This window comes from Hordeum vulgare, chromosome 2H (genome assembly GCF_904849725.1).
Source record: "Hordeum vulgare subsp. vulgare chromosome 2H, MorexV3_pseudomolecules_assembly, whole genome shotgun sequence".
Lineage (NCBI taxonomy): Eukaryota > Viridiplantae > Streptophyta > Magnoliopsida > Poales > Poaceae > Hordeum > Hordeum vulgare.
This window is the reverse complement of record NC_058519.1, coordinates 353,831,829-353,976,007: the sequence shown is the minus strand read 5'-3', so window position 1 is coordinate 353,976,007 and position 144,179 is coordinate 353,831,829. Positions and strand designations below refer to the sequence as shown.

Below are 144,179 nucleotides of genomic sequence, written 5' to 3'. Positions count from 1 at the left end.
TCCCCCACGCGAGCTCTCCCTCTCTTTCCTTTTTTCTTCAAGACCGCAGCTTCCTCCCAGCTTCCTCTCTTCTCCCTTGATTTCTTTCCTTCCCGTGCACTCTCCTCCTTCCTTCTTTCTCCTCCCTCTCTTTCCTTCTCTACACGAAACCGAGCCCTCTTTCTTCTCCCGTGATCTCCTTCCCAAAGTTCTCCCTCCCCTTCCATAGCTGCCACCTCCCCTAGGCCTATATAAACCCCACCCCCGAGCCACCCCTTCCCCAACCCTAGCCGCCGCCGCCTCCACGAGCCGCCGCCGCCACGAGCCTCGTCGGAGCAGCAGCAGCCCGAGGCTGCGCCACCCTCGGCCTCGCCTGGGAGAGCCTCCCCCGAGCTCTCTCTCTCCACCGCCGCCTCCCCCGCGGAGGAGGAACCCCGCCGCCGCCTCCCCGAAGCCTCCAACCCCGCCCCGGAGCTCCTCCCTCGCCGGCAGCGACGTTCCTCGCCGGTGCAAGCTTCTGCAGCAGGTAGCTATCCCTCTCTCTATATATATATTGCATGAACTCGTTCTAGCCCTTAGATCCCATGCAATGGCTTGGATTAGATCATCTATACCCCTTCGGTTTAGTCCAGAAAACCAACGGTTCTTTTGTTCACTTAAGATTTAGCCAGTGGTTTTGCTAGCCATAGGACGTTTGCTCCAAACCAAGAAACACATAGCCACTACAGCCAGTAGAAACTTGCCACGTGTGCCTCTCATTAGCACTAGCAGTTTAGTAATTTTCTGTCCAGATTTCGAAAACAGAAACTTTCAATCTTGTTTTGATCACAACTTTTTATCCCTACGTCCGATGACATTGATTCTTTTTCCAATAGCTCACAAATTTCCTGTAGTTTTTAAAAATATGTAATTTGTCTGTGTTTGAAATTTTTAAATATAAGTTAGAGCAGATTTAGTTTAAACACTGTTTTGCCTATTCCAGGAGTTTGAAAAATGATATTGAGTTGCTTCTTTTTGCTACTGTTTTCTAGTGATAAAATCTTACTGTGGTAGAAGTTTCAGAATTTTTCAAGTATTTTTACTGGTGTTTTCAACAGAAACAAGTTTCTGTCCTACCGGCGCGCGATAAATTCTTTTGCGTAGTCTTTTGCAAATCATTGCATGTGATGTTATTTTTACTTGTGGCGTGATGGAATTGCTTATGGTGTGCTTTGTGTTTGTATCGGTAGATCATCCGGAGTGCGAAGCGTGTTACTTAGAGACGCTCGAGCAGGACAACTATCATCAAGGCAAGTCATCTTTGATCATGTTATTTTACCTATGTTTTCAATGCATAGTAGATCACCTTCTTTGCCCAATTTGCATGCTGCCTAGGTACTTGGAAACTTTAGTGTAAGTTGTAGTATTCATGTGGTAGGAACACAACACCCCGATACTTGGCCCCGGGACGACAATGTTATATTCGCTATGCTTGAGTAGACGGGTTATCGGTTGAGTGTATACCACGAGTGATGCGAGGTTGATATAATAATCAAGACCGGACTAAGACAAGATTTTAAAGACCTCGGACCCAATGCAACATTGGGTGGAGGACGGTTGATCGGCTCCCTGGAAAACCCAGTGGATGCCCGGGATGCTGGAGAGGCCATGTCATCCTGCGGAAAGCTTCACCCAGGCTCAAAGAGACGGACGGATATTTTCAAGACCCAAGGCTTACATGCACAGCCACAAGTCATTATGGGCTCTGGCTTGGTTGGACAATGCGGCGACTCTGGACAGGCGGTGCTAGCAGATGTAGACGAACGGTAGGAATGGATGGGCACCGACGGGGATTCAGAGGGACCCGTTGAAAGACCATGTTTTGATCATCCGGTCTTCAAACACCCTGAAGTGCGAGGACAAACCCGGAGGCGATCAAATCTTGTGGGGAACGTGTGCAAAACTCTGCAGAGTACTCAAACCTAATCGATTAGCCGTGTCCACGGTCATGGACAACTTGAGCCAAAGGAACTGAAGTTATCTGGATTTCTCAACACCATTAAATATATTTGATGTGGGAATTATTGACAACTCGGGTACGAGAACTGGTTGGCGGAACCATCTCGTTAACTACAAACCTTGTAGTAACATTTTTCTTTCAACCCCTCTTGTTGTAGGATAAAACTGGCTTTATGCAAAACTTATCTCCACCGACCATATATGCATGTAGAGATAGTTGATTATTATTTTACCCCCTCCCTTGATGATTTACCAGCATATTCAATATGCTGACCTACACGGCTGCAACGTATCATGTTGCAGAGTACTTTTCCGACCAGGAGTGAGGCTACGGTTCTACGCTCAGCGACATGCCCTTGGAGTCGGATGGACTCGCCTACCTGATGCTTCCGCTTAGTCTTCGTTAGATAATCTCATGAGTTGGCCTTCAGCCACTTTATTGTACTCCTTTATTGTAATAAAGTACTCTTTATGAGATTTCGATTAATAAAGCTGTGTGATTGCACTCTTGAATATATACATTATGTACTGTGTGTGTACCAGCATGATCTTGGGATGGTACAGAAACACCAGAGGCTTGACTCATTGAGTCGGGTCGCTACAAATTGTCTCCTAACATAATCATTGAAACTCTGTTGTTTGGCAACAAAGTTATCAAATTCATCCAGGCATAAGCTAGCAGGTTTATCAAAAGGAATATCACTCTCATTGAATCTACAAAGAGAATTTACCTCTACTACTTGTATCAGGTTATCAAGGCCATGGATCTCTTCGATAGGTGGTAGATATTTGACATCTTCAGATTTAATGCCTTTCTCTTTCATAGATTTCTTAGCTTCTTGCATATCTTCAGGACTGAGGAATAGAATACCTCTTTTCTTGGGAGTTGGCTTCGGAGGTGGTTCGGGGATAGTCCAAGCATTCGCATTGCACAAGATATTATTCTATAGGATCTCAGCTTGTTCTACACTTTGTTCCCTAAAAACACAACTAGCACAACTATCTAGGTGGTCCCTAGAAGCATCGGTTAGTCCATTCTAGAAGATATCAAGTATTTCATTCTTCGCAAGAGGGTGATCAGGCAAAGCATTCAATAGCTGGACGAGCCTCCCCAAGCTTGTGGGAAACTCTCTTCTTCAACTTGCGCAAAGTTGTATATTTCCTGCAAGGCAGCTTGCTTCTTATGGGCAGGGAAATATTTCTCAGAGAATTAGTAGATCATATCCTGGGGGCTACGCACACAACTAGGAGCAAGAGAAGTGAACCAAGTCTTAGCATCATCCTTTAGCGAGAAAGGAAACAACTTAAGGATATAGTAGTGGCGGATCTTTTCCTCACTCGTGAATAGGGTGGCTATATCGTGCAGTTTGGTAAGATGGGCTACAACTGCATCAGACTCATAACCGTGAAAAGGATCAGATTCGACCAAAGTGATTAACTCAGGGACGACAGAGAATTCATAATCCTTATCGGTCACAAAGATAGGCGAAGTAGCAAACTTCGGGTCATATTTCATCCTAGCGTTCACAGATTTTTCTTTCCACTTGAGCAGTAATTTCTCAACATCATAGCTATCCTTACAAGCAAGAAAGTCCTCAGCTATCTCTCCCTCCATAACATAACCCTCAGGCATATCACGCAATTCATATCTAGTAGAGCTAGTTCTAACAGGCAAAATAGCAGGTTCTACTTCAATACTATCAGCAGTTTCAGAAGTTTCATCACATCTAGCAACAACTCTAGCAATTTGTGCATCAAGGAATGCACCTAGTGGCAAAGCAGTATCAAGCATAGAATCATCACAAGCATCATGGATAGTAGAAGTAGCATCATCAAGCACAGTCGACACATCAAAATTTCTAGCAGGAGGTGGTGTCGCAAACTTACTCATAACTGAAGGTGAATCAAGTGCAGAGCTAGATGGCAGTTCCTTACATGTCCTCGTAGTTGAGGGCAAGACTTTCGTTTTTGGATCTTTCGGATTCCTCATAGTGATCAGCAGACATAAATCCCAAGTGACTCAGAGAATATAGCTATGCTTCCCCGGCAACGGCGCCAGAAAATAGTCTTGATAACCCACAAGTATAGGGGATCGCAATAGTTTTCGAGGGTAGAGTATTCAACCCAAATTTATTGATTCGACACAAGGGGAAGCCAAAGAATATTCTCAAGTATTAGCAGTTGAGTTGTCAATTCAACCACACCTGAAATATTTAGTATCTGCAGCAAAGTATTAGTAGCAAAGTAGTGTGAGAGCAACAGTAGCAACAAAGTCACAATAGCAGCAGTGACAACAGTAGCGAGAGAGTAACAATAGCAGCAGTGACAACAGTAGCGACAAAGTAACGTAGCAAGGACCAGCAGGAAAAACTCGTAGGCATTGGATCGGTGATGGATGATTATTCCAGATGGTATTCATCATGCAATAGTTATAACACGGAGAGATATGTAACTAGCTCCAGTAAGTCAATGTAATGTAGGCATGTATTCCGTATGTACTCATACGTGCTTAGGGAAAAGAACTTGCATGACATCTATTGTCCATCCCTTCCGAGGCAGCGGGGTCCTAATGGAAACTACGGGATATTAAGGTTCTCCTTTTAATAAATAACCGGACCAACGCATTAACACTTAGTGAATACATGAACTCCTCATACTATGGTCATCTCCGGTAGTGGTTCCGGCTATTGTCACTCTGGGGTTGCCGGGTCATAACACATAGTAGGTGACTACAACTTGCAAGATAGGATGAATAACACACATATATTGGCGACAACATAATAGGTTCGGATCTAAAATCATGGCACTCGGGCCCTAGTGACAAGCATTAAGCATGGCAAAATAGTAGCAACATCAATCTCAGAACATAGTGGATACTAGGGATCAATCCCCGTCAAAACTAACTCGATTACATGATAGATCTCATCCAACCCATCACCGTCCAGCAAGCCTACGATGAGATTACTCACGAACGGTGAAGAGCATCATGGAATCGGCGATGAAGGAAGGTTGGTGATGACGATGGCGACGATCTCCCCTCTCCGGAGCCCAGAACGAACTCCAGATCTGCCCTCCAGAGGAAGAACAGGAGGTGGTGGCGCCTCCGTATCGTAAAACGCGATGAACTCTGCTCCTTGATTTTTATTCCGGACGAAAGGGACTAAATAGAGCTGGAATTGGAGGCGGTGGAGCAACGTGGGCCCCACAAGCCTGCAAAGTGCGGCCAGGGGGGGCCGCGCCTCGTGGGCTTGTGTGCTCTCAGGTCCACCCCTCTGGTTGATTCTTGCGCCAGTATTTTTTATATATTCCACAAAAAATCCCCGTAAATTTCCACGTCATTCCGAGAACTTTTATTTCTGCGCAAAAACAACACCATGGCAATTTTGCTGAAAACAACGTTAGTCCGGGTTAGTTCCATTCAAATCATGCAAATTAGAGTCCAAAACAAGGGCAAAAGAGTTTGGAAAAGTAGATACGATGGAGACGTATTAGTAACCACACATATAACTCAACTTTACTAAAACATCATCGAACCTTAAGTGTGCACACACTGCGGGTTCGAGAACTATGTAGACATGACCCGAGACACTCCTCGGTCAATATCTAATAGCGGGACCTGGATGCCCATATTGGATCCTAGATATTCTCCAAAGATCTTATCGGTTAAACCTTTGTGCCAAGGATTCATATAATCTCGTATGTCATTCCCTTTGTCCTTCCGTTTGTTACTTGCCCAATATTTGATCATCGGTATCCGGATACCTATTTCAATCTCGTTACCGACAAGTCTCTTTAATCATTCCGTAATACAAGATCTCGTGACTTACACTTAGTCACATTGCTTGCAAGGCTTGTTTGTGATGTTGTATTACCGAGTGGGCCCCGAGATATCTCTCTATCACACGGAGTGACAAATCCAAGTCTTGATCCATACTAACTCAACGGACACCTTCGGAGATACCTGTAGAACACCTTTATAGTCACCCAGTTACGTTGCGATGTTTGATACACACAAGGTATTCTTCCGGTGTCAGTGAGTTATATTATCTCATGGTCATAGGAATAAATACTTGACACGCATAAAACAATAGCAATAAAATGACACGATCACATGCTACGTTCATAGTTTGGGTCTAGTCCATTACATGATTCTCCTAATGATGTGATCCAATTATCAAGTGACAACACTTGCATATGATCAAAAAACCTTAACCATCCTTGATCAACTGGCTAGCCAACTAGAGGCTTGCTAGGGACATTGTTTTGTCTATGTATCCACACATGTATCTATGTTTTCGTTCAATACAATTATAGCATGGATAATCTTGAAACAGGAAATATAATAATAACTATTTTATAATTGCCTCTAGGGCATATTTCCAACATTTGGATCTTTCCCCGCCACATGGTGCTTGCCAACTAATAGATTGGGGTTGGAATAAGAAGTTGACTCAACACTAAATGTAAGTAACATGAAAGTAAATAGATTGTCCCTTTGCGCTGGGATGTAGGGATTTGTAGAGGTGCTAGAACTCATTGTTTTAAAACAGAGATGAATATGTAATTTTGGGTGGCATGCCTTTCATGTCAACGTCGCAACAGAGTTTTCAATATCTCCCATGCTAATCACAATATTGGCGGTTCCCAAACAGAATTGAAATTTTACTCCCCCTCCACCATTCAAACACATTCCATGGCTAGCCGTATCCACCGGAGCCTTCCAAACAATCAACTTTCTAGGCAGAGTTCTTGTTTTTATTTTGTATTATGCAGGACTGAGTATCCTTTTTACCAGCCTCTCTCGTGCAATGACAAGTGAATAAAAAATCATCATGAGAATAACTCGCTTAGCATGGAAGATAATGACAGCCCTATCACGCCGTGAGCGGTACGAGCATGCAAAACAAATGTTCATTTGAAGGTTTTAGAGGTGGCACATGAAAATTTACTTGGAATAGCGGTGAAATACCATATATAGGTAGGTATGGTGGAATCTCTTTGAAGAAACTTGGCTCAAGGATTTGGATGCACAAGTAGTATCTCTACTTAGTACGAAGTGTTGGCTAGCAAAAGGTTCTAAACAAGCACCACATGTTGGAGGATCCATAACAATATAACTTCAATGCAAATATACCCAAACCTAACCATTATTTTGTATTCCTTGTCCATCTTCAGTTAATTGATCAAGTTTGAAAATAACTAATGGGTATTCACAATCACAAAAGATGTCCAATATAGTATATTTGTATGTAAAAGTTCTCTTTCTTATACTAGTCATTCATGAATTGCTTGGATTACCAATATTGTAGTTGTCAAACTTCAATGGTTTTTTACTTTCTAAACTGAATGTGAAAGTACTACTAATAATAAAATCACATTGATGATTTCAGATTTATGATATCTCATTCATTCACAATTTACTCTTAGGGTATAAGTGAAGCAGAAGAGTAAACATCAAACTACTCTCAAAACAAATAAGTGAAGATCAATGAGTAGTTAAACAATCAAGTAGCTATGTGAGGACTCTCTCTCAATAAAGATATTAAGATCTTAGATTTATTTCAAAACAGAAAATGAAACAAAAGACATTCCAAGAATAGTTGTAACATCCCGAGAGCGACGCTCCAGAAGACTCCCCTTTTATTATGTTGTTGCCGTGAGACTTATTTGTTTGTTACATTGCATCATGTCATTAAATTTTTTGCACCTCAAATAAATAAATTGCATAGATCTCTTGATCTATTTAAATTGAGGGAATTCATATGGTGGTTTCTCTTTATAACATATCCTCTCGATATTTTAGGGAGCTACTATTAACATTCCATTAATTGGAATTAACTAAAAACTCACTTGCATTTTAACTCCATGCCTTTTCTATCTCAATTCATGGCCTCCAACTTTGCCCATATACTATTTCATCACTCTTCCAAGCACCAGCATTATTCTCAACATTTTTTGGAACTTCCTACCACCCACCTCCAATCCAAGCCCATCTGAATTTAATTCAAACGATTTTGAATCCAAACTTCGCACACGTGCTTATTTCTATTTCCCTGCATGAAAACTCATTTTGTGAGTCCGGGAAAATCAACCCCCATGCCCAAAATAATATGTCTCCAATACTCTTATTTCCTCTCCTTTATTTCTTGCTTATAATTTGTCTATTTTGCAATGGAATATTTGAGAGAGAAAGGCCCACTTCAGCCAGGCCAACCCATTGGACCAAGGCCCAGCCCAGCCGCCCCTTTCTTACCCTAGTGATAGAGAGAGCCTCGGCTCGATCCCCGTTTCTCCCTTCATGCTCCGTCACAACCCCCGCATGCCCACACAGAGAGGAGCAACAACATCTCCTCGATCCCCATCGCCCAACCTCGCCTCTGGCCATGGTGCTAGTCGTCCAGTGAGCCAGGTCCTCCGCTGCTCCTTCTGCTTGCACCGCCGTCGGTCTGCCTTGCCAGCCGCGTGTCGTGCCTTGCACCCCATCCCCTCGGCCTCTTCCTCGCCCTGCCATGGCCACCGCTCTCCCTCGAGCTTGCCTCCTATGGAGCCCACTTCATCCATGCCTCCACATCCGACCATCACAAGCGCCCGCTCCAGACGCCTCGATCAGGTGTCATCGCGTTCCCCTCGCCATGGTCGCCTCCCTCCTCCGGCCATCTCCTTCTCGTAGTTGGTGACCCAGGCACCGCATCACCCCATCGGACAGAGCTTGAGAGCCTGCACGCCTCTGTGCCTCCTAGGAGTTGCGCCCTCCCAACTTTGTCCTCGTTGCGTCGTGTTGCCGCCCATGTCATTGGCTGATGTGTTGCTGCCTGTTGTTGCATGTCCGTGGCTCCCCTCTGCCTCCTAGCTCCTGCCCCACACACCTAATGTACATGCTTGTGTCTGACCCGCCTTCGGCTGCCTCCCCTAGGGTCCTTGTAGCCTCTCCGTCCCCTTCTTGTTGCTTGCGTCTGCCAACCCCGCCTCCATGGCTGCGCCAGACCCCCTCAAGTCCAGGTCCAGGACTCATGAACAGTTCAGCCGGCGATCACTAAACGAAGGCTTGTCGTCTTGCTTCATTTTTGGATCGCCAAGGCCGATATGCCAAGTACCTCTACATCGATTGCGACCGGTAATGATCCCTGGATAACTTGGATTCCACAAGACTTCTTCGGCAGTGTACAACTACCGTCGCCGAAGACACGTGTACCTCTACTTCAACGATGTCCACGACGGCCCGTGAACGACTACTTCCCTCGACGAACCTCGGTCCACCCTGAATGCACGCTTCAATGGTATAACTAGCGAGATGATCTCCCGTGGATGAATGCATGTGATGTATGAGATGAACCATATGTTTGCACCATATATGATTGCTCGTTGCATGTTGTCCCTCTTTTGTCGTGCCCCTGACACATGGGAACCCGGTAATTGGGATCACCCCATCATTCTTTGGCATGACATGCACACACCCAAAATTCTTTTGCACTGGTATCTCATCGAGTTATCGGGACTCGAACGTTGTCGTCGCATCGTTTCCGTTTTGCCTCCATGGTTCCCTTTCTTTTGCCATGGCGATACATGCTTCATATACTTCTTGCCAATGTTTCCATAAAATTGCATGCATGTTGCACTCATGGCATATTATCTTGTGTTGCACGTATCTTTTAACCGTAGCTCCATTCATACGTTCTTTGTGTAAACCGACTAGAATGCCGTGTAGAATCACATGCTTCACCTCTTGCCATGTTTAAACAACATTTAATATTGTCATGTACCTAAACGGGAGTGAACTAAATAATTCGTATGTGTAGTTTCGTTAATATACAACTCGTTGCATATTGAGCTTCACTTAATGTGTAGTGTTTGATTGTCGTGAATTGCCTTGCCATGCCTTGCATAATTGAAATGAACATGCATCATATTAGGTTGTGCATCATATCGTGCATGTGTCGTAGTGAATATTGTGTGTTGATTCTTGTTTCCAGTTTTCTTCTTCTCGATACAGTTCCTATCCGCTTCGGATTGTGAGGATCCGTTCGACTATGTTAGTTAATCTACTTCACGGTTTCGTTCTTCTTCCAAGAAGGATCACACGCAAGATGACCATTTCCCTAGATACCATTACTATCAATTTCATGCTAGTTGTCTCGTTTCTTTTGTTATATCTTGTTGCCTACCACGTGTTAAATGTCAGCCTATGAACATTGCCATGAAAACCTTCAACCTTTATACAACCTAGCAAACCACTAATTGGCTATGTTACCGCTCGCTTAACCATTGGATAGCGTTGCTAGTTGCAGGTGTAGTTGCTTACATGTGATAACATGGGTTCCTTGTTATATCACCATATTAATGCTATTTAAACTAATGCACCTATATACTTGGTAAAAGGTGGAAGGCTCGACCTTTCTAGCCTGGTGTTTTGTTCCACCTTTGCCACCTTAGTTTCGGCTACCGGTGTTATATTCCATAATTGTACGCTCCTAACATGCTCGGGGTTGTTATGGGGACCTCCTTGATAATTTGTCTTTGATTAAAACTGGTCTGGCAAGGCCCAACTTTGGTACTACATTTGCCTAATAACCTAATAAAATTGCATAGGGAATTTCCAGACCCGTGGATAGTTAATCAACAACCCGGGTCAGTGCTCCTCGTGAGTGTTTGTCCAAACTAGAGTCGTGTGCGGGCCCAACCCAGGGCAACTCGGAAGATCTCTATCAGGCCACTGTACGCTTCGCTCATCCGGTTGTGCCCTGAGAACGAGATACGCGACTCCTATCGGGATTGTCGGCATGTCGGGCGGCCTTGGTGGACTTGTTTTACCTTTTATGAAATATCATGTGCATCGGGATTCCGGTGATGCTTTGGGTTCACTCAGAGTTGAGATTTTCCACTAAGGAATCTGAGGTGATCACAAGTTTCGTGATCGTGGCTTTCTATGCGGCTTGTGGTAATTTGTGATGGACTAGTTGGAGCACCCATGCTGTATTAAATCTTTCTGAAAGCCCTCCCGCGGTTATGTGGCGAACTTGGAAACTTTATTTAACATCCAGTTCTAGATAACTTGAAGTAAACTTAACTAAATTAATCAACTGAGTGTGTAACCGTTACTCTCTCTTTCTTGAGCTCCTTCTCCGATTGAGGACACGGTGGGGTTATGTCTGATGTAAGTAGTTGTTTAGGATCATTTGTTTGGTCATTATTAGTTCACGTCTGATTATGCGTAGATCATCCCCTCTTATTGTTGTACTCGTAAATTAGCCACTCAAATAAATGCTTAGTCGCTTGCAGCAGCCTCACCACTTAACCATACCTCACCCATTAAGCTTGCTAGTCTTGATACCTTTGGAAATTAGATTGTTGAGTCCTTGTGGCTCACAAATAGTACAATAACAGTTGCACGTACAGGTAAAACAATACTTTGACACGAGCGCGATGATTGTTCTATTTGGAATTTATTATTCTTCTTCTTCATTGATCTAGGATGGGTTCGAGGCCGGTAGCCTGGAATAGCAAGGATGGACGTCGTTCTTTTATCGTTTGTTTTCTTCCGTAGTCGGACCCTGCTCTTCTACATGGTGACTGCATATCTTGTTGTATTTATGTGATATTCTTATAGCTTGTGTCGAGTGTAAGACAATTCCATATACTCATCTCCTCAGTACATGTACTTGTAACGATAACTATTCTTGCGAAGATGCGCTTCTGTCCCTATCGACGCCCTTATGCCAAAATTAGGATACGATCGCATATTGGGCGTTACAATAGCACATATCATGTGGACAAATAAATATTTGGGAACAACATAGGCTAACTAGTATTCGTTTGATGAAGAGAGGTGGGGTGCTTAGCATCCCCAACCTTAGATGCTTGAGACTTCTTGAAATATTTAGTTTTGTTGCCTTGGGTATCCCCAATATTGAGCTTTTGTATCTTGTTCAATCCTCTCATATTCCGGTTTCACCTAAGTCACAAAAACTTCATCCACACAAAACTTGAAAAGAACTCGTGAGAAGGGTTACTTTAGGTACTGCCAAGACAAGTTGCATAATAATTTTCAAACATTATCTATGGTTTACAATCACTCCCACAATTTGTATATACCAATATAGATTATGGAAACTATATGATAAGTAGATAATAAAACTATGAAAACAATGTGTCTAAACAAGACAATATGTACAAATTGGTTCTAAAAGTGTACCTATGTAACTCAAAAAGATCTGAAAAATTGGGACATGGTAATGAAATTGTATGAAATACTTTGTAAAAAATTCATAAACTATCCACATTCGAGTAAAATCTAATAATTCAAATAGTACAACAAAAGTTTATTATTTTATACATAACACATTATACATGAAATTCAAGCATTCCAAAGGAAATTCTTGGCACTTTTTATTGAAAAACGAGATTATAAATAACATCTAACACACAACAGCGAAATAAAATGATGCTCCAAGCAAAACACATATCATGTGACGAATAAAAATATAGCTGCAAGTAAGATATATCAATAATGTTGGAGATGAAAGAGGGGATTCCTTCCGGAGCATCCCCAAGCTTACACGCTTGAGTCTTCCTTGGATATAACCTTGGGGTGCCTTGGGCATCCACAAGCTTAGGTTCTTGCTGCTCCTTATTCACCTCATATCGGTATCTCACCCAAAACTTGAAAACTCTAATCACACAAAACATAATTGAACTTCATGAGATGGATTAGTGTAATAAAGATAGATCATTCTCTTAGGTAGTGTCAAGACAAGATTCACAATCGTTATCACATTATACCTCTGGTATTCTATCATACCCATAATTTATATCACTCGGTATAAGCTATCACTCGGTATAAGCTATGGAAACACTAAAACATGCAAACTATGCATGAAAACAGAATCTATTAAAAATAGAACAGTCTGTGAAGATATGAATTATAACCATACTTCTCTAACTCTACAAATTATGAAAATTTAGGAAAACACTATCCCAAAGGCTTGACTTGGCACCTTACTCAAATAAAAGACACAAAACACGATTAATACAGTATCTTAATCATGTTTGTTGGAAATATGCCCTAGAGGCAATAATAAATTGGTTATTATTATATATTTCCTTGTTCATGATAATTGTCTATTATTCATGCTATAATTGTATTAACCGGAAACCGTAATACATGTGTGAATACATAGACCACAACATGTCCCTAGTGAGCCTCTAGTTGGCTAGCTCGTTGATCAATAGATGGTCATGGTTTCCTGATCATGGACATTGGATGTCATTGATAATAGGGTCACATCATTAGGAGAATGATGTGATGGACAAGACCCAATCCTAAGCATAGCACAAGATCGTGTAGTTCGTGTGCTAAAGCTTTTCTAATGTCAAGTATCATTTCCTTAAACCATGAGATTGTACAACTCCCAGATACCATAGGAGTGCTTTGGGTGTATCAAACGTCACAACGTGACTGGGTGATTATAAAGGTGCACTACATGTATCTCCAAAAGTATTTGTTGGGTTGTACGAATCGAGACTGGATTTTTCACTCCGTTTGATGGAGAGGTATCTCTGGGCCCACTTGGTAATGCATCATCATAATGAGCTCAATGTGACTAAGGAGTTAGTGCTATGGAACGAGTAAAGAGACTTTCCGGTAACGAGATTGAACAAGGTATAGGGATACCGATGATCGAATCTCGGGCAAGTATCATACCGGTAGACAAAGGGAATTGCATACGGGATTGATCAAATCCCCGACATCGTGGTTTATCCGATGAGATCATCATGGAACAAGTGGGATCCAACATGGATATTCATACCCTGTTGTTGGTTATTGACCGGAGAGGTGTCTCGGTCATGTCTGCATGCTTCCCGAACCCGTAGGGACTACACACTTAAGGTTCGATGACGCTCGGGTTATATGGGAATAGTATATGTGGTTACTGAAGGTTATTTGGAGTCCCGGATGAGATCTCGGACATCAAGAGGAGCTACAGAATGGTCCGGAGGTAATGATTCATATATAGGAAGTGAGGATTTGATTGCCGGAAGTGTTTCTGGCGTCATAGATAATGTACGGGGACCACCGGAAGGGTTCCGGGGGTCCACCGGGAAGGGCCACCAGCCCCAAACTGCTACATGGGCAAAAAGTGGATGGGAACTAGCCCCTAGGTGGGCTGGTGCGCCACCACTAAAGTCCCAAGGCACAACAAGGGGTGGAGGGGGGCAAACCCTAGGCGTGGAGGGGTTGCCTTGGGCCTCAAGGCCCACCCTAGGGCACCCTCCTCCCTCTCCTCCTATATATAGTGGAGGGTTTGGGGCTATTTTGAGACACAATTGCCTCTCTCCATGGCACAGCCCTACTCCTCCTCCTCCTCGCCATCCGCAGTGTTTGCCGAAGCCGTGTCGGAATACCACGCAGCTCCAGCGTCACCACGCCGTCGTGCTCCCGGAGCTCTCCCTCAACCTCTTGTCCCTCCTTGCTGGATCAAGGCGTTGGAGACGTCACGGGGCTACACGTGTGTTGAACGCGGAGGCGCTATTGTTCGGTGCATAGATCGGAATCCACCGCGATCTGAATCGCTGCGAGTATGACTCCATCAACCGCGTTCTAGTAACGCTTCTGCTAAGTGATCTTCAAAGGTATGAAGATGCTCTACCCCTTTGCTCGTTACTGGTTTCTCCATAGATAGATAATTGTGTGACGTGGGATTTTTTTTTGAAATTACTACGTTCTCCAACAGTGGCATCCGAGCCAAGGTTCTATGCATAGATTCTATGCACGAGTAGAACAGACACGAAGCCCTTGGTGCCCCTCTCTCTCCCTAGATTGTTTTCTCCTCCGTTTGCGGTTTCGGTAGCGCTAGGCGTAGCCCTGTCGGGATAGCATCACCACAACCGCCACCACGCTGTTGTGCTGCCGGAGTTTTCCCTCAACTTCTCCTCCCTCCTTGTTGGATCAAGAAGGAGGAGACGTCCCTGGGTTGTAGGTGTGTTGAACACAGAGACACCGTACGTTCGGTATTCGGATCAGATCTTCCGCTATTTGAATCGCCGCGAGTACGACTCCATCTACCGCGTTCATTGTAATGCTTCGCTATGCGATCTTCAACGGTGTGAAGATGCTCTACCTCTCTCGTTGCTGATCTCTCCTACATGATCTTGGTGTTACTGGTCTTAGAATTATTACTACGTCCCCCAACAGTGGCATCCGAGCCGGGTTCTATGCGTAGATTCTATGCACGAGTAGAACACAAAAGTTGCGGGTGCTGATTTTGTCAATTGCTTGCCGTTACTCGTATTATCTTGATTCGGCGGCATATGGGGATGAAGCGGCCTGGACTGACTTTACACGTACTCTTACGTGAGACTGGTTCCTTCGACCGACATGCACTTGTTGCATAAGGTGGCTAGCGGGTGTCTATCTCTCCCACTTTAGTCGGATCGGATTCGATGAAGAGGGTCCTTATGAATGTTAAATAGCATTGGCATATCAACGTTCTGGTTGTCACGTAGGTACGAAGCATTCTTTTTAGAAACCCAAATCAGGCACAAAAAAATGCAACAACAATTAGAGGACGTCTAACTTGTTTTTGCAGGATATGCTATGTGATGCAATTTGGCCAAAAGGATGTGATGTTACATATGTAATGTACGAGATTCATCATGTTCTTTTAATGGGATTCACGACTTGCATGTCGATGAGTATGACAACTGGCAGGAGCCATAGGAGTTGTCCGAATTTATTGTATGAGATGCAATGCCATGTGATTACTTTACTTTATTGCTAACCGTTAGCTATAGTAGTAGAAGTTATAGTTGGCAAGACCGCTTCATAGAGACACAATGATGGATATCATGGTGTCATGCCGGTGACAATGATGATCAGGTCGTGCCCCAAAGATGGAGGTCAAAGGAGCAAGACGATATTGGCCATATCATGTCACTATATGATTGCACGTGATTTTTATCATGTTTCTATATCTTATTTTCTTAGAACAACGATAGTAAATAAGATGATCCCTCGCTAAAATTTCAAGAAAAGGTGTCCCCCTAAGTGTGCACCGTTGTGAAGGATCGCTGTTTTGAGGCACCACGTGATGATCGGGTGTGATAGATTCTAACGTTCGCATACAACGGGTGTAAGCCAGATTTACACACGCGAAACACTTCGGTTAACTTGATGAGCCTAGCATGTACAGACATGGTTTTGGAACACGGGAGACAGAAAGGTCGAGCATGAGTCGTATGGTGGATATGATCAACATGCAGATGTTCACCATTGATAACTAGTCTGTTTCACGTGATGATCGGACACGGGCTAGTCGATGTGGATCATGTATCACTTGGATAACGAGAGGGATGTACATCTAAGTGGGAGTTCATTAGATGAATTGATGTGTACTTTACTAGTACTCCTAGTAGCAGTAGGGTATTAGATACCGGTTCGATTGATAAGTGTTAGTAACTCGAAATAAAAGCTACGGAATAAACGGAGACTAGCTAAAGGCGAGGTGACGATGTGTGTTGGAAGTGTTTCCAAGGTTGATATAATCAAACATCGCACGCTCCCTCTACCATCGAGATTGGTGTTAAACCTAAATATTGGTTATTTGGTGTTTGCGTTGAGCATAGACATGATTGGATTATGTTTATGGCAATACGGATATTCATCTAAAGAGAATAATGGTTATTCTATTTACTTGAATAATACCTTCAATGGTCTTGCACCTAGAATGAATGGTTTATTGAATCTCGATCGTAGTGATACACATGTTCATAATATTGATGCCAAAAGATATAAATTATTAATGATAGTACCACTTATTTGTGGCACTGCCGCTGGAGTCATATTGGTATAAAATGCATGAAGAAGCCCCATGCTGATGGATCTTTGTACTCATTCATTTTTGAAATGTTTGAGACATGCAAACCATACCTATTGGTATAAACGCATGAAGAAACTCCATGCGGATGGATCATTAGGAGTCACTTGATTTTAAATCACTCGAGACATGCAAATCATACTACCTAGGGAAGATGACTGAAGGCCTCACTTTTCAGTGAGATGGAACAAGAAGGTAACTTGTTGGAAGTAATACATTTTGATGTGTGCAGTCCAACAAGTGTTGAGGCATGCAGTGTATATCATTATGTTCTTACTTCAGAGATGATTTGAGCAGATACTAGTATATTTACTTGATGAAACACAAGTCTCGATTATTGAAGGGTTCAAGTAATTTCAGAGTGAAGTTGAAAATCATCGTGACAAGAGGATAATATGTCTACAATGTGATCGTTGAGGTAAACATATATATCTAAGTTACAAGTTTGGTAAACATTTAAGACAATGTGAAAATTGTTTCACGTGAAAATTGTTTCACGACTCATGCCACCTGGAACACCATGGTCTGATGGTGTGTCCGTATGTCATAGTCGTGCCCTATTAAATATGGTGCATACTATGATGTCTCTTATCAAATTATAACTATTGTTGATGGGTTAGGCATTAGAGACAACCATATTCACTTTAAAATAGGGCACGACGTAACTCCGTCAAGATGACATCGAATTAACTATGGTTTAGAGAAACCTAAACGGTTGTTTCTTAAAAGTTTTGGGATGCAATGCTTATATGAAAGAGTTTCAAACTGATAAGCTCGAAACTAAAGAGGATAAATACATCTTCATAGGACACCCAAAACAGTTGGGTATACCTCCTATCTCAGATCCGGCAGCAAAAGTGTTTGTTTCTAGAAACAGGTCCTTTCTCGAGGAAAAGTTTCTCTCGAAAGAATTGAGTGGGAGTATGGTGGAAACTTGATGAGGTTATTGAACCATCACTTCAACCAATGTGTGTAACGGGTCCTTTAAGCACTCACCTCTATGGAAACGATGAGGAAAAAGAGCTTCATGTCTACCATGCACCTTTATTCTTGTAGACATTGTTGGGCCTCCAAGTGTAGAGTTTTGTAGGAGAGCAGCAAATTTCCCTCAAGTGGATGACCTATGGTTTATCAATCTGTATGAGGTGTAGGATGAAGATTGTCTCTCTCAAACAACCCTACAATCAAATACAAGAAATCTCTTGTGTCCCCAACACACCCAATACAATCGAAAATTGTTAGGTGCACATGCGAGTAGATGGTGAAACAAGTGTAGTATGGATAGTAGATATAGGTTTTTGTAATCTGAAAATATAAAAACAGAAAGGTAGAAAATGGAAAAGAGTGAGCAAAACATTGTATAAATGCTTGGAAATAAGGCCTAGGGTTCATACTTTCACTAGTGCAATCTATCAACAATCCTAACATAGTAGAATCATATAATCATACTCCAACATGCAACAAAGAATCACTCCAAAGTTCTTATTAGCGGAGAACATAAGAAGAAATTGTTATAGGTAGTGATCCACCTCAAACTTATTATTTCTCATCAATCTTTTGAGCTATTCCTACAAGTGTGACAAACACCCCTATAGTTCGTACTAGAGTAACATCCATGACACCTATATACTCCAATGACACCTCAAGTATCCGTGAGCTAATTATACAACATGCATCAAACAATTTCATATTCATCATATCCAATCCAACACAAAAAACTTCAAAGCATGCCCCAAGATTTCTATCGGAGCACATAGTATGAAAACATGCAATGAAACACTATGCATAGATCCCCAAGGTCACCAGAATCCGCAAGTTGATGCCACAACATATATCAAGTGAATCAATAGAGTACCCGAATGTCACTACGGGTATCCGCATGAAAAACATACATCAAGTTTTCTCACCAATATTCAATCCAACAGAACGAGATCTCAAAGAGAAAGATTCAATTCATCACAACAAGATAGCAAGGGAAGAACACCATATGATCCAACTATATTAACAAAGCACGTGACACATCAAGATTGGGACATCTCAATAACACGAGAGAGCGAGAGAGATCAAACACAAGGCTACTGGTACAAACCCTCGTCCCCGAGGGTGAACTACTCCCTCCCCATCATGGCCTCCGCTGAGATGAGGAAGGTGTCCACCGGAGATGATTTCCCCCCTCCATCAGGGTACTGGAATGTCTCTAGATGGGATTTTCATCGATATAGAGAGTTGCAGCGGCGGAGGCGAAGTTCTTTTTTTATTTCTGAGGGTTTATATTTATATCAGAATTTTTTGCGTTGGAATCATGCTGAACGAAGCAATGTGGTTCCCACAAGGCATCAGGCGTGGCTAGAGGGGTGGTCGCGCCCTGTTTCCTTCTGGCCCACACGTGAATCCTCTCTACTGGTTCTTTTCTACAATATTGCTCATATGTTCCAGAAATCGTTAAGTTTCACGCGATTCCGAGAGCTTTCATTTTCTCCACAAAAAACAACACCACAGTAATTCTGCCGAAAACAACGTTAGTCCATGTTAGTTTTGAATAAATCAAAAAAGTGCATCAAAGACATATAAAAATATGGTAAATATAGGTGAATATGGCATGAATACTTCATAAATTATTGATAAGTTGGAGAAGTATCAGTGATCTACACCAACAACTTCACCGCCATCACCACCAACTCTCTCCCCCTCTATGCAGTGGTGTAAATCCTATTTTCCCCATTGTCATATCTACTTAAACATGGTGCTTAATGTTATATATTACTATCCAATGATGTGTAGATACCCTATGATGTTTGTGTAGATTTCTTTTCTCCTATAGGTTAATTGTATTATGGTGTGATTGATGTTAGTTGTATGTTAATATGGTGTTGTCCTAAGGTGCCTTCTGTGCCACGCACACATGAGGGATTCCTGATGCAAGGTACTGCAAGACGTTCATGATTCGCTTATAGTGGGTGGATAGAGTGACAGAACCTTACACCCGTGTAAGGTGGGTGTTGCGTACGGGAGTAAAGAGGACTTGTTGCTTAATGCTATGGTTGATTTTTACCTTATTTATCTTCAGTAGTTGCGGATGCTTGCTAGAGTTCCAATTATAAGTGTATGTGATCCAAGCATGGAAAGTATGTTAGTGTATGCCTCTCCCTCATTGCAGATGATAAGTATCTATCATGTAATATTCAATTGCGTATGGATAATAATTCTCTTATGCTACAAAAAAATTTCTACTAGAACTTCTATTATCATGCAAATATTCGTAGTTTTGTACTAGCTAAGTACTCCTATTTTATTCTTGCAACTTATCCTTTTAGACCTACAAAATAGTTTTATACCTTGTTCTAGGTAAAACGAACGTTAAGTGTGCGTAGAGATGTATTTGCGGTCAATAGAACTTGAAGGCAATGTTAATTCTACCTTAAGCTCCTCATTGGGTTCAACACACTTACTTACCGAAAAAGTCTACAACCAACCCCTACACTTGTAGGTTATCAAGACCTTTTTGTGGTGTCGTTGCCGAGGAGCAATAGCGTGGGGTTGATACTCTCGTGTGTGCTTTATTGCTTTATCACTAAGTAATTTAATTTTTTGTTATAAGTTGTTTTATATCTTTATTTAGGGATATGGAACATGAAGCACCAAAAAAATAGTAGTACTTGTTATTCATGGAGATGGGGAATCTCCCAAAACTCTCGATGTTGGTTATGTGGAAAACATTAAATACTACTTTGGTAATCCCGAGGAATCCCCATTCAACTTGATAATGTGAAACACGTTGGATCAACATGACTACTTTAGGGATTATCACTTGACTCCAAAAGGGAAACACTTGTGGCATCAAATTAAAATGTTATATTGGTATGCTTAGAATTTATGCTTGAGATGTGATTATACTTGTTGCTCTAAGATTGATGTTCACACATTCCCTTTCAATGTGAATTTAATGATAACGAAACATTGGCTTCTTATGCTAATGGCATTTATGATTACTATGATGTGGAATAAATAGAAGAATTCGTTGCTTTTAAGGGTGCATACGAAATAGCTTCTTTGAAAATTATGATGTTATTCTTTACAAATATGAAATTTTTGTCATACTAAATATTGCTATCAGAACTAGGAATACAATGCCTATATTGATGAACTTATTGAGAAAATTTTGTTGCCTTGGAAGAGACTAATATTTTGCAGTAATCTATGGTAAAAAGAATTTGGTGAAACTATGAGCTCATTATATGAAAACGATTAGGAGGAGAGCGAAGAACAAAAGGAGGACAAGTGGATTAGCTACCCGTGCCCACCTTCTAATGAGAGTAACTCTTTGACACATACATTGTTTAATTTACCTTCATGCTTACCGAAGGATGATTGCTATGATCCCTTGGATTCACTTGAAATATCCGTTTTTGATAAACTTGATGCTTACTATGCTTGTCACCATGATGCCAATATGAATTACGCTTATGGACATGAACTACTTATAGTTCCTTATGTTAATCATGAAATTGTTGGTATCGCACCGACACATGATGATTTTCACGAATATAATATGCATGTGCTTGATGCTCGTACTTGCAATTATTATGAGAGAGGAACCAAATCTTCACCTCTTTATGTTTCCAATACGATAAAATTGCAAGAAACTATTTAACTTTGTGTGAATGAATTGTTCTTTTATGACATGCCAATGCATACGAAGAGATTTAGACTTCATTGTTACATGATATATATTACTTTGTGCTCACTACTAAATTGAGCAGATGATGCTGCAAACCAAGGAGGCGTATGAGGCCAGCAAGTTGGCGTATGATGCCAGCTCGGCGCTACGTGCTAATGTCTGAGTAAGTGCGATTGTAAGTTCATTTCCGATTGAATTCTATCCATCGTGACTCTACACCCACTTGGTGTTTTCTTTTGGCGCATACTTGCTTGTTTCTAGTCCAGTAGGGGATGATGACCCACAAGTGTAGGGGATCTATCATAGCCTTTTCGATAAGTAGGAGTGTCGAACCCAACGAGGAGCAAAAGGTACTGACAAACGATCTTGAGCAAGGAATAACTGCAAGTACTGAAAGGTAACTTTTATGGGTTTTCTGGTATAAGCAACAAGGAAATAAATCCAGGGAAAAAATGGTGTTGAGGTGCAGCAAGTGGCCCAATACTTTTGAACACAAAGGATAAGCCGAGGGTCTAAAGTTATAAAGACTAAGGCGTTCCTGAGGACACACGGGAGAGATAGTCAAGTGCTTTCTCCATATTCTGTCTAGTACTGTGTTTTTTATTGATAAGTGTTATGTGGGTGGATCTTAACTACTGCACCGTCTAGGCTAAGACAATTACACTCTTATGATTAATCCCTCTTGCAAGCATCCGCAAATACAAGAGAGAAATTAAGGCAAAGCCTAACCATAGCAATAAGCTTTAGGATCCAATACTCCCTCGTGCAAAAGTATGCGAACTAGGGTTCAGGTTTCTGTCACTCCGGCAACCCACCATAAGCATTCTTTATACACGATGCATTCCCCTAGGTCCTTAAAAAGACGAAGTGTTATGTAGTCGATGTTCACATAACACCACTAGAAGAATAACACCATAACTTAAATATCAATCAACACATATTACTTCAACATCATATGACTACTGGCTACTAGAATTCTCACATGTCCTCAAGAACTAAAGCAACTACTCACAAGACATAAAAGATATCATGATCGGACGTGATGAAAATATGATGAACAATCTCGTCATAACAATAATTCTCCAACAAAGCTCAATAGCATTCACCATAAAAGAGTAATCAGCACCGGTAGAGTAGAGGGGATGAATAGTGCAAGGTACAATTCCGATTTCAATGGTAAACTAAGATGGGGTGAAGATGGAGATGGTGCTAGTGTTGAGGGTGATGGTGATGATGATCTCGATGATGCCCGTGACTATGGTGATTATGATGAGGAGGATATCCCCCTCCGGGAGGAGTTCTCCCTGATGGAATCCGCTCGCCGAAAAGGTCTTTTCTTATTTGTAGGTTTCCGCCTAGAGCTATGACGAAACTCCGGAGAAACTTATGTCCCCGTAACTTTTAGGTCAAGTGGATCATATAGGCCAAAGGAGAGCACCGGAGGCGGGACACACGACCCAGGTGGCCTTTGGGCGCGGCCTAGGGGTGGCCCGCGCCAGCACGTCGCGTGGGTGCCTTGTGGCCCCCCTCCATCCCTTCTTCGGTATGTCATCGTGATCTGTTCGGAAACTCCTTCCCCGAAATTTTTAGCGCAGTTGGAGATGTTCTGATATGGTAAGTCTTCGTGCTATTTTCTCCGCTCAATCCTGATACGTCTCCAACGTATCTATAATTTTTGATGGTTTCGTGCTATTATCTTGTCAAACTTTGGATGTTTTGTATGCCTTTTATATATTTTTTGGGACTAACTTATTAACTCAGTGCCAAGTGCCAATTCCTATTTTTTTTCATGTTTTTGACCCCTTTCAGAGGAGGATTTTAAACGGAGTCCAAACGGAACGAAACTTCCAAAAAGTTTTTTTCCGAAACAGAAGAAGATCGGGAAGCATGAGAACCAAGGCAGGGGGCCACCAAGGACCCGACAAGCCCCCTAGCCGCGGCCAGGCGGGCCGCGCCTCCCAGGCTTGTGGGCTCCCTGGGCCAACTCTACCCTAGGTCTTCCGCTTATATATTCCCTAAAATCCCAGAAAAAATCAGGAGATCATCGAAAGTACTTTTCCGCCGCCGCAAACTTCTGTCTCCACAAGATCCCATATGGGGCACGTTCTGGTGCCCTGTCGGAGGGGGCATTCGGATACGGAGGGCTTCTTCATCAACACCATGACCTCTCCGATGATGCGTGAGTAGTTCACCACAGACCTACGGGTCCATAACTAGTAGCTAGATGGCTTCTTCTCTCTCTTGGATCTTCAATACAAAGTTATCCATGATCTTCATGGAGATCTATGCGATGTAATCTTCTTTTGCGGTGTGTTTGTTGAGATCCGATGAATTGTGGATTTATGATCAGATTATCTATGAATCTTATTTCAGTTTCTTCTGATCTCTCTTATGCATGATTTCATATCCTTGTAATTCTCTTCGAGTTGTGGGTTTTGTTTGGCCAACTAGATCTATGATTTTTGCAATGGGAGAAGTGCTTGGTTTTGGTTTCATACCGTGCAGTGACCTCGCCCAGTGACAGAAGGGGTAGCGAGGCACGCCTCTTGTTGTTGCCATCAAGGGTAAAAAGATGGGGTTTTCATCATTGGTTTGAGTTTATCCCTCTACATCACGTCATCTTGCTTAAGGCGTTACTCTGTTTGTCACGAACTCAATACACTAGATGCATGCTGGATAGCGGTCGATGTGTGGAGTAATAGTTGTAGATGCAGAAAGTATTGGTCTACTTGTCTCAGACGTGATGCCTATATGTATGATCATTGCCTTAGATATCGTCATGACTTTGCGCGGTTCTGCCAATTGCTCGAAAGTAATTTGTTCACCCACCGTAATATTTGCTATTTTGAGAGAAGCCTCTAGTGAACACTATGCCCCCCGGGTCTACTTCACATCATATTTTCAGCCTTACACTTCTTCTTCGTTGCACTTTCCGCCTTCAGATCTCACTTTGCAATCAAACTTGAAGGTATTGACAACGCCTTTATAGCGTTGGGTGCAAGCTCTTTTGTGTTTGCGCAGGTACTCTGGACTTGACGAGATTCTCCTACTGGATTGATACCTTGGTTCTCAAACTGAGGGAAATACTTACAGCTCATGTGCTCCATCGCCCTTTCCTCTTCAAGGGAAAAACCAACGCAAGCCCAAGAGACGACAGAAGATTTCTGTCGCCGTAGCAGAAGAATTTCTGGCGCCATTGCCGGGGAGGAGGCGCCGTTGTCGGGGAGTATCAAGTCAAGAACTCATCCAAGTAAGTGTTGCAAACTCATCTCTTGCATTTACCTTTTTTGCCTCTCGTTTTCCTCTCCCCACTTCTAAAAAATAAAAATATACAAAAAAATATTTGCCTTTTTCGTTTGCCTTTTCGTTCGCCCTTTTCTCTCGCTTGCTCTTTGTTCACTTGTGTGCTTGCTTGCTTGCCGAAGTCACTATGACTGAAAACACCAAACTTTGTGACTTCTCGAATACTAATAATAATGATTTTATTAGTACTACGATTGCTCCCGCCACTAGTGCGGAGTCATATGAAATCAATGCCGCTCTGGTGAATCTTGTTATGAAAGAGCAATTTTCCGGCCTTCGTAGTGAAGATGCCGCATCCCATCTTAATACCTTCATTGAGCTTTGCGATATGCAAAAGAAGAAATATGTGGATAATGATGTGATTAAATTGAAGCTTTTTCCTTTCTCGTTGCGAGATCGAGCAAAAACTTGGTTTTCGTCTTTGCCCAAAAATAGTATTGATTCTTGGGATAAGTGCAAATATGCTTATATATCCAAGTATTTTCCGTCGGCTAAGATTATCTTTCTCCTAATGATATCATGAATTTTAAGCAACTTGATCATGAACATGTTGCACAATCTTGGGAGAGAATGAAATTGATGATTAGAAATTGTCCCGCTCATGGCTTGAGTCTTTGGATTATTATACAACTCTTCTACGCTAGCTTGAATTTTGCTTCTAGAAATATCTTGGACTCCGCCTCAGGTGGAACGTTCATGGAAATCACGTTAGGAGAAGCCAAAAAACTCCTAGACAATATCATGATGAACTACTCTCAGTGGCACACTGAAAGGTCACCTACTAGTAAATAGGTACATGCTATAGAAGAAATTAACTCGTTGAGTGCTAAGATGGATGAGTTAATGAATTTGGTTGCTAGTATAAGTTCTCCTTTAGATCCTAACGATATGCCCTTGTCTTCCTTGATGGAGAGTAGCAACGCTAGCTTGGACGTTAATTTTGTTGGTAGGAATAATTTTCGCAACAACAATGCTTTTAGAGGAAACTATGTTCCAAGGCCTTTTCCTAGTAACTCCTCTAATAACTTTGGCAACTCCGACAAAAATACTCATGGAAATTACAATAGATTACCCGCTGATCTAGAGAGTAATATCAAAGAGTTTATCAACTCACAAAAGATTTTCAATGCGTCCATAGAGGAAAAACTACTCAAAATTGACGATTTGGCTAAGAGCGTTGATATAATGTCTAGTGATATTGATGCTTTGAAAGTTAGATGTGCTCCTCCCAAGATAAATATGGATGAAACTTTGAAAGCTATGCGTGTTTCCATGAGTGAGAGCAAAGAAAGAACCACCCAAATTCGTGCTAGACATGAATGGCTTAAAAAGGCGTATTCTCGTGATAAGAATCACGAAGACTTTAAGTGCTTGGTGTGACTCCCATTGAATATTTGTTTTCTTGTGTCAAACCTAATGATGATGGGGCTGGATATGAATCCACTTTGGTTGAAAAATTCCCCAATGATTCGGAGTCCATCTATCTTGATGCTAAAAGCATTGAAAGTGGAGTAGAAGATATTAAAACTTTGAGTAGTAATGAAATTACTACTTTGGATTACAAGGAATTCAATTATGATAGTTGCTCCTTCATTGAATGCATTTCCTTGATGCAATCCATGCTAAACTCTCCACACGCTTATAGCCAAAACAAGGCCTTTACCGATCATATCGTCGAAGCTATGATAAAATCTCTTGAAGAGAAACTTGAATTGTAAGTCTCTATCCCTAGAAATCTTCATGATGAGTGGGAACCTACTATCAAAATCAAAATCAAAAACTATGAATTCAATGCTTTGTGTGATTTGGGTGCTAGTGTTTCCGCGATTCCAAAGTCTTTATGAGATGTTCTGGGTTTTAATGAGATTGAGGAATGCTCTCTTAATTTGCATCTTGCGGATTCTACTATCAAGAAACCCATGGGAATGATAAATAATGTTCTTATTATTGCAAATAGGAACTATGTACCCGTGGATTTCATTGTGCTTGACATTTATTGGAATCCTACATGCCCTATTATTCTTGGTAGACCTTTCCTAAGGACTATCGGTGTTATCATTAATATGAAGGAAGAGAATATTAGATTTCAATTTCCTTTAAATAAGGGCATGAAGCACTTTCCTATAAACAAAATAAGATTGCCTTATGAATCCATGATGAGGGCTACTTATGGTTTGAGCACCAAAGACGACGATACGTGATTCTATCGCCTTATGCCTAGCTAAGGGCGTTAAACAATAGCGCTTGTTGGGAGGCAACCCAATGAATTTATTTCTTTTTCTTTCTGTTTTGTTGCGTCCGCACTATCATAATTCTGTTATGATTGTGTCTTTTGTGTTTCTTTTTGTGTTTGAGCCAAGCAAAACCTTTATGACTAGTCTTGGTGATGGTTGTTTGATCCTGCTGGAAAAAGACACAAACTTTTCGCTCACGAGATGATTTTTCATTTTTATTCAGAAAGAGATTTTGAGTTGATTCTTTCTGCTGCTGGTTGATATGCCTTTTCCCAGGCATTCGTAATTGTTCAGAATTTTTTAGATACCATAAGTATATGAAGTATACAGATTGCTACAGACTGGTCTGTTTTTGATAGATTTTGTTTTTGTTGAGTTGGTTGCTTGTTTTAATGAAACTATGGATAGTATCGGGGGGTACTAGCCATGGAAAAGTGAGAATAAAGTAATCTAAAACCAATATAAATAGAAATCAAGATTGCTACAGTACCTAAGGAGGTGGTAGTTTGTTTTCTTGTGCTAATGTTATCACGAGTTTCTGTTTGAGTTTTGTGTTGTGAAGTTTTCAGGTTTTGGGTGATGCTCTCCTGGACAAAGAGATAAGGAGTGTAAAGAGCTCAAGCTTGGGGATGCCCAAGGCATCCCAAGCCAAATTCAAGGACACCAAAAAGCCTAATCTTGGGGATGTCCAGGGAAGGCATCCCCTCTTTCGTCTTCAATCCATCGGTAACATTACTTGGAGCTATATTTTTATTCACCACATGATATGTGTTTTTCTTGGAGCGTCTTGTATCGTAGGAGTCCTTTCTTTTTGTTGTGTCACAATCATCTTTGCTGCACACCTTTTGAGAAAGACATGCACTCATCGTGATTTTGCTAGAATGCTCATAGTGCTTCACTTATATCTTTTGAGCTAGATAATTTTGCTCTATGTGCTTCACTTAGATCTTTTAGAGCACGATGGTGCGTGACTTGGTAGTTGGCTTATGCTATGAAAGTAGTCCCAAAGTTGATAGGTACCCATAGAGGATACAAATACCTCCATCTTCATGTGCATTGAGTAGAAAGAGAAATCTTGATTCCTCTCAATTAGTTTTGAGACGTGGATTTCGTAATATTAAGAGTTATGCTAGTAGGGTGTTGTGAATCTAGAAATACTTGTGTTAAATTAGTGATTCCCGTAACATGCACGTATGGTGAACCGCTATGTTAGGAAGTCGTAGCATAATTGATCTATTGATTGTCATCCTTTGTGTTGAGGTCGGGATCGCGCGATGGTTAACACCTACCAACCCTTCCCCTAGGAGTATGCGTTTAGCACTTTGTTTCGATTACTAATAAAAACTTTCGGAACAAGTATGTGAGTTCTTCATGACTAATGAGAGTCCATGGTATAGATGCACTTTCACCTTCCACCATTGTTAGCCTCTCTACTGCCGCGCAATTCTCGCCGGTGCACAAACCCACCATATGCCTTCCTCAAAACAGCCACCATACCTACCTACTATGGCATTTTCATAGCCATTCCGAGATGTATTGCCATGCAACTCCCACCATTCCGTCTCATGACTTGTGTTGTCACTCTCATATTGCCATTGCATGATCGTAAGATAGCTAGCGAGATGTTTCAACGTCATACGCCAAGCTAGATCGTTGCACATCCCGGTACACTGCCGGAGGCATTTCCTATAGAGTCATCATCGTTCTAAGCTTTGAGATGTGAGTAAATAAAAGTGCGATGATCATCATTATTAGAGCATTGTCCCATGTGAGGAAATAAAAAAAAGAGCCCAAAGAGCCCAAAAAAAAGGCCAAAGAGCCCAAAAAGAGAGAAAAAGAGAGAAGGGACAATGCTACTATCTTTTTCCACACTTGTGCTTCATAATAGAACCATGTTCTTCATGATTGAGAGCCTCTCGTTTCATCACCACCATATGCTAGTGGGAATCTTCATTATATTACTTGGCTTGTATATTCCAATGATGGGTGTCCTCAAAACTGCCCTAGGTCTTCGTGAGCAAGCAAGTTGGATGCACACCCACTAGTTCTCCTTTTGAGCTTTCACATACTTATAGCTCTAGTGCATCATTTGTATGGCAATCCCTACTCATTCACATTGATATCTATTAATGGGCATCTCCATAGCCCTTTGATACGCCAAGTCAATGTGACCATCTCCTCCCTTTTTGTCTCACAACCACCACCACACTCTATTCCACTTATAGTGCTACATCCATGGCTCGCGCTCATGTATTGCGTGATAGTTATAAAAAGTTTGAGAAAGTAAGAGTGCAAAAACAATTACTTGGCCAATACCGGGGTTGTGCATGATTTAAATTAGTTGTGTGAGCATGATGGAGCGTAGCCAGACCATATGATTTTCTAGGGATAACTTTCTTTGGCCTGGTTATTTTGAAAGTTCATGATTACTTTGCTAGTTTGCTTGAAGTATTATTGTTTTCATGTCAATAGAAAACTATTGTTTTGAATCTTACGGATCTGAACATTCATGTCACATGAAAGAATTTACAAAGGACAACTATGCTAGGTAGCATTCCACATCAAAAATTCAGTCTTTATCACTTCCCTACTCGAGGACGAGCAGGAGTTAAGCTTGGGGATGCTTGATACGTCTCCAACGTATCTATAATTTTTTATGGTTCCATGCTATTATCTTGTCAAACTTTGGATGTTTTGTATGCCTTTTATATATTTTTGGGACTAACTTATTAACTCAGTGCCAAGTGCCAATTCCTATTTTTTCATGTTTTTGACCCCTTTCAGAGGAGGATTTTAAACGGAGTCCAAACGGAACGAAACTTCCAAAAAGATTTTGCCGAAACAGAAGAAGATCGGGAAGCTTGAGAACCAAGGCAGGGGCCACCAGGGACCCCACAAGCCCCCTAGCCGCGGCCAGGGGGCCCGCGCCTCCCAGGCTTGTGGGCTCCCTCGGCCACCTCTGCCCTAGGTCTTCCGCCAATATATTCCCTAAAATCCCAGAAAAAATCAGGAGATCATCGAAAGTACTTTTCCACCTCCGCAAGCTTCTGTCTCCGCAAGATCCCATCTGGGGCACGTTCTGGTGCCCTGCCGGAGGGGGGATTCGGATGAAGAGGGCTTCTTCATCAACACCATGACCTCTCCGATGATGCGTGAGTAGTTCACCACAGACCTACGGGTCCATAGCTAGTACCTAGATGGCTTATTCTCTCTCTTTGATCTTCAATACAAAGTTCTCCATGATCTTCATGGAGATCTATCCGATGTAATCTTCTTTTGCGGTGTGTTTGTCGAGATCCGATGAATTGTGGATTTATGATCAGATTATCTATGAATCTTATTTGAGTTTCTTCTGATCTCTCTTATGCATGATTTCATATCCTTGTAATTCTCTTCGAGTTGTGTGTTTTGTTTGGCCAACTACATCTATGATTCTTGCAATGGGAGAAGTGCTTGGTTTTGGGTTCATACCGTGCGGTGACCTCACCTAGTGATAGAAGGGGTAGCGAGGCACGCATCGTGTTGTTGCCATCAAGGGTAAAAAGATGGGGTTTTCATCATTGGTTTGAGTTTATCCCTCTACATCATCTCATCTTACTTAAGGCGTTACTCTGTTTGTCATGAACTCAATACACTAGATGCATGCTGGATAGCGGTCGGTGTGTGGAGTAATAGTAGTAGATGCAGAAAGTATCGGTCTACTTGTCTCGGACGTGATGCCTATGTGTATGATCATTCCCTTAGATATCGTCATGACTTTGCGCGGCTCTATCAATTGCTTGACAGTAATTTGTTCACCCACCGTAATATTTGCTATTTTGAGAGAAGCCTGTAGTGAACACTATGGCCCCCGGGTCTACTTCACATCATATTTTCAGCCTTACACTTTTTCTTCGTTGCACTTTCCGCCTTCAGATCTCACTTTGCAATCAAAGTTGAAGGGATTGACAACCCCTTTATAGCGTTGGGTGCAAGCTCTTTTGTGTTTGCGCAGGTACCCTGGACTTGACGAGATTCTCCTACTGGATAGATACCTTGGTTCTCAAACTGAGGGAAATACTTACTGCTCCTGTGTTGCATCGCCCTTTCCTCTTCAAGGGAAAAACCAACGCAAGCTCAAGAGACGACAGAAGATTTCTGTCGCCGTAGCAAATCCTGCGTGTGTTGTTCCGGCACCGGAAAGCTGTAAACTGTGTAAAATAAGGCAAAACACTATAAATACATCATCATAATGTGAAATATATCAATGAATAAAGACAAATTATCATACAAAATAGTGATGCATTTTGGACGTATCAACTCCCCCAAGCTTAGACCCCGCTTGTCCCCAAGAGAATACTAGGCTCGGTAAACCTGTCCACAAGTTTAGAGAGTGAAGTGTCGATAAATAAGAATACAGACAAAAAGCATCATAATTTCCCTACTAAACTCAACCATCCTCAACAGTAATCTCAACTCATAAGGCTCAATTGAAATAGTAATATCAATCATAATCAAAAGTAGGGCTAAGAAAATTTTCAAATCATGGCAAACATGTCCTTGGTCAAAGAACAACTAATAACTTTTAACTTTTGCTCTTCCTCTTATATTTTGATGAGATCAATTGAAGCTTTTTGAAATAACATGTTATTAGTCAAGAAGTGAAATTGCTAACACAATGGAAGATGTTTTCTTAAGCTAGGCTTAAAAAGAACTTACTCATCTTAATGATATTGTCAACAAAGTTGTGATATGGCTATTCTCAATGAAACAATATAATTGCATGAATCATTGGCGACATAAAGTGTATGCTCTTATATAGGATAGAAAGAAGTAGGTTTACTTACTCAACATAAAAATAAAAGATTAGCCCTTCGCAGAGGGAAGTAGGGTAAACTCATGGGCTAGAGCTTTTACATATTTTGAAATCAACAAGGTTGTAAAACAAGCTTTTGAGAGGTGCATGATTTGTCAAACAATGCTAGCAGATAGCCCAATACTTCTCATGCTCGACAAGCTTTGAGGAACGGCTCCCAAAGTGGGGACGATCACATCCCCTTAGTCTCCTTTGTTTATCACTACCAAAGTCTTCTGATTTCTCATCAACAAAGTGTGAAGGAGGTTTTGTTTGTTGTTATTATCTTTTACGAGCTGGGCGAGCTCATGCCAGTCCCTTCTTGTATTAGGGGTTCGTAGATTAGACATGCAAACCAAGGATAAAACTTGTCCAGTATGAGAAGATCATGAATTATCTACTACTTCCTCATGAGCTAATGCAGAGTCACAAAACAGGGAGTAATATTTGAAGGTTTAAAGATAGCACATGAGTAATAGACTTTAGGAGTGGCGGTGAAATAACACATAAAGGGAAGGTATGGTGGACTCTTGGGAAGGTTGAGGTTTCAAGGTATGGATGCACAAGCAGTATTCCCGCTTAATACAAGGGTTGGCTAGCAAAGGCTTTTGAGAGCAGACAAATGATGTTGACTTAGATGCAAAACAATATAAGGTTTAACATACAGAATTGGCATGAAACATTAGGTTATCTTCCTTGTCAGCATAACACTTCAAGCATAAGAACATAAAGGTTTTGGCTATGTCGCTACCAGAAAGACTCATGCTTGTTGTTATGACCAATGCTATGTTTGCCAAGATTAAATAAAGTTTTCAAAGCCATACCTGATATGTAAGATCAATACTCCCATAAGAATCAGCATATAAGGTCGATTGCATGAAGAGAATACCAGGTGGAGCAACAAAACCAATAGACTTCTCATTAATATTCCATCATAGACAACTGCACACTCACGGATAGAAGACTCTCCACAAACGAGTGATAGACCTCAATGCAAACACCTACTCCCTCCGTCCCAAAATAAGTGTCTTAAGCTTAGTACAATTTTATACTAGAGCTAGTACAAAGTTAAGACAGTTATTTTGGGACGAAGGGAGTATTTCATAAGATAACTTCCCTAGACATGATAAGACACTAAACTTGACCATAAAAGATAAAGGATAAAAAATAAAGATATCGGGCACTCCTCCAAGCTTGAAACAAGCTAAGGGAATGCCATTACCCATGAAGATTTCACTCTTCATCCTTGTTCTTGTTCCTCAGGTAATCCTTAGCGAAACGCTTCCTTGGCAGGTGTCCTCCCTCCGCACAGAATTCTTCAGTGTCGAGGATCCTGCTTTCGGCAGATAAGCCCATGCTCAAAAACTTTAGTTCATACTCATAGTTCTGGTTTTGAAGGTCAAAGATGTGCCCTTGAAGCTCGAACACTTTAGTTTCCAGTGCGGATATTATTGATCGCACTTGCTTCACATCCTTCTCATGTTTCTTCTTCAGCTCGGCGATGATATCGAAGTTAGCTTCGACACCACGCTCGATCACCAACTTGTACTTGAAGACTTCTTGATCCACCTCTTCCATCATGGCCTCGGTGCTCCCCTCCTTGATAGGTCCCTTCAGATCTTCTTTGTGGAGGACACCATCCTCCACCCAAAGTGCTTGAGGGTGTCTCTTTACCTCTGCAAGGTAAGGGTTGATGACGTTGACGAAACTTGTCCTTGGGGGACTTTGGGGAAGCCATGGTGCCTAGGTTTGCTGAAAGTTCTCCTGGCACAAACAGATCGAAAAGAAAACGCACGAAATCGCAAGATACAAAGCCGGGATGATCCAGGAGAATATATAGCAAAGATTTCTGCATCAAAAGGAAGGTAACAAGCCAAAGCAGGGTCGGAGACGGACTCCGGGTGGTCCACGTGGCCTCCTGGCGCGGCCAGGAGGTACCCCGCACCACCAGGTCGCCTGGAGAACCTGGAGCTCCTCTCCGCTCCACTTCGGCTTGGAATTTTCCTAATTTTGCAAAAACACATAATACATAACTTTTATTGATGTTCGCGAAGTTTCCGTACTGTATTTCATACCTATTCTTATTCTGCTTTTGTCGGTGTCTGACACAGTGTTGCAATATGTTCTTCATGAGTGGCTACCTGCATCACATCCACCTCTACATTGGTGGGGTCTCCAGACATGTAACGCTTGAGTCTTTGTCCATTCACAACATGTGGTTTTGTGCCTTCAAAATTATTAATCTTGATTGCATCAGAGCGGTAGACTTCTTCGATATGGTATGGTCGTTCCCACTTGAAAAGTAATTTACCTCGAGAAAACCTGAAACGAGATCTATACAACAAAACTTTATCACCAACATTAAATTCACGTTTCAAAATTCTCTTGTCATGCCACTTCTTTACTTTTTCTTTGAACATTTTTGCGCTCTCATAAGCTTCGCTTTTCCACTCATCTAGAGAAGTCAAGTTCATGAAACACTTTTCACCAGCAAGCTTTGGGTCACCATTAATCTCTCTAACAGCCCAAAAAGCCTTGTGCTCTAACTCTAAAGGTAGATGGCATGCCTTGCCATATACCATTTTATACGGAGACATCCCCATGGGGATTTTTTAAGCAGTTCTATACGCCCACAAGGCATCTCCTATCTTTTTGGACCAGTCATTTCTAGAACTGTTCAGTGTCTTTTGCAAGATCAACTTGATCTCTCTATTTGTGAGCTCAACTTGCCCACTCGTTTGAGGGTGGTAAGGTGAAGCAATTCTATGATTAACATCGTATTTGGCTAGAGCTTTTCTAAAAGCACCATGTGTAAAATGTGATCCTCCGTCGGTCATGAGGTACCTAGGTACACCAAACCTAGGGAAGATTACATCCTTGAGCATTTTCATAGATGTCTTGTGATCAGCACTTTCAGTGGGGATCGCTTCAACCCACTTGGTCACATAATAAACAGCCACTAAGATGTGAGTGTATTTGTGTGAAGGAGGAAAAGGACCCATAAAATCAAAACCCCAGCAATCAAAAGGCTCAATAACTAGAGAATAATTCATAAGCATCTCATTCCTCCTACTAATATTACCAACTCTGTGGCACTTATCACAAGATAAAACATAGTTTCTAGCGTCTTTAAAGAGAGTAGGCCAATAAAAACCTGACTGGAGAACCTTGTGTGCGGTCCTCTCAACGGATGATGTCCTCCGTAAGGACTATTATGACATTCTCTCAAGATATCGTTCTGCTCATACTCTGGTATGCATCTCCTCACGATCCCATCTGCACCTTCTCTAAAAATATGTGGGTCACACCAAAAGTAATACCTCAAGTCGTGGAAGAACTTCTTCCTCTGCTGGAATGTTAAACCTGGAGGCAAAAACTTTGCAACAATAAAGTTAGCATAATCTACATACCAAGGATCGGAATTAGATTGTACTTTCAAAACAGCTAACTGTTCATCAGGAAAGCTATCGTTGACCGGAATAGGATCATGTGGTACGTCCTCCATCTTGGAAAGGTTGTCTACTACACGGTTGTGTGCTTCCTTCCTATCAACAATCAGCAAATCAAATTCTTGAAGAAGAAGGACCCATCTGATAAGCCTTGGTTTGGCATCCTTCTGTTCAATAAGATACTTAATAGCATCATGATCAGTATGAATGATGACTTTTGAATCAACAATGTAAGGTCTAAACTTATCACAAGCAAACACTACCGCTAAAAATTCTTTCTCGGTAGTAGCGTAATTCTTTTAAGCACCGATGTCTACTACGCAACCTTCTCCTTGTAGACGTTGTTGGGCCTCCAAGTGCAGAGGGTTGTAGGACAGTAGCAATTTTCCCTCAAGTGGGTGACCTAAGGTTTATCAATCCGCAGGAGGCGTCGGATGAAGATGGTCTCTCTCAAGCAACCCTGCAACCAAATAACAAAGAGTCTCTTGTGTCCCCAACACACCTAATACAATGGTAACTTGTATAGGTGCACTAGTTCGGCGAAGAGATGGTGATACAAGTGCAATATGGATGGTAGATATAGGTTTTTGTAATCTGAAATTACAAAAACAGCAAGGTAACAAATGGTAAAAGTGAGCACGAACGGTATTGCAAAGCGTGGAAACAAGGCCTAGGGTTCATACTTTCACTAGTGAAGTTCTCTCAACAATGATAACATGATTGGATCATATAACTAGCCCTCAACATGCAACAAAGAGTCACTCTAAAGTCACTACTAGCGGGGAACAAACGAAGAGATTATTGTCGGGTACGAAACCACCACAAAGTTATTCTTTCTGATCGATCTATCATAGAGTTCGAACTAGAATAACACCTTAAGATACATATCAACCAAGACCCTAATGTCACCTAGATACTCCATTGTCACCTCAAGTATCTGTGGGCATGATTATATGATATGCATCACATAATTTCAGAATCATCTATTCAACCAACACATAGAACTTCAAAGAGTGCCCCAAAGTTTCTACCAGAGAGTCAAAACGTGTGCCAACCCCTGTGCATAGGTTCCCAATGTCACAAACCCGCAAGTTGATCACCAAAACATACATCAAGTACTCACATGAATCCACGTGTGCCAACCCATATGCATAGGTTCCCAATTGTCACAAACCCGCAAGTTGATCACAGCAGATAGACACGTGCAAGACATACATCAAGTGTTCTCAAAGACTCAATCCAATAAGATAACTCCAAAGGGGAAACTCAATTCATTACAAGAAGGGAGAGGGGAAGAACATCATAAGATCCAACTATAGTAAGAAAGCCCATGGTACATCGAGATCAAGACATCTCAAGAACACGAGAGAGAGAGATCAAACACATAGCTACTGGTACATACCCTCAGCCCCGAGGGAGAACTACTCCCTCCTCGTCATGGAGATCGCCGGGATGATGAAGATGGCCACCGGAGATGGATTCCCCCTCCGGCAGGGTGCCGGAACGGGCTCCAGATTGGTTTTGGAGGCTACAGAGGCTTGCGGTGGCGGAACTCCCGATCTAGGTTTCTTTTGGGGGGTTTCTGAATTTATAGGAATTTATGGCGGTGGAATTACGTCAGTTGGGCCCATGAGGAGGTCACAAGCCTACGCGCCACCACCGGGGGGTGGTGGTGGCGTGAGGGCTTGTGACTCCCTCGTGGCCCATCTGACCTTCTCCCAAATCTTCGGGGGTCTCTTTTGGTCCAAAAATATCATCGTAAAGTTTCATTCCATTTGGACTCCGTCTTAAAACGGGCCAAAAACACGGAAAAAACAGAAACTGGCACTTGGCACTGAGTTAATAGGTTAGTCCCAAAAAAGATATAAAATAGCATATTCATGCATATAAAACATACAAAGTTGACAAGATAATAGCATGGAACCATCAAAAATTATAGATACGTTGGAGACGTATCAAGCATCCCCAAGCTTAACTCCTGCTCGTCCTCGAGTAGGGAAGTGATAAAGAATGAATTTTTTATGTTGCATGCTACATAGCATAGTTATCCTTTGTAACTCCTCTTATGTGACATGAATGTTCAGATCCATTAGATTCAAAACAATAGTTTGCTATTGATGTGGAAACAATAATAATTCAAGCAAACTAGCAAGGTAATCATGAACTTTCAAAATAACAAGGCCAAAAGAAAGTTATCCCTACAAAAGCATATAATCTGGCTATGCTCTATCATCATTGCGCAATGTATTTAAATCATGCACAACCCCGGTATTGGCCAAGTAATTGTTTCGCACCTTTACTTTCTCAAACCTTTTCAACTCTCACGCAATACATGAGCGTGAGCCATGGTCTTAGCACTATAAGTGGTGTGGAGTGTGGTGGAGGTTGCAAGACAAAAAAGGAGAAGATGATCACATTAACTAGGCATATCAATAAGCTATGGAGATGCTCATCAATAGATATCAATGTGAATGAGTAGGGATTGCCATACAAATGATGCACTAGAGCTAAGAGTATGTGAAAGCTCCTAAAGAAAACTAGTGGGTGTGCATCCAACTTGCTTGCTCACGAAGACCTAAGGCAATTTTGAGGAAGCCTATCATTGGAATATACAAGCCAAGTTATATAATGAAAACTTCCCACTAGCTATATGGTGGTGACAAAACGAGAGACTCTCAAACATGAAGATCATGGTGCTTAATATGCACAAGTGTGGAAAAGTGGTAGCATTGTCCCTTCTCTCTTTTTCTCTCATTTTTTTGGTAGGCTCTTTGGCCTCTCTTTTTTTGGTGCGCTTCTTTGGCCTCTTTTATTTCCTCACGTCGTACAATGCTCCATCAATGATGATCATCACACTTTCAACTCAAAACTTAGAGCAACGAAGACTCTATATGGAATGCCTTCGGTAGTGTACCGTGACAATGATCTAGCATGGCATAGACATTAATGGAAACATCATGCTAGCTATCTTACGATCATGCAATGGAAATGTAGACGTGATGGCACATGTCATGGTGGTAGTTGCATGGCAATATATCTCGGAATGACTTTAAAAAAGCCATAGTAGGTAGGTATGGTGGCTGTTTTGAGGGAGGCTAATGGTTGGTCTTGTGCACCGGCGAAAGTTGAACGGCACTAAGAAGATAGTGATGGTGGAAGGTCAAAGTGCATCTAAACCATGGACTCAACATTAGTCATGAAGAACTCATATACTTGTTGCAAAATTTTTATTAGTAATTGAAACAAAGCATTCAACGCATACTCCTAGGGGAAGGGTTGGTAGGTATGAACCATCGCGCGATCCCGACCGCCACACAAAGGATGACAATCAATAGACTAATCATGCTCAGACTTCATCACATAGCGGTTCACCATACGTGCGTGCTACAGGAATTACTAACTTCAACACAAGTATTTCTAGATCCAGAACACCTTACTAGCATGACTTCAATATTACCAAAACCACAACTCAAAACTAATTGAGATGAATCAAACTTATCTAACTATTCAATGTACATGAAGGTGGAAGTTCTCGTATCCCTTTGGATAACTACCACTTTTGGGACTACTTTCATAGCATAAGCCAACTACCAAGCCACGCACCGTTGTGCTCTAAAAGATATAAGTGAAGCACATAGAGCAAAAGCATCTAGCTCAAAAGATATAAGTGAAGCACATGTGAGCTCAATTGTCTACCAAAGGATATAAGTGAAGCTCGACAAAATCACGGTGAGTGCATGTCTCTCTCTCTAGGTGTGCAGAAAGGATGATTGTGACACAACAAAAAATAAAAGACTCCTACGATACAAGACGCTCCAAGCAAAACACATAACATGTGGTGAATAAAAATATAGCCCCAAGTAACGTTACGGATGGATTGAAGACAAAAGAGGGGATGCCTTCCCGGGGCATCCCCAAGCTTAGGCTTTTATGGCATCCTTGAATCTATTGGGGTGCCTTGGGAATCCCCAAGCTTGAGCTCTTGCCACTCTTTATCTCTTTGTCCATAAGAACTTCACCCAAAACTTGAAAACTTCACAACATGAAACTTAAACAGAAACTCGTGATAACATTAGTATAAGAAAGCAAATCACCACTTCCTTAGGTACTATAGCAAACTTAAATTCTACTTATGTTGGTGTTGGGTTGCTGTATTTTCACTTTTCCATGGCTAGTACCCTCCGATACTATCCATAGATTCATCAAAATAAGCAACCAACTCAACAAAAACAGAATCTGTTAACAGCAGACCAGTCTGTAGGAATCTGTATATTTCGTATACCTGTGTTACTTGAAAAAATCTGAAACATTACGACAGTATGAAGAAATTGCATAGAAATCAGCAGCAAAAAGAATCAACTCAAAAGCTCTTACAGAATAAAAACAAAATTATTTTTGTGAGCAGAAAGTTTTTGTCTTTTTCCAGCATGATCAAACAATCATCACGAAGACTAATCATAACGGTTTTGCTTGGCACAAACACAAAAAGAAACACAAAAGACACAATCATAACAGAATTATGATGGTGTGTATAAAAAACAGGAAGCAAAAAGCAAAGAAAAATTTATTCATTGGGTTGCCTCCCAACAAGCGCTATCGTTTAACACCCTTAGCTAGGCATTGATTTCAATGATGCTCACATAAAAGGTAAGGATTGAAACACAACGAGAGCATCATGGAGCAAATGCCTAGCACATTTTAGTCTAATCCACTTCCTATGCATAGGGATTTTGTGATCAAAAAAATTATTGGAGCAAGAATCAACTAGCATAGGAAGGCAAAACAAGCATAGCTTCAAAAATTTCAGCATGTGGAGAGGAAGCTTGATACTATTGCAATAAGTAGAAGCATATGATCCTCTCTAATAGTAATTTTCAGTAGCATCATGAATGAATTCAACACTATAACCAGCACCTAAAGCATTCTTTTCATGATCTACAAGCATAGAAATTTTACTACTCTCCACATAAGGAAATCTATTCTCAAGAATAGTAGTGGGAGTATCGTAAATGACTTGAGCACTACAAATTGTGTCCACAACGAAAAAGCAAGGTTTGGCAAAGGGGTTTTCGAAAGTATGACAAGTTTTATCATCCCTCTTCTTCAAATTATAAGTATCCTCACAATAATCATCATAGATAGGGGGCATGCTTTCATCAAAATGATTTTGATCATTCAAAGTGGAAGAACTAAAAAGATCATCTTCATCAAATATAGCATCCCCAAGCTTGTGGCTTTGCATATCATTAGCATCATGGGTATTCAAAGAATTCATGTTAAGAACATTGCAATCATGCTCATCATTCACATATTCTATAACAAGCATTCTATGTAATTCTTCTTTCAGCACTTGAGCACAATTTTCCTTCCCATCATGCTCACGAAAGACATTGAAAAGATGGAGCATATGAGGCATCCTCAATTCCATTTTTTTTGTAGTTTTCTAGCGAAAGAACAAGAAACAAAAAGATTCGATTGCAAGATCTAAAGATATACCTTCAAGCGCTAACCTCCCCGGCAACGGTGCTAGAAAAGAGCTTCGTTGACGGGATGTTAGTGCCGCTTACCTAGCCTCCCCGGCAACGGCGCCAGAAAAGAGCTTCGTTGATGGGATGTTAGTGCCGCTTACCTAGCCTCCCCAGCAACGGCGCCGGAAAAGAGCTTGATGTCTACTACGCAACCTTCTCCTTGTAGACGTTTTTGGGTCTTCAAGTGCAGAGGGTTGTAGGACAAAAGCAATTTTCCCTCAACTGGGTGACCTAAGGTTTATCAATCCGCGGGAGGCGTAGGATGAAGATGGTCTCTCTCAAGCAACCCTGCAACCAAATAATAAAGAGTCTCTTGTGTCCCCAACACACCTAATACAATGGTAAGTTGTATAGGTGCACTAGTTCGGCGAAGAGATGGTGATACAAGTGCAATATGGATGGTAGATATAGGTTTTTGTAATCTTAAATTACACAAACAGCAAGGTAACAAATGGTAAAAGTGAGCACGAACGGTATTGCAAAGCGTGGAAACAAGGCCTAGGGTTCATACTTTCAGTAGTGAAGTTCTCTCAACAATGATAACATAATTGGATCATATAACTAGCCCTCAACATGCAACAAAGAGTCACTCCAAAGTCACTAATAGTGGGGAACAAACGAAGAGATTATTGTCGGGTACGAAACCACCACAAAGTTATTCTTTCTGATCGATCTATCATAGAGTTCGTACTAGAATAACACCTTAAGATACATAACAACCAAGACCCTAATGTCACCTATATACTCCATTGTCACCTCAAGTATCCGTGGGCATGATTATATGATATGCATCACATAATCTCAGAATCATCTATTCAACCAACACATAGAACTTCAAAGAGTGCCCCAAAGTTTCTACCAGAGAGTCAAAACGTGTGCCAACCCCTGTGCATATGTTCCCAATGTCATGAACCCGCAAGTTGATCACCAAAACATACATCAAGTACTCACATGAATCCACGTGTGCCAACCCATATGCATAGGTTCCCAATTGTCACAAACCCGCAAGTTGATCATAGCAGATAGACATGTGCAAGACATACATCAAGTGTTCTCAAAGACTCAATCCGATAAGATAACTCCAAAGGGGAAACTCAACTCATTACAAGAAGGGAGAGGGGGAAGAACATCATAAGATCCAACTATAGTAGCAAAGCCCATGGTACATCAAGATCAAGACATCTCAAGAACACGAGAGAGAGAGAGAGAGATCAAACACATAGCTACTGGTACATACCCTCATCCCCGAGGGAGAACTACTCCCTCCTCGTCATGGAGATCGCCGGGATGATGAAGATGGGCACCGAAGATGGATTCCCTCTCCGGCAGGGCGCCGGAATGGGCTCTAGATTGGTTTTTGGTGGCTACAAAGGCTTGCGGCGGTGGACCTCCCGATCTAGGTTTCTTTTTGTGGGGTTTCTTAATTTATAGGAATTTATGGCGGTGGAATTACGTCAGTTGGGCCCACGAGGAGGTCACAAGCCTACGCGCCACCACCGGGGGGGTGGTGGCGTCATGAGGGCTTGTGACTCCCTCGTGGCCCATCTGGCCTTCTCCCAAAGCTTCCGGGGTCTCTTTTGGTCCCAAAAAAATCATCGTAAAGTTTCATTCCATTTGGACTCCGTCTGAAAATGGGCCAAAAACACAGAAGGAACAAAAACTGGCACTTGGCACTAAGTTAATAGGTTAGTCCCAAAAAAGATATAAAATAGCATACTCATGCATATAAAACATCCAAAGTTGACAAGATAATAGCATGGAACCATCAAAAATTATAGATACGTTGGAGACGTATTAGCACTATCAAGGGTTTTTCTAGGATAATGTATAACATTCCATTTCTTATCAACCCTTTGTCCTAACACAGCTCCAGCAGCAAAATCACTAGCATCACACATGATTTCAAAAGGATAATTACAATCAGGTGGTTGGACTATAGGGGCGGTTATCAAGGCTTTCTTAAGAACTTAGAAGCCTTCCTTACAATCTTCATCAAACACAAAAGGAATATCCTTCTGGAGAAGATTAGTGTGGGGTTTCGAAGTCTTAGAAAAGTCTTTAATAAATCTTCTATAGAAACCAGCATGACCGAGGAAACTATGAATACCTCTGATGTCCTTTGGATAAGGCATTCTCTCGATTGCTTCGACCTTTGCACTGTCCACCTCGATTCCCTTTTCAGAAATCTTGTGGCCAAGAACAATTCCCTCATTGACCATGAAGTGGCACTTCTCCCAGTTGAGTACCAAGTTCATCTCCTCACATCTCTGCAAAACTTTATTAAGGTTTTGGAGACAATGGTCAAAAGAGGTTCCATAGACGGAGAAATCATCCATGAAGACCTCCACAATTTCCTCACAAAAACCATGAAAGATAGCGGACATACACCTTTGAAAAGTAGCAAGAGCATTGCATAAACCGAAGGGCATACGTCTATAAGCATAAGTACCAAAGGGACAACTAAAAGTGGTCTTATCTTGATCGGCAGTATTAACATGAATCTGAGAGAAGCCAGAATACCCATCAAGATAGCAAAAGTGAGTGTTTTTGGATAACCATTCAAGCATTTGATCGATGAACGGCAGCGGGTAGTGGTCCTTCCTGATTGCCTTGTTCAGCTTCCTGTAATCAATACACATTCTATATCCAATAATAATCCTTTGAGGTATTAGTTTGTTCTTATCATTAGAAACCACAGTCGTACATCTTTTCTTGCGAACACAATGTACCGGACTACCCACTTACTATCAGCTATAGGGTAGATAATACCTGCGGCTAGAACCTTGAGGATTTTTGTCCGCACAACATCCTTGATCTTCGGGTTTAACCGTCGTTGATGATCAACGACCGGTTTAGCATCAGGCTCAAGATTGTTAGTATGCTAACAAATAGATGGACCAATCCCTTTAAGATCATCAAGGGTATAGCCAATAGCACCTCGGTATTTACGAAGGACTTCCAATAATCGCTCTTCTTCATATCCTGAAAGGTTGGAATTGATAATAACAGGATATACTTTCTTTTCATCTAAATAAGCATACTTGAGCGTACTTGGAAGAGGTTTAAGATCAAACACCGGGTCTTCTTTTGGTTTCGATAAAATTCCCAAAGGCTCAGCCAGAAGGTTGTGCTTCAGGATAGCAGGTTGTCTCAAGAATATGTCATCTAGCTCATTCCTTTCCTGCATATGCATATCATTCCCGTGGTCCTCCATAAATTGCTACAAAGGATCATTAGGAGGAATAGCAATAGAAGCAATCTCTTCAATAATTTTATCATTACTAGGCAAATCAGTACCACGAGTTTGCTTCAAGAATTTAGAAGTTCAATTCATAAGGCTCACCATTAAATACAACAAATACTTTTCCTTTCTTGCAATCTATAATAGGTCCACAAGTTTTGCGAAAAGGCCTACCAAAGATAATTGGGAAAAAACTATCTTACACTGAACCAAGTACTAGAAAGTCGGTAGGATATTTTACCTTTCCACATAGAACTTCAACATCTCGCACAATTCCAATAGGAGAGATAGTTTCTGTGTTTGCAAGATAAATAGTAACATCAACATCTTCAATTTCACATGGTACAATCTCATTCATTATCTCTTGATAAAGCGAAAAAGCAATAGCACTGGATCCCAAATCACATAGCCCGTAATAATTATGATCTCCTATTTTAACAGATACAACTGGAGTACCTGAAATTGGGCCTTTATTCTGGGCTGTAACAAGGTTAGTAGAAACAACACAAAAATTTATATTGGAATCCTCAATACTACTAGTAACAAGATCCTTGACTAATGCAACTTGAGGATCGACCTTAATCACGTCCTCATGCTCATCAGTCGTTCTTTCACTTGTATTTAGTATGCCTGTGACAAAAGAATGTTCCCTCATCCTAGTGGGAAAAGGGGACTTTTCATATAAAATTGCAGGAAAGATAGGGTCAACAACATTGATATCAACAGGTAAATCCTTAAAAGGTTTATGGTGTTGATCCTCCCTCTTCTTAGAAGAGTCAATAGAAGCTGGGAATCAAGACCAATCTTAGCACAAAAGGTATTGAAGTAATCAGTTTCCACATAGCTCTTAATGTAATCATGCTCATATTTATAACGGGTTCAATACCTTTGTCAATCTCCCAGTCTTCAGTGTTCTTCTGAATCCTTTCAATAAGATCCCACTTAGCTTCAGTGCTTTTGCTGGAGAATGCCCCACTAGAGGAGGCATCAAGCATCTTTTATATTGACTAGAAAGCCTTGCTTAAAAATTTGTAAGAATAATTACCTTGGAGAGCTCACGATGGGGACATTTGAGCATTAGGGACTTCAATCTCCCCCAAGCTTGAGCAATGATTTCTCCGTCACGAGACCAAAATTTATAAATATAGTTCCTGTGTCGATGTATTTCATGAAGAGGATAAAACTTTGCATAAAAGAGAGGCATAAGATCTCGCCAATTTAGTAAATGAGAGTTATAGAGAAGCCTATACCAATCCAAAGCCTTATCTTTTAATGATACATAAAATAGCTTTCTCGTAACAAAATCCATTGATATACCTGCAAGCTTGAATAAGGAGCATAGCTATGAAAGATATAGCAAGTGTTCACGTGGATGTCTATCTCCTGCATATCGATTAGCCAAGACACAATCAATAATACCAGTTGGTATTTTAAAGGGCACAACTTTTTTTTTGAATGGAAAATATAAAGGGAGCAATTTCAGTAGGTGGGGGAGGCTTCTCCACCACAATTGCATTGGTGTGGTTCCCCACAAGCAACAAACCAAGAGCAGAGTTGTCCATAGGGACAAAAAGCGGAAACAGTAAAATAAAAACAACACGTAGAGCGTAAAGGTTTCCTTACCAATTTAGCTTACCAATAGCGCTACACTCCCCGACAATAGCGCCAAAAAATGGTCTTGATGACCCACAAGTGTAGGGGATCTATCGTAGCCTTTTCGGTAAGTAGGAGTGTCGAACCCAACGAGGAGCAGAAGGTACTAACAAACGATCTTAAGCAAGGAATAACTGCAAGTAATGAAATGTAACATTTTATGGGTTTTCTGGTATAAGCAACACGGAAATAAATGCAGGGAAAATAAATGGTGTTGAGCTACAGCAAGTGGCCCAATCCTTTTGAACACAAAGGATAAGTCGAGTGTCTAAACTTATAAAGACTAAGGCGTTCCTGAGGACACACGGGAGAGATAGTCAAGTGCTTTCGCCATATTTTGTCTAGTACTATGTTTTGTATTGATAAGTGTTATGTGGGTGGATCTTAACTAGTTCACCGTCTAGGCTAAGAAAAGTACATTCTTATGATTAATCCCTCTTGCAAGCGTCCGCAAATACAAGAGAGAAATTAAGGCAAAGCCTAACCATAGCAATAAGCTTTAGGATCCAATACTCCCTCGTGCAAAAGTATGCGAACTGGGGTTCAGGTTTCTCTAACTCCGGCAACCCACCATAAGCATTCTTTATACACCATGCATTCCCCTAGGTCCTTAAAAAGGCGAAGTGTTATGTAGTCGATGTTCACATAACACCACAAGAAGAATAACAACATAACTTAAATATCAATCAACACATATTACTTCAACATCGTATTACTAGCAACTAGACTTCTCCCATGTCCTCAAGAACTAAAGCAACTACTCACAAGACATAAAAGAGATCATATCAGAGGTGATGAAAATATGATGAACAATCTGGTCATATAAATAATTCTCCAACAAAACTCATTAGCATTCACCACAAAAGAGTAATCAACACCGGTAGAGTAGAGGGGATGAATATTGCAAGGTACAACTCTCATTGCAATGGTAAAGTAAGATGGGGTGAAGATGGAGATGGTGCTGGTGTTGAGGGTGATGGTCATGATTATCTCGATGACGCCCGTGCGGTGGTGATAACGATGATGACGATCTCCCCCTCCAGAAGGAGTTCTCCCCGGCGGAATCTGCCTGCCGGAAAGGTCTTTTCTTCTCTGTAGGTTTCCGCCCCGGAGCGGCGGCGAAACTCTGGAAAAACTTATGTCCCCGTAGCTTTTAGGTCAAGAGGATCATATAGGCCAAAGGAGAGCAACGGAGGCGGGACCCACCACCAAGGCGGCCTCTGGGCGCGGCCTAGGGGTGGCCCGCGCCAGTAGGTCGCCTCGGTGTCCTGTGACCCCCCTCCATCCCTTCTTCAGCCTGTCTTCGTGATCTGTTCGAAAACTCCTTCCCCGAAATTTTCATCGCAGTTGGAGATGTTCTCATATGGAACTCTTCGTGCTATTTTCTCCGCTGAATCGTGCGTGTGCTGTTCCGGCATCGAAAAGTTGTAAACTGTGTAAAATAAGACAAAACACTATAAGTACATCATCATAATGTGAAATATATCAATGAATAAAGACAAATTGTGATACAAAATAGTGATGCATTTTGGACGTATCAGGGGCACGCTGAGGGCACCCACTAGGTGTAGTCCCCGAGACCGTTGTCGAATGACGGTGACATCGGCACGGGTCTTTGATTGGTTTTTTATACTCGTTGACACTCGACACGACAGACCTGCGTGAGTGATAATAAGTCTAGTGGGGGCACACTGAGTGCACCCACTAGGTGTAGTCTCCGTGACCGTCGTCGAGTGCTTACATCGGTGGGGTCTCATAGAGACAGTTGTAGATATGTGCTCTCTCTTTTTTTGACTCAGACAGGTCGGACCTGATCAAGTGGTGTTGTATCCAGTGGGGGCACGCTTAGTGCACCAACTAGGTGTAGTCCCTGAGACTATTATCGATCATTTGCGATGGGCAGTAGTCTTAAGAACTTGGACTCAGGGTCCTTTTTCGTACTTGAAGTACTTTTATCACTCGGTCTATCAAGTGAATGTTTGTAGGGATGAAAAAAAGGTCCAAAACCAGCAAGATTTATCCTACAGGTTTCATGGACATCATTTCCATCAAGCATGATATGACGCTTTTCAGGGGTGTGGGGTGGAGCGGCGAGCCGCCATCTAGTCAACTGAACTCCTTTTGTCCACTCGGGAGTGGAGAAATATTAGCATCGACTAAACTACTTCTTTGATGACTTCAGAGAACCTGCGAGCTTGGGACCAAGTACGTCGACATGGAAAAGGAGAAGAAGCAGCTTCAGGTGGATTTGGAGGTGACCAAAAATAATATGAACCTCTTCAAGAAGACGCTCGAAGACAAAGACAAAGCACTTGCTGAGGCTAAGGAGAAATCTGAGGCCGTGGAGAAGAAACTCGTTGTAGCTAGCAAATTGGAGGAGGAGAATGCCAAACTGAAGCAGGAACAGGCCGACTGGCACAAGAAACTTGAACAGATGACCAAGAGGAGGAACAGCCTGGAGAGCTACTTGGGCGACTTTGCAAAGAAGATGTTCGGCATGCTTACTGGTAACTTTCTTTCACCGACTGAATTTCCTCCATTTCCAGCGAATGATAGTGTGGCCAACTATTCATTTTCCCTTCGTGTAGACTTATGCCAAGGCTTTGACAAGGAGAGTGAAGAGATTGAGCTAATTTTGCATCCCACCAAGTCACCCATTGGCAACGATGTGGCCATGAATATGTTTCGCCTCGACGCTTGTCTCAAAAATATTAAAGGATATGTCACCACACTCAGAGATGCACTGGAGAGGACCGACAGGGAACTTTGGCCAGAAGACACCCTCCAGACTGACCTTGAGTCAACGATGAGCCGCCTCAACCACATTCCCAATCGAGTACAAGAATGGAAGAAATATGTTGCATGATGTGGAGCTGACATGGCTCTTTCACTCGTCCGGGTCCATTTCAAGTAGGCTAAGAAGGATAAACTGAAGGCGCTCTAGGTGGACAACACAACAAAGCTTCAGCTCGAGAACTTCATGGAGACCTTTGATACGTCTCCGTCGTATCTACTTTTCCGAACTCTTTTGCCCTTGTTTTGGACTCTAATTTGCATGATTTAAATGTAACTAACCCGAACTAATGTTGTTTTCACCAGAATTGCCATGGTGTTGTTTTTGTGCAGAAATAAAAGTTCTTGGAATGTCCTAAAAATTTACAGAGATTTTTTCTCGAATAAATGAAAAATACATGCGCAAATATCCATCGGAGGAGGTGTGCCAGTGGGACACCAGCCCCTGGGCCGCGGCCACCCCCTGGCCACGCCGTGAGTGCTTGTGGGGCCCACGTGGCTCCACCGCCTCCAAACTCAGCTCTATATATTCCGTTTCACCCAGAAAAATCAGAGAGAAGGATTCATCGCGTTTTACGATACGGAGGTGCCGCCACCCCCTGTTCTTCATCTGGAGAGCAGATCTGGAGTCCGTCTTGGGCTCCGGAGAGGGGAAATCGTCGCCATCGTCGTCATCAACCTTCCTCCATCGCCAATTCCATGATGCTCTTCATCGTTCGTGAGTAATCTCATCATAGGCTTGTTGGACGGTGATGAGTTGGATGAGATCTATCATGTAATCGAGTTAGTTTTGACGGGGATTGATCCCTAGTATCCCCTATGTTCTGAGATTGATGCTGCTACTACTTTTCCATGCTTACTGCTTGTCACTAGGGCCCGAGTGCCATGATTTCATATCTGAACCTATTATGTTGTCGCCAATATATGTGTGTTTTAGATCCTATCTTGCAAGTTGTAGTCACCTACTATGTGTTATGACCCGGCAACCCCGGAGTGACAATAGTCGAACCACTCCCGGAGATGACCATAGTATGAGGAGTTCATGTATTCACCAAGTGTTAATGCATTGGTCCGGTTCTTTATTAAAAGGAGAACCTTAATATCCCGTAGTTTCCATTAGGACCCCGCTGCCACGGGAGGGATGGACAATAGATGTCATGCAAGTTCTTTTTCCTAAGCACGTATGACTACATTTGGAATACATGCCTACATTAGATTGACGAACGGGAGCTAGTTACTTATCTCTATGTGTTATAGCTATTACATGATGAATCACATCCGTCATACTCATCCATCACCGATCCACTGCCTACGAGTCTTTTACTACTGGTCCTTGCTACGTTACTTTGTCGCTACTACCGTTGCTATTTTTGTTGCCTTGGTGACCATGTTCTTGAGCTTTGCATGCTGATTTTAGCTACTCCCAAGTAGTTTTGATGCGTAATATGGCCTCTAGTCACTTGTTGGAGTAGTTGCTATGAGTTTTGTTGAGCCTTGTTCACCTTTCTTTAGAATCACAAAAAAATTAGAAATTTTCAAAGATAGAAAAGGGAAAAGATGAGGAGGTTCTTAAGAGGCTCGTCAAGCCGTGACCCCAAGGATGATGGGAGTTACAAGAAACCCAAGTATCTGGTCCCTCGAGTCGTAGAAGTTTGAGCATGCGAGTGGCCAAGCGACGTGTTCTTACGCGCCGCTGGAATTTATGAGGTCTTTTATAACTTGGTGGAGATCGCAAGCCTTACCGCCTTCGTTGAAGATAAGTGTCCGCAATACCTCCTCCTCACTAATATATTCATACAAAGCTTTAACTTCTATCCAAGGAAGAATCCTCCTATGGTTGAGTTTAAAATTTATGATATCCCCGAGCGCATGTCACTTCGGGATTTTTGCAATGTTTGCAAATTACCTTAAGTTGGGGATATTCCTGAATATCGTCCACTGGACTTGGAAGCTTTCATTGATACAATTGTTGTAGGAGAGGAGAGAGGAGTGTCTTGCGCTAGAGCTGCTAGCATTCATTTTCCCGTGCTTCGGTACTTCTCATTATTTGTGGGAAAATGTTTGATTGGCCGTGGGAAAGCTGGGTCACTTAGTTCCCCAGATCTTGCGGTCTTGCACGAAGCCCTTTATAACGATAAAACTTATAGCTTGGGCGCTATAGTAGATCAGCGGTTGAACCTGAACCGTTCTAAAGGTGTTGCCTATGGAGGTATCTATGCTACTCGTCTTGCTAGACACTTTGAGATACCTATTAGACTATACGAGGAAGAAGAGATTCTTCTTCCCGAGAGATATCTAGATTACGATAGCATGGTCCGCCATGACTTTCTTGATAGAGATATAAATAGAAGGATGATTTATAACCTGGTGTTTAGTCAGGGTACTCGTGAGACTATTACTTTGCCTGCTCCTTCTTTGTTCAATCTTCATGCAGGCAGGTACATTATTATGCCCTCTGACATCTACGCATATTGGGGCCTAGCCCAACCACAGGTGCCCGTGCCCGAGCCGCCAGTCGAGTACCAGACGTCAGTTTATCAGTGGGAGCCACAGGATCTCACACAGCACTGGCATCCTGAGTCCACTCCGGAGTACCCCGGAGCTGGTTATTTCCCTCCTTGGGAGTAGACCAACTTAGGCCAAAATCCTAAGCTTGGGTGAGTACGTGTTTCTCACCGACTTCACATTCTTGCTTATGCTTTCACTTTGTCAGCAGGTGTTCACACTTTGCCACTATATCATCCATGCTAGTTTATTTTCTTTTTCTAGTTTTCTTTTCGTGTGTTTGTCTAGTTTGAGAAAACCCAAAAATATTTTCTTTTTCTTGTTGGGACCTTTCCCGTGTAAATAGTTTTCTTTTTCTTTGGGTCAAGGTAGAAGATCATGTTACAATGTTTAGTGGCTCTTGCATGCATACATGTTTAGCTTTCAAAGAGCCATATTACTTTGTCTTCTCCTTTGTGTTTGCCTGCAGATTCCAGCTTTAGTCCAATGCACGAGCACGGTTATTATTGTTCACATCGTTTGGTCGTGCAAGTGAAAGGCAATAATGACGATATATGATGAAGTGACTGAGCCTGGAAAAGCTGGTATGAACTCGATCTATTTTGTTTTTGTAAATATGACTAGCTCATCATGCCTGATTCATCTTTGTTGTGAGAGAAACATGTTTGCAATGATAACTTAGAGATCATAGTTTCTTATGCCATGCTTACTTAGCTAGGAGCTTATAATGGTTTGTCTTGGTTGCCAACATGAATGTTGAGATGATTATGATGTAGTATGATAGGATGGTATACTCCTTTGAATGATTCAAGTGGCTTGACTTGGCGCATGTTCACGCATGTAGTTGAAACAAAATCAACATAGCCTCTATGATGTTCATGTTCATGGTGATTTATGTCCTACTCATGCTTGCACTCAATGTTAGTTAATCTCAATGCATTTTGATGGCTGTTGTCGCTCTCTAGTTGGTCGCTTCCCAGTCTTTTGCTAGCCTTCACTTGTACTAAGAAGGAATACTGCTTGTGCATCCACCTCCGTAAACCTAAAGTTGTGCCATATGAGTCCACCATACCTACCTATGTGCGGTATCTACCTGCCGTTCCAAGTAAATTTGCATGTGCCACTCTCTAAATCTTCAAGAAATAATGTGTTTTGCATGCCCGAACTGCTCATGTGGTGACAGGGGCTATTGATAACTTCCATGCTAGGCGTGTTATCCTCGATATGTGTTTATTCACTATCATGCACGAGAAAGGGGCCGGTAATTGGAATTCCCAGTTCCATGCTCAAATCGAAAAGATAATTGCAAACAAAACTCCCCCAGGATTAATGTTGGTATGGACGGTACCCGAGGATTCGGCTAGCCGTGGAGTGTGATTGATTGGTGGTGGGGGAGTCAAAACTTTACTTTTCTGTTTGGGAACCGCCTATAGCATGCGTAGCATGGAAGATGTGTAGAACTCTTAGTCATTGCGTTGACTATGAAAGCATGCCACCCAAAATTATTATCTCAGTTTTAAAGGCTTGAGCTCTGGCACCTCTGCAAATCAATGCTTCCCTCTGTGAAGGGCCTGTCTATTTATCTTCCTGTTGAGTCATCCTCCTCTTATAAAAGCACCAATTAGAGAGCACCTCTGTCATTTTTATGCTTTGCTTTTAACTGTGTTGAGTATGACTGTGACTGGACCTTCTTTGCCTTGAATTACAATGCTTAGTCAGCCCTTTGTCTTTGAAGGTGCTCTGCATTTATGTTTTGCGGTCTCAGAAAGAGCTAGCGAGATACCATCTATTCGTACTGCTTCATGTTATTTTGATTGAAGTGTTGACGTTTGAGACTTCTTATTATTTGCTCGCTAGTTGATTATGCCATTGATATGAGTTTACCGTGAGACCTAGATGTCATTTTCTTATGTGGTTTGCTTGTGATCTTGCTGAAACTCTGGTTATGAGTTAGACATAGTTGCAACAACAAGATCAAACAGAGTTCGTCAAAGTTTTTCTTTTGTCTCCTTCAGTTTGTCAACTGAATTGCTTGAGGAAAAGCAAGGCTTTAAGCTTGGGGGAGTTGATACGTCTTTGTCCTATCTACTTTTCCGAACTCTTTTGCCCTTGTTTTGGACTCTAATTTGCATGATTTGAATGTAACTAACCCGGACTAACGTTGTTTTCAGCAGAATTACCATGGTGTTGTTTTTGTGCAGAAATAAAAGTTCTCGGAATGTCCTAAAAATTTACGGAGAATTTTTCTGGAATAAATGAAAAATACCTGCACAAAGATCCACCTGAGGAGATGTGCCAGTGGGCCACAAGCCCCTGGGACGCGGCCACCCCCCTGGCCGCGCCGTGAGGACTTGTGGGGTCCACGTGGCTCCACCGCCTCCAAACTCAGCTCTATCTATTCCGTTTCGCCCGGAAAAAAAATCAGAGAGAAGGATTCATCACGTTTTACGATACGGAGGCGCCGCCACCCCCTATTCTTCATCTCGAGAGCAGATCTGGAGTCCGTCTTGGGCTCCGGAGAGGGGAAATTGTCGCCATCATCATCATCAACCTTCCTCCATCGCCAATTCCATGATGCTCTTCATCGTTCATGAGTAATCTCATCGTAGGCTTGCTGGACGGTGATGAGTTGGATGATATCTATCATGTAATCGAGTTAGTTTTGACGGGGATTTATCCCTAGTATCCACTATGTTCTGAGATTGATGTTGCTACTACTTTGCCATGCTTAATGCTTGTCACTAGGGCCCGAGTGCCATGATTTCAGATATGAACCTATTATGTTGTTGCCAATAGATGTGTGTTTTAGATCCTATCTTGCAAGTTGTAGTCACCTACTATGTCTTTTGACCCGGCAACCCCGGAGTGACAATAGCCGGAACCACTCCCGGAGATGACCATAGTATAAGGAGTTCATGTATTCACCAAGTGTTAATGCGTTGGTCCAGTTCTTTATTAAAAGGAGAACCTTAATATCCCGTAGTTTCCATTAGGAGCCCGCTGCCACGGGAGGGATGGACAATAGATGTCATGCAAGTTCTTTTCCCTAAGCACGTATGACTACATACAGAATACATGCCTACATTAGATTGATGAACGAGAGCTAGTTACTTATCTCTCCGTGTTATAGTTGTTACATGATGAATCACATCCGTAATACTCATCCATCACCAATCCGCTGCCTACGAGTCTTCTACTACTGGTCCTTGCTATGTTACTTTGTCGCTACTACTGTTGCTACTTGAAAGTGTGTTATATCGACTAGAGGGGGTGAATAGGAGATTTTTAGAATTTCATCACTAAGGAAATTCCTTTTGAGGAAATTCCTTTTAAGGAAATTCCTCACTGATGACTAACTTACAGCGGAAACAGTAAAGGATCAGAAGTGCAAAGTTTCACGACAGCAGTTTTTTAGAGTGAGGAATGTGAAAACAGATTGCACTGTGAGCAGGCACGCAGAATCAAGATGAGTATTAACTGACGTGAAGAATTTGGGGTTGAGGAAATTCATAGAAAGTCTTCAGCAAATTCTTCAAACAGTAGCAGTGAAAGTCATCAACACATAATTCGAGGAAAGTAAGGAGTTGAGGAATTAGAACCCGTTTCTCAGTGAAGAGAGTAGTTGATGACCCAGTTCCAACTGCTGTGACAGTCGTACATCTGGTTTGTTGCGGCTTGGTAATGAAACGAAAGGACACACAGTCCCGGGACACACAGTCCCAACCGTGTTCTCCTTGGGGTAACAACACACAGTCCTCGCCCAGCACTCGTGGTAAGTCTTCAGGGCAGACTTCCAAACCCTCACAAACTTGGTCACCCGGCGATCCACAATTGCCTGCTGGAAAGCTCTAGACCATGACGCCTAACCGTCTCGAGGATGAACAATCCTCAAAGGTAAAAGGCTTCAGTCCCACACAGGAACAACTTCTTCAGTGATGCTCAATCACTAGGTTTGGTTTGTGGTTTCGGTGTATGGGGTATTTCCTCACTGATGAATTACTCTCGACGACTCTGAGGAATTGGGTTGCTCTTATGACAAGTGTCAGTTTCTAACGGAGCAGCCAACCATCTAATGGTTGTGCGGGGCGGCTATATATAGCCTGGGAGCATCCTGACATGATTTGACACTAATGCCCTTAAATAATATGACCGTTGGAGTGGATAAGACCAATGACTTGGCGTGGCTATCGGAACGGTCGGAACCCTCAACTGTGAGAGTCCTCATGTCACTCGTATTCCTCACTTGAGGCTTTTGGTAGGATTAGGCTTGGGTTGAGCATCATGAGGAAATTCATTCCAAGGTCTAACTTCGACCCCCTTTAATAGTACGGTGTTCCTATTACTCAAATGCGAAGAAAATAAAACAGAAAGAGTAAATCTTCATGCTTCAAAGTCTTCAAAGTGATTTTCTTGAGGACACACCGAATTCCTCAATTCAGTATCTTCATGAGGAATATCAATTTCATCGCAGATTCCTCGCGATTCATTTCTTGAACTTCAGACCAATTTCTTCAACCGAAGATATATATTTTTAGGGGTCGATATTCATCAAATATCTCAAACTCCTCAATGACTTGTAGATCCTGTGTACACTCATAAACACATTAGATACTTAACCTGTAAGTCTTCAAACCACCAAAATCACTAAGGGTTCACTAGATGCACTTACAATCTCCGCCTTTTTGGTGGTTGATGACAATTAGGTTAAGTCTTCAACAGGGATCAAAAATATGAAGTGTAAATACTCATTTGAGGAATTTGAAATCAAGATTCAGAGAGACTCCCCGTGAACATGTGCATATCTTGAGGATTTTTCTTTTCACAGCAAATGCACATTGATGATTTATATCATGGAGATCTCCCCCAGAGTCTTGTAAATCATGCATACATGTAACATATCATATGAAGAAAATGAAAATGCATGATGACGAATGGTATCTGACGAATTCCAGCATGCGTGCATTAAAACTTCAGGGATAAGCATGCGAAGAAAAACGTTCAAAAGCGTCAGAGTACCATCGGGCTTAAGTTACAACTCATTACATAAAAACTTCAGAAGAGCCAAGAGTTTGTAACTTAAATATAGTTCATAGGCCCCAAAAATATCCCGTTTGAAGACTAACTCTCAAGTTTCTCCCCTTTGTCATCAAGTGACAAAAAGGGACAAACTGAGGACTAGCGTCCATGAAGACTTCACTTCTTGGCGGTTGAGCAAGAGCCGTGACGCTTCTTGGGAGTAGTCTTCTTCCTTGGACCAGTAGCAGTGTTGAGTTGTTCTTCATCAGTTTCAGCAGTGCGGAATGAAGAAAAGGAGTTGTCTTCAAGGTCTGGAACTGGAATGGGCCTGAACTTCTTGGGAGGCCACGACCAGTCAAAGTCTCGCTCAAAGTCCATTTCTTCAAGATCTGCCTGAGTCTTCAGATGTGCAAGTGTAGCCCAGGTGTGATCAAAAACCTCATGCAGATAGTGATGGTTGAGCTTCACAGAGTTCTATATTTCAGTGAGGGTTTTCACAATGGCGCCAAACTGGCGTTTGACCCACTTGTGATTTCAATCCACCTTCTGGTGAAGACTGAGGAGGAGCTCTCTTGTATTCATCACGCAAGGAGGAACAGGGCTTGTCGGACGAGTATCAGTATCATCCCATGAAGAATAAGCTTCTGGCTCTCTGAACTGGCCATCAAGGGGCCTACTGCCTTCTTCAATCACTGATTTGCCTTTTCCTTCAATGGGCTCGAAAGTATTCTTGTTGACCCGGAAGGAGGCATATAACCAACATGGTTTTGGCACTCAGCGTGAAAGTTGATGCTTGTCCTTGTCCTGATGAATCTCATAATCCATGGGGCATATATCTTGTGATCAAAAGGACACATAGCATTGTCGGCCAAAGTCCTCAAGAAGAAATCATGGATGTTGATAGGAATACCATGAATGATGTTGAAGAGGATATTCTTCATGAGGCCTACGACATCTTCTTCATCATCATGGCCTTTGATCGGCGCGAGCACACTGCAGAGGATTCTATAGACAGACCTTGGTGTATACTTGAGCTCGTGGACGAGGAATGTTTTTCTCGGTGATTTTCCTTCAGCCGAAGGCTTCATGAGGACTTCCATCATCCCATTGGGCAGCTCACGCTCACCATAAAGCTTCACAGCCTCCTCTGAGGGAATTGGTACAGGCAGTTCATGGAGGAGCTCAGTAGCAGGAGCCTTGTAGTGAGTGTTTTGTGTCATCTAGTCAAACACCCAAGTGATAATGTCTTCAGGGTTGACAGAGATGTGAAGAGTGGCATAGAACTGAAGAATTAGCTCACTGTTCCAGTCAGAGATGTTAGAGCACATTGGCAGCAAACCAGCATTATGGAGTACATTGAGGACTGGCTCTAGGCACGGTATAGCTTCAAGTTCAACATGAGGAATATGCTTGTGCTGGACTATCTTGTTTCTTCCACACAGCACAGAGGCATAGTAATTCATTTGTGTCCTAGTCCAAAACTTCATATGCCTCATTTGAGGCTTGTCATAGGGGTTCTCTCCAATGAAGTACATGCGTTCTTCAAAGAAATTCTCCTTTTGAAACTTTGATCGCTTGGAGAATGGCTGACGCTGAACTAGGTGAAGATTTTGCTGAGGAACAGGAGGGGAGACAACAATTGCAGTCTCGAGGTTGAGCACGACGAATGCATTGTCTTGGTCAGGTGCATTTTCCTTAGCATTTTTCCTCAGGGTTAGGAATTTCAGCAGCTGGGACTTCAGGCTGAGGAGATGGTTCTGGCTGGGCGTCAGGCTGAGAGGCTTGCTCTGGCTGTGCATCAGGTTGAGGAATAATTTCATCTTGCTCAGGTGGAGGAGTTGGGTCAGCGTGTTCCTCATCTTGAAGATTTTGCTCAGAGCTTTGAATTTCATCAGCTTGAGGATTTTCAGTTTGTTCTTCCTCAACTGGCTTGGTGGCAGAGGCAGTTTCTTCAGCTGGTGCAGCTGATCCTTGAGCAGTGTCTTTCTGAAGAATGAAGGGCTGAGGACTGTCGTCAATACAAATTTCTTCATCAATGTGTTCCTCATCAGCGGCATCCTTCATTTCCTCATCTGCCCCTTTCGTTGGATCATCAAGGATGACCATTTCATAAGAAGGAGCGACATTTAGGGGCATAAGGTCGAGAGGAGCAGTCTATTCAAGCGCTTTGAGGCGCTTGGCCTCTGTTTCTTCTTCTGCTGAGGAGGCCTTTCTCTTTTTGACTTCCTTCTCAGCAGCCCTGGTTTTCTTCACGTCTGATGCAGATGGGGTCATCTTCTTCACCTTTGAAGCTTTTCGTGAAGGGGTTCTCTCGACAGATTCTTCAGCTGGTTTTGAGGAACCAGCTGGAGCAGAGTCATCAGCTTGCTTTGATGAAGCAGCTGGGTCAGGGGCAGTCTCATTAGCTGCAGCAGATTCATCAGCTGGAGCTTCCATGATGATTTCTTCAATAGCCGGTACATCTACACGGCTTTCTTGGTGTATTTCCTCAGCTTGAGGAGATTCATCTGTTGGCTCCTCAATCAAGGGCTGGGAAGTTGGTGCTGGAGGTGCAGCTTTCTTGTTGTAGTCATCAACAGCTTTAGTGGCCAGCTTGATGAAATTTCTCTTGAGACTCTTACGATCTGACAGCTTGGAGTACTTGTCAGTCAAATTCTTCAGCTCAGCCTGTGTTGACACCAGTGCATCAGGCGTCAAGCTGAGGAGATTCTGCTTGAGGAATTTCTCCTTTTTAAGCTTTGCAACCTTGGCCTGCTGTTCTTTCCACTTGGCTTCATTGATGAAAGTGGCCACCATGTGGCTGATGCCAGGGGAAAGTTTCAAATCATCAAGCGGAGTGTTTGGGTCCTCATACCAGATGTTGATGTAGTCTAGGAGGAACTTGGGGTCCATGGCCAGAGGAATGGCACTGCCTGATGCCTGAGCTACTCTCTCCTGCTTGTTTCTGATTATTGCTTGCAGGGTTTGATCATCATATTCATCACTGCCCTCTGATGCAGACGGGACGGTGATGATTTTGCTGGGGCTCGGCAGAGTTGCTCTTTCAGCAGACACCTGAGTCTTCACCGGAGGTGGTGAAGACTTTGTCTCCGAGCTGGTTGCAGCCGGGAGAGAGGAGCTGGAGGTGGCGGTCATTGGCTTCATGACTGGCTTATGTACTAATGTTTCTTGAGGCTTTGGTGGTGGTGCTGAGGGTTTTGTAACTGATGCTTGAGCAGACTTCTCTTGAGGCTTTGGAGCCCTTGGCTTTGATGGCACAGACTGCGGTTGAGGAATTGCTGAACCAGAGGTCTCAGCGGCAGAGGAAGTAGCTGCAGCTGAGGCAGTAGCTGAGGATTCATTGAATTTCCTCACTGCAGCATCTACCTGCTTCTTGAGCTTAGCCAGATGATTTTCCTTCTCATCTGGATAGTCATCAAGGGTCTTGAGGCTTGAGGGATGTGCTACTTGATGAGCCTCAAGTGGGGCCCGTTTGCTAGGGGGCTTCAGAGCGAATTTCTTCGCATACTTGACAGTTACAAACCTGTATTCCTTCCATTCCTTCCCCCATCGGTGTTCTATCTTATGCAACCGGATCTTTCTCTTGGCCATTGTCTCATTTTCATCAGGTGTGCAATAGTCCAAGTAAATATCCTCAGGGATATCCGCAGCTGTGTTTTGCTCAAGTTTCTTTCCTCCCTTCTGTTTTTCTGTCATCCTGCATTTTCTATAGCTGAGGATTTTGCTGATGAGATTGAACTCTTGAGGATTCTGATGAGACTTGAAGATTTTCTTCAAGAAACACTGCAAATGAGTTAATGTGATGAGAACCGAGAGATTCATCAGCTGACATGTGTGTACGTGTGAACAGAGTATAGTTGTGAGGAATTTGGAGAGGTCATATGCATTCTCAGATTTGAAGAAAACGAAAAAGTTTGACAGTTGAGGAATTTAACCAGTGGTTGAGGAATTTGCCTAAGCATATTGTTCTTGGGTTCCAGAGTTGTACATATCCGAAAATTCGCACAATTGAGGAATCTCGTGAAAATCTTAGATGCTTAGTGTAGTTCATCAGTGATGTGGTGATAGGCACTGTTTGAGGAATCAAGTGCTTATTGATTCTTGAGGAAAAACAGATTTCACATAGAAGATGTAGAATAGTAGATCTAACTTGCGGTAAAAATGGGATTTTATTTACCCTTGAAGGAGCACACGAAGAACACAGAGAAGTTGTGTAGAGAGGCTCTTCGGTTGAGTGTCCAATGCGCCCTAACCCGGCGACAGAGGACGTCTATGGCGGCGGTGGACGAAGATGGTCCGTCTCCGGCGTGGTTTCGGCGACGGAGAAGTCGAGGCAGTGAAGCTCTTCCTCACCGGCGACGAGACTTCCAGCGATGGCGCTAGGGTTCGGTGTTGTTTAGTGTAGCAGGAGAGCGATGGGGCGAAGAAGAGTTTGCCGAGGGGGATAGGGACATATTTATAGCCAGACAGTTACTGTTGGCGCGAAGATTCCGGACCAAACAGCCCCTGCCTCTACGTCTACGCAGGACACGTGTAGTTCCAGAACAAGGCGGTGGAGATAGTGGAGATCGTGGTTATCCGAACGTGGGAAGTGGGGTTCAGTTACTGTGCATTAAAGAAACAATTTTTGAAGATTTGAGGATTTTCGTTACAAAATCATCAGCTGACAAGGACGCGGTGAGGAGTTTGAACAAAGTTTCAAGTAGAACGCATATGAAGAATTGAATACACTGGATGAGTATAGCATAGAGGGAAAGTAGGGTCCGATCACATTCACTTAGAAGAAATATCAACTTGAAGAAATAGCTATAAGTGAATGATGTTGAGGACTTGAAATCACAGTCTATCTAGTCAAATGAAAGTCATCAAGTGTTTTTGAAGATTTTGTGATAAATCGTCACAATGAAGAACAACTGCTTTGAAGAAAAACACATTTTGAGGACATGGAACATTTGAAGAAAATCAACTTGAGGAATTTCACACTGGGCGGTGGCGTGACCCACCATATAAGAATGTTGATTACAGACGCCGCGTACAATTGTCGTAGGGCCCTGAGAATCAATTTCTTCGTTGATTTCTTCACATTCAGAGTGACATTCTTCATCAGTTGAAGAAAATCGATTCATCATGTGTTGCGCATCTAAGTCATCAATTTTGCATAAGTGTTAGGATGTGTGCATGTTTTTACAAAACATTTGAAGATTCTAAGATATTTAGCTCACATCGCGACTTGCAAAACCTTTTCTCATCCAAGGGCTTAGTGAAGATATCTGCCAGTTGATCATCAGTTTTCACATGGTCGATGAGGATATTTCCCTTGAGAACATGGTCCCGAAGAAAATGATGACGAATCTGGATGTGCTTGGTCTTCGAGTGCTGTACTGGGTTGTATGCAATCTTGATTGCACTCTCATTGTCGCAGTAGAGAGGCACATTCTTCATGTTGATGTCGTAGTCCTTGAGGATTTGCTTCATCCATAGTAATTGAGCACAACATGAACCAGCAGCAATGTACTCAGCTTCGGCAGTGGAGAGTGATACGTAGTTCTGCTTCTTTGAGGACCATCAAACTAGTGATCTTCCGAGGAAATGGCATGTGCCAGAGGTTGACTTGCTATCCACACGGTCACCAGCATAGTCAGAATCAGAATACCCTACCAGATGAAGATTTGAGCCCTTGGGATACCATAACCCTAGTGTTGGTGTGTGAGCTAAGTATCGAAGAATATGCTTCACAGCCTTATGGTGTGATTCCTTCGGTTTTGCTTGAAAACGTGCACACATGCAAACACTAAGCATTATATCTGGCCTAGATGCACATAGATACAATAAAGAGCCAATCATAGAGCGATATACCTACTGATCTAAATCTTTACCATTTTCATCAGTGCCGAGGTGGCCGTTGGTAGGCATTGGAGTCTTGGCACCTTTGCATTCATGCATGTCGAATTTCCTCAGAACATCCTTGAGGTATTTCTCCTGTGATATGAAGATTCCATTGCGTTGTTGACGAATATGAAGACCTAAGAAGAAAATCAGCTCCCCCATCATAGACATCTGGTATTCTTCACTCATCATGTAAGCAAATTCATCACTGTATCGTTTGTCAGTACAGCCAAACATGATATCATCGACATATATTTGACACACAAATAGCTCATTATCATAGGATTTAGTGAAAAGAGTTGGATCGAGTGAACCAGGTTTGAAGCCTTTCTTCATGAGGAATTCCTTCAATGTATCATACCATGCCCGAGGGGCTTGCTTGAGACCATAAAGAGCCTTTTTGAGTCTGAAGACTTTGTCTGTATTCTTTGGCTCCTCAAAACCTGGGGGTTGAGCAACATATACTTCTTCCTCAAGCTTACCATTGAGGAATGCACTTTTCACATCCATTTGATATAAGATGATGTTATGATGATTAGCATAAGCAAGTAGTATTCAAATAGCTTCAAGTCTAGCAACAGGTGCAAAAGTTTCATCGAAATATATTCCTTCAACCTGGGTGTAGCCTTGGGCTACAAGTCGTGCCTTGTTCCTCACCACTTGACCGTCCTCATCTTTCTTGTTTCGGAAAATCCACTTGGTGCCGATGATGTTGTGCTTGCGAGGATCTGGTCGTTTGACGAGCTCCCATACGTCATTCAGCTTGAATTGAAGAAGTTCGTCTTGCATAGCTTGGATCCACTCCACTTCCAGAAAAGCCTCAACAACTTTTGAGGGTTCTATGATGGATAGAAAGGAAAAATGCCCACAAAAGTTAACTAAGTGTGAAGCTTTTGAGCGAGTGAGAGGACCTGGCACGTTGATGTCGTTGAGGATTTTGTCAAGTTCTACTTCATTTCCAATCCTCGGATGAGCTGGTTGAGGATTTCGTCTGGGCTGAGGAAGTGGTTTAGGTGCAATTTCCTCAGGAGCATCTTCTTGATTTTCATCAGTGATGGGGATCGTTTCTTCACCAATTTCCTCAGTGGGGACAATGTCTTCAGTAGGTTTGAGCTTTATTTCTTCCTCACGAGACAGCTTATCTGGATCAGAAGGCAATTGCTCTCTTTGCAAGCCATTAGTTTCATCGAACCGCACATCTACAGTCTCAACAACTTTGTTGTGATAGTTGTTGGAGACTGTGTAGGTGTGCGAGTCCTTTCCATAACCGAGCATAAAACCTTCATGTGCCTTAGGTGCAAATTTTGAGCTATGGTGAGGATCTCTAATCCAACATTTTGCACCGGAGACTTTGAAATAACTTACATTGGGTTTTTATCAGTGAGGAGTTCATATGAGGTTTTCTTGAGGAATTTGTGAAGATACACCCTGTTGATGATATGGCATGCAGTGTTGATTGCTTCAGGCCAAAAGCGACGAGGAGTCTGATATTCTTCAAGCATAGTTCTTGCCATTTCAACCAGAGTCCTGTTCTTCCTTTCGACGACACCATTCTGCTGAGGAGTATAGGGAGCAGATAATTCGTGAGTAATACCAAGTTCATCAAGATAATCATCAAGACCAGTGTTTTTGAACTCGGTTCCATTATCACTTCTGATATGTTTGATCTTGATGCCAAAGTTCGTCGAGGCCCTTGAAGAAAATTGTTTGAAGATTTCCTGCACTTCAGTTTTATACACTATGATATGCACCCATGTATATCTGGAATAATCATCAACTATGACGAAGCCATATAAAGATGCTGCATTGGTTAGTGTGGCATAGTTAGTAGGTCCAAATAGATCCATATGAAGGAATTCGAATGGACGTGTAGTGGTCATGATAGTCTTCGAGGGATGCTTGGATCTGGTCATTTTCCTAGATTCACAAGCACCGCAGAGATGATCCTTGAGGAATTTGACTGATTCGATGCCGATGACATGCTTCTTCTTTGCGAGCGTGTGCAAATTCCTCATGCCTGCATGACCTAGTCTTTGGTGCCACAACCATCCTTCTGAGGTTTTTGCTAGTAAGCAAGTGGCTGGTTGAGGACCTGTCGAGAAATCAACAATGTACAAATCCCCTCTTCTTACACCTTCGAAGACTTTGGATCTATCAGATTCCATGATGACTACACATATATATCTACCAAAGATAACAATCATATCAAGATCACAAAGCATAGAGACTGACATGAGGTTAAAACCAAGGGATTCAACAAGCATCACTTTGTCCATATGCCTGTCCTTGGAGATAGCCACTTTGCCAAGTCCCAATACCTTGCTTTTAGCTTTGTCAGCATATGTGATTTGCTTCAGAGGTGATGAAGTTAGTGGCATATTCATCAGCAAGCTTTTATCACCAGTCATGTGATGTGTGCAGCCACTATCAAGAACCCACTCAGTATTCTTGGGTTTGTCATCCTGCAGATGAATTAGTATAGCTTACCATCTCATATGCTTCAGATTTGAAGAATATGATATCAATTTCATCAGATAAGAATTTCATCACAACAGAAATATAAGGACGTGTGAAATATTTCTATTTCATCAATCATTAGCTTGCGTCCTATCAAGCATTTCCTGAGGTCTCCAGCAAATTCTTCAGATGATGATTTTCATCTGGAGACCTGACCTGCAGAAGTGATTAGTTCGATTTCTTCACCACCCACATCTTAAGGGTGGCAAAGCATTCATCATCCTGCGAGCACCATATGAGAAAGGTGGCATTGAAGCTAATGCACTTCTCTTAATAGTAGGGGGGTTAAAGTACTCATATGAATATGCAGAGAACTGGTTTGAGGATTTATGAACGTAATGATTTGAAGAGTAACGCTCATATTCATATTCCTTGTAATTTCCCTGCATGTTAGACGCATTAGCACGTGTACGAGCATAGTTTTGACCAGTTGAGGATTTTAATCCTCTTGAAGACTTTGGTCCTCCTGAGGAATTTAATCTAGGGTTCAGATTCTTCAGTGGTGGTGTCATGAGGACATTCACCTGAAGTTTTTCAAGACAACTTTTGGGAACCCATATTTTCCTCAAGGGAGGGCCATTCCTGCAGTTAGTTCCAACATATCGAGCAAGTACTTCACCAGATTGATTTTTGAACAGTTTATAGTTGGAGCCAAATGACTCATCTGAGGAATAGGATAATTCACATGAAAAGCCAGTTAGATTAGATGGATCAAAAGGAGGACCAGTAGCAGCAACCCATGAGGTTTTGGGATACTGCTCAGGTTTCCAATAAGATCCATCAGCATTTAATTTCCTCTCAAAGGCAATTCCTTCTTTCCTCGGGTTCCTATTCAAGATCTGCTTTTGAGCACATCACAAAGGGTTTGATGTCCTTTGAGGCTTTTGTATATGCTTGTCACATACAATTCCTTCAACCCTCCATTTTCATCAGTAACATTTGTGTTTTCCTCAAGTGAGGAAATAGACACAACAGGTGCAGTTGAAGAATTTGTAGCAATAGTAGCATTTGATGATTCTGGTGAGGAATTAGCAGTTTCGCGTTCAATGCATTTAAGACATGGAGGAATGAATTCAACTTGACCAGCGCTGATCTGTTGAGCTAGTAATGAATCGTTTTCCATACGAAGATCATCATGGGACATCCTCAGCTTCTCAAGATCAAGCTTGCTTTGAAGAAATTCATAGGAAAGCTTCTCATGATCAGCGAGGAGTGTATCATAACAATCCTGAAGATTATCAAATCTAGACTGAAGACTTTTCACATCTTCAGTGAGGATTTGGGTAAGGTTCATTTCATCATTCAACAGATCATCACTTTTATCTAGCAGTTTCTGAAGCTTTTCGAGGGCAGTTTGTTGTTTAGTGGCAATGATAGCAAGTTTACTGGAACTGGGTTTTTTGTAATCATCAGGTTAACAGTCACTTGAATCAGAGGAGGAGGCATTATTTGGTACCTTTGAACCTTTTTCCATGAAGCAATAGGTTGGAGCGAAGTCATCAGTGTGGATGGTGCAATCATTTTCTTCAAGATTGAAGATTGACTTGCTGACGAAGGTGGTTGCCAGTGCAAGACTAGCCTGTCTGGATTCTGAGTCTTCATCAGAACCCTCTTCTTCATCACATTCCTGTGATTCTGCCTTGGAGTCCATTTCCTTGCCAATAAGTGCCCGAGCCTTTCTGAAACTAGTCTTCTTGTGCGATGAGGGCTTTGAAGATGAGGATTTTGAAGATTTCTTCTTCTTCTTCGATTCATCAGAACTTCATCCTTGTATTTCTTCTTCTTTGATTCCTTTCCCCAACGGGGACAATCAGCAATGTAATGACCTGATTTCTTGCACTTGTGGCAGGTTCGTTTCTTGTAGTCCTCAGATGAAGATTCTGATATCCTCATGTCTCTTCTTGAAGATTTACGGAACTGGCCATGTCGTGTAAACCTATGGAATTTCCTCACGAGCATTGCAAGCTCCTGTCCGAATTCTTCAGGGTCACCAATGCTGTCATCTGAGTCTTCTTCTTCAGATGAGGAAATTGCTCTAGCCTTCAGTGCATGTAGTCTAGAATAGCTTGGTCCATATAGATCTTTCTTTTCTTCTAGCTGGAATTCATGAGTATTTATCCTTTTGAGTATATCAGCTGGATCAAGCATCTTGTAGTCTGGTCTTTCTTGAATCATCAGAACTAAAGTATCAAATGAAGAATCCAAAGATCTCAGCAGTTTCTTCACAACTTCGTGATCAGTAATGTCTCAAGCTCCCAGTGCTTGCAGTTCATTTGATATGTCACTGAGGCGATCAAAGGTGTCTTGGCAGCTTTCGTTGTCATGTCTCTTGAAGCGATTGAAGAGATTGCGAAGAATATCAACACGAGAGTCACGCTGGGTTGATACTCTTTCATTTACTTTGCACAGTCTCTCCCACATCAGTGTTGCAGAGCCCAAAGCACTTAGTCTTCCAAACTGGCCTGGGCTCAGATGGCCACATATGATATTCTTCGCTTGAGAATTGAGTTGCTTGAATTTCTTCACATCAGCAGCAGAGACACTAGCAGAGATGATGGGGACGCCATGTTCCACAATATACCAGAGATCATTATCAATAGCTTGTAGATGCATTTGCATTTTGTTCTTCCAGAAGGGAAAGTTCTTTCCTTCGAAGGTACATAACTAAAACTCCAGGTGGTTAAACCAAAATCACATAGAACAAGGGAGTACCTTGCTCTGATACCAATTGAAAGTGCGTTATATCGACTAGAGGGAGTGAATAGGAGATTTTTAGAATTTCATCACAGAGGAAATTCCTTTTGAGGAAATTGCTCACTGACGACTAACTTACAGCGGAAACAATAAAGGATCAGAAGTGCAAAGTTTCACAACAGCAGTTTTTCAGAGTGAGGAATGTGAAAACAGATTGCACTGTGAGTAGGCACGCAGAATACAGATGAGGATTAACTGACGTGAAGAATTTGGGGTTGAGGAAATTCAGAGAAAGTCTTCAGCAAATTCTTCAAACAGTAGGAGTGAAAGTCATCAACACATAATTCGAGGAAAGTAAGGAGTTGAGGAATTAGAACCCGTTTCTCAGTGAAGACAGTAGTTGATGACCCAGTTCCAACTGCTGTGACAGTCGTACATTTGGTTTGGAGCGGCTTCGTATTGAAACCAAAGGACACACAGTCCCTACCGTGTTCTCCTTTGGCTAAGAACGCACAGTCCTCGCCTAACACTCGTTGTAAGTCTTCAGGGCAGACTTCCAAACCCTCACAAACTTGGTCACCCGGCGATCCACAATTGACTGCTCGAAAGCTCTAGACCATGACGCCTAACCGTCTGGAGGATGCACAGTCCTCAAAGGTAAAAGGCTTCAGTCCCACACACGAACAACTTCTTCAGTGATGCTCAATCACTAGGTTTGGTTTGTGGTTTCGGTGTATAGGGTATTTCCTCACTGATGAATTACTCTCGAAGACTCTGAGGAATTGGGTTGCTCTTATGACAAGTGTCAGTTTCTAACGGAGCAGCCAACCAGCTAATGGTTGTGGGGGGTGGGTATATATAGCCTCGGAGCATCCCGACATGATTTGACACTAATGCCCTTAAATAATATGACCGTTGGAGTGGATAAGACCAATGACTTGGCGTGGCTATCGGAACGGTCGGAACCCTCAACTGTGAGAGTCCTCATGTCACTCGTATTCCTCACTTGAGGCTTTTGGTAGGATTAGGCTTGGGTTGAGCATCATGAGGAAATTCATTCCAAGGTGTAACTTCGACCCCCTTTAACAGTACGGTGTTCCTATTACTCAAATGCGAAGAAAATAAAACAGAAAGAGTAAATCTTCATGCTTCAAAGTCTTCAAAGTGATTTTCTTCAGGACACACCGAATTCCTCAATTTCAGTATCTTCATGAGGAATATCAATTTCATCACAGATTCCTCGCGATTCATTTCTTCGGCTTCAGACCAATTTCTTCAACCAAAGATATATATTTTTAGGGGTCGATATTCATCAAATATCTCAAACTCCTCAATGACTTGTAGATCCTGTGTACACTCATAAACACATTAGATACTTAACCTATAAGTCTTCAAACCACCAAAATCACTAAGGGGCACTAGATGCACTTACACTACTGTTGTTACTTTGCTGCTGTTGTCACTACTGTTGTTCCTTGCTACTGCTGTCAGTACTGATGTTACTTGCTACTTTGCTGTTACCTGTTGCAAGACTTTTATCGAGCAATTTTCGGGGAAGAATAGTCCCTCGTCAACGTGCTATTTACTGGCGCCATTGATCCAACAGTTAGGAATAGTCTGCCGTCAACAGATCTTTTTCTGACACCGTTGCTATCATACCACTTTGCTACTGATACTTTGCTTGGAGACACTAATCTTTTTGGTGTGATTGAATCTGACAAACTTAGCTGCTAATACTTGAGAATATTCTTTCGCTTCCCCTTGTGTCGAATCAATAAATTTGGGTTGAATACTCTACACTCGAAAACTGTTGCGATCCCCTACACTTGTGGGTTATCAACCTTCATCGACGCGGCCACCTGCATCGCTGATGGGATTGATCTAGACACCTTCGTCGAGCCTGCGAGTCCCGACGAGCCTTGATTTTTTTATTACAGTTCAAACTCCATTTGCCTCGGTACGCCGAGTGATGGTGTAACTGCTTTAAACTTTGTTTGGGTCTTAAGCCCAAGTACTTTCGTTTGCGTAGACAACCTTAATCTGGAGATTTTGCTTTCTAATCCTGGGCAAGCATAAGAGCCCACCAGAGGTCGCATCTACTGCGACCTCTGCCATGCTCGGGGGTTACTGACGGAGTCGTGTACCCAGGGTGACCAACGACGAGAAGCTCGACCGCATACAAGACATAAGGATCACTAGGCCTGAGGAAAAGAAGAAACCTTAGGAGGTGGACTTCTTCGTGGTCTCCAAGAAGAGAGGGCGATGGCCCCCGAGAGGGCATCTACCATTCAAACCCTAGACCTCTCCTACCTATATAAAGGGAGGTCTAGGGTACCCATTAGCATCTATCCATAGATAGGAGAATTCACGGTACCAATCTCATACACTATTGTAACCCCTCGCACGAGATATCAAAACTAGCAGGACACATGATATTACTCTCGGAAGACCTGAACCTGGATAAACCCCTCATATGACACCGATCCATGAATTCCAGCCATGCTTGGAGCATTATCAAGGGATCTCACGGGATTTCGCTCCCTCGGGTTATTAGTTCCAACTTAATTAAGGCTACGTCGGGGTGATCCACTATCTATAATGTTATTTGACATTTTCACTCACATGTTCGCTGCTTTGATTGAGAACGCCAAATAGGATAGCCAAATTGTAGAAGTTGTGTCACATCTTGTGGATGTGGGCCTGTCAATTTTGCAATATGCTGACAATATAATTCTTTTTATGGAACTGACTTGTATCAGGCTAGGAATCTGGAACTTTTGTGTTTCGCCTTTGAAAAAAGTTAGGTCTTAAGATCAATTTTCATAAACGTGAATTGTTTTGTTTTGGAGAGGCTAAGGAGGCGGTTACACGTTAAATTGAATTATTTGGGTGTGCTCAAGGATAATTTCCAATTTAATATTTGACAATTTTGATTCAGTGTCGGTGCCTCACTAACACGGAGTGGAAGTTGGTCGAAGAGCGTATAGAGAAATGTCTCACAAGTTGGAAAGTAAAGTTGCTCTCTTTTGGAGGACCATTAGTGTTCATCAACTATGTTCTCATGAATATGGTGCTATACTTGCTTTCATTCTTCTAGCTTCACAAAGGAGTCTTCCAAAGATTGGATTACTTTAGGTCCATATTGTTTTGGGAAGGATATAAAAAGAAAAGAAATATATAGGCTAACCAAATTGATCGTGGTTTCCCTACCAAAATACCATGGTGCCTAAGGAATCCAAAATCTCCATGTCAAGAATGATGACATGGGCGTTCATCCTACTAGCGAGGAGGGTGTTTGGCAAACCATGTCGTGCATATGTATCTTGGCCAAAAAATGTTATCTCATGCATATTGAAATCCAAGGGGCTCACTTTTTTGGCGGGCTTCATGGCGACAAGGAATCATATTTTCTGTTTTGTGTCTTCTGCTATAAGGACGGTTATGTGGTTTCTCGGAGGAGAAGTGTTTAGGAAACACCGCTCTTTGGGAACATTATCCGGCGTTGTATCGCAACGTCGGTGATAAGAATTATATCCTTGCAATAGTTCTTAGCATGCCATATTTTTAATTTAATATTCTTTGCATGTCATATTTTTAATAGTGAACTCCATCTCGTTTGCATGCCTTATTCCATGTATGCATTGGTTTTGTATATGATTCAGGCTGCACCGAACGAAGTATCAACTGTTGTTCAGGACGGTGTGTACACAATTCAGTCAGGTAGTTAGGAAGGTTTTACCCGACGTGAGTGCCAATCTCTGGATTGGTCCATCTCCTCCTTCGATAGGTGTAGTATCGGTCTCGCAAGACTTTACTATTGTCGTTATGTCGTTTTATTTATTTATTTCTATTGAACTTTGTTTATGGCAGAGGCTAGATGTCACTCGTATCAATGAAGTTGTATCCGGTTGATGCTATATTTTAATTTAATAAGAAGATGTCTTTTATTAAAAAGAAATGTTTATGAATATGAATATCAACATAGCTACAGTCTGGAGCACACGAGCTACAGTCTTAATTAACGTAACAGTCTAACAGAGTGAAGCTTAAATGCGAAGGTGAGAGCATGCATGTCTAGCTGCAAGATGCCGGCGAAGAAGCAAGGAGCCAAGCGGAAGCGACCAAAAGCAACGTATGTTAGAGCCAAAGAGGGGGAAATAATGAAGGCGCAGCCGTCCGGCCGGCCGGCCGGTCAGCGTGCGTGCATGCGTGGCCTGGTCTCATCTAATCTGGTCTGGTGATTTCAGTTCTCGAAGCGCTAATGCTATCTATGCCATGCAATGCTATAGCTGCGACGACGACGACCACCACGTCTGGCTAGCTTTTAATTGGGACGGAAAGGAAAGGAAAGGGAAGAGGAAAGACGGGGCCTTGGCCTTTATGTCGCAAGCGCACAAGCGGAAGGCGTCAAAAGGATGGCATCGATGGGCGACCCGGAGAATGCCACCACGCGATCCATCGATCCGGTGTGTCAGGCTCGCGTGCATGGCCTCGCAAAGAAGAAAAGCCACTGCGAGCGTCTGCGTGCCCGGCCGGTGCGCAGTCCAGCCAGCAAAAGTACCTGCAGCCACCGAGCTTGCACACTGGCCAGGAGCACAAAAAAGCAATGTGATCAAGTCACGGTCCGTCCCTCCCTTCTATAGCTAGGGAGTAGCTAGCTGCTGATGCCCCACAAGTTTTATCAGACCATGCACATCCCTATGTAGGAACATGTTGTGGTAAAATTTGAAGACAGGTTGAGTTTCCTCAAACAAATTGACTCTATATCAACTACTACTCTTATTTGGCCAAAATAAAGGGTCCAAATGAAGGGGAGTAGGAGAGAAATGGCCAAAATAAGATGTGTACGACCAGGAGAGGTGTGGTTTTGAGTTTGTCTTAACTTCTCCTATTTGGTAGGAAAAATACATCCAGCCAAAACTAGGATAGGGGATACATCACATCAGATCAAGTAAAGGGTCCATATGTTTCTACATGCTTGTCTTGCAGTCTTGCACGAGTCCAGTCCAACCAGACGGTCGAAGCGCTACCCCCGTGCATGACGGGTAGGACCACATGCCATTCGTGGTGATTAACTATCACTCACTCTCTCTGATTCCGCGGACCGCTTCGAGCAACTTCAACGGGACGATCCATTTCGTCTGTCATCGTTTGTTTGGGTTCACGTGGATAAATTGATGGCTCAACACACGGACAATTGTAGAAATGCGTCCGCATCCACCCATTTTCGACCCAAATATGTGACTGAAATACGTCGGCGCGGACGCGGAGCGGACGCGCGTGCACCTTCTCGGTGTCTGCCCTATCCACACCCGTCGGTCGTTCAGTTACCCGCAGTCAACTTAATTAATAACGAACACCCTCCACGGTTTCACGCGTCGGCGCGGACGCGCGTGCATCTTTTCGGTGTCCGTCCTATCCACATCCATCGGTCGTTCAGTCACCCGCAGTCAACTTAATTAATAACGGACACCCTCCACGGATTCACGCGTCGACGCGGACGCGAAGCGGACGCGCGTGCATCTTCTCGGTGTCCGCCCTATCTACACCCGTCGGTCGTTCAGTTACCCGCAGTCAACTTAATTAATAACGGACATCCTCCACGGGTTCACGCATCGGCGCGGACGCGAAGCGGACGCGCGTGCATCTTCTCGGTGTCCGCCCTATCCACACCCGTCGGTCGTTCAGTTACTCGCAGTCAATTTAATTAATAACGAACACCCTCCACAGGTTCACCTGTGGCGATCGCGGTCGGCCTTTTTTAATCCGAGCGTGTAGTGGGGTTCGGCCTTTTATAATTCAAACCTAGCCAGCAGCCATGGTCAGCTCCTCCCAAGACAAGGGCAAGTCCCCCGTCTACCCTCGCGAGCGTGTGAGCGTCCCGACGCACCAAGCACGATGGCACTCGGAGCACCGCATCCTGCTGTCGTACTCGAATGTGACCCTCCCGAACCACTCGCATCCGGGTACATAAAGGATCACGGTGCTGGCCGTGGCACGGTCGGCGCGGATGCACGTGGAGGAGGTGAGTCGTTGGCAGCGGCAGATGACGCCAGAGCAGCGGCTCAACCGTGTGTACGCAACCGACTCTCCCGACTAGAAGGTCTTGTTCGCGGTCGAGCACGAGAAGGAGCGCCGGCACGACATGCGCGACGTGTAGCCAGGCCCTCCGCCGCCCTCGCCAGTCGTTCGCAGCGAGGACGAGGAAGCCGCCTAACAAGCGGCGTTGGCAGCCGCGCTCTGCGAGAGCGAGGATGAAGGGCGGCGCAAGGCCGAAGAGGAGGAGGCGACGTATGAGACGCGGCTCGCGGAGGCCATCGCGCTGTCCGCCGCCAGTGACTGCGTCGTGCCCCCTCCGCCGAAGAGCGAGCCACAGCCGGAGGTCTACTAGTGGATCGACTACCTCCGCGAGTGGGTCAGCGCGCCGCCCATCTGGTTGGGCGCGACACCATAACAGGAGGCCCCCTACCTCCAGCACTAAAGGGCGCTGCACCTGGAGGAGGAGCGCGCCGACGACGCGTGGCAGATGGTTCTGGAGCGGGAGGCGGAGGAGGAACAACTGGAGATGGAGGAGGAGGAGCGCCCGTGTTGCGCTGCCACCGCCACCAGCACAGACCGCGCCGGCGGGACACGCGACAGACACGCATGTATCGGCACTCTGGAACAAGGCGTTCCCTTGGGCCGGCCCTGCGCTGATGCTGGTTGACCTCACCGTCCCCCACATCGCCGCCGCCGCCTAGTGCAGCCTCGTAGTTTAGTTTTTTTAATTTTTAATTAATGTAATGGGACGTGTAGACTCTTGTCCGCTGTCGTGGCCGATTTTAATGTTTAATTAATGTTTGTTTTTTGTTTTCTGAAATGTTTGGGAAAAAAATCACGTGTCGTCAAAATAGGTCGGATCAGCGTTGGGCGTATGCCCTAACCCAAACGCGGAAATGAACGTTGATGTCCGTCGGACCGGTCGGTCGGTTGGAGTTGCTCTTACAAGCACATAGGCCATGTTTGGTTACTCTAACTCGGTTAGAGGTTAGAGATATATTCTAACCGTGAACTAACTTTAACCAAAAAGATGTTTAGATGACAGGGCTAGAATGACAATAAATGCATTTTTTTTAATTATTGACTCATTTAATCAGGATTTGGTATGATGGAGAAAGAGGAAAAAATATTTTTTTTCGAACCTCATCTAACTCAAACCTAATAAACACCTCTTGACCGGGTTAGTTTTTTTTTAATGCATTAGATGCATCTAGCTAAAACTAACCCTCATGTTTAAATGTTTTTAATTAATTGAGTCTAAGAGGGTGCTTGGATACGTTTTAGTCCCATGACTAAAAGTAGTGAGACTAAAACTTGCTAGCCTCACCCATGCTTGGATCCAAGTACTAAAGAGACTAAAATCAAGTTAATGAGCATTTATTATTCTCCAAACCCTCCAATCCAGAACTTGCATGAGGAGTTAAATGAGAGAGAGGACTAATGCATATTTTAGTAGGGGTACCCCTGACTAAAAGATTTTAGCCTCAAGACTAGTTTTAGCCTCTCTTTAGTCAGGGGTGCTTGGAACTTTAGCCTCTTAAAAAGACTAGTTTTAGTCAGACTAGTTTTAGTCTCTTGAATCCAAGCATCCTCTAAACTAACCCAAACTAACTCTATACATGGATGGATCCAAAGAGGGCCATAATAATAGTACTGGTAGAGATCGGTGGTGCAGTGAAGGCATGTACATGTAGGTCGCTAGCTAATGAAGCACAAGACTGCTAGACTAGGGCCGAAAGATGGTGTAAAGGAGTGCGAGAATTGGAGAGGGGTCAGGAGCGTGGAGGGAGGTTGCGATCGAGCAGCAGCCGAATCGCGTGCAGACAATGGGAGGAAAAAGCTGAGGATGGCGTGATCTGCTCACGCCACTTCACTCCTTTGACCGCATTTCAACATCACCCTCCTCCTCTGCTCCGCTGCTCACACTCTCCGATGTACCTCCAACTTGACCTTTAATTGTTTCTGCTTAACTCTTGTACTACTACGCCCACCTTCCCTCCATTTCAATTTTTTTTTTGTCACTGAATCAGATCAGTGTGCTGGCAACTTGTCGGCTCTCTTATTTTTTGGTGATGCTCTTCGGGTGCTGAATCCTGACTTTCAGGATGAAAATTAAAAATGTGATTTTCATTGATTATGTCCCGCAATTGCCATGTTAAAAGTATTGTTTCGAGAGTTCGAACTTTCTACAGAATGATAACCTAAGAGCCTCTATAGTCGTGTACCTCGAATTTAACCTCTCCAACGTTTACGGACGCGTTCGGTCACTGATCGGACGTACCCGTTTTGAGCCCTTATTTGTCTGTGCAACTACATTCTTTATATCTTTTATATGTCTGGTCACTTGCACATGATTAACGGAGATGGAGAAAAGAAAAAATAATGAATAGAGAAAGAGAAAAAATGATCAGCGTGAGGCCGCGTCCTACGTGGCGGACTGACTGGTCGCGTCCGCGAGTCCTCATATCCTCCTTTCATTTGTCCTTATTATGAGGGTTTACGGAGAGCCCGAACATATAGGAATGATACGAGGGAGGGATTTGATTAGATTTTTTCTTCTCTCTCATGTCCGTCCACTCATAGATCACGTGTGCGGACTTTTGAGGAGGTTTGGGGACTTTGGGTGTAGATGCGTTAAGATCTTGGATCGGACAACGATGACCCTTATGCACTGTTTTCTTCTTGAAAGCGTCTTTTTTAAGACACTTTACGTTTTTCATGCGTTGTTTTTTATGATGGTTTGTGTGCTCATGCTGAGAGGAGTTGATCATTTTGGCATGACCTTTTGTTTCTTTTATTTTATTATTGGATGGTTTGTATCTTGGATGTCTTTGAGACATCTTGTTGATGCACAGGTTTGGTATAATTGATATATATCGCCCTTCCTATCATGCATATCGGTCGCCTTTCAAAGGGAGAAAAACGAAAACAAAATGAAAAACAAATAGAAATGAAAAGAACAATAAAATGTAATAAAAAGGAAAAGAATAGAAATGAAAATGAAAATAAATAGAAAAAGGAGAAAGGTAAAAAAGAAAATAAAAAGAAAAAAAGGAAAGCACTAGCAGTAGAGTTGGTTTAGAACCAACACTATATCTACTTAGCTATGGTAATAGCGTGTGTTTAGAATCAGCACTATAGCTAAGTTAGCTATAGCGCTAGTCCTAAACCAGCGCTGCTCCTACATCCACTTAACACCCACGCGTACATGGGCTTTCTTCCCCATTCTCCCTCAAATCCCTCCTCTCCTCTCGCCGTCGTCGCCCTCCTCCGCGTGCCCTCCACCGCCATTGTCGCCCTCCTTCATGCACCCTCCATCACTGTCGTCGCCCTCCTCTGCGCCCCCTCCTATCATCGTCTTGCCCTTCACGCGACCTCCTGTAGTCGCCGTCTCCTGTCATCATCGTTCGGTGCCCTCTAGCCGCTCCCACATCCCCGACCTCCACCTCACCACCGGAGTCTCCCTGACCCCGTGTGAGGCACCCGCCCCTCCTCTCTCTCTCCTCTCCTGTGTGTCTTAGTTGTAGCGTCGTACAAGTAGCGTTGGTGCTCGTGCTACTGCTAGCCCAAAAATTAGCGCTACTAATAGGCTTTCTCCTAGTAGTGGAAGCAGGTGGGATTTTTGGGTGGGACTGTGTTGTCAAAAGAGGGTGTGGCAGCGGTCCGCACGCTCGCAAATTCGCCTCCCCTGTTTTTCTTGGGTTTGCGGGAAATAGTGCATCGGGGTGAGTTGATGGACCGATACATGCTCGCATTGGATGACAAAACACATCTGGACCATGTGTTCGAGATGGTTGTGTTCGATTTAAGGGTTTGTGTTAAAGATGCATGATGGTCTCTCTATGGGGACTCTACGATAGTTGCTCTAACTGCGCGTATGAGCATCTATAGCAGATCATATATAATCTCGTTGACACATAAAATTCCGTCATATTAACAGTATCTGGGGAAAATCGGCTTGAGCATCTACTGTGCAAAAGGCTCGGCCCGTAAATCTGTAGGTGGCCCGTAAATCGGTAACGACCAAGATGCGACACTTTCCTTATTTGGAGGCGAGGCCTCAAAAGGGGAAAGGGTCGCATCTAAGCGTCTCGCAAGAAGGATAACAACGCCATTACATAAATAGAGAGATGAGTATAAGATTCAGCTTACACTCGTCACATGCTAAATTATAATCCAGACAAGCATTCATTATTCATACATAAAGCAGGGTCCGACTACGGACAAGATAAACGGCAAAATCACGCTATCCCATCTTGCTAGTCCCACGATCACGACCATGCGCCTCTAGTTCTCGCGATACGTCACATACAACCTGCCACTGTCTTCGTCGAACTCCCACCTCAGTTGGTTATCATCGGGAACTCATGCATCAGGGGTACATGTACATGTGGGTGTTTGTAGTAAACTGTGAGCCATGAGGACTCAGCAATCTCATGACCTTGGTATCGAGTCTAACTAAGTTAAATGGGTGAGGTAGGTTAATTGTTTGAGTTTGCAGCATCCTAAGCATGTATGGTGGCTATCTTACGATGAACAACAACTAAATATGGTGGTCTACGCAAGACGGTCGGAGACTAGGTTGATCGCTAAGTGATCCTGAACACCTACTTACGTCATTCCTAACCCCACCGTGTTCTGGATCAGAGAAGGATCTCTGAAACAAACAGTCACGGTTACGCACTCAGTTGGCAAGTTTTATTTGAATTACGTCAAGTTGTTTAGAACCAGATGTTAACAAAATATCCATGTTTGCCACATAACCGCGGGCACGGCTTTCTGAAAGATTAAACTGTGCAGGGGGGCTCCAACTAGTCCATCACAAATTACCACACGCCGCATAGTAATCCTCTACCACGAAACTCGTGATCTCGTCGGATTCCTTGGAGGAAAACCTCAACTCTGAGAAGAACTAAAGTCTCACTAGAATCCCAATGTGCAAGATATATCACTAAGGTAAGACAAGTCCGACAAGACCTCCCGACGTGTCGAAGAACCCGGTAGAAGCCGCATATCTCGTTCTTAGGACACGACCGGATGAGTGCAGCGTATAGTGACCTGATAGAGATCTCCCGAGTTTCCCCGGGTTGGCCCCGCACACGACTCTAGTTTGGACCAACACTCATGAGGAGCACTAGCCCGGGGTTGATTAGATTCCTCGGGGTAGCTATTCCCTATGCTTTTTATTAAGCTATTAGCAAATAAACACCAAAGTTGGGTCCTGCCACATAAGCCTTAACATTAAGCGATTTATCTAGGGGGGTCGACATAACAACCCCGAACGTGTTAGGAGCGCTCATTTATTGAATAAAACACCGGTAGCCGAAACTAAGGCGGCGACAATGGAAGAAATCACCCGGCAAAACACTAGGCCTTCCATTATTTACCAAGTATATAGCTACATTAATTAAATAGCAGTTAAATATGATGATATCAAATTGCCCATGTTATCACATGGACCAACTAGCACCTGCAACTAGCAACGCTAACAAATTAGTGGCTGAGCAAGACTAACTTAGCCAAACAACATTTGTAGGAGGGGAGGTGTTTGAGGTTTCATGGCAATGTTTGATTTCCTATATATCACGTGGTAGGCAGCGGAGATGTAACGAAGGAAACGTAACACTAAGCAAAACAAAGCTAGAAACAGTGTCAAGGTCACGATCATCGTGCGTGTGATTTCTTCAGAGTAGAACTGATCCTGATCTTCCTGCACGAACTCAGCGGACTCTTCGAACTCGTTTCCGGTCCTAGTAGCTACCCAAAAGAAAACAAGGAGGTAATAAGTACCAGCAAGAAGATGATGCCACAGACATAATGAAATGCCTTGTTCATTGACAGCCAATCCATCCCAAGGATCAGATCAATATCGGACTTGCCAAGGACAATTTGAGAAGCCGAAAAAGAATAGTCGCCCATCTTGACAGCGACATCCCGAATGATGCGACTAGAATTCGTTATCAAACCAGGAGAGGCCACTGACATAGGCTTAGGAAAATCTTGATAATCAAGCTCATGCTTGACGAAAAATGGGCGAGACATAAAATAGTGTGATGCACCAGAATCAAATAAAACCTTTGCAGGAATATCATTAACCAAGAGAGTACTCATGATCACATCTGATGAGTTTTCTGCTTCTGCTGCATTCACCATATTGACTCTCGCAGACTTGGGTTTGAACTTCACCATTGGATTGCCTGGAGGATTCACTGGAGGAGGAGGCGGAAGACGCCGTTGAGTGGTGCACTTATTAGAGTAGTGACCCTTCTGCCCACACTTGTGACAAGTCACCTTTGACAGCGGACGAAATGGCACTTGAGGATTCCCTTGCTTCTGCTGCTAAAACATCTGCTGGAAGGCTGGGTTGGGTGGGTGGGAAGAACCACGACCACGTGACTGCTTGAACTGCCGAATCTGCCCAGGAGGAGGAGACACCAATATTTATGTTCCTTCTGAACCACCTGAGTTGAGGACGAGAAACTGGAATCTGTGAAGCGCTTCCTTCAATTCTCCACTTTGAGCAAAGCTGCTTCAGCCCTGAGAGCCAAGTTGTAGAACTTATCGGGATCGTGCAAGGCAAGGGCGAACTACAAATCTTCCTTCAGACCACCTCTGAACTAATAAATCTTGCTCTTTTGATCTGGGATGTCCTGTTTAGCATACCGAGCCAGCTCCTGGAACTCGACATTGTACTTGTACACAGACGATCCTCCTTGCTTCAAGCGTCTGAACTTCTCACACATCTCTTCCATGAAGCTAGCCGGAATATAGTGAGCCCTGAAATCCCTGCAGAAATCATCCCAACTGATCATTCTATCGCCTCTAGAGTCCTTCAACTATTGCCACCATTCTGCTGCCTCACCCTTGAGCTAAAAAGTTGCAAACTTGACGAAGTCCTCTGGTTGCACATTACTGCACTCGAAGTGCTTGTTCATGTCATGAATCTAGTCATCCATATCGAATGGCTGGTCACACGAAGTGAAGGACTTCGGTTGGTTCGCCAGAATTTATTCAGAGTTGCAAACTGATGTCCACCATAGTTAAAATTGCTCTGTTGCTCATTGTTCCTCTCTTGCAACAACTGAAGTAACATCTGAGTGTTTGCATTGGTTGCACCATCACCGCTTGCCATGCCTCTGGTGGAGGAGGCGGTGGCGGAGGAGGTGTCGGAGGAGGAGGTGGTGGAGGATCAACACTCTCACGACCCGGATTCTGGCGAGTTGGTGGAGCCATCCTCGAGGCAGACAACTACATTAGCCGAGAGACTAACATTCAAAGATTAAGGTGAATCAACAAGCAGAAATATCTGAACAAGAATACTTAGCAATTGCACTCAAACAATAATTAGTAAGAATGCTTCCCCAAAAGAACTCCCGACAACATCTGGTTCAAAGCCAGTCGAAAACCAAGTATGAGCTAGGATTGCTCGAAACAAATGTATGACAGAGATTACATCTGATATTTTCATGGATATGATCGCACGGGCTCGATCCTGCAGTAGCTATCATGTACAAGGCAGTGCACACGACAAACAAAGTGTCCCCGAGTCGTAGCAAGCTACAAGGACTCTTTAAGGCACAACGAGAACCGATGTAAGATCACCGTGAACAAACGAACCCACTAAATGTCGAATCCCAACCTCACATCATGCATCTGTTGGAAGATTGTCCTATAAGTAACTACATCAGTTCCCACCTAAGAACTCCCGAAATTTTTGGTCATGCAATCTGGTCCACAGATACAAGGAGTAATATATCACTCAACTCCTAGCATCTAACCCGTCCAATGTATCACATCCGTCAACACATAACCAGTCATCTATTTCACATCCTCGTAATCACAACGATATTAAGTATGGCGATACATCCAGACCTATGTGCGCCAGTACTGGGGAAGCCAGACTCCTCTCACCGTTACTAGTATTGACGCAATCTCAACCATCCTCCGTCCTGAGATACTAAGAAATCTAAATGATAACGATGTGCTCAACAATTCCGTGGATCTCAACTCCCCAGAATAAAATCAACACAACAGGAGGCACCAAGACAGAACTCCGTCACATCGGTATCGTATAGATTCCAAAAATATCCGCGTGATCCTAAAAAAATGAGCGAGAAGAGGAGTAGAATTAAAATTTCCAAAGTCGTGAACCTCACCAAAGCATAGAAGAGGAGAAAAAAGAAACCTATTGTCCGATATAACTAAGACTCAAAATAGTGTTTGCTAGACTCGACTCGGCCAAGTTCGATCACACAACGCTCCTATGGTCGTAAGGCTCTGATTACCAACTTGTAACGACCAAGATGCAACACTTTCCTTAGTTGGGGGCGAGGCCTCAAAATGGGAAAGGGTCACATCTAAGCATCTCGCAAGAAGGATAACAACGCCATTACATAAATAGAGAGATGAGTATAAGATTCAGCTTACACTCACCACATGCTAAATGACAATCCACACAAGAATTTATTATTCATACATAAAGCAGGGTCCAACTACGGACAATATAAATGGCAAAATCATACTATCCCATCTTGCTAGTCCCACGATCACGACCATGCGCCTCTAGTCCTCGGGATACGTCACATACAGTGTGCCACTGTCTTCTTTGAACTCCCACCTCAGTTGGTTATCATCGGGCAGTGGAGATGTAACGAAGGAAACGTAACACTAAGAAAAACAAAGCTAGAAACAGTGTCAAGGTCACGATCATCGTGCGTGTGATTTCTTCAGAGTAGAACTGATCCTGATCTTCCTGCACGAACTCACCGGACTCTTCGAACTCATTTCCGGTCCCAGTAGCTACCCAAATGAAAACAAGCGGGAAAAAAATACCAGCAAGAAGATGATGCCACAGACATAATGACGCAAGCATGCACAACCTCTACCATGCACACGAACCATCGTGCACACATAAAGCAATTGCCACCTCACTGCAAGGAGACTTTCTACACAACTGCTCAAAATCAGATACCAGTAACACCATTGGATTCCTTGGGATTTCTACCCTAAATCCATATATTATACTGCTCATTTGCATTCTGGAGAACACCACAAACAATAAAATATATTACACATAGATTCCAATTCTACTATAAGTCAAATCTTGCCTAAAGTGGAAACTTCCAAATCTGCCTATCTCACCACAAGGATTTTACCTAAGGAGGAAATGCACTCAAAACTACATCAAACACAAAAGAATGCACGGGGCCAATGGTCATTGAACCATGGCCCCTAGTGAGTGTATGCAAGTGGTCCATGCCCACATACACACACACACACTCACACTCACATGCACACACAAACATTCACACATGGTGTGCACACATAGATACCTTACATATCACACATGTGCATGTGCACATTGCCCTCCACACTAGGGCACACACACACACACTCATGCACACACAACACAACTCAAAAAATAAAAGAAAGAAAGGTGGAGGGGGCATCCGAACCTGCCCCCCTTGCTAACACTCACACACGCGTGCACCACTGCACTACGGTGCCAGATCTGGTCAGAGAGGGGATCTAAGACCTCCTGTACTGAATCCATGCCTCTGCTACACTACGGGCGACAAAAATAAAAAGGGGGCCAGGGGGATTCGAACCCACGATCCCCCTGGTTGGGCGTGGCGCTCGCACGACTGGGCTACGACTCGGTACTTGATAAAAAGGGGGTTCGGCCCCAGATATCCTATCCCTCGGGGCTTCTCCTACCTCCACGACGGAACTACAGAGAAGAAGGTTTGACGCCGACGAGCTAGGAGGCAGCAACGGTGGCTAGGAGGTACCGACAGGGAAAGAGGGAACCATGGGGGTTCCTGTAACGCCCAAGATGCGATCCTATCCTCAATTTGGCACGAGGGCCTCGTCAGGGATAGAAGCGCATCTCATCGTTTCGCAAGAATGGATATCGTTACAAGTACATGTACTGAAAGGATGAGCTATATGGAATTGGCTTACACTCGCCACAAGCTACATCAGCGTCACATCAGTACAATACATAACATCATGAAGAAGAGCAGGGTCCGACTACGGACGAAAACAAACGAGAAAAGAAGAACGAGGTCCATCCTTGCTATCCCAGGCTGCTGGCCTGGAACCCATCCTAGATCAATGAAGAAGAAGAAGAAGAAGTATCTCCAAATGAACAATCAACGTGCTCACATCAAGTAACCTTTACCTGTACCTGCAACTAGTGTTGTAGTAATGTGTGAGCCATAGGGGACTGAGCAATCTCATTTCCAAAGGTATCAAGACTAGCAAAGTTTAATGGGTGAGGTTCGGTTAAGTGGTGAGGCTGCAGCAAGCGACTAAGCAATATATGAGGTGGCTAACTTACGAGTACAAGAATAAGAGGGAAGATCTACGCATATCGGACGTGAACTACTGGTGATCAAATGAATGATCCTGAACACCTACTTACGTCAAACATAACCCCACCGTGTCCTCGATCGGAAAAGGAACTCGCGAAAGAGACAGTCACGGTTACGCACTCAGTTGGCATATTTTAGTTAAGTTAACTTCAAGTTATCTAGAACCAGTGTTAAACAAAGTTTCCACGTTGCCACATAACCGTGGGCACGGCTTTCCGAAAGATTTAACCCTGCAGGGGTGCTCCAACTAATCCATCACAAATTACCACAAGCCGCATAGAAATCCTCGATCAAAAAACTCGCGATCTCGTCAGATTCCTTAGTGGAAAACCTCAACTCTGAGATTACCCAAAGCATCACCGGAATCCCGATGCATAAGACATTCATCAAAGGTAAAAGTAATCCAGCAAGTCCAGCCGGCGTGTCGACGATCCCAATAGGAGCCGCGTATCTCGTTCTCAGGACACGACGGTTGAGCGAGGCGTACGGTGGCCTGATAGAAATCTCCCAAGTTGCCCTGGGTTGGCCCCGCACAGTGCTCTGTTTTGGACCAGCACCATCAGCACTGGCCCTCCCTGTATTATGTAAAATTACTCCTCGGGTTCATGACGCCCTATGCTTTCAGTATTAACAAAATTATTATGTTGGGCAAATGTAGTACCAATGTTGGGCCTTGCCAGACCAGCTTTAATCTAAAACGAATTATCAAGGGGGTCCCCATAACAACCACGAGCGTGTTAGGAGCGCTCAATTATGGAACATAACACCGGTAGCCGAAACTAAGGGGGCAAAGGTGGAACAAAACACCAGGCTAGAAAGGCCGAGCCTTCCACCTTTTACCAAGTATATAGGTGCATTAAATTAAATAGCATTTAATAGGGTGATATAACAATGAACCCATGTAATCACATGGAAGCAACTGCACCTGCAACTAGCAACGCTAACACATGGTAAAGCAAGCGGTAACATAGCCAATCAGTGGTTTGCTAGGTTGTGATCAGGTTGAAGGTTTTCATGGCAATGTTGGGAGGCTGATATTTAACATGTGGTAGGCAACGAGACATAACGATAGAAACGGTAAAACTAGCAAGGCAATAATAGTAATGGTGTCTGGGGAATGGTCATCTTGCGTGATATCCCGCTTGGAAGAAGTACGACTCCGTGAAGCAGATGAACCGGCGTAGTCGAACGGGTCCTCACTTTCCGACACGCTTGCCGAACTCCATCGAGACGAAGGGAACCGGAATCAAGAATCAACACACGATATTCACCACGGCATATGCACGACAATATGCAATCCACATATGATGCATGAGCAGCTGAATATATGCAAGACATGACATGTCAAATCACAACAACCAAATACTACACATTAAGTGAAGTTCAATATGCAACTCATTGCATATTGACGAAACTCCACATACGAATTATTTAGTTATATCCCGATTAGGTACACGAAAATATTAAATGTGGTTAAATATGGCAAGAGGTGAAGTGTAATTAAACTACCTATCTAGACAATTTAAATGAGGTCGGAAATGACATATAGCATCTCCGAGATGACCCCACACGTTAATTTATATTTCTGTCCAGATCTGAACTAACACGTTTAAATATTGGTTAAACAGAAAAATAATAGGTTCACGTGATTCTACGCATCGTTACAACCAATTTACACATAGAGAACATCTCCAATGGAGCTACGGTTCAAAAGATACGAACATCACAAGATATGATGGCATGAATGCAATATGTGTGCAATGACAGCCACAAGCATTCCAAAACACACAACCAGCAAGAGAATATGAAACTACATGAGATTCTAAGCAAGTTTCATATAGGACACGATCAAAACGGAGCAACGGTTCAACAACTACGAGTAAAACGAGATATCACTACAATCTGCCAAAATCAGCCACATATCATTTTCTACACCCCACAACTATGAGCTACATAATCCAAAATGCTCAAACAAGGCATGAGGCAACAGAGGTCAAGATTCACTACAACATACAACCAATAACACTTAGCATGGAAGCATGGATCACTAGCAAAAGGACTCACAAAATGGCTTCTCACACACAGTTTCATACTTCGAGAAAAACACAGTTTATGAAAGTGCAGTTTTCGATCTCAAGGCATATTGACAGAAGCAAAACCATAAGCTACATGACTCCAAATGGCATGAAAATTCACAGCATGCTAGAGAATCTTAAAGTCTACAACTAACTCCATTGTACCAACCTCAAAAGAGCTAAAGATCACGAGATAAACTCATGACAAGACAGCAACAAAATATAACAGATTTCAGATTTCAGCATCTCCAAATCAAGACTATTTTCTAGCAAGTTGAGAGCAAGCAAACCACACCTAAACATGAATTTCTATTGCAACCAAAATTACCAGGGGCTAGTCTACACATCCAAGGGCATATCTCTAGTTGACAACTCCTTCATCGCACGCACGGATTAATTCCCACAAAATAAACAAAAAGGCAACATGGCAAAATATCACACGCACTAACTTGCTCGAAAGTTAAAACTAAATGTACAGTTAAATTCTATGGATTTTTCTACCCCGAAAACATATGTAACATGTGGCGTTGCAAAACAAAAATAACGCCACACGAATATGCGTGAATATGTCCTAAACGCGGTATAGCAAACTAGCTACGGAATCCTACATGCAAAAATACAAACAGCTACTCTAAAATACATGGCAAAATGTCCCTACAAACATGAGCATTTTATCTACATCATTTGAGCAATCCGGACACGCACGAAAAATAAATACGGGACAATCCCCTATTAGGACAGCATGCAAAACTAGGCACATGGTGGGTCAAACTATTTCAAACATGCATGCAAGTTGCAAATTCATAATCTACGCGGAATTCTACACGAGGTACATATATAATTCGTTGTAATCCGACGCGCGGTTTAGATTCTACGGGCGTTTGAAAAATGCCTATTTTTCTGAAATTAATTAAAACCAAAATCCTAAAAAAAATAACTAACGGGCCGCAACTAACTACTAACGGGCTTAACAAGGACGCGCAGTTTAGCTAAGACGCGCACCGGGCGAGAAATAGTTGGGTCACGGGGTTTGCTCACCATGGGGCCTATTGGGACGGCCTGGAGAGGAGGAGGTCGGTCGCGCGGGAGGCAGCAGGCTGGGCCGAGGGGCAGCGCGGTGCGACTAGCCCAGGTGGCGGTGAGCCGACGCGGGACTCGCAAGGCCACGTGGGAGGCCGGCCCACGCGGCGATTGGCGAGCTGGCGCTCGCGGTCATGACCTCCCGTGCCCGAGGCACGAGGTCAGGCCATGGCGGCGGCGCAGTTGACCAACAGCGAGGGGGCTCGAGGATGGCCGGATCTGAGGAGGGGGGTCGCCGGATCCGGCCTTGACGGGCTTATTCCCGGCGGCGGCGACGAGCTTCGGGTGGAGGACGGCGCAGGGAGAGGCGAGGCACGACGCGGACGGCGGCTGAGACAGAGCGTGGCGACGGCTCCATGCGACGGCGCGGCGAGGGAGCACGGTGGCGGGGTGCGGCTGCAGGTCGGGCCGGCGACAGATGCAGGGAGCGACGAGGCGGCACGCCTGTCCGGCGGGAGCTCGGGCAGGAGCTCGACTCGGGCTGGAGGCACAACACGGATCTGCAGGAGGCGCCCTGGGCCATTGGATCAGAGATCCGACAGTCCAGATCGAGTGGCTTGGCTAGATCAGATCTGGTGGCATAGGAGGTGGGTGGAGGCTGGCTGGGACGCGGATTACGAGGAGGATCTAGGGTTTGCACGGAAAGCGAGGGAGAGAGAGAGAGTTAGGGTCCAGATTAGGAAGGGGAGGAGTTTAAATAGGGAAGGGGGGCTAGGTTTAGCAGTTTTTCGCCCCGGATCCAACCGCGCGATCGGAATCGGACAAGCTCGAACACGGGAGGGGCAAAGTGGCTGTGTAGAGTAGATTAGCGGGAGATGAGAGGGAAAACGGCACCCGGCAACGTACTTTTAAAACATCGAAAAACGTCCGATAGTAGACCGAATACGGTGCCGCTACGGTCGACCGTTCAGTTACCAGATGGACTCCGCTTGCGATGAAATTTGACAAGCTGCCTACCTATAATAAAACACGACCGCACGCTGATGTCCCACAAGCGTATGGGATCGCAGCAGTTTTCGAGGGTAGAGTATTCAACCCAAATTTGTTGATTCGCCAAGACGGGAAGCAAAAGAATATTCTCAAGTATTAGCAGTTGAATGTGTCAGATTCAACCACACCTGAAAGATTAGTGTCTGCAAGCAATGTATCAGTAGCAAGGTAGTATGATAGCAACGGTGCCAGAAACAATCTGTTCACAGAAGACTATTCCTAAATGTTGTATCAATGGCGCCAGCACGTTGACGGGGGATTATTCTTAAGAAGAATGCTTCCCCGGCTACGGCTCCAACAAAGTCTTGCAACAAGTAACAGCGGAGTAGCAAGGAACAACAGTAGCAGCAGCAGAGTAACAAGTAACAACAGTAGCAACAGTAGCAGCAAAGTGACAGCAGCAGCAAAGGGGCCCAATCCCTTTTGTAGCAAGGGACAAGCCTAAGCAAAGTAACGTAGCGAGAACCAGTAGTAAAACACTCGTAGGCAGTGGATCGGTGATGGATGAGTATGACGGATGTGATTCATCATGTAACAACTATAACACAGAAAGATATGTAACTAGCTCCCGTTCATCAATCTAATGTAGGCATGTATTCCGTATGTAGTCATACGTGCTTAGGGAAAAGAACTTGCATGACATCTATTGTCCATCCCTCCCGTGGCAGCGGGGTCCTAATGGAAACTACGGGATATTAAGGTTCTCCTTTTAATAAAGAACCGTACCAACGCATTAACACGCGGTGAATACATGAACTCCTCATACTATGGTCATCTCCGGGAGTGGTTCCGGCTATTGTCACTCTGGGGTTGTCGAGTCATAACACATAGTAGGTGACTACAACTTGCAAGATAGGATCTAAAACACACATATATTGGCGACAACATAATAGGTTCAGATCTGAAATCATGGCACTCGGGCCCTAGTGACAAGCATTAAGCATAGCCAAGTAGTAGCAACATCAATCTAGAACATAGTGGATACTAGGGATCAATCCCCATCAAGAACTAACTCGATTACATGATAGATCTCATCCAACTCATCACCGTCCAGCAAGCCTACGATGAGATTACTCACGAACAATGAAGAGCATCATGGAATTGTCGATGGAGAAAGGTTGATGATGACGATGGCGACGATTTCCACTCTCCGGAGCCCGAAACGGACTCCAGACCTGCCCTCCAGATGAAGAACAGGATGTGGCGGCGCCTCCGTATCGTAAAACGCGATGAAACCTTCTCTTTGATTTTTTTCCAGGCGAAACGGAAGATATAGAGCTGAGATTGGGGGCGATGGTGCCACGTGGGCCCCACAAGCCTGCACGGCGCTGCCATAGGGGGTGGTCGCGACCTATGGGCTTGTGGCCCATTGGCACGCCCCCTCCGGTTGATCTTTGCACACGTATTTTTCTTTTATTCCAAAAAAATCTCCGTAAATTTTCAGGACGTTCCGGGAACTTTCATTTCTGCACAAAAACAACACCATGGCAATTCTGCTGAAAACAACGTCAGTCCGGGTTAGTTCCATTCAAATTATGCAAATTAGAGTCCAAAACAAGAGCAAAAGAGTTTGGAAAAGTAGATACGACGGAGACGTATCACACGCCAAGTTTCAACCCAATAAGAGAAAGTTTTATACACACTTTCAAAAACAGGTTTGATGATGCCGCGGCGCGTGCGTGGTGTGGTCGGGCTCAGAACGGACAACGACGAGAACCGGCAACTAACAACGGATGCAAGTTTTGAAAACTGGCGGCAACGGGATGCCGATGTAATGCGGATGATGCGATGATGATGCGACAATTAAAAAATAACCACACGACGAATTACAGAATAAAGGGGGAATCTTCTGGGACGTCGGTCTTGGGCTGTCACAGTTCCATTCCCATTGCGGCTGCGCTCTCTGCAACACTGAGGCTGGAGCTGAGCTGCACGCGCTGATGCTGCCAAAGTTGCTGCCGCTGCCAGATTGCTGCGCTACCTAACTGCTGTTGTGCGAAGGCTGCTACTGCTACTCGCTGCTACCAGTACCGAAGCTGCTTCTGCAGCCATGCGATAGAGCCACTACGGACAATGTGCCGATGCAAGCGGGGCTGCAGATGGAAGGGGAAGCGGAGGAGAGGGTCGAGCTCCTCACCCAGGGCGCGGAGACGAGGACGAATGGCGCGAGGAAGCAGATTGAGCTCGGCCTGCTGCAGGACTTCGGCTCCGCGTACTCGTCGGAGACGAGGTCGGGGCCGTTGTTGTGGTGGCCCTCCAGCTACCCTAGCGACGGGAATGGAACGAGGGAGGCACCCTCGAGCCCCTAGACATCTTGGATGCCACGGGGAAGGCTGCCGACGACAAGGGGGTCAGCTGCAACGCGGTGAAGCTCCCGTGTTTTCGTCTCTGAACCTCTGTGCACTACTGAATCTCACATGAAGCTCATCTTGCAGAGGGGGAAAGAAGGAGGGACAAGAGGATGGCGGCGGTGGAGGGGAGAGCTCGCAACCCTAGGCCACAAGGGCTCCTAAATAACCCCATCCCCACGCTCCTGGCCTTCTGATGCTAGCTGGAGAGCATGAGTGGTGGAGGAGGGGATCGTACAGAAGTGACGTGCGCTAGGAGGAAGACAGACGTGGGGGTGGGCTGCTCGAAGGGGTAAGCTGGGACCTGGGCCTCTCTCTCTCTCTCTCTCTCGGAAATAAAACACTGGAGTTTGTCTATAAAAATAAAACCACAACAGTTTTGAACTAAAAGCCACGGAGGAAATAGAATAGTTTTAGTCAAAGTAAAAATACTTTTGGAAATATAAAATGAACCTCCTATTTATAAAAATAGGTGGGACATTTTAGAGAAAAGAAAAATAATGTGTTTTATATGAATGTGGCTCTGTTTTAAAATTAAAAAAAGGAAAGAGAAATTCAAATAAGTGTGTGTTGCCACCCACAAATATTTAAAAGGGTTTTAAATAACTTGAACATTTTTAATAGGCCAAAGCACAAAACTTCAAATCTACCCTAAGTTATTCGAAAGGAGAGAGGGTTTTTTTGGACATGGTGCAACTAAGGTTTTTGAAGGAGCCAATGTTGCACCTATTGGGAAACGTAGCAAATTCAAAATTTTCCTACGTCATACAAGGATCTATCTATGGAGAGACCAACAACGAGTATGAGGGAAGAGCATCTTCATACCTTTGAAGATCGCTAAGCGGAAGCGTTACTAGAACGCGGTTGATGGAGTCGTACTCGCAGCGATTCAGATCGCGGTGTGATTCCGATCTACGTGTCGAATCACGACACCTCCGCGTTCAACACACATGCAGCCCGGTGATGTCTCCAACACCTTGAACCAGCAAGGAGGAAGGACGGGCTCAGGGAGAGCTTCAGCAGCACAATGGCGTGGTGGCGGTGGAGCTACGTGGGACTCCGGCAGGGCTTCGCCAAGCATCGCGGAGGACGAGGAAGAAGAGAGGTAGGGGCGTAGGGCTGCGCCCCGAGAGAGGGAGTTCGTCGTCTCAAAGCAGCCCCAACTCATGGGTATATATAGGAGGAGAGGGAGGAGGGTGCGCCACCTCTAGGGTTCCCACCCTAGGGGTGGCGGTAGCCCCATCTGGCGCCATGATATGTCCATTTTGCATCATGCTTTCATGTTGATATTTATTGCTTTTTGGGTTGTTATTTCACTTCACGGTACAATACTTATGCCTTTTCTCTCTTATTTTGCAAGGTTCACATGAAGAGGGAGAATGCTAGCAGCTGGAATTCTGGCCTGAAAAAGGAGCAAGTTTGAAATGCCTATTCTGCACAACTCCAAAAGCCGTGAAAATCAACGTGGATTTTTTTTGGGAATATATAAAATATACTGGGCCCAAGAAGTGCCAGAGGGGTGCCAGCAGGTGGCCACAAGCCTGCTAGGCGCGGCCACCCCCCTTGGTCGCGCCTAGGGGGCTTGTGGGCTCCCTGCTGGCCCACTGGCTCCCCTTTTCTGCTATATGAAGGGTTTCGTTCCGAAAAAAATTAGGAGGAGGATTTTCGGAGGATTCGCCGCCGCCACGAGGCGGAACTTGAGCAGAACCAATCTAGAGCTCCGGCAGGATGATCCTGCCGGGGAAACTTCCCTCCACGGAGCGGGAAATCGTCGCCATCATCATCACCAACACTCCTCTCATCGGAGGGGACTCATCACCATCAACATCTTCATCAGCACCATCTCATCTCCAAACCCTAGTTCATCTCTCGTAACCAATCTCCGTCTCGCGACTCCGATTAGTACTTGTAAGGTTGCTAGTAGTGTTAATTACTCTTTGTAGTTGATGCTAGTTGGATTACTTGGTGGAAGAATTTATGTTCAGATCCTTGATGCTACTCATTACCTCTCTGGTCATGAATATGATTATGCTTTGTGAGTGGTTACTTTTGTTCCTCAGGACATGGGATAAGTCATGCTATAAGTACTCATGTGAATTTGGTATTCGTTCGATATTTTGATGTGTTGTATGTTGTTTTTCCTCTAGTGGTGTTATCTGAACGTCGACAGCATAACACTTCACCATTATTTGGGCCTAGAGGAAGGCATTGGGAAATAGTAAGTAGATGATGGGTTGCTAGAGTGACAGAAACTTAAACCCCAGTTTATGCGTTACTTCGTAAGGGGCTGATTTGGATCCACTAGTTTAATGCTATGGTTAGACTTTGTCTTAATTCTTCTTTCGTATTTGCGGATGCTTGCGAGAGGGGTTAATCATAAGTGGGATGCTTGTCCAAGTAAGGGCGGTACCCAAGCGTCGGTCCACCCACATATCAAACTATCAAAGTAACGAACGCGAATCATATGAACATGATGAAAACTAGCATGACAAAAATTCCCGTGTGTCCTTGGGAGCGTTTTTCCTCCTATAAGACTTTGTCCGTGCTTGTCCCTTGCTACAAAAGGGATTGGTCCAACCGTTGCTACTTTTTTTACTTGTTGCTTGCTACGAATCATCTGACCACACAACTACTTGTTACCGATAATTTCAGTGCTTGAAGATTTTACCTTGCTGAAAACCACTTGCCAGATCCTTCTGCTCCTCGTTGGGTTCGACACTCTTACTTATCGAAAGGACTACAATAGATACCCTATACTTGTGGGTCATCACGCCACGAGGTGGCGGCCAGGGCAGGACGAGGAGGGGTGGCGCGCCACGTGGGCCTGGGCCCCTTTCTCTGCTAGGGTTGCCCCTTCCTCCCTTTGCCATGCCTTGGGTTGGGTGGGAGGTGCACCAACCCACCAAGGGGATAGTTCCCTCCCACACTTGTACCATGTAGCCTCCCGGGGCTGGTGGCCCCTCCAGGTGGACCCCCAGAACCCTTCCGGTGGTCCCAGTACGTTACACGTGACGCCCGAAACATTTCCGGTGTCCAAAATCATACTTCCTATATATAAATATTTACATCCGGACCATTACGGAGCAACTCCTGATGTACGGGGTCTCATCCGGGACTCCGAAAAACCTTTGGTAACCACATACACTATTTCCCTATAACCCTAGCGTCATCGAACCTTAAGTGTGTAGACCCTACGGGTTCGGGAGACGTGCAGACATGACCGATACATCTCTCCGGTCAATAACCAACAACGGGGTCTGGATATACATGTTGGTTCCCACACGTTCCATGATGATCTCATCGGATGAACCATGATGTCAAGGATTCAATCAATCCCGTATGCAATTCCCTTTGTCTATCGGTATGATACTTTGCCCGAGATTCAATCGTCGGTATCCCTGTACCTTGTTCAATCTCGTTACCGGCAAGTCTCTTTACTCGTTCTGTAGCACATCATCCCGTGACTAACTCCTTAGTCACATTGAGCTCATTATGATGATGTTCTATCGAGTGGGCCTAGAGATACCTCTCCGTCACACGGAGTCACAAATCCCGGTCTCAATTCGTACCAACTCAACAAACACTTTTGGAGATACCCGTAGTGCATATTTATAGTCACCCAGTTACGTTGTGATGTTTGATACACCCAAAGCACTTCTACGGTATCCGGGAGTTGCGCAATCTCATGGTACAAGGAAATGATACTTGACATTAGAAAAGATTTAGCAGACGAACAACACGATCTGGTGCTATGCTTAGGATTGGGTCTTGTCCATCACATCATTCTCCTAATGATGTGATCCCGTTATCAACGACATCCAATGTCCATGATCAGGAAACCATGATCATCTGTCGATCAACGAGCTAGCCAACTAGAGGCTTTACTAGGGACATATTGTGATCTATATATTCACACATGTATTACTGTTTCCGGTTAATACAATTATAGCATGAACAATAGACAATTATCATGAACAAGGAAATATAATAACAACTACTTTATTATTGCCTCTAGGGCATATTTCCAACAGTCTCCCACTTGCACTAGAGTCAATAATCGAGTTACATTGTGATGAATCGAACACCCATAGCATTCTGGGGTTGATGTTATTTTGCTCGTGGAAGAGGTTTAGTCAACGGGTCTGCAATATTCAGATCCGTATGTACTTTACAAATATCTATTTCTCCTTTTTGGACGTAGTCCTGGATGGAGTTGTAGCGGCGTTTGATGTGCTTGGTCTTCTTGTGAAACCTAGGCTCCTTGGCTATGGAAATAGCTCCAGTGTTGTCACAGAAGAGCGTCATTGGGCCTGATGCACTTGGAATCACTCCAAGGTCGGTGATGAACTCCTTCATCCAGATCCCTTCTTGACGTACTTCCGAAGCAGCTATGTACTCCGCTTCACATGTAGATGCTGCCACGACGTAGATCACTCATCCCCTCTCGTAGATGGACATCACCATGATAGGTCTTCATGCGCGTAGGAAAATTTTTGTTTCCCATGCGACGTTCCCCAAACAGTGGCATCATGAGCTAGGTTCATGCGTAGATGTCTTCTCGAGTAGAACACAAAAGTTTTTGTGGGCGGTGATGTGCGTTTTGCTGCCCTCCTTAGTCTTTTCTTGATTCCGCAGTATTGTTGGATTGAAGCGGCTTGGACCGACATTACTCGTACGCTTACGAGAGACTGGTTTCATCGTTACGAGTAACCCCGTTGCTCAAAGATGACTGGCAAGTGTCGGTTTCTCCAACTTTAGTTGAATAGGATTTGACCGAGGAGGTCCTTGGATGAGGTTAAATAGCAACTCATATATCTCTGTTGTGGTGTTTGCGTAAGTAAGATGCGATCCTACTAGATACCCTTGGTCACCACGTAAAACATGCAACAACAAAATTAGAGGACGTCTAACTTGTTTTTGCAGAGTATGCTTGTGATGTGATATGGCCAACAATGTGATGTGATATATTGGATGTATGAGATGATCATGTTGTAATAGAAAATATCGACTTGCACGTCGATGGTACGACAACCGGCAGGAGCCATAGGGTTGTCTTTATACTAATGTTTGTGCTTGCAGATGCGTTTACTATTTTGCTAGGATGTAGCTTTAGTAGTAATAGCATGAGTAGCACGACAACCCCGATGGCAACACGTTGATGGAGATCATGGCGTGGCGCCGGTGACAAGAAGATCGTGTCGGTGCTTTGGTGATGGAGATCAAGAAGCACGTGATGATGGCCATATCATGTCACTTATGAATTGCATGTGATGTTAATCCTTTTATGCACCTTATTTTGCTTAGAACGACGGTAGCATTATGAGGTGAACTCTCACTAAAATTTCAAGACGAAATTGTGTTCTCCCCGACTGTGCACCGTTGCTATAGTTCGTCGTTTTGAGACACCACGTGATGATCGGGTGTGATAGACTCAACATTCACATACAACGGGTGCAAAACAGTTGCGCACGCGGAACACTCGGGTTAAGCTTGACGAGCCTAGCATGTGCAGACATGGCCTCGGAACACATGGGACCGAAAGGTCGATCATGAATCATATAGATGATATGATTAGCATAGGGATGCTTACCACTGAAACTATACTCAACTCACGTGATGATCGGACTTGAGCTAGTGTAAGTGGATCATGAACCACTCAAATGACTAGAGAGATGTACTTTTTGAGTGGGAGTTTAGCAAATAATTTGATTAAGTTAAACTCTAATTATCTTGAACATAGTCTAAAGTCCACTTTGAATATATTTGTGTTGTAGATCATGGCTCACGCGACAGTCATCCTGAATTTTAATACGTTCCTAGAGAAAGCTAAGTTGAAAGATGATGGAAGCAACTTTGTAGACTGGGCTCGTAATCTTAAGCTAATCTTACAAGCTGGGAAGAAGGATTATGTCCTTAATGCTGCACTAGGAGATGAACCACCCGCTACGGCTGATCAGGATGTTAAGAACGCTTGGTTAGCACGTAAGGAGGACTACTCAATAGTTCAATGTGCAGTCTTGTATGGCTTAGAACCGGGACTTCAACGTCGCTTTGAGCGTCATGGAGCATTTGAGATGTTCCAGGAGTTGAAGTTTATCTTTCAGAAGAACGCCCGGATCGAGAGGTATGAGACCTCCGATAAATTCTATGCTTGCAAGATGGAGGAAAACTCGTCTGTCAGTGAACATGTGCTCAAAATGTCTGGGTACTCAAACCGTCTAGCTGAGCTGGGGATTGAACTCCCGCAAGAAGCTATCACTGACAGAATCCTTCAATCACTGCCGCCAAGCTATAAAGGCTTTGTGTTGAACTACAACATGCAAGGGATGAACAAGTCTCCCGGCGAGTTGTTTGCGATGCTGAAAGTCGCAGAGTCTGAACTCCGTAAAGAGCATCAAGTATTGATGGTAAATAAGACCACTAGTTTCAAGAGAAACGGCAAAGGCAAGAAGGGCAATTCGAAGAAGAGCGGCAAGCCTGTTGCCAATCCGATGAAGAAACCCAAAGCTGGAACTAAGCCTGAAACGGAGTGTTACTATTGCAAGGGTATGGGTCACTGGAAGCGCAATTGCCCCAAGTATCTGGCAGATAAGAAGGCGGCCAAAGAAAAATCAGGTATACTTGATATACATGTTATTGATGTGTACTTAACCGGCTCTCGTAGTAGTGCCTGGGTATTCGATACCGGTTCTGTTGCTCATATTTGCAACTCGAAACAGGAACTACGGAATAGACGAAGGCTGGCGAAAGATGAAGTGACGATGCGCGTAGGAAATGGTTCCAAGGTTGATGCAATCGCCGTCGGCACAGTGTCACTTCAGTTACCATCAGGATTAGTGATGAACTTAAATCATTGTTATTTAGTGCCTGCGTTGAGCATGAACATCATATCTGGATCTTGTTTATTGCGAGACGGTTACTCTTTTAAGTCAGAGAATAATGGTTGTTCTATTTCTATGAGTAACATCTTTTATGGTCATGCACCTAATGTGAGAGGATTGTTCATATTGAATCTTGATAGCGATACGCATATACATAACATTGAGACCAAAAGAGTTAGAGTTAACAATGATAGCGCCATATTTTTGTGGCACTGCCGCTTAGGTCATATTGGTGTAAAGAGCATGAAGAAACTCCATGCTGATGGACTTTTGGAGTCACTTGACTTTGATTCACTTGACACGTGCGAACCATGCCTCATGGGCAAGATGACTAAGACTCCGTTCTCCGGAACAATGGAGCGTGCAAGTGACTTGTTGGAAATCGTACATACCGATGTGTGTGGTCCGATGAGCGTGGAGGCACGCGGCGGATATCGTTATTTTCTCACCTTCACTGACGATTTGAGTAGATATGGTTATGTCTACTTGATGAAGCACAAGTCTGAAACATTTGAAAAGTTCAAGCAATTTTAGAGTGAAGTGGAAAATCATCGTAACAAGAAGATCAAGTTCCTACGGTCTGATCGTGGGGGTGAATATCTGAGTTTCGAGTTTGGTACTCACTTAAGACAATGTGGAATTGTTTCACAGTTAACACCGCCTGGAACACCACAGCGTAATGGTGTGTCCGAACATCGTAATCGTACTCTATTAGAGATGGTGCGATCTATGATGTCTCTTACTGATTTGCCGTTATCGTTTTGGGGTTATGCATTAGAAACAGCTGCATTCACTTTAAATAGGGCACCATCAAAATCCGTTGAGACGACACCATACGAACTGTGGTATGGCAAAAGGCCAAAGTTGTCGTTTCTTAAAGTTTGGGGATGTGATGCTTATGTCAAAAAGCTTCAGCCTGAAAAGCTGGAACCCAAAGCGGAAAAGTGCGTCTTCATAGGTTACCCAAAAGAACAGTTGGGTACACCTTCTATCTCAAATCCGAGGGTAAAGTGTTTGTTGCTAAAAACGGAGCTTTTCTCGAGAAGGAGTTTCTCTCGAGAGAATTGAGTGGGAGGAAGATAGAACTTGACGAGGTTGTCGAACCTCTCATCCCTCTGGATGGTGGCGCAGGGCAAGGGGAAACCTCTGTCATTGCAACGCCGGCCGAGGAGGAAGTTAATGATGATGATCATGAAACTCCAGTTCAAGTTTCTGTCGAACCACGCAGGTCGACGAGATCACGTGCTGCTCCAGAGTGGTACGGTAATCCCGTCTTATCAATCATGTTGTTAGACAACAATGAACCTGCGAATTATGAAGAAGCAATGGTGGGCCCAGATTCCAACAAATGGCTAGAAGCCATGAAATCCGAGATAGGATCCATGTATGAGAACAAAGTGTGGACTTTGGAGGTACTACCTGAGGGCCGCAAGGCTATTCAGAACAAATGGATCTTTAAGAGGAAGATGGACGCTGACGGCAATGTGACCGTTTATAAAGCTCGACTTGTGGCAAAGGGTTTTTCACAAGTTCAAGGAGTTGACTACGATGAGACATTCTCACCCGTAGCGATGCTGAAGTCCGTCAGAATCATGTTAGCGATAGCTGCATTTTTCGATTATGAGATCTGGCAGATGGATGTCAAAACGACGTTCCTTAACGGTTTCCTTAAGGAAGAGTTGTATATGATACAACCCGAAGGTTTTGTCGATCCTAAGAATGCTAACAAGGTGTGCAAGCTCCAGCGATCCATTTATGGACTGGTGCAAGCATCTCGGAGTTGGAACAAACGCTTTGATGAGCTGATCAAAGCATTTGGGTTTATACAAGTGGTTGGAGAATCTTGTATTTACAAGAAAGTGAGTGGGAGCTCTGTGGCGTTTCTAATATTATATGTGGATGACATATTGCTGATTGGAAACAACGTGGAGTTTTTTAGAGAGCATAAAGGATTACTTTAATAAGAGTTTCTCTATGAAGGACCTAGGAGAAGCTGCTTACATTCTAGGCATTAAGATCTATAGGGATAGATCAAAACGCCTGATAGGACTTTCACAAAGCACATACCTTGATAAAGTTTTGAAGAGGTTCAAAATGGAACAGTCCAAGAAAGGGTTCTTGCCAGTTTTACAAGGTACGAGATTGAGTAAGACTCAGTGCCCATCAAATGATGAAGATAGAGAGCATATGCGCTCCGTCCCCTATGCTTCAGCCATAGGTTCTATCATGTATGCAATGTTGTGCACTAGACCGGATGTTAGCCTGGCCATAAGTATGGCAGGTAGGTTCCAGAGTAATCCAGGAGTGGATCACTGGACAACGGTCAAGAATATCCTGAAGTACCTGAAAAGGACTAAGGAGATGTTTCTCGTGTATGGAGGTGACGAAGAGCTCGCCGTAAAAGGTTACATCGATGCAAGCTTTGACACAGATCCGGACGACTCTAAGTCGCAAACCGGATATGTATTTATTCTTAATGGGGGTGCGGTAAGTTGATGCAGTTCCAAGCAAAGCGTCGTAGCAGATTCTACATGTGAAGCGGAGTACATGGCTGCCTCGGAGGCGGCTAAGGAGGGTGTCTGGATGAAGCAATTCATGACGGATCTTGGAGTGGTGCCAAGCGCACTGAATCCAATAACCTTGTTCTGTGACAACACGGGTGCTATTGCCTTAGCAAAGGAACCACGGTTTCACAAGAAGACCAGACACATCAAACGACGCTTCAACCTCATCCGCGACTACGTCGAGGGAGAGGACGTGAATATATGCAAAGTGCACACGGATCTGAATGTAGCAGACCCGCTGACTAAACCTCTTCCACGGCCAAAACATGATCAACACCAGAACTGTATGGGTGTTAGATTTATTACAGTGTAATTCACATGATGATGTGAGGGCTAGATTATTGACTCTAGTGCAAGTGGGAGACTGTTGGAATTATGCCCTAGAGGCAATAATAAATATAGTTATTATTATAATTCCTGTATCAAGATAATCGTTTATTATCCATGCTATAATTGTATTGAATGAAGACTCATTTACATGTGTGGATACATAGACAAAACACCGTCCCTATCGAGCCTCTAGTTGGCTAGCCAGTTGATCAAAGATAGTCAGTGTCTTCTGATTATGAACAAGGTGTTGTTGCTCGATAACTGGATCACGTCATTAGGAGAATCACGTGATGGACTAGACCCAAACTAATAGACGTAGCATGTTGATCGTGTCATTTTGTTGCTACTGTTTTCTGCGTGTCAAGTATTTATTCCTATGACCATGAGATCATATAACTCACTGACACCGGAGGAATGCTTTGTGTGTACCAAACGTCGCAACGTAACTGGGTGACTATAAAGATGCTCTACAGGTATCTCTGAAGGTGTTAGTTGAGTTAGTATGGATCAAGACTGGGATTTGTCACTCCATGTGACGGAGAGGTATCTCGGGGCCCACTCGGTAATACAACATCACACACAAGCCTTGCAAGCAATGTAACTTAGTGTAAGTTGCGGGATCTTGTATTACGGAACGAGTAAAGAGACTTGCCGGTAAACGAGATTGAAATAGGTATACGGATACTCACGATCGAATCTCGGGCAAGTAACATACCGAAGGACAAAGGGAATGACATACGGGATTATGTGAATCCTTGGCACTGAGGTTCAAACGATAAGATATTCGTAGAATATGTAGGATCCAATATGGGCATCCAGGTCCCGCTATTGGATATTGACCGAGGAGTCTCTCGGGTCATGTCTACATAGTTCTCGAACCCGCAGGGTCTGCACACTTAAGGTTCGACGTTGTTTTATGCGTATTTGAGTTATATGGTTGGTTACCGAATGTTGTTCGGAGTCCTGGATGAGATCACGGACGTCACGAGGTTTCCGGAATGGTCCGGAAACGAAGATTGATATATAGGATGACCTCATTTGATTACCGGAAGGTTTTCGGAGTTACCGGGAATGTACCGGGAATGACGAATGGGTTCCGGGAGTTCACCGGGGGGGCAAGCCACCCCGGGGAAGCCCATAGGCCATAAGGGTGGCGCACCAGCCCTTAGTGGGCTGGTGGGACAGCCCAAAAGGGCCCTATGCGCCATACAAAGGAAAATCAAAGAGAAAGAATAAAAAGGGAGGTGGGAAGGAAGGGAAGGACTCCCACCCACCAAACCAAGTCCAACTCGGTTTGGGGGGGAGCCTTCCCCCCTTGGACTCGGCCGACCCCCTTGGGGCTCCTTGAGCCCCAAGGCAAGGTCCCCTCCCTCCCACCTATATATACAGAGGTATTGGGGCTGATTTGAGACGACTTTTCCACGGCAGCCCGACCACATACCTCCACGGTTTTTCCTCTAGATCGCGTTTCTGCGGAGCTCGGGCGGAGCCCTGCTGAGACAAGGTCATCACCAACCTCCGGAGCGCCGTCACGCTGCCGGAGAACTCTTCTACCTCTCCGTCTCTCTTGCTGGATCAAGAAGGCCAAGATCATCGTCGAGTTGTACGTGTGCTGAACGCGGAGGTGCCGTCCGTTCGGTACTAGATCGTGGGACTGATCGCGGGATTGTTCGCGGGGCGGATCGAGGGACGTGAGGACGTTCCACTACATCAACCGCGTTCACTAACGCTTCTGCTGTACGGTCTGCAAGGGTACGTAGATCACTCATCCCCTCTCGTAGATGGACATCACCATGATAGGTCTTCGTGCGCGTAGGAAATTTTTTGTTTCCCATGCGACGTTCCCCAACACTTGATGCCTAATATTTATCTAGATTCTCCTAGGTCCTTCATTGAAAAACTTTTGTTCAAGTAGGCCTTTATGCTCTCCAATAACTCTATATCATTTCCCATCAACAATATGTCATCCACATATAGTACGAGAAACGCTACGGAGCTCCCACTCAGTTTCTTGAAATACAGGCTTCTCCATAAACCTGTACAAACCCAAACGCTTTAATCACCTCATTAAAGCGAATGTTCCAACTCCGAGATGCTTGCACCAGCCCATAGATGGAGCGCTGGAGCTTGCATACTTTGTTAGCACTCTTAGGATCGACAAAACCTTCTGGTTGCATCATATACAACTCTTCCTTAAGATATCCATTAGGAATGTTGTTTTGACATCCATTTGCCAAATTTCATGATCATGAAATGTGGCAATTGCTAACATGATTCGGACTCCAGCTTCGCTATGGGAGAGAAAGTCTCATCGTAGTCAATTCCTTGAATTTGTCAAAAACCCTTTGCGACAAGTCGAGCTTTATAGACGGTCACATTACCGTATGCGTTAGTCTTCTTCTTAAAGATCCATTTATTTTCTATGGCTCACCGATCATTGGGCAAGTCCACCAAAGTCCATACTTTGTTCTCATACATGGATCCTATCTCGGATTTCATGGCCTCAAGCCATTTTTTGGAATCCGGCCCCGCCATCGCTTCTTCATAGTTCGAAGGTTCACCGTTGTCTAACAACATGATCTCCATCACACGGTTGCCGTACCACTCTGGTGTGGAACGTACCCTCGTGGACCTTCGAGGTTCAATAGCAACTTGATTCGAAGTTTCATGATCACCATCATCAACTTCCTCCCCAGTTGGTGTAGGCGCCACGGGAACATTTTCCCGCGCTGTGCTACTCTCTGGTTCGAGAGGAGGTACAATTACCTCATCAAGTTCTACTTTCCTCCTACTTACTTCTTTCGAGAGAAACTCTTTCTCTAGAAAGGATTTGTTCTTTGCAACAAAGACTTTGCCTTCGGATCTAAGGTAGAAGGTATACCCAATAGTTTCCTTAGGGTATCCTATGAAGACGCATTTCTCCGCTTTGGGTTCAAGCTTTTCTGGTTGAAGTTTCTTCACATAAGCATCGCAGTCCCAAACTTTCAGAAACGACACCTTAGGTTTCTTTCCAAACCATAATTCATACGGTGTCGTCTCAACGGATTTAGATGGTGCCCTATTTAAAGTGAATGCTGCGGTTTCCAATGCATATCCCCAAAATGATAGCGGTAAGTCGGTAAGAGACATCATAGATCGCACCATATCTAACAAAGTGCGATTACGATGTTCAGACACTCCATTACGCTGTGGTGTGCGAGGCGGCGTAAGTTGTGAAACAATTCCACATTTCCTCATGTGTATGCCAAACTCGTGACTCAAATATTCTCCTCCACGATCAGATCGTAGACACTTTATTTTCTTGTCACGTTGATTCTCAACCTCACTTTGAAATTCTTTGAAATTTTCAAATGTTTCAGTCTTGTGCTTCATCAAGTAGACATATCCATATCTACCTAAATCATCGGTGAGAGTGAGAACATAATGATAGCCACTGCAAGCTTCAACGTTCATTGGACCGCATACATCGGTATGTATTATTTCCAATAAGTTGGTTGCTCGCTCCATTATTCCACAGGATGGAGTCTTGGTCATCTTGCCCATGAGGCACGGTTCGCATGTGTCAAATGATTCAAAATCAAGAGACTCCAAAAGTCCATCAGTATGGAGTTTCTTCATGCGCTTGACACTGATATGACCAAGGCGGCAGTGCCACAAGTATGTGGGACTATCATTATCAACCTTAAATCTTTTGGTACTCACACTATAAATATGTGTAACATCACGACCGAGATTCATCAAGAATAAACCATTGACCAACGGGCATGACCATAGAAGATATCACTCATATAAATAGAACAACCATTATTCTCTGATTTAAATGAGTAGCCATCTCACATTAAGCAAGATCCCGATACAATGTTCATGCTCAAAGCTGGTACTAAATAACAATTATTAAGGTTTAAAACTAATCCCGAAGGTAGATGTAGAGGTAGCGTGCCAACAACGATCACATCGACCTTGGAACCATTCCCGACGCGCATCGTCACCTCGTCCTTAGCGAGCCTTCGTTTATTCCGCAGTTCCTGCTTAGAGTTGCAAATGTGAGCTACAACACCGGTATCAAATACCTAGGAGCTACTACGAGCGCTGGTAAGGTACACATCAATAACATGTATATCATATATACCTTTGACGTTGCCGGCCTTCTTATCCGCTAAGTATTTGGGGGCAGTTTCGCTTCCACTGACCGGTTCCCTTGCAATAGTAGCACTCAGTCTCAGGCTGGGGTCCATTCTTTTTCTTCTTCCCGACAACTGGCTTACCGGGCATGGCAACAACTTTGCCGTATTTCTTGAAGTTCTTCTTATCCTTGCCTTTCTTGAAACTAGTGGTCTTATTGACCATCAACACTTGATGCTCTTTCTTGATTTCTACCCGTGAAGATTTCAACATAGAGTACAACTCGGGAATGGTCTTCTCCATCCCTTGCATGTTGTAGTTCATCACAAAGCTTTTATAGCTAGGTGGAAGCGGCTGGAGAATTCTGTCAATGACAGCATCATCTGGAAGTTCGACTCCAAGCTGAGTGAGACGACCGTGCAACCCAGACATTCTGAGTATATGCTCACTGACAGAACTGTTCTCCTCCATCTTACAACTAAAGAACTTGTTAGAGACTTCATATCTCTCGACCTGGGCATGACGCTGAAAAACTAGTTTCAGCTCGTGGAACATCTCATATGCTCCGTGTTACTCAAAACGCCTTTGGAGCCCCGGTTCTAAACTGTATAGCATGCCGCACTGAACCAGAGAGTAGTCATCACTCCGCGACTGCCAAGCGTTCTGAACATCTTGGGCTGCCAGGGCAGCGGGAGGATCACCTAGCGCTGCATAAAGGACATAAGCCTTCTTGGCCGCAATAAGGATGAGCTTTAAGCTACGGACCCAATCCGCATAGTTGTTGCCATCATCTTTCAGCTTTGTTTTCTCTAGGAACGCGTTGAAATTCAGGTTGACAGGTGTGTTGGCCATTGGATCTACAATATTTGCAAAGACAACTTTTAGACTAAGTTCATGATAATCAAGTTCATCTAATAAATTATGTAATGAACTCCCACTTAAATTGACACCCCTCTAGTCATCTAAGTGTTACATGATCCATGTCGACTAGCCCGTGTCCTATCATCACGTGAGATGGACTAGTCATCAATGGTAAGAATATTCATGATGATCGTATCAACCATACGACACATGTTCGACCTTTCGGTCTCCCGTATTCGAGGTCATGTTAGGCTCCTCGAGTCAACCTAAGTGTTTTGCGTGTGTAAAATGGCTTACACCCGTTGTATGCGAACGTTAGAATCTATCACACCCGATCATCACGTGGTGCTTCGAGATAACGATCCTTCGCAACGGTTGCTACTGCAACAAAAGACCTTCCAACGGCGCCAGAAACACGTGCTGACGGGAGACTATTCTTGTCTTGATACTCCTCAACAACGGCACCAGGAATCCTTCTGCTACAGCTACGCCTTTAGGGACTTCCTAGGCAAATATGCAAAGGATTTCCCCCATGGCCTTGGAGCCTTGCATTGGTGTTCCCTCGAAGCGCAAAGGGTGATGTAGCACAGTGGCGGTAAGTATTTCCCTCAGTTTTGAGAACCAAGGTATCGATCCAGTGAAGGAATATCACAAGTACCTGCACAAACACAAAGAGCTTGCTCCCAACGCTATGAAGGGGTTGTCAATCCCTTATAGATTGTTTGCCAAGTGAGAACTGAAAGCAACAAAGTAAGAAAGCAAAGTAAAAGCGAAAGTGCAAAGCAAACCACAACTTCCTTAGGTACTGTAGCAAACTTAAATTCTACTTATGTTGATGTTGGGTTACTGTATTTTCAATCTTCCATGGCTAATACCCCCCGATACTATCCATAGTTTCATTAAAATAAGCAACCAACTCAACAAAAATAGAATCTGTTAACAGCAGATCAGTCTGTAGCAATCTGTATACTTCCTATACTTCTGGTACTTCAACAATTCTGAAAAATTATGACAGTCTCAAGAATTTGCATAGTAATCAGCAGCAAAAAAATTCAACTGAAAATAACTTACAGAACAAAAATGAAAATTCTTTTCGTGAGCAGAAATTTTCTGTCTTTTCCAGCATGACCAAACGATCATCCCCAAGACTAATCATAACGGTTTTGCTTGGCACAAACGCAAAAAGAAACACAAAAAAACACAATCATAACAGAATTATGAAAGTGTGGAAAACAAAAAACAGAAAGAAAAAGGATAGATTTCTTGGGTTGCCTCCCAACAAGCGCTTTTGTTTAACGCCCTTAGCTAGTCATTCAATGATGCTCTCAGAAAAGACAAGAATTGAAGCACAACGAGAGCATCCTAAAGCATGTGAAAATCACATCTAAGTCTAACATACTTCCTATGCATAGGCATTGTATAGGAAAACAAATTGTCAAGACAACCAATAGCTGCCGTATGCAAGGAAGAAGAAAGAGACATTATCAATCTCAACATGACGAGAGGTAATTTGGTAACATGAAAGTTTCTACCACAATATTTTCCTCTCTCATAGCAATTACATGTGGGATCATATTCAAATTCAACAATATAGCTATCCCATAGGATATTCTTTTCATGATCCACATGCATGCAAAGTTGATGCTCTTCAAAAATAGTGGGATTATCATCAACGAAAGTCATGACTTCTCCAAACCCACTTTCAATATTATTTCAAATATCATCTTCATCATGAGGTTTAAACAAATTTTCAAGATCATAAGAAAGATCATCACCCCAATCATGATTATTGCAATAAGTAGTGGTCAAAGCAAAACTAGCATCCCCAAGCTTAGGGTTTTGCATATTTTTGGCATGATTGTCACTAATAGAATTTATAGTGAAACCATTGCAATCATGCTTTTCATCCAAGGAGCCCTCGTGAATCACTTCATGAATTTCTTCATCACGATTTTCAGATTCACGCATCTCAAGCAAAACTCCATAGAGAAAGTCAAGTGCACTCAACTCACTAGCAATTGGTTCCACATAAGTGGATCTCTTAAAGAGATTAGCTAGTGGATGAGGATCCATATCAATAGATTTTCAGCAAGCGAAGATGCAAGCATATTGAAGGCACATGGCACACAAGCGAACAGAAAGCAAGCGAGAGAAAAGGGTGAACGAAAAAGGCAAACGAAAAAGTCAAAGGAGAAAGGCAAATGAAAACGTCAAGGAGAAAGGCAAACGAAAACGGCAAATGTGAAGTGGGGGAGAGGAAAACGAGAGGCAACTGGCAAAAAAAGTAAATGCGAGAGATGAGTTTGTGAGACCTACTTGGATAGATCTCTCCTTCCCTGGCAACGGCGCCAGAAATACTTCTGCTACTACAAAAAAAGACCTTCCAATGGTGCCAGAAACACATGCTAACGGGAGACTATTCTTGTCTTGATACTCCTCAGCAACGGCACCAGGAATCCTTCTGCTACGGCTACGCCTTTAGGGACTTCCTAGGAAAATATGCAAAGGATTTTTGGTGTTCCCTCGAGGCGGAAAGCGTGATGTAGCACAGCGGCGGTAAGTATTTCCCTCAGTTTTGAGAACCAAGGTATCGATCGAGTGAAGGAATATCACAAGTACCTGCACAAACACAAAGAGCTTGCTCCCAACGCTATGAAGGGGTTGTCAATCCCTTATAGATTGTTTGCCAAGTGAGAACTGAAAGCAACAAAGTAAGAAAGCAAAGTAAAAGCGAAAGTGGAAACGATAGGTGTGAATAGACTCGGGGGCCGTAGTGTTCACTAGTGGCTTCTCTCATGAAAGCAAGTAGACGGTGGGTGATGACCCACAAGTATAGGGGATCAATCATAGTCCTTTCGATAAGTAAGAGCGTCGAACCCAACGAGGAGCAGAAGGCTCTGATAAGCGAATTTCATCAAGGTAATAACTGCAAGCACTAAAATCCCTTTTGTAGCAAGGGACAAGTCTGAACAAAGTCTTATAGGAGGAAAAATGCTCCCGAGGACACACGGGAATTTCTGTCATGCTAGTTTCATCATGTTCATATGATTCGCGTTCGTTACTTCGATAGTTTGATATGTGGGTGGACCGGCGCTTGGGTACTGCCCTTACTTGGACAAGCATCCCAGTTATGATTAACCTCTCTCGCAAGCATCCGCAACTACAAAAGAAGAAATAAGACAAAGTCTAACCATAGCATTAAACTAGTGGATCCAAATCAGCCCCTCACGAAGCAACGCATAGACTGGGGTTTAAGCTTCTGTCACTCCAGCAACCCATCATCTACTTACTACTTCCCAATGCTTTCCTCTAGGCCCAAATATGGTGAAGTGTTATGTAGTCGACGTTCACATAACACCACTAGAGGAAAAGACAACATACAACATATCAAAATATCGAACGAATATCAAATTCACATGACTATTATTAACATGACTTATCCCATGTCCTCAGGAACAAAAGTAACTACTCACAAAGCATAATCATAATCATGACCAGAGGTGTAATGAATAGCATCAAGGATCTGAACATAAACTCTTCCACCAAGTAATCCAACTAGCATCAACTACAAAGAGTAATCAACACTACTAGCAACCTTACAAGTACCAATCGGAGTTGCGAGACGAAGATTGGTTACAAGAGATGAACTAGGGATTGGAGAGGAGATGGTGCTGATGAAGATGTTGATGAAGATGCCTCCCCTCCAACCAGAGGAGTGTTGGTGATGATGATGGCGACGATTCCCCCCTCCGGGAGGGAAGATTCCCCGACAGGATCGTCCTACCGGAGCTCTAGATTGGATCTGCTCAAGTTCCGCCTCGTGGCGGCGGCGAAACCACAAAAAAGCTCCCCTATTGATTTTTTCTGGACCAGGACGCTTCATATAGCAAAAGAGGGGGGCTAGTGGGCCGTCAGGGAGCCCACAAGCCCCCACTCCGCCACCAGGGGGAGGTGTCAGGGCTTGTGGCGCCCTCGCAGCCCCCCTCCGGTAGTTCTTTCACCTAGTATTTTTTATATAATCCCAAAAAAATCCACGTAACTTTTCAGGGCATTTGGAGATGTGCAGAATAGTGGACTAGGATTTTCTCCTTTTCCAGTCCAGAATTCCAGCTGCCTCAATTCTCCCTCTTCAAATAAACCTTGCAAAATAAGAGAGAAAAGGCATAAATATGGTACCACAACTAATATAAAAGCCCAAAAAGCAATAAATATCAACATGAAAGCATGATGCAAAATGGACGTATCAGTGGGTGAACAAATTACTGTCGAGCAATTGATAGAACCACGCAAAGTCGTGACGTCATCTATGGCAATGATTATATCTATAGGCATCATGTCCAAAACAAGTAGACCGATATTTTCTGCATCTACTACTATTACTCCACACGTCGACCGCTATCCAGCATGCATCTAGTGTATTAAGTCCAAGAGAACAGAGTAATGCCTTAAGCAAGATGACATGATGTAGATGGACAATCACATATCTACGATAAAAGCCCATCTTGTTACCCTTGATGGCAACAACACGATGCGTGCCTTGCTTCCCCTTCTGTTACTGGGAAAGGTCACCACACGGTATGAACCCAAAACCAAGCACCTCTCCCATTGCAAGAATCATAGATCTAGTTGGCCAAACAAAACCCAAGACTCGGAAAGACTTGCAAGGATATCAAATCATGCATATAAGAAATCAGCAAAGACTCAAATATATATCATAGATAATCTGATCACAAATCCACAATTCATCGGATCTCAACAAACACACCGCCAAAGAGGATTACATCGGATAGATCTCCATGAAGATCATGGAGAACTTTGTATTGAAGATCCAAGAGAGAGAAGAAGCCATCTAGCTACTAAATACGGACCCGTAGGTCTGAAGTGAACTACTCACGAGTCATTGGAGGGGCGATGATGTTGATGTAGAAGCCCTCCAACTCCAAAGTCCCCTCCGGCAGGGCACTGGGAAGGGTCTCTAGATGAGATCTCGCGGAAACGGAAGCTTGCGGCGGCGGAAAAGTGTTTCCGTGGATTCCCTGATTTTTTTCTGTATTTGAGGGAATAATAGGCGAAGGAGCTAGGTCAGGGGGGCTCCAGGGAGGCCACAAGCCTGGTAGTCGCCCCCCTGGTGGCGGCTACAGGACTTGTGGGCCCCCTGTAGCTCTCCTGCCTTGGCCCTCAAGCCCCCTGATCTTCTTCCGTTTGGGAAAAATTATTTCGGGGATTTTATTCCGTTTGGACTCCGTTCCAAAATCAGATCTGAAAAGAGCCAAAAACACAGAAAAAACAGGAACTGGCACTTGGCACTGAATTAATAAGTTAGTCCCAAAAAAGATATAAATGGTACATAAAACATCCAAAGATGACAAGATAACAGCATGAAACCATCAAAAATTATAGATACGTTTGAGACGTATGAAGCATCCCCAAGCTTAACTCCTGCTCGTCCTCGAGTAGGGAAGTGATAAAGAATGAATTTTTGATGCTTTCATGCTACCAAGCATAGATGTCCTTTGTAACTCCTCTTATGTGACGTGAACGTTCAGATCCATTAGAATCAAAGCAATAGTTTGCTATTGACGTGGAAACAATAATACTTCAAGCAAACTAGCAAGGTAATCATGAACTTTCAAAATAACAAGGCCAAAAGAAAGTTATCCCTACAAAAGCATATAGTCTGGCTATGCTCTATCATCATTGCACAACGCATTTAAATCATGCACAACCCCGGTATTGGCCAAGTAATTGTTTTCACACCTTTACTTTCTCAAACCTTTTCAACTCTCACGCAATACATGAGTGTGAGCCATGGTTTTAGCACTATAAGTGGTGTGGAGTGTGGTGGAGGTTGCAAGACAAACAAGGAGAAAATGATCACATTAACTAGGCATATCAATGAGCTGTGGAGATGCTCATCAATAGATATCAATGTGAATGAGTAGGGATTGCCATACAAATGATGCACTAGAGCTAAGAGTATGTGAAAGCTCTTAAAGAAAACTAGTGGGTGTGCATCCAACTTGCTTGCTCACGAAGACCTAAGGCAAATTTCAGGAAGCCTATCATTGGAATATACAAGCCAACTTATGTAATGAAAATTTCCCACTAGCTATATGGTGGTAACAAAACGAGAGACTCTCAATCATGAAGATCATGGTGCTTAATAAGCACAAGTGTGGAAGGATAGTAGCATTGTCCCTTCTCTCTTTTTCTCTCATCAATTTTTTTGGTGGGATCTTTGGCCTCTCTTTTTTATTATTATTATTTTGGTGGGCATCTTTGGCCTCTTTTGTATATGGGCTTCGCTAGCCTCTTTTATTTCCTCACATGGGACAATGCTCCATCAATGATGATCATCACACTTTCAACTCAAAACTTAGAGCAACGATGACTCTATATGGAATGCCTTCGGTAGTGTACCGTGACAATGATCTAGCATGGCATAGACATTAATGGAAACATCATGCTATCTATCTTACGATCATGCAATGGAAATGTAGAAGTGGTGGCACATGTCATGGTGGTAGTTGCATGGCAATATATCTCGGAATGACTTTGAAAAAGCCATAGTAGGTAGGGATGGTGGCTGTTTTGAGGGAGGCTAATGGTGGGTTTTGTGCACCGGCGAAAGTTGCACGACACTAAGAAGATAGTGATGGTGGAAGGTGAAAGTGTATCTAAACCATGGACTCAACATTAGTCATGAAGAACTCATATACTTGTTGCAAAAGTTTTAGTAGTAACCGAAACAAAGCATTCAACGCATACTCCTAGGGGAAGGGTTGGTAGGTATAAACCATCGCGCGATCCCGACCGCCACACAAAGGATGACAATCAATAGACTAATCATGCTCAGACTTCATCACATACGTGCATGCTACAGGAATCACTAAAGTCAACACAAGTATTTTTAGATCCACAACACCTTACTAGCATAACTTCACTATTACCACAACCACAACTCAAAACTAATTGAGATGAATCAAACTTCTCTAACTATTCAATGCACATGAAGGTGGAAGTTTTCATATCCCTTTGGATAACTACCCCTTTTGAGACTACTTTCAAAGCATGGATCAACTACTAAGCCACGCACCACTGTGTTCTAAAAGATATAAGTGAAGCACATAGAGCAAAATCAACTAGCTCAAAAGATATAAGTGAAGCACATGTGAGGTGAATTGTCTAACAAAAGGATATAAGTGAAGCTCGACAAAATCACGGTGAGTGCATGTCTCTCTCTCTAGGTGTGCAGCAAGGATGATTGTGACACAACAAAAATAAAAGGACTCCTACGATACAAGACGCTCCAAACAAAACACATAACATGTGGTGAATAAAAATATAGTCCCAAGTAACGTTACCGATGGATTGAAGACGAAAGAGGGGATGCCTTCCCGGGGCATCCCCAAGCTTAGGCTTTTACGGCATCCTTGAATCTCTTGGGGTGCCTTGGGCATCCCCAAGCTTGAGCTCTTTCCACTCTTTATCTCTTTGTCCATAAGAACTTCACCCAAAACTTGAAAACTTCACAACACGAAACTTAAACAGAAACTCGTGATAACATTAGTATAAGAAAGCAAACTACCACTTCCTTAGGTACTATAGCAAACTTAAATTCTACTTATGTTGATGTTGGGTTATTGTATTTTCAATCTTCCACGGCTAATACCCCCCCCCCCGATACTATCCATAGTTTCATCAAAATAAGCAACCAACTCAACAAAAATAGAATCTGTTAACAGCAGACGAGTCTGTAGCAATCTGTATACTTCGTATACTTCTGGTACTTCAAAAATTCTGAAAAATTACGACAGTCTGAAGAATTTGCGTAGCAATTAGCAGCAAAAAGAATCAACTCAAAATCACTTACAGAAAGAAAAAATCAAAATTGTTTTCGTGAGCAGAAAGTTTCTGTCTTTTCCAGCATGACCAAACGATCATCCCCAAGACTAATCATAACGGTTTTGCTTGGCACAAACGCAAAAAGAAACACAAAAACACAAACATAACAGAATTATGAAAGTGTGGAAAACACAAAACAGAAAGAAAAAGGATAGATTTGTTGGGTTGCCTCCCAACAAGTGCTTTTGTTTAACGCCATTAGCTAGGCATTCAATGATGCTCTCACAAAAGACAAGAATTGAAGCACAACAAGAGCATCCTAAAGCATGTGAAAAGCACATCTAAGTCTAACATACTTCCTATGCATAGGCATTTTATAGGAAAACAAATTGTCAAGACAACCAATAGCTGCCGTATGCAAGGAAGAAGAAAGAGACATTATAAATCTCAACATGACGAGAGGTAATTTGGTACCATGAAAGTTTCTGCCACAATATTTTCCTCTCTCATAGAAATTACATGTGGGATCATATTCAAATTCAACAATATAGCTATCCCATAGGATATTCTTTTCATGATCCACATGCATGCAACGTTGATGCTCTTCAAAAATAGTGGGATTATCATCAACGAAAGTCATGACTTCTCCAAACCCACTTTGAATATTATTGCAAATATCATATTCATCATGAGGTTTAAACAAATTTTCAAGATCATAAGAAAGATCATCACCCCAATCATGATTATTGCAATATGTAGTGGTCAAAGCAAAACTAGCATCCCCAAGCTTAGGGTTTTGCATATTTTTGGCATGATTGTCACTAATAGAATTTATAGTGAAACCATTGCAATCATGCTTTTCATCCAAGGAGCCCTCGTGAATCACTTCATGAATTTCTTCATCACGATTTTCAGATTCACGTATCTCAAGAAAAACTCCATAGAGAAAGTGAAGTGCACTCAACTCACTAGCAATTGGTTCCACATAAGTGGATCTCTTAAAGAGATTAGCTAGTGGATGAGGATCCATATCAATAGATTTTCAGCAAGCGAAGATGCAAGCATATTGAAGGCACATGGCACACAAGCCAACAGAAAGCAAGCAAGAGAAAAGGGCGAACGAAAAAGGCGAACGAAAAAGGCAAAGGAGAAAGGCAAATGAAAACGTCAAGGAGAAAGGCAAATGTGAAGTGGGGGAGAGGAAAACGAGAGGCAACTGGCAAAAAAAGTAAATGCGAGAGATGAGTTTGTGAGACCTACTTGGATATATCTCTCCTTCCCCGGCAACGGTGCCAGAAATACTTCTGCTACTGCAACAAAAGACCTTCCAACGGCGCCAAAAACACGTGCTGATGGGAGACTATTCTTGTCTTGATACTCCTCAGCAACGGCACCAGGAATCCTTCTACTACGGCTACGCCTTTAGGGACTTCCTAGGCAAATATGCAAAGGATTTCCCCCATGGCCTTGGAGCCTTGTGTTGGTGTTCCCTCGAACCGGAAAGGGTGATGTAGCATAGTGGCTGTAAGTATTTCCCTCAGTTTTGAGAACCAAGGTATCGATCCAGTGAAGGAATATCACAAGTACCTGCACAAACACAAAGAGCTTGCTCCCAACGCTATGAAGGGGTTGTCAATCCCTTATAGATTGTTTGCCAAGTGACAAGTGAAAGCAACAAAGTAACAAAGCAAAGTAAAAGCGAAAGTGGAAACGATAGGTGTGAATAGACCCGGGGGCCGTAGTGTTCACTAGTGGCTTCTCTCATGAAAGCAAGTAGGCGGTGGGTGAACAAATTACTATCGAGAAATTGATAGAACCGTGGAAAGTCGTGACATCATCTATGGCAATGATTATATCTATAGGTATCATGTCCAAAACAAGTAGACCGATACTTTCTGCATCTACTACTATTACTCCACACGTCGACCGCTATCCAGCATGCATCTAGTGTATTAAGTCCAAGAGAACAGAGTAACGCCTTAAGCAAGATGACATGATGTAGATGGAGAATCTCATATCTACGATAAAAGCCCATCTTGTTACCCTTGATGTCAACAACATGATGCGTGCCTTGCTGCCCCTTTTGTCACTGGGAAAGGTCACCACATGGTATGAACCCAAAACCAAGCACCTCTCCCATTGCAAGAATCATAGATCTAGTTGGCCAAACAAAACCCAAGACTCGGAGAGACTTACAAGGATATCAAATCATGCATATAAGAAATCAGCAAAGACTCAAATATATATCATAGATAATCTGATCACAAATCCACAATTCATCGGATCTCAACAAACACACCGCCAAAGAGGATTACATCGGATAGATCTCCATGAAGATCATGGAGAACTTTGTATTGAAGATCCAAGAGAGAGAAGAAGCCATCTAGCTACTAACTACGGACCCGTAGGTCTGAAGTGAACTACTCACGAGTCATTGGAGGGGCGATGATGTTGATGTAGAAGCCCTCCAACTCCAAAGTCCCCTCCGGCAGGGCACCGGGAAGGGTCTCTAGATGAGATCTCGCGGAAACGGAAGCTTGCGGCGGCGGAAAAGTGTTTTCGTGGATTCCCTGATTTTTTCTGTATTTTAGGGAATATATAGGCGAAGGAGTTAGGTCAGGGGGCGCCAGGGAGGCCACAAGCCTGGTAGTAGCCGCCCCCCTCGTGGCGGCTACATGGCTTGTGGCCCCCTTGTAGCTCTCCTGCCTTGGCCCTCAAGCCCCCTGATCTTTTTCCGTTCGGGAAAATTTTTATTTTGGGGATTTTATTTCGTTTGGACTCCGTTCCAAAATCAGATCTGAAAAGAGCCAAAAACACAGAAAAACAGGAACCGGCACTTGGCACTGAATTAATAAGTTAGTCCCATAAAAGACAGAAAAGGTACATAAAACATCCAAAGATGACAAGATAACATCATGAAACCATAAAAATTATAGATACATTTGAGACGTATCAACGGTGCACACTTAGGGAAATACTTTCTCGAAATTTTATGAGGGATCATCTTATTAAGCTACCGTCGTTCTAAGCAATAAGATGAGAAACATGATAAACATCACATGCAATCATATAGTGACATGATATGGCCATTATCATCTTTGCTCCTTTGATCTCCATCTTCGGGGGATCGCATGATCATCATCGTCACCGGCATGACACCATGATCTCCATCATTGTGTCTTCGTGAAGTTGTCACGCCAACTATTACTTGTACTACTATAGCTAATCGTTAGCAATGAAGTAAAGTAATAAACCCATGGCGTTGCATCTCATACAATAAATTAAAACAACTCCTATGGCTCCTGCCGGCTGTCGTACTCATCGACATGCAACTCGTGAATCCTATTACAAGAACATGATCAATCTCATACAACACACATGTAACATCACATCCTTTGGCCATATCACATCACATAGCAAACTCTGCAAAAACAAGTTAGACGTCCTCTAATTGTTGTTGCAAGTTTTACGTGGCTGATTTGGGTTTCTAGCAAGAACGCCTTCTTACCTACATGACAGCCACAACATTGATATGCCAAAGCTATTTACCCTTCATAAGGACCCTTTTCATCGAATCCACTCCGACTAAAGTGGGAGAGACAGACACCCGCTAGCCACCTTATGCACCATGTGCATGTGAGACGGTGGAACCAGTCTCACGTAAGCGTACATGTAAAGTCGGTCCGGGCCGCTTCATCCCACAATACCGCCGGAAAAGATAAGACTAGTAGCGGCAAGCAATTGACAAAATCAGCACCCACAACTTTTGTGTTCTACTCGTGCATAAAATCTACGCATAGAAAACCTTGGCTCGGATGCCATTGTTGGGAAACATAGTAAATTCAAAAAATTTCCTATGCCATACAAGGATTTATCTATGGAGAGACCAGCAACGAGCATGAGGGAAGAGCATCTTCATACCTTTGAAGATCGCTAAGCGGAAGCATTACTAGAACGCGGTTGATGGAGTCGTACTCGCGGCGATTCAGATCGCGGTGTGATTCCGATCTACGTGTCGAATCACGGCACCTCGCATTCGACACACGTGCATCCCGGTGATGTCTCCAACACCTTGAAGCGGTAAGGAGGAAGGAGAGGTTGAGGGAGAGCTCCGGCAGTACGACGGCGTGGTGCGGTGGAGCTATGTGGGACTCCGACAGGGCTTCGCCAAGCACCGCGGAGGACGAGGAAGAAGAGAGGTAGGGCTGCACCGAGAGAGAGGGAGTTCGTCGTCTCAAAACAGACCCTACTCGTGGGTATATATAGGAGGATAGGGAGGAGGGTGCGCCACCTCTATGGTTCCCACCCTAGGGGTGGTGGCAGCCCCATCTGGCGCCAGGAGGTGGCGGCCAGGGCAGGGAGAGGAGGGGTGGCGCGCCAGGTGCGCGTGGGCCCCTCCTGCTCTAGGGTTGCCCCCTTCCTCCCTTTGCCACGCCTTGGGATGAGTGAGAGGCGCACTAGCCCACCAAGGGGCTAGTTCCCTCCCACACTTGGCCCATGTATCCTCCCGGGGCTGGTGGCCCCTCCCGGTGGACCCCCGGAACCCTTCCGGTGGTCCCACTACGTTACCGGTGACGCCCGAAACATTTCCGGTGTCCAAAATCATACTTCCTATATAAAAATATTTACCTCCGGACCATTCTGGAGCTCCTCGTGATGTCCGGGATCTCATCCGGGACTCCGAACAAGCTTCGGTAACCACATACACTATTTCCCTATAACCCTAGCGTCATCAAACCTTAAGTGTGTAGACCCTACGGGTTCGGGAGACGTGCAGACATGACCGAGACATCTCTCCGGCCAATAACCAACAGTGGGGTGTGGATATCCGTGTTGGTTCCCACACGTTCCACGATGATATCATCGAATGAACCACGATGTCAAGGATTCAATCAATCCCGTATGCAATTCCCTTTGTCTATCGGTATGATACTTGCCCGAGATTCGATCATCGGTATCCCTATACCTTGTTCAATCTCGTTACCGGCAAGTCTCTTTACTCGTTCCGTAGCACATCATCCCGTGACTAACTCCTTAGTCACATTGAGCTCATTATGATGATGTTCTACCGAGTGGGCCCAGAGATACCTCTCCGTCACACGGAGTGACAAATCCCGGCCTCGATTCGTACCAACTCAACAAACACTTTCGGAGATACCCGTAGTGCATCTTTATAGTCACCCAGTTACTTGTGACGTTTGATACACCCAAAGCACTTCTACGGTATCCGGGAGTTGCACAATCTCACGGTTCAAGGAAATGATACTTGACATTAGAAAAACTTTAGCAGACGAACAACACGATCTGGTGCTATGCTTAGGATTGGGTCTTGTCCATCACATCATTCTCCTAATGAGGTGATCTCCTTATCAACGACATCCAATGTCCATGATCAGGAAACCATGATCATTTGTTGATCAACGAGTTGGCCAACTAGAGGCTTATTAGGGACACATTGTGATATATATATTTACACATGTATTACTGTTTCCGGTTAATAGAATTATAACATGAACAACAGACAATTATCATGGACAAGAAAATATAATAATAACTACTTTATTATTGCCTCTAGGGCATATTTCCAACAGCACCCACTTCACTTCACAAGAACAATCACAAGGACACATGCAATCATATACACCACCAAGGTGATACCACCACACCAAGATCAAACAAGGAAGACAAAAGAATTAAAGGCTATGCATGATGCATGATGCACATGAAATGACAACATCACCAAGTCTCTCATCCATTCACATTGCATCACAAGGTTGCCAAACATGAAAAGGAGAACAAAGGGGGATGGAAGGGCATTGGGGCTCTCACAAAAACACTGGCTTATTCGCTATATATATATATATATATATATATATATATATATATATATATATATATATATATATATATATATATATATATATATATATATATATATATATATATATATATATCAAAGCACACGTGCTTAAGGATTTGTATGTAGCAAATCCCAAATCCTCTCCGACGCAATCGATCCTCTCCGCGAGCAAATCCTTCAATCTACGGTCACACTTTCCCACGCGCACAACCAAAAAGGACCGATCCTATTTCGCGTGCTAGACATGGGCGGGGTTGCCAAGGGGTTCGCAATGGCTCGCCGCCACACAAGTGGGCCTACCATGACGACGAGTCCGGGAGCTCCGTCATCCGCCCGCCGATGAAGGAATGGTGTTGCGTGCAAGCGCAGGGGCGCGGCTCCGTCTCCCGCAGCGGCGATCAGTTGGTGTGGCGGTAATTCGACTGTCCCGACAAGATGCTCTAGCCGGTGATCAAGCGCCTTCGGGAGGGAGAGCACGAATTTTTCAAGGTGAAGGAGGCGGTCGCCGCCGGAGAAGAAGGGGTCAACGCGCGGTTAGAGACGGCCAAGGAAGAGTACGACTTTGCGTTCGTCCTCCCCAACTCCATGATGGAGTATCATCTCCATGTCAAGAAGGATGACTAGTTAGATTTTACTCCCTTCGTTTCATAATGTAAAATGTTTTTTCATACTACACTAATAAAAAAAAGTGTCTTGCGTTGTGTAAGGGAGGTAGTAGGTTTTAGATTTAGTATGTTTCGAGTTAGGTATGAAGTATATTTAAATTTGGGCGAAGTAGGATGACATAAACGCATATTTAAATTATGTAATACGCTTTACAAGATCTGCTGTGTCATGCAGCCGGCGTTACGGCAAAATTAATTTACAGTATCCCGTAAACGAATTTTAAGGTACCGCGGTTTTACCTGCTAAAGATGCTCTATTCGTTTTTTCTTAGGGAGTGCGGATTATTTGTGTTGGCTGTGTGGTGTGAGCCGTTGGTGACGAAGACGCAGCAATGATAGACGGTTATGCATGCCGGCCGGGCCTGCTGGGGGAATCGATCACGTGAAGGCAACGCGAGACGTGAATTTGTGACGACGGACGTGACGGCGTTTGGTGGTGCTGGGGCCCAGGAGTCAAACGGCGGCTGAGGGGGACGTCGTGCTGTCGGCTTGTCGGCTGCCGTGACGATCGACGCGGTCTTGTCGCCCTGTCATGTTCCGTTCCCTCCGTCTACTCGGCGTTCAATTCTATGCCTACAGGCTACAGGTACATGTAACTCTGGACATGATCAGTTCTTTTCCGGCCAACTGCACCCTCATGTCAAACACCCATAAGATAGATCACGGGGCAACCTGCCACCCTAAAATAGATCATGGGTAGCTTCTCCGGCGAGTGGCCGCTGCTTCTTCCTTCCCTCCGGCGGTCTGTTTCCTTGCTACGAAAATTGATTGACCCAAATTCTATTTGCAAGTGACTTAGATTTAGCTATTGTGTTTTTTCCCCGGGAAAAAGAAGAAGAAGACCAAGCTATTGTGTTTGTATATACGTACTTCAAATAATCAAATAATAAAGAGCAATTGATTTCGCTGATGTGGCACAAGATGAGTAAGCGGCCGTGCATGCTACATGCATGGATCGCCTAGCCATGCATCCATCTTTCGGCCATCCCTTTGCTTTTTTTCCTTCTCCTCGTCTAGGATGAAAAGCTACCGCCTACATACAGTGACCTCGCTTCGCTTTACTCTCTCATCTCTTGTAACCGATGTGGAATGGGGTGGAGTACTCGTGGTCAGAGTGTGCCGGGTTCGTTGCGGAGCTCGCGACCGTCTCTGCAAAAAGCGATCCATGTCTCTTTGACCCCCCACACCCTCAACCCAACCCTTCCCTTCCCTTCCCTTCTCCAACGCAGCAACGATCAGGACACACTTCGCGATTCGAGATACACACCCCCCCTTCCCATCGATCGACCCTGTCCGCTTCACCTCTCCTCCTATCCTATATAAACGCACCTCCACCTCTCCCTGTTTTCTTCACCCTCGTTCCCTTGCACTGCGCCAACAAAGAATTAACAACTATATACACACTCTCACTAGCGTAGCTAAGAGCTAAGGGAGGGAGAAGGAGAGGTCGGAGGCGTCAAAATGTTGAGGATGCAGCAGCAGCAGCAGGTTGATGGCGTGGTGGGCGGCGGCATCGTGGCGGAGGCAGAGGGCCACCAGGAGGCGGCGGTGTACGAGCGGGTGGCTCGCATGGCCAGCGGCAACGCGGTGGTCGTCTTCAGCGCCAGCGGCTGCTGCATGTGCCACGTCGTCAAGCGCCTCCTGCTTGGCCTCGGGGTTGGCCCCACCGTCTACGAGTTGGACCAGATGGGCGCCGCCGGACGGGAGATCCAGACGGCGCTGGCGCAGCTGCTGCCTTCGGGACCCGGCGCCGCCGGCCACCACCAGCAGCCGCCGGTGCCCGTGGTGTTCGTCGGCGGGAGGCTCCTGGGCGGCGTGGAGAAGGTGATGGCGTGCCACATCAACGGCACGCTCGTCCCGCTCCTCAAGGACGCCGGCGCGCTCTGGCTCTGACCGGCCACCTGCATTGCTGTCTCGCCGGCCGGAACTCATGGTGGCGATCAACGACGGCGTTTAATTTGCGTGTTGGTCGTTTTTCTTCTTTTTCTTTTCTTTTCTTTTCTTGTGCCAAGCCTGTGGCTGTGGGAAGGATGGACGCGTGCGATCGATGCATGGTGTGTTGAGCTTGACTAGCTAGTGAGATGTAGATATAATTAACAAGGAAAGCTTAATTAGCCGTGTCATTTGCGTGTGTTTATGTTCCTTAGGTGATTGTTATCTACGTAGGAGTAGTTGGTTACAGAGTGGAGAGGGATACTAGCAAGCTATCTATCAGACCAACAATGTAATGTAATGTAATGCAATGCAATGCAATGACGCCTAGCAAGCTAGCATGCACATCAGCACATGGTGTTATTATCCTGAGATAAATCAAGCGCCCTTTTATCTGTCCACCGTAAAACGTTACTACAATATCATATTGTAGTATTATGGTTTATTAAGCATGCTACTCCATCATATATACTCATGCTATCATTTCGGTCCATGTTACGCTTTGATGCGTACATGCATCTCATGCATGGTGTAGTAGTTACATTTTGATAATTGTTGGTGGAATATTGAATTTTTGAATTGATGGAAAGTGGGAAGACGCCGCAAGATGCGTCCATACAAGGTGATGCACGCGACTGTCCGTAGTACCGGTACGTACGCACGCAGTCGCAGATGGCAGACACATGCAGCAGAGCAAAGCCCCATGAAACGTTACTTTGCTTTTTTGTTTTTTTTTGCTGTTGCTGTTGGAGGGTTTGGTTCAAAGGCGTGAGGTAGCATGCATGAAGTGGTTGCCGTGAGATGCTTTAACCTCACTGTACCGGCTAGTTTTTTGCAGGCTTTCGTTGGTCATGGCCGGTAAGAATCGCTGAGGTTAGCCAAGACTAGATGCCGCTGGCAAGCAAGCAAGCACGGGTCGTGTGACGAGCCACAATGAACTCACCTGCATTACCAATACAAGACAAGCCATATTTCAGGCACGGTTAATTGCTAAACTTGATGTGCACTTTACTTGTGAATATGTACAGTCGTCGTGAATATGCCTTTGAACCAAGTATGTAAATTTTAAGAGAAAAGTAACGACATGGAGAAGAACAACTATACAAAATTAGTACTGTGGTCGTGATATGATACATACAAGTATATATGTAAATGTGTGCCGGTCAAAGCAAAGTGATAAGGTTTCCGGCGAGAAAAGAAACGGAAAAAGAAAGGGGGATGTAGTATTGTAACGCTAGGTTTGAAATGTCGGAGGTCATGGTGGAGTGGTGGACGGCAGAGGCAAGGCAAAAGAAAAAGTTGCCTGGGTGCAGTGGATGTACGTAAGTACGTGGGCATGGCGTGATGAGAACGAGTTTCCGTGAATAGGGCCGGCACGTCGCTGGGTTGTCGAAAGAGACGGAGAAGGAGCACCCCGTATAGACACTTAGACAGTATAGCAGTCCCGTCGGTCGTCACCCATGCATACGCATAACTGGCGATCCATATGCAAAGCAAAGTCCATCGCCCTTTGCCCGGTACCAGCATGCAGCATGCAGCATGCAGCATGCCGATGCCCTTTCGTCACTCGCTGCTGCTACACCACTACGCTCACTAGCTACGACAGCCTCAGCTATATGCCATGGATCGACATTCAAAAAAAAAATTACGACATTCAAAAAAACTAGTATATGCCATGGATACACGTAAGTAAACGTAGCAGTACATTACATACAATTACAGACGGGCCGTCGTTTTCAACCCCCCTCTCCTCTGAGCCAGCATTTGCAATGTGCCGATTCATCATATTAATGTCTGAATCAGATGTTTGCGATAGATAGCTCCACGCACACAGCGAGCCATTCTTTGATTGTTTTTGGCCGTGGTAGGTTTACTGACTAATCGATTATATACTTCACGTGGGTCTTCTAGTGGCACTCTTTTTTAACACACTACCACCACAGCTACTCATATACACGCACATATATTTATCTACATGCACGCATAACCTTTAAACATGTCCGAGATACTGAGACGCAACAAGATCTTAAAATTAATGAAGTCGTCGCATTCGTCTCATAGTTGACGGGGTGATGTCTCATGGCATCCTCAGCACATGCTGAACTCTAGCACGGTGTATTTGCAGTGCGTCGTTCGTGATGGGGCGTCGTTTCCTTTTTTGCCTTTACTCTTTGGGTGTTTTATTTATTTAATTGTTTCTTCACGTTAGCATCACATCAACTGTACATTACGCGTGTGTAGCGAGTAATGCGATGTCTAACAGCTTACGCGCACAAGACGTATCTCTTCCGTCCGCTCTCGTTGGGATCCACACACCTGGTCCAACCGAGGCCGTGCAAGGGCATACAGATTGCAGAGTACCCTATCACACATGCAAATGTAGGTTCGCTTTCTCGACTATATGACTCGTTTTTCTATAAAATATATTTCTACTTCCCCTTTCTTTCCTTTATTTTATTTCTTTGTGTTTTAATTCCCACGCGACTACAGCTTGTGCCAATTTTTCCATAAAATTGATGCACACATGTCTCTAAAGAACTTTGTCATAAAACAATGGCCTTTGAAGCAAAATCATTGCGCCATTTTGTAACTCCATAGTTGAACTTTAACTTCAAATTCTAAAGAACTTTTTGTAACCATTTCATAAAATTACTGGACTTTTGCTAGAAAGAGTGAATAACTTTTCATTTTTATTGTAAAGTGCTAAATAAATAGAATAATGAGTTGAAAAACTTTCTAAATAATGGGTCCGCACTTTGTGAGAAACATTAAATAACTTTCCTAGAAAAAGAATCAACGACCAAAAAACTTTATATACAACTTGTTTGAACTTTGATGAAAAGATTATGGAACTTGTTTGAGCCATGCATAATTTAATTTTATCTTGAACTAACAATTTAATTTGAAATATATTGATATTGGACTGGCTCCGTAGAGTTGGCCGATAAACAAATTGAAATTTGCGAAATTTATTTCAAAGTGATGCTGAAACTTTTATTTGTTATTTACTAATTTTGTTTAGAAGAGGGATACCATGGGCTAGCTGCAGCATGCACAAATGGCCCCAAGGGAATCTAGTGCATGTGATATACTCCATCCGTTCCTAAATATTTGTCTTTTTAGAGATTTCACTAGTTACTACATATGAATGTATATAGACATAATTTAAAGTGTAAGTTCATTCATTTTGCTCCGTATATAGTCTTTAGTTGAATCTTTAAAAAGAGAAATATTTAGCAAAGTGGCACGTATCCCTATGCATGCATGGTAACACCTGTGATTCTAGTTGCGCGCGCATAGCGTTAGACAAAATCCACATTTTGTGTGTAGGTCTCGCGAGCGCTGGTGCATTATGATTTTGGAAACTTCTAGATTATTCTCGGTTTAGTTTTCTTTCCTTTTTCTACTTTTTCTAGATTTTTCTCCTTTTTTTAAAAATTCATGAAATTTTTAAAATGATGTGCTTTTTTAAATACATGAACTTATATTGAATTCATATGAGAATAATCTTAAACATTTCGAACACGCAAACTTTTACAAATTTACAATATTTTTGCAAAAAACCCAAACACTATTTCTAAAAATATGATAAATATTTGTGATTTTCTTCTTCAGACTATTTTCTATTTGTAAAAAGTATTAGATCTGCAAAATTGATCTTCATGTTTAATATCCATAAATCTGGATTGTATGTTTTTTCATGAAAAGCAGCAGCTAAATCATAATAGTGGCCCAAAAAACCTAATTGCCACACGGGGCTCCACATACCCGCACTTTTGAAAATTGTTCTTGAAATTTAGAAAATTTTCTTGCTTTTATAGAAGTATTCTATAATTCAAATAATTGCCGTTTTTCAGCAAAATTCAAAACTGCAAAAATTGATTGAGATTTTTAAAAAAGGTTTGGTAATTACGAAAAAATGTTCAGGGTTTTAAAAAAGAATTCTTTTTTTTAAATATTTATTTTCGTTTTAATTTTTTTCCTTCACTTTTTTGCTTTTCTTTTTCCTACTTTTTGTTTGACATTTTATAAAAATAAATATGAATTAAAAAATTATTCTAGCCTTCAAAATTTTGGTCACAAATTATATTTAAATGTTCGTGCTTCATAAAATAATCAGGAATTTCAAAAAAGTTCTTTCTTTCAAAATGTGTTCATATTTTCATAGAATGCTCTAAATTGTTCTTGTATTCAAAAAACTGCATGATTTTTTTAAAAAATTCTGTTTTTCTAAAATTTGTTCACAAAATGGAAACTTGTTCAAATTTTGTTCACCAATTCGAAAAAAATTCATGATTTGAAAATGTTGGGAATTTAAGAAACGTACTTCATTTTCTAAAAAAGTTTGCCGTTTCAAAAAATGTTCTTGTTTCAAGAAGTGTACATAAGTAGAAAAAATGTTCACGCTTCAAAAATTGTTTACAAAGTTCAGCAAATGTTCTTGTTTTCATAAATTGGTCACGACTTTCATAAAATGTTCTTGTTTTCAATTTTTTATAAAAAATGTTCGAGTTTTACGAAAAATCTTCCTATATTTTTTAATTTGTTCACAAATTGAAAACTTGTTTAAATGTTTTTCACCAACACTAAAACTATTCATTATTCGAAAATGATCGACAATTTTAAAAAATGTTCTTCATTTTATAAGAAAGGTTTGCCTTTTAAAAAAATGCTGTTAAGTTCAAAAAATATTGATGTTTTAAAAAGTGTACATACGTTGAGAAAATGCTCCCACTTTCAAAATTGTTTACTAATTTTGAAAAATGATGTTTTCTAAAAAAGTTCTAAATTTTTAAAATGGTCATGTTTTCAAATTTGTTTTGTTTTTATAATTTTTTCATAAGTTCAAAAAGATTTTCATTTATAAATTTTGTTTGTAAATACAAAAGCTATTTAAGTTTCGGAAATTGAAAAAATTAATAACAGTAAACTTTTAGAAAAAAGAGAAAGAGAAACACAAAAGAAAATAAAGAATAAGAGATAAAAAGAAAAAGGAAATAGGAAAATAAGGAAATAAAAAGCGGAAAAAACGAGCTGGTTAACTAGGCCGGCACAGTCGATTCACGCGTGGTGGCGGCCCAGTCGTTTCGCCCGTGCGTGTGCGAATGTACCGCTATTGGATGCAGAATGCGGCCAATAGGAGGTCCCACCACGGCGAGTGAGCGCGTCAGCCCGAGTGAAGCATCAAGTTCGGTCGTGACCATCTACGCGCGCATTTTTTTGAGCTAAAAACAGAAGATTTATTACTGAATAATCAAAGATATGTAAGTACAAGTGGGAGGCTCATAGAATACATGGCGACACACGGTTCCAAAGGTAGTGAAGATGCTGCTTTAACAAGGCGATGTGCATCAACATTGAACTCGTGTTTTTCACGTCCGATGAACACGCTGATCAAACATTGTATGTCGTTGCGCCACCTCTCTAATTAGAGATAAATAAACCCGTGGTCATTGTAATTGAACCCAAAGCACGATACGGTCACTAGACTTTGGAATATGCTCGTTACGATCACTATTTATGTGAAGCGGTGATTATACGGTTACTCACTCACCGTATAGCATCGTATTACACTTGTTGACCTGTTAAATGGATCTGTTGACCAGTCCGAGACGTTGATGCTGCCGTTTGCTTGCGCCCCGCCACCTAGCCTATCATGTGCTCCTCGTCGTAGCTCGCCCCGCTCTGTGCCACGTTCGCTCCGGAGCCGCAGCTGCTAGCTCAAAAACCTGTGCTCCCGTTCACCTCCCGTTTCAGCCTCAAGCCTCTCGTCCCTCTCCTTCACCTCTCGGAGGAAGTCCTCCATGTCCATGCCAGAGTCTTGGACCACCTTCCACGACGGCGACGCGTCCTAGTGATCGTCGGTTGCACCACGAGTAGTACGAGTGGTCGGCCTGAGTATTGCTATATGTGTCGTCGGCATGCCTCTCGCACCACGTGGTTCTCATTTGGTCATGATCATCTGAGAATTCTTCAGACGCCACAACTTATGAACCACCATGGAGCTGCTTTGCTTCTTCAACATTTTTCTTCACGCTAACCACCAACGCCTTAACGCCATCTTCTTCCTCCTTCACGTGGCTCCGACGGCCGCCATAGCTGTACCTCGCCATCTTCTCCCAGCGCGTTTCTCCTCCACAATCATTTGGATGCACCTACCGTCCAATAGCCCGGCTACCCGACCATCGCTCCTCCTCCCCAACGTCACCACCTCCTTCTCCTTCGTCCCCAGCGGCGGCGTCACCGTGAAGGCGAGCTACAAGGATGCCATGAATTCCTCCTTGATCTTATCCAGCATCTCCTCCCACGGATGCTCGCGACGGCGACCATTGCGTCGATCCCTCCTCCGACGCGGCTTCATCTTGTTCAGGCAGTACCGGTAGTATTCCCCATCGATGCGGTGGTCGTGGTGAGAGCCGAGCAGGCCACACCTGGGCTTCTCGACCTGGGAGGACGACGGCTTCAGCAGGATGATGACAATCGTGGTTCCCTTCGAGGCCTGGACGATCATCGTTGCCGGCAAGGGCGTGTGGCGGTGGTCCTTCTTGGCCAGAGTTGGCCGGAATTTGTTGTTGACGAAGGTGGCAAAAAGGGGAATGTGGAAGCTCGAGGGAGAGGAGACGACTGAGGGCAACGAAGGGAGTGTGGGTTGTGTTGGGAAAAAATCGACGGGGTTTTCAAAAAACTGCCAACGATGTTTGACCGGTCAACTCAACAGAATACGAAGCTATACGGTAAACGATGACCGTATAATCACCTCAACCCGTATACAATGCGTGTAATGAATGTTTTTGAAGTCTGAGTGACCGTACTATGCTTTAGACTCGAATACAATGGTCGTGTACGTATTTATCTCCTCTAATTATGTTGTTGTATATAGTCTTTTGTTTAGCTTGCATGCCATAGACGCTTGGCCAACTATCACCATCCTGACGGGGACTTCCTATATAGCGACCTACGTGGTGAGAAAGAAGCAAGTGCACAACTCATGGATCCCCAATGACTGACTTTGGATCGACCCTCGAGTGGGGCGCGGCTCCCTTTTGTCATTTTTTTTGTCTTTTGTTTTGTCTTATGTTTTTATTTTATTTGCTTTTAAAAAAGTTTGGGATTTCAAAATGTTTAGAATTTTCAATGATGTTCACTACTGCAAAATAAATATTCATGAATTTGAAAACATGTTCATGATTTCATATAATGTTCAAAATTTCTAAAAAATGATTTTGTTTCCATTTTGATCAAATAATTTATAATTTGTGATGACATTTTATTGAACTTTGATGATTTTTCTTGATTTTTTATGAACATTGTTGGAGTTTCGGTGAATCTTTTTGTATTTGATGAAAATAAATAAAATTTATTCATTTTTGAATTGAAAAGAGAATAATTCTACAATGTTTTTCGAATTAGATGTACAATTTTGAATATGATGATTTTTTTTCTTAACTTCATGACCATTTTACATACGATCAATATTTTTTATTACACTAAACAAATTATGAATTTGATGAGAAAATTTTGAATTCACTAACATGTTTTTAATTATATGAAATAATTTAAATATGATGAATCTTTTCACTTTGATGAACACATTCTGAATTTCAATCCATTTTTTATTAAAAAATGATTTTTGATAATGCTTAGGAATATTAAAAAAGGATAAAGAAAAATAAAAAATAAAAAAAGGAAAACCAGACGAGGAAATATAAAAAAGAGTTAAAAGAGACATAAAAAAGTAAGAGAAGAAGGCAAAAAAAGATACAACCCGGTTTGGGAAGTTTTTCGAACCTTCCCAAAACCGAAAACGAGCAAGACGGGCTCGCCCAAATGTTTCCCACTAGGAAGAATGGGGTGCACGCCCGGTCGCTACCCAGCAACCCGTGGGCCTAAGAGGAACTCTAGCACACCCTTTATAACTCGTGAACCCGCAAAATAACCGCCATTTTACATTTCTGCGTTGAAAAAGTGTCCCGAATAAACCTCGTATCTCTCGCCAAACTATAAAAAGATTTGCGGGGCGAGGTAAAAGTTCCCCGTGAACCTCTAGATTCATGGGCTCGGAGTATGACCAGAGATCGACCCCTATCGGCACCGATTTCCGGCGTGAGGGACATTTCCGCGTGCTAGTTCCTGCTTCCACTTCGGTTCACCTTTGTTGATCTTCCTTCTGCCGCTCCGGACCACCATGTGTGTCCGTCCGTCGCCTCCATGGAAGCCTTCGTCCTTCACCGTCAAGGTCAGAAACATGCCAAACCCTCCGCCAGATCTCGTCGCCCGCCATGTCGCGCCCGAGTCAACCGTCGTCTGGCCGCCCCGCAAGCGGTAGTGCAGCGTCATCGTCTTGGGAGGCTTATCCACAGCCCCCACATGGCAGGCACGCGCGCCCGCTGTCGTCGCTGTCGGCAGTATTACGATTTCGAGGAGGCCTACGCCGGACCGAAAAGGGAAAGTCTTGGGTGTGAAGTGCAAGAAGGTGGTCGCAAGAGAACCCTGCCAATGTCTCCTCCGGTTACACTTGTGAGAGCAACCCCGAGGATGCCCGCGAACGGGTATGCGACCGCCGGCCAACGTCTTCAACAAAATTGTTGGAAATATGCCCTAGGGGCAATAATAAATTAGTTATTGTCATATTTCCTAGTTCATGATAATCGTTTATTATCCATGTCATAATTGTATTGATTGGAAACGCAAATACATGCGCGGATACATAGACAACACGGTGTCCCTAGTGAGACTCTACTAGACTAGCTCGTTGATCAAAGATGGTTAAGGTTTCCTAACTATAAACATGAGTTGTCATTTGATAACAGGATCACATCATTAGGAGCATGATGTGATGGAGAAAACCCAACCGTAAGCATAGCATGTGATCGTATCATTAAGTTTATTGATATTGCTTTTTGCATGTCAAGTATCTCTTCCTAAGACCGTGAGATCATGCAACTCCCTCACATCGGAGGAATGCCTTGTGTGTGTCAAACTTTATAACGTAACTGGGTGATTATAAAGATGCTCTACAGGTATCTCCGAGGGTGTCTGTTGAGTTGACATGGATCAAGATTGTGATTTGTCACTCCGTATGATGAAGATGCATCTTTAGGCCCACTCGGTAATATAGTATCACAAGAAGTTTGCAAACAATGTGACTAAGGAGTTAGTCACGTGATCTTTTAATACGGAATGAGTAAAGAGATTTGTCGGTAACGAGATTGAACTAGGTGTGGAGCTACCAATGATCGAATCTTGGGCAAGTAATATTCCGTTGGACAAAGGGAACTGCATACGGGGTTGATTGAATCCTTGGCGTTGTGGTTCGACCCATAAAGATCTTCATGAAATATGTAGGAAACAATATGGGCATCTAGGTCCCGCTATTGGTTATTGACCGTAGAGGTGTCTCGGTAATGTCTGCATATCTCGAACCCGCAGGGTCCGCACGGCTCATGTTCGATGACGATGTAGTATTGTTGAGTTGCATATGTTGGTAATCGAAGGTTGTTTGGAGTCCCGGATGAGATCGCGAACATGACGAGGAGCTCCAGATTGGTCCGGAGGTAAAGATTGATATATGGGAATTTGGTATTCGAGTTGTGGAAAAAATTCGGGACTTACCAATTTTGTGACGAAGTTGATGGAATTGTTCCGAGGGTCCATCGGGATGGTCCACCTGCCCCAGAGGGCCCCATGAGCTATGAGAGGAGGTGCATCAGCCCGTGGTGGGTGTGCCGCCACTCCCACCAAGAGGCCCGTGCGGCCAAAGGGCTAGGGCATCCCAATGTGGGGCGCCACCCCTTTCCTTGGGTGGCAAGGCTACCCAACATGGCCACCACCACTCCTAGGGGAAACCCTAGGCCCTCTTCCTCCACTCCTCCCCCTATATATATGAGAGAATAGGGAGGCAACAAATAGAGCAAGCCTTAGTGGCGCCCTCCCTCCCTCTCTCTAGATGTTTTTCTCTTCCGTCGCATCGGGGCAGCGCTTGGGAAAGCCCTGCTTTGATTGCACAACCACCACCGTCACCACGCCATCGTGTTGCCGTAGAAATCATCTGCTACTCCGCCTATGCTCGTTGGATCAAGGATGCAGATATGTCGTCGAGCCGTACGTGTGCTAAACGCGGAGGTGCCATCCGTTCGGCACTAGATCGGGACGGATCGTGATGGAATCTCGGAGACGTTGACTACATCAACCGCATTTCTTAATGCTTCCTCTTAGCGATCTACAAGAGTATGTAGATGCACTCCCCTCTCATAGCTATACATCTCCATAAATAGATATTGGGTGCGCTTAGGATTTTTTTTGTTTCCCATGCAACATTCCGCAACAATTGCATCATGAGCTAGGTCTATGCGTATATGCATGAGTAGAACACAAAGTGTTTCTGGGCGTTGATGTTCAGGTTGCTTACTTCCTTAGTCCTATCTTTATTCAGTGGTATTGTGGGTTGAAGTGGCCCGAACCAACCTTACTTGTCCACATACAAGAGACCGGTTCCACCGACTGACATGTTACTTGGTTGCATAAAGGTGGATGGCGGGTGTCTGTCTCTCCCACTTTAATTGAATCGGATTCGACAGAGGTGATCCTTGTAGAATATTAAATATCAACTTGTGGCTTTGCGTAGGTAAGAACGGTTCTTGCTAGTTGTCCATAGCGGCCACGTAAAACTTGCAACAACAAAGTAGAGGACGTCTAAGTTGTTTTTGCACGACATGTTATGATGTGATATGGTCAAAGACATGATGTGATATATGTGATGTATGAGATGATCATGTTTTGTATAGATTATCATGACTTGCATGTCGATAAGTACGACAACTGGGAGGAGCCATAGGGTTGTATTTAATTCATTTGTGCCATTTGCTTTACTTTTATCGCTATGAGTTAGCAATAGATGTAGAAGCAATAGTTTGCGTGACAACCACATGACGACGCGATGATTGTCATCATGGTGTCATACCGGTGATGATGTAGATCACACCGGTGCTTTGGAGATGGATATCAAAAGCAGAAGATGATGATGACCATATCATGTCACTTATATGATTTGCATGTGATGTTTATCTTTTATGCATCTTATTTTGCTTAGGAGGAAGACAACATTATAAAATGACCCCTCACTAAAATTTCAAGATAAAATTGTGTTATCTCAAAGTGTACACCGCTAAGAAGTTTCGTCGTTTCGAAAAACCTCATGATGATCGGGTGTGATAGGCTCTACGTTCACATACAACGGGTGTAAGCCAGTTTTTGCACATGCAGAACATTTGGGTTAAGCTTGACGAGCCTAGCATGTACAGACTTGGCCTCGAAACATAGGAGACCAAAAGATCGAACATGAGTCATATAGTAGATATGATCAACATGGAGATGTTCACAGTTGAAACCACCTCATCTCACGTGATGATCGGACTTGGGTTGGTGGATTTGGATCATGTTACACCCGAACATCCTAAGGGATGTTGAGTTGAGTGGAGTTCTTTAGTAATATGATTAATCGAACTCATTATCATGAATACAGTCAAAACATCTTTGAAAATTTATTTTGTAGATCAATAGATCGCGTTGTAGCTCCTGTGTATCTTGATACGTTCCTAGAGAAAACTAAGTTGAAAGATGATGGTAGCAATTATCCTGACGGGGTCCGTGATCTCAGGATTGTCCTCATTTTTGCACACAAGGTGATACGGGGCACACCCGTGGGTGTCCGATCTTTCATGAATTGGAGGGGGATTCCTCAAGAATGCTAAGAACACGGGGAAGAAGAAGGAGAAATCACAAGGGAAACACTCAAGAACAAGACCAATCACACATCCACTAGACTCACCACAGACAAGATCCACAAGGGTACATGAACAACAAAGGGAAAGTAAGATACATGGTAGATTTCATCCCAAATCCAGTGGGGAGATGGGGCCTTGAATCCACTAAGGGATCTTCCCTCGTAAGGGGCCTTCGCATCCACTACGTGGTCTTCTCACATGGAGGCATTTACATGGGAGGAGGTAGTAGATGGAGCTATGCTCAACAAAAGATATGCATAAGCTTAGCTAACCCTAGAAAGGAGGTGGGCTGGAGTATATATAGTGCTAGCCACGAAGGGGTGTGAGAGGGAAACAAGGCCAAAATCCACGACCGTGCACACGGGGTTACAGACGTCTAGAGGGCGTCAGTCGTCCGACGGCTTAGGAGTGCCCATACGTCCGGGGAGTCTTGGACGTCCGATAATTCGGCTCTATCGAGGTGGCGTCAGATTTTTGGGTGCGTCGGTCGTCCGGGCATTGTGGTGGGAGGACTTGGGCGGAACAAGGCGTCGGTCGTCCCGACAAGCTCGGACGTCCAGACGCTGGGACGGCTAAGGCATGTGACAGGGCTCGATTGTCCGACCGCTGGAGCATCCAGCTTCAGCTCTTCTTCTTCCATCTCCTCTTCCACACTTCCCTCGCGGATGGTGTAGTCGTACTCAGGTGCGGCACTCCTCCTCGTCATCCGTGAAGCTCCAACAATACCTATGTGTGCACACGGGAGGAGTGTCAACTAGTATACCATCCTCAAAGGGGATAAGCTGACATATATAAAGAAGAAGATTCACCTTTGTACGTGTGAAATAGATGTAGCACGTGTCACTTGGCAAATGGACTCTTGCCATGGTGATGTCCGTGGGATGCTCCGTATCATCCCCTCCCCCTTGGGAAAGATCCGACCTCAGATCGAAATCCAAATCACCATGGGAAGGACATGGTGTCGCCGTGTAGAAGTGGACGATCACCAAGGACTCATCATTATCAAGCTCTAAATGAGCACTCTCCAATGTCTCACTGTCTAGTAATACCTGCGAAAGGAGCAAATACGACAAACACTTTGAAAAACAAATGTGGTTAGCATTAGAGCAAAATTAAGCATTCAAGTGGTGAATCACCCAACAAGTGTTGTAATCATGCATGTCATATGGTGTGACAGAGGATTGTGGCATGTCACGTAAGCATATAAACTGAGCACACGTGATGCAATCATGGGAACAAATATGCAAGCGTGAGGTAGGGATGCATATGTATGTGACAATATAATAAGCATCGACCTCATTGTCATAGCAAGCATGCACAAAGCAATCAACAAAAGGTCTATGGAACGCATACGAAGCATTCACAACACCAAGTAAAATGAAGTGTCTAAACACATGGTTCAATCCAAAGTGCAGGAGAATCCCAAGCATGATGTGCACATGGTGTAGTGAAGATAGTGAGGCACTCAACACAATAGAGAGAGCAATTGGTCATCATGTGTGAGGCAATCAAGTCAAACATGTAGCAAGCAATGTGGCATGGAAAATGTGAAGAATGGACATTGTTGCAACCAAGCATATGACAAGAGTAATCAATCCACATGTTGGATGCAAAACACAATGTATATATGTTATGAGGCATGGCAATGTGGCAGTCGAGAGGAAAAGCTAGATCACTAACATGTGTGCAAGTAAGTAATCCCACATGACCAACATATGCCATGGTACAAGAAACACAAGTAGGATGAGCTACAATATCCATGCACAAGAAGGATGTCACCTCAAAAGTGTGACCTTGTGCGTCCGGCACAATACCAATGCGCAATCTAGTGTGATGATGAAACACGTCGGAGTAGCATGGCTCGCTCTCAAGAGCTCGAATCATCAACTCACGTGAAGTGGAGGTTGACATGTAGTTGAAGCATCCTACACATACACACAACAAAGGAAACAATGTATGTGCATGGTAGATGAACACATCATCCATCATGATGGTTCTCTTCTCTTGCACATAACCATTAGAGGCAAAAGTTCATGAACAATATGATGCAATAATGGCTATACTGATGGCACTAGGCATATGGTGCAAAGAAGGAAGACAAGCATGCTTCACATGAAATATGTCAAAAACTCCAAGAATATGAAAGGAATCTATGGGGGTAATCTCATTAGCAATATCAAAAGCATTGTTGCACTCAATACATGGCAAATCATCTAGCATAAGAGAGTTAACATATGGAGACATATGATAATATGCAATATCAGTCATGTGCAAAGCATGGTAATGGTTGTCATCAACCACATGAAAGGAGCAAGTAATAGTCATCGGTAATGCAACATGAGTAAGCATAGTGATCATGTCGTGCAAGCTAGTAGTGTGAAGATGCAACACACTAGAGGAAATCATGGCAATCATGTCATGTGTGCAACTAGTGGGCATAAATAATGCACATGACATATCGAGAGCACGATCACAAAGCAAGAGCAAAACATTATCATAAGCATTAGGCACAAATCAAGCATGTCAATAACAAGTAATATCTCCACCAAGCATGCAAATACACATACAAATATGAGAATCAAGTGTCATGTGAGATGCAAGACATGGGTCACACATGCATGGCAAGGGCATAGAAATGAGCATATCATGCAAAGTGAACATGGCAATATGGGCATAAGATGTGTAATGGAAAATAAGAAATAGCCATGTGAGAGCCATGTAGAAGGAATGCACGAAGTATTTGCGCAAAGAGGGTGGGTGGAGGGTAAGCACTCCATGGTGGCGCAAGTCTTTATTGCTCTCTAGAGTTCGTTTCATTAAATCGTGCGCTTGCGAGGTTGACGAGGAATCATGTGTACCTACACAAGGAGGAGAAACACGAAACAAAGTGTGTGCATGGTAAATGTACACATCATCCATCATGATGTGTATGTGCATGTGAGAGTTAGCACAAGATAAGCAATGCTCAAATAATTTTGAGGCATGGTATAGGAATATGTCGTCCATCATGCAATGATAGGTATTATGTTCAACATGAGTGGGACACAAATTATAACAAGTATGTGGCACAATCATATGATGCATATCAAATGAAATCATATTGTGCACACAATTATGTGGATCATGCAATGGATGGGATGGAACAAAATCGCCTAATATGTATGAGGAAACTATGGGGGTCTTCTCATGTGCAATAGAGGTAGCATAATTTAGAGGATATGGACAACATCCAAAACAATGCATATCCGAAGTATGAAGGTCATGGCATGACATATGTGAACAATTGCGCAAATGATGTAAAGGGAGCATGGCAATATGATCAGAAGAAAAGCAAATGTCAATAACCATGGGCTTGTCATCTATGCCATATGTGCAATTGGGTTTATTTTAATGGAACATGCATAGTTACTATGATGAGATTGCAAAGATGCAATATGGGTGATCTCATGCATAGCATATGACAAATCAAGCGGATTGTCAAACATGATGTGACCTATAGAGTTCTCACAAGATATCCTATGCCACATGGCATCACAACTAATAGACTCCACATGAGAATAGTCAAGCTCATCATAAATGGGTAAGTCATCACATATGAAAGTCGCATAATCATGAAGCATGGCAATAGGGGAATCATCATCATACAAGCAATCAATGTCCACTAGTGGGACAAGATCATCACCTTTACCTATCTTACCTTTTTCAATCCACTCATGTGGTGTAGGTGAGGTGGCATACACCAACTCGTGGTCATCTTCATCATGATAGAACCATGTGGGAGTGCATAATATTCTAGCATGGCCATCGTCTTATCCAAAGGGAGGACAAAGTAGTCAAGGATCGGTGCGTCATCATTTATGGGACCTATCACCAAAGTAGAAGACACAATAGAGGTAGAGGTTAAGTTGTTCGAAATCAAAATGGCCTCACATGCCCTATCAACTACCTCACTCGCTCTATGTGGTGGTGGATCACTGACTTCCTCTAGGTAGTTGCACTCATACTCACATATGGTGGATTCACTCATCTCACTCAAGTGGTGGGGGTCGTGGCTCTCCTCACATGGGAATTGGGTCAACTCATCATATATGGGGCTAGTGGTGAAGTCACTCTCACTCTCAATGTGGTGGAAAACGTCACTCAACTCATCTCAGAATGTCACCGTGGTCGAAGGGAAAATCCCATGCTCAACCATGTCGTCACCGTCACCGTGGATGAAGGCCGAAGGTGGCACATCATCAATCTCACCTCCAAAGAAGGAAGCATCATCCTTGCTCACCACCTTGTCGCTCGCCTCCAAAGCATGTTCCTTGATTGGCTCCATAGTCGTGGTCGTCGACACACCGTCTTCAAAAAGATTCGTGGAAGACTCGGCATAGTCAATGGCACAAAGAGGGATGGCGGTGAAGTCAGACTTGGGAGTGTCGTCTTGGAGCTCGTCGGACTTGGACATCTTGGTGGTATCGTCCTCATGCTCGTAGTCGTGTAGCTTGGTTGTTGCGAAGTGTGCTCGGGGTCAAGTTTCCTTGGCCTCGAGTTCTTGTTCCACCTTGAGAGCACCAAAGTAGAGGTCATCGAGAGAGTTGTAGTTGTTGGTGAAGATAGTCTTGGCGATGTCATTTTTCAATTCCATCATGAAGTGGAACTTCATCCAAATGGGGTCGGCAACTCGGGCTCGTCGCAAGGCTTTCTTCATCTCCATGAAGTACTCACCGAGGGGCTTTGATCCTTGTATGGTGTTATCCAATTGGCGTTGAAGATGTTTCGTCTATGTAGAAGGCACAAACTCTCTCTGCATAACTTTCTTCGTCTTGGACCAACTCATCTCGAAGCTCTTTGAAGGTGTGTGAAGCCACCATGTCGACACATAGTCGTGGAAGTTCCTTGTGACACACTTCACTTGATCTTTGGAAGGGAATTGAAGTAGCTTGAGGTAGGTGTCCATCTTGCGCTCCCACTCAAGTTACTCTTCGGGGTCATGAGTCCCATGGAATGGAATCTCGAAGTGAATGTCGAAGTCATAGTAGCTCGTGGAAGTCGCGGACTTGAGCTTGGTAAGCTTCTCTTGAGGTGCTTGTCGGCGAAGATGCCGCATATCCAAAGGAAATGATGCCAAGTTAGGTGGTGAAGTCATCGAGCGGTGGTTGGTGTCGAGCTCGTGACCTTCATGCTTGTGCGTCGTTGGACGCCTTGATGTGGGCGTTGTTATTTCTTCGTGTTGATGATGGTGTCGGTGTCGGTTTGATCTTGTTGGAGATGGTAGCTCGGAAGCATGTGCACTTGATCATCTTCTCGAATATGATGAAGATCTCGTGCGGTTGTTGATGAGGGCTTTGAGCTCCTCCATTTGAGCATCCATCTTGGCATCGATGGTTTTATTCATGGCATCAAACTTGTTGTTGTGGTTGTAGACCGAAGTAGATGTGCTTTGCCTATCCATCACAAGACTCAAGCAGATGTGAGTGGGAAATGAGATAAACAATACCAAAATATCATTTCCCAAATTTGAGGATGTGTCCCATTTCACTCAATGTGACATGAGAGAATAGTGGAATTGGTACCGGACTTGTTTACTCACACCTACAAAGTAAAGCTTATTAAGTGACTTGGTTAGGACAAGTGGCACAAATTCATGCAAATTGAAGTCCAAGATATTGTAAATGTTGAAAGAAATCGAAAGGACTCAAAATGCAAAGCAAGTGATCACAAATATAGAGGAAGGCAATAAAGAAACACACGAGGTGGGATGATGTGGCTTATGCAACTATAGGGATGAGCGAAGCTCGTGTTGCACAAATACAAGGAGAAACCCTACCTTATTGCACGTTTGGGCATGATTCACCACTTGGCACCAATCCTATTCATGCAAGCAAAATCTTTCTTAATCATGTATCCTCATGCAAAAGTATCTCTTTTCATGCTCAACTCTTTTTGCTTATAAGCTTTTGATCTTTCTTTCTTGCTTAGAAGCTTTTTTGGCTTTTTTTGCTCTTCTCTTCCTTTCCAATCTTCTTAGTGAGCCTCAACCAACTATATGAGACAAGTATCACAAGATATGCACAGGAGCAAGCAATTGCACTATATGATATTTCCAATGATGCAACGTTATGATATCGTACCACTGTGGTGCACAAGTTTTCACGAAGCCCTAAAATACTCAGATAGCTAGTCGCAATAGGTATCAAGGTAATAGCAAAGATGGTGGGGCTATCAAAATGTAATGGCAAGGAAGGAAAAGTGTATGACAGAATGTATACCTTTGTAACAATTAACCTTCCACGCAGTTGGGGGTAACCGACCTTGCTTCCGGTTGAAGATGGTCTCAAAGGATGGATGATCGTTGTCGGTGTCGATCATCGGTGGTGGATGTAGTCGATGGACCGATACAAGCCACGGGTGGTTGATGATGAAGTAACCGTCCCTAATTAGCTGAAACAAAACACCTTAGGAGACTCAAATCACAACTCAATGAACCACAAAGGCAAAGGTAAGCAAAATGGGTTAGGTTGTGAAAGTCTTTGGTGGAGGCACTATGCAAATTTGCCAAATTTTAAAACATATGATGGTGTAAAATGATGGTGGAAATAATATTTTGGGATGGTGGATGTCAATAGCTACAAAACGAGCTAAAGAACGCCGCAATTGGAGTTCGGATGAATTAGTTATGGGATAAACAAAATTCAGCCGAAATCAGAAACTCGAGGTTACACACGTCCGAAGGATGTCACACATCCCAGGCTCGGATGTCCGGGTGGTCCGAAGATCCGAGAATTCAGGGCTGTTGAGGTGCTCCGGATGTCCGGGAAAGGGTCGGACGTCCGACGGTTTGGACAGTTCCGGACGACCGATGGGTTGGGGTCAGCTCGGATCCCGATTTGGGACGCGGTTTTGGGCGGAAATTGAAGATTTTGGGCTCGAAATTGATGGGGGAAAGAAAAATTAGGGTGGGTTAGGTGGTGGCGAAGCTAGATCCACTTGCGAAACACGAAATTCACGGATCAAAATCAACAAAAACACACAAGAACATCAAATCATAAAAAATGGTATGGCTTTTTTTGGGGAATTTTTGGAAATTGGACATAAACACACAAAATTAAGGCCAGAAAACGAAGAAGAGGACACCAAATTCGTGAGAAACGTGGCTCATGATACCAATATGATACGGGGAGAAACCCGTGGGTGTCCAATCTTTCATGAAATGGAGGGGGATTCCTCAAGAACACGAACAATATGGGGAAGAATAAGGAGAAATCACAAGGGAAACACTCAAGAACAAGACCAATCACATATCCACTAGACTCACCACACACAAGATCTACAAGTGTACATGAACAACAAAGGGAAAGTAAGATACATGGTAGATTTCATCCCAAATTCTGTCGGGAGATGGGGCGTTGAATCCACTAGAGAATCTTCCCTTGTAAAGGGCCTTGCATCCAATATGTGGTCTTCTCACATGGAGGCATTTTGATGGGAGGAGATAGTAGATGGAGCTATGCTCAACAAAAGATATGCATAAGCTTAGCTAACCCTAGAAAGGAGGTGGGGTGGAGTATATATAGTGCGAGCCACAAAGGGGTAAGTGGGAGAGAGATACAAGGCCAAAAGCCACAACCATGCACAGGGGGTTCCAGATGTGTGGAGGGCATCGGTCATCCGACGACTCGGCAGGGTCCGGACGTCCGGGGTGTCTCGGACGTGTGACGATTCGGCTCTGTCGAGGTGGCGTCGGATTTTCGGGCGTGTCGGTCGTCCGGGCGCTGTGGCAGGAGGACTTGGGTGGCACCACGCGTCGGTCATCCGGACGAGCTCGGACGTTCGGACGCTAGGATGGCTCGGACGTCCGACAAGGCTCGGTCGTCTGACCACTGGAGCGTCCAGCTTTAGCTCTTCTTCTTCCGTCTGCTCTTGTATGCTTCCCTCATAGATTTTGTTGTATGTAGGTGTGGGCACTCCTCCTCGTCAGCCGTGATGCTCTGGCAATACCTATGTGTGCACATGGGAGGAGTGTCAAGTAGTATACCATCCTCGAAGGGGACAAGCTGACACGTGTAAAGGAGAAGATTCACCTCTGCATGCATGAAGTAGATGTAGCACGTGTCACTTGGCAGAGGGACTCTTGCGATGGTGATGTCCGTGGGGTGCTCCGTATCAGAAGGCTTATGTCCTTGATGCATCGCTTGGTGTGACACCCCTCAAGCGTTGTATGTGGGTGTTATGAATATCTGATAGACACATTTTTGATGATTACTTGATAGTTTAGTGCGTCATGCTTTATGGCTTAGAATTGAGGCTCAAAAGACGTTTTGAACGTCACGGAACATATGAGATGTTCCAAGAGCTGAAATTATATTTTCAGGATCATGCACGTGTTGAGAGGTATGAGACCTACGACAAGATCCTTTGCATGCAAGATGGAGGAGAATAGATCAATCAGTGAGCATGTGTTCAAATTGCCTCGATGTTACAATCGCTTGAGTCAAGTGGGAGTTGATCTTTCAGATAAGATAGTGATTGACATAGTTCTCCAAGTCACTGCCACCAAGCTATTAGAGTTTCGTGATGAACTATAACATGCCAGGGATGGAGAAGATGGTCCCTGAGCTATTCACAGTGTTTTACACCGCGAAGGTAGAAATCAACAAGGAGCATAAAGTGTTGATGGTTAGTAAAACCACTAGTTTCAAGAAGGGCAATGGCAATAAGGGAACCTTCAAGAATGGCAAGCCAGTTGTCATTCCAATGAAGAAACCCAAGGTTGGACCCAAACCCGAGACGAAGTGCTTATGTTTTTAGGGGAACGGTCAGTGACGGCTGGCAATGTCAACAAAAGTATATTTGATATACATGTTATCGATGTGTACCTTACTAGTACTCGTTGTATCACCTCGGTATTTGATACTGGTTCAGTTGCTAATATTAGTAACTCAAAACAAGAGTTGCCAAATAAAAGAGAGACTATCTAGGGGGTGGGGTGATTATAAAGATGCTCTACACGTATCTCCGATGGTGTGTGTTGAGTTGGCATGGATCAAGACTTGGATTTTTTACTTCGTATGACGGAGAGGTATCTCTGGGCCGACTCAATAATATAGTATCACAATAAGGTTGCAAGTAATGTGACTAAGGAGTTAGTCACGGGATCTTCTATTACAGAACGAGTAAAGATACTTGCCGGCAACGAGATTGAACTAGGTATGGAGATACCGACGATCGAATCTCGGGCAAGTAACATATTGTTGGACAAATGGAACTGCATACGGGATTGATTGAATCCTTGGCATCGTGGTTCGACCGATAAAGATCTTCGTGGAATATGTAGGAACCAATATGAGCATCTAGGTCCCGCTATCGGTTATTGACTATAGACGTGTCTCGTTCATGTCTCCATAGTTCTCGAACTTGCACGGTCCGCACGCTTAACGTTCGATGACAAGATAGTATTGTTGAGTTGCATATGTTGGTAACCGAAGGTTGTTCAGAGTCCCATATGAGATCCCGTACATGACGAGGAGCTTCGGATTGCTCCGAATGTAAAGATTGTTATATGGGAAGTTGGTATTCGAGTTCCGGAAAAGTTCCGGGGCTTACCGGTTTTGTGACGGAGTTGCCGAAATTGTTCTGGGGGGCCATCGGGAGGGTCCAGCTGCCCTGGAGGGCCCCATGGGATGATAGAGGAGGCACACCGGCCCCTCATGGGCTGGACGACCCTCCTACCAATAGGCACATGCGTCCAAAGGGCTAGGGCATCACAAGGTGGGGCGCCACCCCTTGCCTTGGGTGGCGAGGCTGCCCACCTTGGCCGCCACGCCTCCTAGGGTAAACCCTAGACCGGCCTCCTCCACCCCTCCCCCTATATTAATGAGAGGATAGGGATGCATCCAACACACCAAGCCTTGGCGACGCCCTCCCCGCTCTCTCTAGATGGTTTTCTCCTCCGTCGGATCGCGGTAGCGCTTGGCGAAGCCGTGCTGTGATTGCACCAACACCACCGTCACCATGTTGTCGTGCTACCGGAGAACCCATCTACTACTCCATCCACGCTCGGTGGATTTAGGAGGCATAGACATCGTCGAGCCGTACGTGTGCTGAATAACGAAGGTGTCATTCGTTCGACACTAGATCAGGAGGGTTCATGATGGGATCGTAAAGACGTTCCACTACATCAACCATGTTTCTTAACGCTTACGCTTAGCGATCTACAAGGGTATGTAGATGCACTCCCTCTCGTAGCTATACATCTGCATAGATAGATCTTGGGTGTGCGTAGGATTTTTTTTTGTTTCCCATGCAACCTTCCCCAACAAAAATGGGCCCAAGATATGAAACTTTTTTCTTTATTTGCCATTTACGTTTGTTCGTGAATTATTGACCGTAATTATAGGAATGGTTTGCACAGTGGGACTGCCGAGTTTGTGCACTTGTTGGACGACAACACCATCGTCATCGAGCAAGCACCGACCGATTATTATGGTTACAGTGAGTTGGATGGTGGCGTGCACGATCCCGATGAGGAAGAAGATGGAGTAATGTAGGTTGACAAGGGGGTGTTCGACCAAGAGCAAGCAAAAAAGGTGCAAGATCTTAGAACTATACGCCATTGGAAGATTAAATCTTGATCAATTCATGGGAAGTTGTGTCTCTTGATGCGACGACCAGCACAAACCAAATCGCCAATCGATATTGGCAAAACATAGAGGATTAATTCCTTCGCTTGGAGGCAAAGTACCCAATAGAACACCGCGCACCTTTAGGTCTCTTCAAGGTCATTGGGACGTCATCAAGCCGGTTTGTAGCCGTTGGGCTGCTTGCTTGGAAAAAGTGTGTAATGCACCACCAAGTGGCACCGTTGAATCGGACTATGTGAGTTCTTTCTCACATTGTACTTCAAATGTTTGAAATATGTTTCATATGTTGACATTGTTTTTTGTCTTGTATGAGAAAAATTCGCAAGAAAGGTACAAGGACATGGAAGCTTTATGTGGTAGGTCATTCAACCTATAGCATTGTTGGGAATTACTGCAACATAGCCAAAAGTGAGAGTTAATTGAGAAAGAATCCCCACCGAAGAGAGGCTCACTCACCAAGATGGATGATGATGATAAAGATGATGATGACCGAAGAACAAAGAACAGGCCGGATGAAAACAAGAAGGCCAAGGACAAGATCAAGAGGGAATCAGAGGCGTCAAGCTTACGTGATAAGATAGATATCACGGTGCAATCAAATGAGGTATTGGTGATCAAGACA

General features: G+C 43.6%; 1 protein-coding gene across 1 annotated transcript; it reads left to right on the top strand.

Annotated features, from left to right (window-relative positions):
* The first annotated feature begins 120,542 nt into the window (after positions 1-120,542).
* Positions 120,543-121,524, top strand: LOC123430076 (glutaredoxin-C9-like). The gene has a single exon (XM_045113989.1). It carries the CDS (start codon positions 120,676-120,678, stop codon positions 121,105-121,107), a length of 432 nt encoding a protein of 143 aa, XP_044969924.1. The 5' UTR covers positions 120,543-120,675; the 3' UTR covers positions 121,108-121,524.
* Positions 121,525-144,179: the final 22,655 nt, after the last annotated feature.

Bases quoted from the DNA above. Each gene is read 5' to 3' on its own strand.
- LOC123430076 (XM_045113989.1), top strand. From the start codon at position 120,676: ATGTTGAGGATGCAGCAGCAGCAGCAGGTTGATGGCGTGGTGGGCGGC.